The sequence below is a fragment of the Musca autumnalis genome, unplaced genomic scaffold (assembly GCF_047663935.1).
Source record: "Musca autumnalis isolate F117 unplaced genomic scaffold, ASM4766393v1 scaffold_5, whole genome shotgun sequence".
In the NCBI taxonomy this organism is placed as follows: domain Eukaryota; kingdom Metazoa; phylum Arthropoda; class Insecta; order Diptera; family Muscidae; genus Musca; species Musca autumnalis.
Genome location: NW_027412088.1, coordinates 78423088 through 78567266, shown reverse-complemented (window position 1 = coordinate 78567266; position 144179 = coordinate 78423088). Strand labels below are relative to the sequence as shown.

The 144179-nt window shown below is 32.1% G+C and overlaps 1 protein-coding gene and 1 long non-coding RNA gene across 7 annotated transcripts; one reads left to right on the top strand and one right to left on the bottom strand.

Moving 5' to 3' along the window:
• Positions 1-9167: 9167 nt before the first annotated feature.
• Positions 9168-10675, bottom strand: LOC141387025 (uncharacterized). 2 transcript variants are annotated; one of them, XR_012408460.1, is made up of 2 exons: positions 10077-10675; positions 9168-9609 (listed from the first exon to the last, which is right to left on the bottom strand). It is a non-coding gene; the product is annotated as an uncharacterized lncRNA (long non-coding RNA). The 2 variants fall into 2 exon arrangements; XR_012408461.1 differs by having other exon boundaries at positions 10121-10675.
• Positions 10676-36715: 26040 nt separating this feature from the next.
• Positions 36716-139293, top strand: Dll (homeotic protein distal-less). Of its 5 annotated transcripts, XM_073956099.1 has the most exons (9): positions 36716-36967; positions 37792-38405; positions 48553-48579; positions 54482-54657; positions 66472-66674; positions 131619-131763; positions 133490-133594; positions 138446-138659; positions 139058-139293. In XM_073956099.1, the coding sequence occupies exons 2-9, from the start codon at positions 38191-38193 to the stop codon at positions 139074-139076; spliced, it is 1104 nt and encodes a 367-aa protein (XP_073812200.1). In that variant the 5' UTR covers positions 36716-36967; positions 37792-38190; the 3' UTR covers positions 139077-139293. The 5 variants fall into 5 exon arrangements, with proteins under 5 accessions (XP_073812200.1, XP_073812202.1, XP_073812201.1 ...); XM_073956101.1 differs by lacking the exon at positions 48553-48579 and having other exon boundaries at positions 36717-36967; XM_073956100.1 differs by having other exon boundaries at positions 36907-38405; positions 138446-138663.
• Positions 139294-144179: the final 4886 nt, after the last annotated feature.

The following is a 144179-nucleotide window of genomic DNA, read 5'->3' as shown; positions in this document are numbered from 1 at the left end:
TATTTTGCATCCCATCCACCTAACAATAATTCAGTTTCACTCATTCACCTTTGCACGAATTCACAGCTATTGAAACATTTTATAGGGTATTGTTGAGTTTAGCCTTTAATTAGCTGCGCAATCTAAACTTGATTTTTCATCTGGTGGTGGTGCATTGCATTGTAATAACTCTGAAAACTAGATCATAAGTTTTTCTGTTTTTGTTGTGGCATTTCCATTTGTCTATCGGAATGTAAATCATACAATTTTTACGTCTAATAAACAATTATTAACTGCAATTGAAGTCATATTTGCCGCTTTTCTGTGAACTCAACTGAAGTCAAATGGGAATAAATGAAAAACGAAAACTTGTTTTTTGTTGCAGCATGATCGCTGTTATTATTATCTATTTCATCCTTATCACCAGCTGGTTTTGTTCATATTTATTGTTAAAGATATTTTTTGATAAAGCACTACAAACCCGACGCAACGGTAATACAATCGGGATGGGTGGAAAGTACAAGGTAATGGTTCTGATCGGTTTTAAAATGAAAAAGTCCATGACGAGTTAGAATGTGGAAATGCTCTACCAAAATAATCCTCATTTGACTTGAATGAAGACATGTATTCTCATAAATAAGCTAAAACAACTGCGAACAAAAAATGCATTACGCCATAACTCAAAATAACTCGACTCAATGCGGATCTGCCCCTCAAAGTACTTAACAGCTTTGTTCCTTTACTTTTTTAATGGTAAAATAGAAAAGTGTCAAAATTGCTCTCTCATGAACATTTTTACCAGAAAAATAAAGGAACGGAAAAATGGTAGATCTGGTAGCAATGTCAAAAAGAAACATAAAAAATCAATTTCGTCTTTTATTTCACAGTTTTTAATTTAGTTTTGTCACCGTTCGACTTTTTCTTCTGTTTTTCGTTCATTTTTTTCTTCATTGTGAAATAATCGTCTAACAAAAGTCGAAAAATCAGTTCTACCATTTTTTACCTGCAGAAATTTTGCTGGTAGCCTGTGGTAGAAGAGAAAGGCATGTGTGCTCTCTCTCCTCTCTCACTTTCTTAAAAATTGCTGCCAGTTTTACCACTTTTTGGGGTTAAGGAACGCTTTGCTGGTTAAAAATGGTAACCTCAAGTAAGTAAAGGAACACAGCTAATATAAACATCAAGGGCTTTAATCTCTAAAGAAATGATCCACACACAATGATTCATAAATAGATTTTTCCTGGTCAAAACCGCAAGTTTTTTGTCGTCACCGATTGGTAATTTATACATACATAAATGACATTCGATACTAAACATATTGAAACTATGGAAACCAAAAAATTATGTCAAAATCTTATAAGGGATGGCGCGTCGTGCTCCTAAACACAACAATTTGGAAACTGTGTGAGTTTTGCAAATTTCTGTAGAAAGACATAAATATTTTTCGGAAAATATTTTGTTCATTATACCCTCAGCCTTTAGGCCTCAAGTATGTTTGGACGAAATTCGTTACAGACAATTTGGAGTCGATTTAGCCATGTCCGTCCGTCCGTCTGTCTGGCTGACTGGTGCGCACGATAACTCTCGAACGGATCAACCAATTCGAACGAAATTTTGGGTATTGTAATATTTTGTCCAAACTTAGTTTAATTTCGAAGATGGGTCATATCGGTCCACCACTTCCGGTAACTCGCCCCACAAAATTCAAAAATTTTCTGTAAAATGGTGTGAACGATAACTCTCGGAGGTAGCAATCGATTTGGTCCAAACTTCGCACATCGTATTATTTCTTCCAGATACAGACCGGGTTCGAATATGGACTATATCGGTCCACTCCTTCGGGTACATCCCACACAAAATTCGTATAAAGTGAAGTTCAAGAGCAACTCTCGGACCGTTTTAAAATTTATTTTATTTGGTTGTAATTGCGGCTCTCTTTACGACGGTACAAATGTTTCCTGTGCAAGTCCATACTTCCTGACATATTGGCCTAAAAGCTGTATGAAACCCTGACGACACCAACCAAAATGGCAAATCCGCAAAATAATTCTCACATGGAGTTTCTGATTGGTGCAGACTTTGCACATCGTATTATTTCATCGAGTCATGTATCAGGTTGGAATATGGGTGCCACCCTCACAAAATTCGGATAAAGTGAAGTTTAACACTTTCTCTCCGATCGTCTTGCGCAAGCCAATACTTCCTGAGATATTGACCCTAATGTTCCAAGAAACCATGGCGGCACCAACCAAAATGGCAAATCCGCAAGGTAATTCTCGCAGAAGTTTCTGATTGGTGCAGACTTCGCACATTATATTATTTTATCCACTCATGTGTCAGGTTGGAATATGGACTATATCGGTCCACCCCTTCGGGTACCTCGCCCACAAAATTCGAATAAAGTGAAGTTTAAGAGCTCCTCTCGCATCATTTTAAATCTTTTTCAGTTGGTTGTTCTAGCGGTATCATTTACAACGGTACAATTTTTTTTGCGGAGTAAGTCAATACTTCCTAAGATAATCGCCCAAAAGCTCCACAACCCAGCCGGCACATACTAAAATGACTATTGTGCAAGATAAGTCTAAAACTTTTTCAAGGTATACCTCAATTAGTTTAGGAGTTATTCATTTTTTCCCCGCTAGATTTGGATTTCGCCCACAGTGCGACGTGTCGTTTTCGCAAAAAGGTGCATGAGAATGTCTTCTTTGAGCCCATATATACTTTTGAACACATCCGCTTCCGTCCGTTTCTAGTAAGAGTATTCAAAAAGGAAAGCTCATCAATGGAAGAAAAACAGTTTTCTCTGTTACATTGATGTAAAGTAGGTTGGCGTAAGTTGTCAAATAACGGAAATATCGCAAAAGTCAGTAATGCATCCCATTATTCAATTTTTTGTAATCACGCCACAGTCGGAATTTTGATCGGATAATAGCGAAATTTTGGACGTTGATGGGAGTCCCACAGAGCAAGGAAGGATTTTCAGGGGTCGGAATGGGTGAACAACTTATGTGGGGAATATTCAAAGTTTTATTCATATACGAATATCTCCGCTTCTAGTTGGGTATTCCAAAAGGAAAACTTGTCAATGGAAGAAGAAAAGTTCTCCTTTACATTGATGCAAACTAGGTTGGCGTAGGTGGTCAAAAGATGGATATATCGCAAAATTCGGTAATGAATTTCATTTTTTAATCATCGTGGTTTTGGCCGATGTTCAACAGAGATGGTCTGTATGATGATTTTTTAGGTTTTCGACGGTCAGAAAGTTGTAAACGTCGAAAACGTCATATACCCGTAGAAAACGTATAAAAAGTAGTAAACGTCATAAACCTCAAAAAACCACCACAATATTTTTCAATTAATACTAATTGTAAAAGCTGTCTTTATTATTGAAGAGCCTACGTACTATTTTGGAAATTTAAACACATTTTTCTTAATATCTTATTTTTTAAAATAACTGATATCATTGAACAAAAAATTGGATTAAACACTAAGCACGCGATCTACAATACATTCTGAACTCTACGTGCGATTCAAAGAATTTGCTGGTGAAATATGGTCTGTTCCAGAACTGCAAGAATCTACTAATTTGTAATATATTTTTTTTAATAACATAAAGGAAAAATTGTTGTCGTAGTAAAAAATTTTAGATTCTTGCAGGTTCTGGAACAGGCATATTTAAAACAAACATATAATGCCCATATAATACTATGTTTATATTTACGAAATCCACTCGATTTCAACTGTCAATTCTATTGCTCAAACGTCAAATGAAATCCAATCGATTTCAGATGAGTTTTCATTTGACGTATACGCAAAGGAATTGACAGCTGAAATCAAGTGGATTTCGTAAATGTAAACATAGTATAATATAAAAAATATACATTAAATTCATACTTTTTCAATGAACTCTATTTCTGTTTGTTTCTTTTTTATTAAAACGGGATCTCAAAAGAAATAATAAAATGAGCTTTGTTATAATGAAAAACAACGATTTTTAGGTTATTAAATTCTATTGTTTATGCTGTCAAAAACCTTGTTTTTTTGGCAAGGTTTACGACGTTTCTGACGTATGTAATATACGTCAGAAATGTATGTCATATACGTCGTAATTTCCGACAGACCATCTATGATGTTCAACGTCTTTTTCGAAATGTCTTTTCCAAACTTTTATTTAGTCGACCTTCGATGTTACGTGACACCCTGTTTCGTCTTCTACATGCGTCTAATTTTAAATAGTTTTTTGAGTTCCCCTTGTTAGCTTTCCCATTCTTCCATAATAAACATTTTGTCCTTGCTTATTTCCATTTTTATATCTTTGGATAATTTTTTGTACCATTTCGTTTTCAACATTTTCGTTAAGCAATTTCACGTTTATAACTTTCCTTTCTTCGATAAGATCGAATGCCTTACTGGTTATCCAATCACAAGTTCCAGGAAGGTATATATTGTGCACTTTAAGGTCTGTTCGAGGATCATTTTTTTATTTCGCAAATTGCGACTTGGAACATTGAATGAGACCCCTTCTAACAAATAAGGACAATCAATATTTGAATTGATTACATCATATGCAAATAGCATACACTGCATTTCTCTTCTGAACTCTAAGGTTTCTAAATTAACAATAAACATCTAGATCCATAGCTCGGAGTCGGATGACTAAAATTCAAAGGAAGTAATGCGTACCTTATAAATTTTTTCTGGATTCGTTCAATTCGATTCATATTTTAATTTAGTTCGCACATACGAAGTGAATAAAATCTTTAACGTATACGGGTCATTAACGTCCGAGGAGTTGCGTTTTATAAATGCCAAGGTAGAATAAGCTTTCGGGATAATATTATCTATGCGCTGGATGAGTGTAAGTTTATCATCAAAGATAATTCCTAGATCTTCTTTTTCATTAACATTTTCTAGGACATTGTTATCTAAATAAAATGACAGTTGCAATGGAATTCGTGATCGATTAAAGGACATATGGAAACATTTCTTTAAATTCAAATTAAAACTGTTTCTCGAGCACCACAATTGCAAATTATTTAGGTCATCATGGATTTTAAATGAATCCATTAATGAGTTAGTCCTAAGGAATATTTTTAAATCATCAGCATACAACAGAAATTATGTATGCTGGAAACAAGTGTAAATATCGTTTATGAAAATGTTAAAGAAAACAGGTGCTAAAATGCTACACCGGAAGTTTGGTAAAATACCACAGATTCATGTTCAACTATTTTCACAGCACATTTCCTGTTATGAAAATAAGATTTGATCCATTTGAGAAATACAGAGTAAACTCTAAAATCGTTTATTTTTTATTAAAAGACGGTGGGAAATGGAATTTAGTAGGTAGTCTATGTGGTACGTGGGCAAGACTGCGCTTCTTGGCATAATAACAATAAAGCTAAAAAAATCCAACTGTTTGACACTATCCTAAAATCATATCTATGTAGTTCCAAAATGGTCTATGGGGAGTGGAAATTTTAATAGTATGTACTCATTATAATCATGACCACAACATTATACCTATTATTATTTTTATTTTTGGGCTGTAGGAAGACAATAATTCCAGGAATAATGGCCACACATTTAGGGCCACTACTTCCTACATCTCTCACACTAAAGTTTTTGGAATTTTTATGTATTTTTATAATGCTGCAATGGGGAACTCGATGTAAAAATTCCCAAAGTTTTAAAGAAACCACTCGAGTGTGACCTTCGACTTAGGCCTGTCAGCGGAAAAATTATACCCACTGTTTATGACTCCCACAATCCACAAATGCCTAAAAATTTATTCTGCAATTTTTGAAAACTTCTTTTTTTACCTATGGAAATGTTATTTATTTTTAAAAGTAGAACTCTGTTCCGGTTGTTTTTATATCCTACACCACAATTAAAATAAAAAATAATTTAAAAAATTAAGTTTCAGTGTTTTATTTAGAAATGCACTTAAAACTAAAAAATAATTTGTCGCTTAGCCTCAATATATATATTCTTTCTCATGATAGAATCTCTCAAATAAAACGCTTACATTTAAATTATGAATGGTGGCAAAATTAAACGGCAAGCGTTTTATTTGAGAGATTCTATCATGAGAAAGAATATATATATTGAGGCTAAGCGACAAATTATTTTTTAGTTTTAAGTGCATTTCTAAATAAAACACTGAAACTTAATTTTTTAAATTATTTTTTATTTTTAACTTTTTAGTAAAAACATTTTTTGACCACTGAGATCCCCAAATGCCGAATTACAGTCCATTTGAGCAGAAAATGTAGATTAAAATGCTTGAAATTGGTAGGTACAGTTATATGGATGCTATATTAAACCTTGACCTGCGTCCACAATTTTTAGTGGTGAAGTTCCTAGACTGTTGAGAACTCCAAATGCCAAGTTACAGCAAATTCGGGCTAAAAATGAAGACAAAATCCTCAAAATACCAGAAGTCGGGTGGTACCGTTATATGGAGGCTATAGGAAAAAATGGACCCATATTGGTTTTGGTTTCATATTCATGTATTGTCATCTAAATCTGAAAAATGTGCAAAGTGTTAGTTCGATTGGTCAAATGCAACCGTGCTAAAAATCAGTTACCAGATTTTAAAAGGGGGTCAAGTTAGACACCGTAAAAACACTGTAAGAATGGACCAATATTAGTTTTGATTTCATATTCATGTATTGTCATCCAAATCTAAAAAGTGTGCAAATTTTAAGTACGATTGGTCACCTGCAACTGCGTGAAAAACGAGTTACCAGATTTGAAAAGCAAAATACCGGAAATCGGGTGGTACCGTTATATGGGGGCTATACGAAACAATGGACCCATATTTGTTGTGATTTCATATTCATGTATTGTCATCTAAATCTGAAAAGTGTGCAAAGTTTTAGTTCGATTGGTCAACTGCAACCGTGTTAAAAATCAGTTACCAAATTTGAAAAGGGGGTCAAGTTAGACACCGTAAAAACACTGTAAGAATGGACCAATATTAGTTTTGATTTCATTCATGTATTGTCATCCAAATCTAAAAAGTGTGCAAATTTTAAGTTCGATTGGTAGACTACAACTATGTGAAAAATGAGTTACCAGATTTGAAAAGCAAATTAGATAAAACACTGTAAAACAGTGTAAAAATGGACCAATATTGGTTTTGATTTCATATTCGTGTATTGTCATCCAAATCTGAGAAGTGTGCAAAGTTTTAGTTCGATTGGTCAACTGCAACCGTGTTAAAAATGAGTTACCAGATTTGAACTAAACACACACCAAGGCAAGTTAAATAAAACACTTTAATAAAAACACTTTAATTAAAGAAATTGGACAAATATCTACACTTTAACACTCAAGAAAAGAAGTACATCAACAGAAGCAAGTGCCTACTGATTATTCTTCAGTTTATGGCGTTAGTACCACCTGTTGATAGGCTAGGTATCGACACATTGATCTGACATTGCCTTATTGACTTTAGTTATTATTTTTTTTATTTGTTATAGTCTAGGAACAACGCACAACCGTAGAGAATGGCTACAGAACTTCTATACCACACTTTCTTTGTTTTTTCTCCAGATTATAACCCATATTACTGCTGTTCATATCCTTTTGGAAAGACCAAACTAGTGCCTACTTATTTTCTGAATTAAATAGGATTCCAACGAAAATAAGTTAACTTTTCACACTTTTGTTGGTATGCATAGGGTTTAGTCTCCAACGACAAAGTCAGATCCCTGTTATCACGGCTTAACTATCCTCTTTTAATGGGCTTTACCATATATTTTTGATTCTATTTCGATTTTTGAGGACATCCAACTGAGAAATTAAAATTTCCTCCAAACATAGACATAAAGCCCCAAATCTACATAAAACTTTGTTCCACGGTTATTCTTGGTGGTGCTATTATTAAACCCTCAGCATTTATGCTATCGAGGGAATATACACTTTCTTACGGGCAAAATGTGCCTCATCGAAATAATGGTTTTAGACCCCAAGTATGTTTGGACGAAATCTGTTTCAGACAATTTGGAGTCGATTAAGTTTAAGTTCGAAGATAAGCCATATCGGTCCACTCCTTCAGGTACCTCCCGTACTTTGCACACCCTTATATATCTACCAGATATAAATTAGGTTCGAATATGGACTATATTTGCCTACTCTTTCGGATAAGTTCACTTTAAGACCTGCTTGAATGACTTTGATTTTTGTTGAAGCGACTTGCATTCGCCACCACCATTACGACGGTAAACGGGTTTTCAGGGGCAAGTCCATATTTCTTGAGAAAACAGCTGAAAGGTGTAGAAAATCCGTATGTCACCATATGTGGCGGCCGCAAAGCACGATAACTCTCGAACTGTTCAACCGATTTGGTTCCAAATTTGGCCTTCGTCATATTTTGTCCAAGCTTAGTTTCATGGGGATATATCGGTCCACAACTTCCGGTACTTCTCCCCAATATTTAAAAAGTCACTAAAATGGTAAGACGATATCTCTGGGACGGGGCAACTATTTTGGTCTAAACTTTGGATCTTCCAATATTTTGTCAAAAGTTAGTTTAACTTCTAAAATGGTCCATATCGGCCCTCCCTAAGGGTACATCCCCTACAAAAGTTCAACATTTGTGTCTTAGTACAGTTAATTCCTAATCCACATTTTTGCCGGCAAGTTCAAATATTCAAAAAGGGCCACAAAATTCTGAAGAGACCCTAAATACATACGATCTGTCCGTAGATGAAAGTTTCAATTGGCTGAGGGTATATCTTTTTACTTGTTTTTTTTTTTCGCAACTGTATAAGTGGGTTACTTTATCGTTTTGGTTTGTTTGCGAATATTTTCCACGATATTAGTTTAAGTTCGAAAATGGGCCATATGGACCCACTCCTTCTTCCCACGCAAAAGTCCACAAATTTTCTGTAAAATGGTGCGAACGATAACTCTTGAAGGGAGCAATCGATTTGGTCCCAACTTTCCACATCAAATTTTTTCTTCTCGACATATGTAGGGTTCGATATGGACTATATCGGTCCCGACCTGCGGGTACCTCATACACAAAATTTGGGAAAAGTGCAGTGTGAGGACTCATCTCGGATCTATTTGAAGCAAACTCATGATACAAAACAATATAGGTACATATATGTATATATGTATATATTTTTGGCAGAGGCTGAGGTTATATCTTCGTCAGTAAAGCAATAAAAGTCGTTTAATGCTATTCTTAAAATTTTTATATTTTCATTCTTAATACACATCTTAAAACAAAATATAACGTGTCGCAATAATATAAAATAAATTCCGTGTAAAACTAATGCTCAGGGCAAGTGGTGTAGGTTATCACATGGTCGGCCCGTCCGACTGTAGCCCTCTCTTACTTTTTTCCTTTTTTTGTATGTCACAGACTGAGGTAATATCTCTGTCGGCAAAGCAGACTGGTACTTTTCCACTTCTTTACTTTTATGAAAAACATTTACAAGTACTATTTGAAAATTCCTTTTCTTGATGCGCTAGAAAATAATTGATTCATGTTTTTGTGACATTTTCCAGCGATTTGATTATGACTTTTCCATTTCTATTTCATCGAAGCATTTTTTCTGCCATATCTGTAACAGATATCAATCTAAAACAATATCCGTCGGTCCAAAATGGTATTGACTATCAATAGTTGAAAATTAGTAATATTTAGACATCGGATTTTTGCATATTTTTGAAATTTCAAACAATTGTAATTACGTTATTATATAGAAGTATATCTTTCCAATGAAAGAAATTCGATGTCAAATTGATAATAATTAGTAATAGAGTTTCTATTGTTTAATAAAGGAATTATTTGCATTATAATTTTCAAAAATATGCAAAAATCCGATGTCTAGTAATATTAAACTTCATTCTTAAATTCAACTGAAAATCACTAAAAACAATCTTCAGTTTTTGTTTCATAAATCCAAATCATGTCTTAACTTCCTCCAACGTGTAAACCCATTACAGAATAAATGAGAATTGCTTCTTTTTCTTTGCTTTTCCATCCTATTTTCTTCAATGAAAACTTTTTGCAACACTTTAGCTGAGAGTTTTTCCATTTTAAGAAAATTTGTGGCATTTCTTTTTCTATTTCTTTGTACCAAGGCAAAAACAACACTTAAAACACATTTTTGAAGTTACAAACATTTTTTAGCACACAGAGGTACCCAAGAAAAATGGGCAACGGATGGAAGAACGAACGCACTGAGAAAAGAACAGGCAGTGAGACGAACGGACGGACGGATGTTAACCAAACGGACACAGTTGTTGGTCTATAGAGAGACATTGTCGTTGGTTGTTTCCTTCTTTTGCTTGGTCGGACGGTTTGTATGTCTGGAGAACTCGTTGATTGTGGCAGGGCAGCAGTTGTTGTGGCAAATGTTGACTGACGTTTGGTTTACCTGCTAAAGTTGTATTGTTGGCGGCGGCAGTCGCCTTCTTTGAACCCTGCCTGCAACACCACACCGTCCTCACTACTACCACATCAACAACCACACTTCCTGTATCCTTTCGCTCTCACACTCTGCCTTTTGTTGTGTGCACGGCATGAAGTTTAAGCTGCTTGGTAAGGTGTTGGTGGGTTTGTGATGGCCAAAAGGAAAGAAAATGAGTTGGGTACAAAGCACCACTTGTATGGTTGATGGTGGTTTAATGTGGCTTTATGTTTCTCATTGACGTTGTTGTCCTCATTCATATAATACACAAGAAACAACAACAAAAAGTAAGCAACATATGTATGTGATGTGTGTTTGAAAAAAAACATTCATGGTTTTGGGTACTTGCACACACACCCTAACAAATCCTTATTCTTATTATGAATGATAAACATGAAGAAACAACAACAACTAACTAAACGCCATTTTTGTTTCTCACATACATATTGCCAAGAGAGAGAAAATGAGCATACATGAGTAAGCCATATTGTGGCATTTGCTTTACTATATAACAGAGTTTTGTATGGGGTGTGTTTTATTGCTGTTTGCTGAGAGAGTCTCTTTTCCAATTAGACAGAGGTTTGAGAATAGAGAAAAATTTACCTGAACAACTGGTTTTGGCGCAAAAGCATTGGAAGTCTTTGGCATACAACATTATTCCAATGGGTAGGCGGGATTATGAAATTAAGACCACCCCATGCTGTTTGTTTTCTCAATCTCATTGTTGTTGTGCTCTGCTCACACAAAATATACATAGTGCAGGTGTTTGTTTATTTCTTTTTTGCCTTGGAAGCCAACTGAGTTGTTGTGTGTTAAAATGATTACTCATTGTTTTTTGGCGCCTTTTCATTCAGTTCCCAGTACTGTTGTTTCTTTGTGTCGTTGTTTGTATCTTTTTGGGGGTATGGTGGTATGATGTCCATACGTTTTCTTTTTAATTTATGTGCCACTAGATGTCGCTAATTGTATTATAATGAATTATTTGACTCTCAATAAGTATTTAAAATTGCGTTTTTTTGTGTACATTTTCATTTCATGTACCTACATACCACCCAACAAACAGGTTGTTTTTTGTTATTTATTATTATTTTCATTTGTTATGTCATCATCATAATTATTTTTACGGAATAACTATCGTGTCATGACAGCTTAACTACCTTGGCTGCCTGCCTGTCTGTTTTTGTTTGGCTTTTTAGTTGATTATTGTTCGGAGCTGAGCTGTATAAGATTTATTAGGTGTTAAAATAAATGTTGATTAACTGTTTCGATAACCATCTTTTCTCAAGTATATACATTCGTACCTATGTATATATGCGTCTGTTCCTGTACGTCACAATTTTTGTAATCATTAATTCTATGAATATGGAGATAGTATGTCTGAATTGTACAGGGTTTGCAGGCTTTATTTTCTAAGTAATTACAACTAGTTAATATCGACTCATCAATAGTTTTGGAATTGTGTAATAAGGCTAAGTAATCATAAGAAAATTATTTTATTTAATCTTTTGTAAGAAATAGGTACGATTGGCACACCTATAAATAGGTTAATGCGTCCCGGTCAAAACGGCCAAAGTGGATTTTAGGTGTTATGAGACTGGCTAATATTACAATTGTTTGTTAAAATTTGTTTGGTTGTAAAATGTATAAATAATAAAATTGTTCAATTTGTGAATACCTATTGCAAATATTCTAAATACTAATGTTTTTTGCCAGTAGTTTGTAACTAATTGTCGGCGTGACATATTCCAATCTAAAAAAAATCATTTGTGATACAACCCACTTGTAGTAGGGTAGTGTGATCACCTGCCCCTGGAGACCTTCGAGTTTTCCGCGGACTAAAGAAAAATACTAAGAGGTTTATAGACTCCACCATGAAAATAATGAACTAAAATTACACCTATAATTAGGAAATTTTCCGGCCGCTGGAAATCTTAATTACCAATTAAAGAAAATTTAGGTCGAAAACGTAGATACATCTTAAAAATACCTGAAATCGGGCGGTGCCTAGAGTCCAGAATTGTAGGTGAAGAAGTTTTTGATCACCGGAAACCCCAAATTTCAAGTAATAACTAATTCGGTGTGAAAACTTAACAATACTTGAAATCGAGAAGTGCCGTTATACGTAGGCCTATGTCCACAATTTTTGGTGCTTACGTTTTTAGACCACTGGGAACCCTAACTGTCAAATAACATCCTCAAATTATACCTCTGTTCACAATTAGCACTGGATAAGTTTTTTGGCCACTGGTAACCCAAATTGCTGCCAATTAAAAAACCTAAAAATACATAAAATGTTCATGATTGCAGAGAGCCTTAAATGCCAAATTACAGTGTGAAGCCCACAAAATACCGAAAATCGGTAAGAACTGTTATAGGGAGGCTATACCAAACAATGGACAATGGATATGTTGGCAATTTTTGGTGGAGAAGTGTAGGGACCAGCATAGAGTCTTATAGCAACCTCAGTTGCCAAGTTATAGCTAAAATGTAGCTAATATCCTAAAAGTACCGAAAAATCGCTATAACAAAACGTGGGGCGATATAGCCCACCTTCGAAGGTGACCTGCCTATGAAAAGGAGACACTCAGGTTCAAAAATATAGCGTTCTAGCTCAGTGACTGCGGACGCTAAAGTGATTACAAATAAAGTGATTACAATATAGTAATCTGCCTGCGAGTCACACCTCGTCATCATCCCACATCTTCCACAGATGTCGGAGCCTTGGTATCTGTGGTCGAAGGTCCTGTCGCAAGTATGCAATCTATAGACAAAAAACGGAGGATGAAACATGGATGGGAGTTTAATATTAAACCAACTATAATAGACTAGGAGCGATTCTTATTCAGAGTCCGACCGCAAAACAAACAGCGTTGTGGAAATCCCTACTAAAGAGGAAGTCCACAAGGCTGAACAAAAAGCTGCAGGATGTTCCCAAAAATATCATAGGACTCCCTCCACTTCCTCGGAAGCGGCGTAGAGGATATGGTATCCCCAAGAACACTGCGGTACCATGTAAGAGGACGACATACGAGTATTGTAAGTGAGGTCGGTCGACCACTGAGTCTTCTGAATGTCAGTGGATTCTGAAAGGAAAGCCCGCACCCTCTAGAAGATGAAAATGAGAGCGGAGACTTAAGCAAAAATGCATTACGGGGTTGAACAGTGTTATGCGGAGATTGACACTAGTAGAAGGTCTGGCATGCTACACAGGAAACCATTGAGAAAATTGTCAACTTTGTTTTTTTTTTTCTTGCAAACTGTTGAACTGTCTCCCATAACAATATATCAATCATTAGGGAAGAAGGACTTAAATCTTGACCGATACTGGGAGCGACTCTAACTCCGACAGCAACAGCAAAGTAAACACCTGCATTTTGGAAATTCCTACTAAAGAGGAGGTCAACAAAATCGTGGATGAAGTGAGCAAGAGTTTAGCAAAGCTCACATGCAAAAATTGCAAGTTACTGCCAAAGAGATCAAAGATATTCTCCCTTTACTTCCTCGGAAGCGGTGAAGAGGACACAACTTCCCAAAGAGAAGAACACTGCGGAACCATGTAAGAGAACCATTGAGTCTTCTGAATCGGACCCCCTAGAAGAGGAAGATTCCCATGAAGACCTACGCCAAGTTAACTAAAGACATTAGGGGAACGAGCGGTGTTATGAGACAATTTACAACAGTAGAGGGTAAAGCAGGCTACACACCATTGAGGAAATTGTCAACTCTATTTTTTTCAACTGCAAACTGTTGAACTGACTCCAATAAGGTCCTGGACCAATATCAATCATTAGGAAAAAGGAAGTTTAATCTTGACTCAATCATTAGTAGCCCAGTCAAAATAGACATGCGTATAAGGGGCAAATAGCAAAAATTCCCACAGAGCCGAATTTTTGTGGAGATCTAGGGTGGATCATTAGAAGCAAGGTCCCAAAAGTCAATGTGTGCAAAACAAGTTATTCGTGGTCAAAGATAATTTTCGGAGGCATTATTATGTCCTTTTTTAATTTTTTTTTTTTTAAACGGTAAGACTTAGCAAAAGCCGGCTAAAGTAAAAGTCGTAAATTTAATAATTATCTACAATGTGGTCTTTATGATTTTTAAAAAAAGTCTTACCATTTTCAAGATATCGCGATCTAAAGTCAAATAAACAATTAGCCGCGTAGGTTCACTATGAGGCCAACCTGTTAAAGTAACGACACTATGTGTTAGGTTCCATAAGCTTTCAAACGATATCCACTTTGCAGTAATCGGTTCAGTAGAACCGGGTCTAACCCGGTTTTTAAATTTGGCCGTTCGGGTTGAATAACCGGCGAACCGTATCCGCCATCCTTGAAAATTATACATTTCCGTAATCAGCGCAACAAACCCTACATTCGGACAAAACTTGAAAAAAAAAAATTGGAGAATTTTGGTTGGGGTCGTTCCCGTTGGGCTTTCGATTACACATGTGGCTTAAATGGGCTATTTTTGCATAAAATGACTCTAACATTGAATAACTCTACTAAACACCCTCCGATTTTGTTGGAATTTGTTTCAAGAAAATATATATTTTTTGGGGGACAGACCCGGTTACTTAGCTTATTTTAGCCGGTTCGTCTGAATATGTGCATATTTCCCATATAAGTGCATAAAAATTATGTGTTTTTTTTAGAACAGCTATATCTCAAGAATGGTTCCTTCTAGGAATCAAACTTGTAGATAGTTTTTCTGTCTACAATTTTTACTTTAGTCAATTTTTGATTAGATCAACCATTTTCAAAAAATAAGTCCAAAAACCTAAAAACCCTTAAAATTTGCACTTGCCTTCTAAGATGTGGATTAGGATTTAAGTTCGGAGGAGGTATTGGAAGGAATGAACCGACATACTCCATTATGGAAATGGATCTTACTTTGGATGTAAAATTTTAAACCAAATCGCTTAGTCAATTCGAGAGTTATCGTGCTCTCCAGCTACTGCTTATGGTACCATAGAGGGTTTTACCCCTTTCGGACTGTTTTCTCAAGAAGTATGGATTTGCCCCTAAAAGAATGGTTCCTTCTAGGAAAAAAACTATAAAGATCAAACATGTAGATAGTTTTTCTGCCTACAATTTTTAATTTAGTCAATTTTTGATTAGATCAACCATTTTCAAAAAATAAGTCCAAAACCTAAAAACCCTTAAAATTTGACCTTTGACTTTTTTTGCACACATGGGATCGATGGGGACTTTAAGGACGTTGCTTCTAATGACAAACCCTAGCTCTCCACAAAATTTCAGATCTGTGGGAATTTTTGGCTATTTCAATGCCTATTTTAACTGGGCTATAGAGACTGGGTGCAACTTTGACACGGAATGCGACAGCAACAACATAACAATTACAAGTGGGGAATTTCTCCAAAAAGGAGGTAAGGAAGCCAATGTTACGACGTTTATTATGTACGTGGCGCGGCTAGACAAAAACAGCAGAATGCTGTCAAGGGGATCAAAGACACTCCCTCCACTTTCTCGGAAGCAATGAAGGGCATAAAATCTCTAGAAGAGCAGAACAAGTGGAAGGACCACCAGGAAACCATTGTGGAAAATGGTCAACGACAAACCGTTGGACTACATCCTACAAGAGCGTTGGACAATAGCAATCATCAGCAGTGAGCATTAGGGTTATGACTTTTTGACATTTTTCCTCAAAAATGATTTCCTGTAGCAGGGATGAATGAACTTTTGCCTTTTAATCACTATGCTATCGCTTATTCCATTGAAATATAAAAAAAGTTCACGCACAAATCGATTTTAAAAAAATAATTTTTTGAAAAAATATATGAGATGAAAAAAAATTTTTTTTCAAAAAATTATTTTTTGTTGCTCGAATGAATAAATATAAGCCTATTAATAACTATAATAACGTTTATTTCATTCAAATATTAAAAAAGTCGCGAAAAATGTCACTTTGAAAAAAAATTAAATTTGTTGTTTTTTTGTTAAAAAATTGTATTTTTGAATAAAAGCGTTTACGACATTTTTACGATTCTCAGAATTGAAGAAAAATAGTGAGAAATAAATTTTATGTCATTTTAATTATCTCATGTGGCTCTAAAGTTTATTTTCAATTATATATCTGTTTTCAGTGACTTCAAAAAATTGTCCATAATTTTGATAAATTCAAATTTTAAAATCATTTTGTGCGTGAGGTTTTTTCACCGAATCACCTTATAATTAAGATTTTATGTAATCTTATGGTAAAACTCATCACGCTATGATACAGGTATATGAGGTTGTAAAAAAGTCATAACCCTAGTGAGCATACAGACGGACCTATTAATGGGCTCGCACACGCCGAGAAATTTTAAAAATCTGCAAACATATACTGTTGTTTCAACCATATATGTTGTGGCAGGCATCATAATGACACTAAATATACTCTTGCACTAACAATATACATATATTTCTTAAATTTTTAAAATGCCCTATTTTGTTTTGTTCTCTTCATCATGCATTCGAACTCTGGCGCTCTCGAAGAGATAGTCAAAGGTGTTGTAACTTGAAGCTAGTGAGAAATGATGAAATCCCTCACCTCCCATAACTCCCAAAATTATTCTGGGACTTATGTCCGTCAATGAACTCGAATATAACGCCCAAAATATTTCGAAGAAACAGGCCGATACTCCTACATTTCGAAGAAAATTTTGCACGCGTTGTAGGTGTTTGCATCTGTCCAAGGGTTGAAGACTCAAATACCGGCCGAAGTCCGGCCATCCATTTAGTCTTATTATGTTGAAATAGATTACAAGGCAAGACTTGGAAGACAAGATTTGAAGGAAAGGGTTGAAGTTTTAAATTCCAGCCAAAGATCGTCTGTCTACCACAACTTTAAATTTGAAAACAAAAATTAAAAAGAGAGAATTAATTCAAAATTATTAAAATTGAAAAAAGTACATTACGTCACATAACATCGGACATGATTCCCAACGATTTTGGGCGTTATGTCCTACATCAAAGGAGGACATAACTCTCAAAATTAATTTAAGTCCATTGCGAGTTATGTCACGGCACCGTGTTACAAAGACTAAAGGTATGGCGTACTAATCCCGTCCGTTTTAAATTCGGCAGTGCAAAAATCGTCGAGGACGATGATGCCAAAAAAAAAGAAACAGTCAAGAGGACTTATGATTGAGGTCATCCAAGCAAACCTCCATCGAAACGAAATGGAAACTATACCCCTGATGTAGAAAAATAAATATAAATATTGGCGTAATCCAGGAACCTTATACTGTTAAGAACAACGACTCTGGACTGAATCATATAATTTATCCACTTGTTTATGCTAGTATGCGGACTCGATCGAGAACCTGTATAATGTGTCACAAAGACGTATTTTTATTTTCTCAATGACGGGTGACATGGTATTGGAGCAAGGGAATGGGAACATATATATACCTGTCTTCGCTATATCAGCAGTTCAACTCGGCGAGAAAATGACCTTAGTCGGAACTGAAACAAAAATTTAACTTTTGCGGGTAAACTATACAAAAACTGTCTAAAAAACGACTAATTTCTACGCCGCTGTCAAAGAACACTCCTAGCCTGGCACTTAAATTTTTCCAATTATTTAAATTTTCTATGAAAGTCCTATCGCTGAACATATGGAATAATTACACCTATATGTAGGTATGTAAAAAACTACTCATTTCTACGTCGTTGCCCAAGAATATTTCTATCTTGGCTCTTAAATTTTTCCAATTATTTCAATGAACTACTAATTTTCTATGAAAGTCCTATCGCTGAACATATGGTATAAATACACCTATGTATGTATATGTAGATATGTATTTGTTTTATTGAGTTTGTACTTGTTTTCTTGTCCAAAATATTCATTACTCTCCATAAAAAATCCAAATCTTTAATTTGGTTATAGATAAAACGGTCAGAAATAATAAATTTCTTTATTTCATTGATTGTTTTTAGTTTTCGTTTTTGTTAAGTTAACAACAACAAAATAACTAAAGACGAGTCACGGGTCTTTAGTTATTTTGTTGTTGTTAACTTTGTTAATAATGTAATTAACATGTTAGTTATTTAGTTAGTTAGTCGTGAAGTTTTATTCGCTTCGTTGTTCGTACGTGTTTGTTGCTTTATTTTTGTTTTTTCTTGTGATAGTCGCATTTTTTCACTTTATGAATTCTGTGGAAAAATTTTCATATAGAATAATTATAGTTTTTTTTTTTAACAAATAAATCCATTTGAACGATTGTTATTGGATATCGTGAGTTATTTTCGTTACAAAAAAATCACACATATGTTTTTTTATATTCACTAGAAAATGAAAAATTTGATTTCTTTTTATAATTTGAAAACGAAAAAAATAAATCGAAAACAATGTTAGAAAAATCCCCTAAAAATCCATGACACGATCAAGAGAATCGTATGCCTACTGAAGAGAAGAACGAGGTATAGAGGGCCTCTACTAAACGCCAACCATGTAGCAAGTAGTAAAGAAGAAGTATGGACTTGCCCATGAAAAAACTTTTACAGTCATAATTGAGGCAGCGAATGCATGTTGCTTCATCAAAAATCAAAGGGATTCGAGAGCAGGTTTTAAAGCAGTGATGGCCAAAAACACACATTTGCAGATTATAACTTGCGCTAGTGTGAGTGAAAACGTAAACAATGCATTAACCGAACGAATGTGTTTACAGTGTACGTGTGTGTCGTATGCCCGCGGGCATACCATCACGGTTTTAAAGTGAACTTATCCGAAATTTTGTGTGGGAGGTACCCGAAAGCGTACACACATATAGTACATATTCGAACTTGATCTACAGTTGGTAGATATATTAGGATGTGGAAAGTATGGAATAAATCGGTCACTCCCTTCAAGAGTTATAGTGCGCACAATTTTTCGGAATATTTTTGAACTTTTGTGGGGGAGGTATCGGAAGAAGTGGGCCGATATAACCCATCTTTGAACTTAAACTAAGTTTGGACAAAATATTATGAAAGCCAAATTTTGGACCGAATCGGTTGATCCGTTCGACAGTTATCGTGCGCTCCAGTCACTCCTTCGGGTACCTCCCCCACGAAAGTTTAAAATTTGTCTGTAAAATGGTTTGAACGATAACTCTCGAAGGGAGCAATCGATTTGGTCCAAACTTTGCACATCGTATTACGATCATTCCAGACATAGATCGGGTTGGAATATGGACTATATTGGTCCACTTCTTCGGGAACCTCCCACACAAAATTCTGAAGTTTAAGAGCTCCTCTCGGATCGTATGGATTTTTTTTTCAGTAGGTTGTCCTTGCGGCTCCCTTTACGAAGGTACATTTTTTTTTTTGCGCAAGTCCACACTTCCTGAGATATTGGCCTAAATTTTACAAGAAACCCTGACGGCAAATGGCAAATCCGCAAGATAATTCTAGCAGGAAGTTTCTGATTGGTCCAGACTTAGCACATCATTTTATTTAATCCAGTCATGTATAAGGTTGGAATATGGGTTATATATGGTTATATTTTCCCTTTATGGAACTACAATAAAAACAGGCGGTGGCGGAGCTTCCTCATAATCCTATACTGGACACTATCTTACAGTCAATAGGCAGCAGACTTAAGACCAAAACTCAATCAGTTCTTCCCTTCATTTCTTTTTCCGAAGACAAATTATATAGGATAACGACGGCGACATTGCAATTGCAAATTGACATTTGGAAAGAAATGAAGGGATAAGCTGACTGAGTTTTAGCCTTTATGTCCCTATAGTTTGAGCACACACATGGCCTTATCTCCTTTCTTGTGAATTGGACATCGAATGATCATGCTAAGGTAACCGTTTCTCCTGTCTGATGGTACTAAGTAGCTAATATATACATACACCTTATCAGAGTGTAGCCTCCGGCCTTAAAGAGCTTTTGCTACTGATTGCATTCTTCTATTCGTTAGCAGCACGACTCTCCTGGTCATACCATGGGTTCCTTGGTGGAGGTTGCTGTTATCAAAGTATGGATTGAATTAGGAGTGTTTTCGTTAACAATTGTGCAAGTTGAGTGACTATCTGCTGTGATTGCAACTTTCTCCCAGAAATTTGTCATTACAAGTCCACACTTTGATGTAGACCCACATAGAACTGTAAACCCGATTTTCGTATTTTAAATGTTTTAGCCTCATTATCACACCAAAATGGCTGAAATTATGAATTGTCATGGACCATAAATTCAAGAGCTATTCTTGATTGTAGGAGAGCTCTGCAGGATATACACGATATCGTAAAGCTATGTTGGGTTTCGCGTCACAGCAACATTATGGGTAACGAGGTAGCAGAAGAACTGGCTCGAGGTGGCTCTAAGTCTATCGACTTATCAGTTGATGAAACCGTTCGGCCACCGATGTGCCACTACAACGGCAAACTTCGGGGGACCTTCAATGAGAGAGCACATCAAAGATGGTTATTGGAACCAGATCCAAGGCGATCTGGCCTGTGGTTTCTCGTCGAAGAACGACTTCCCTCCTCTCACTTGATAAGTTAGGGATGAAAATCGCGGTGGGACTTGCAGGACTAACAGGTCACTGCAGAGTGAGATCTCTAACTTCAAAATGGGACAAGATGCGGAGGAGATAGAGAATGTCGAACATCAGCTTTGTAGGTGCCCCTGGTTGCAAACAAGGAGATACGTAACACTAGGTAGATATGAGATAGACACTCTGACCTTCCTGTCTAACATAGATCCCATCGTTCTACTTAACTTTGCCAAACATATATAATGGCTTGGCAAAGGTCCTTAACAACTAATACTAATTAGGCTCTTCCTACTTTTCCAGCACATTCTAATCCATACCTTGGCATCAAACTTTACATCTCCATCCTATCTGCGCTGCACCATCAACTCATCATCTCCTACACTTCACCATTATCTCTACCCTATCATCCTCATCTCGCCATACTGCATCAACATCCTCACATCTCTATCATCTATAAATCTTCAACAACAGTCTACAAAGGATGAACACAATGGACCAACGGTCTCCGAGTGAAGCAGTCAATTATTCTACTAGATGGCTGCGCTTCCTTAAACCTAACCTAACCTCCCCACAAAAGATCAAAAATGTTCGAAAAATTTTGCGCACGATAACTCTTGAAGGGAGTGACCGATTTGGTCCATACTTTACACATCCTAATATACCAGATATAGATCAGGTTCGAATATGGACTATGTTTGTCCCCTAATTCAGGTACCTCCCATACAAAATTTCGTATAAGTTCACTTTAAGACCTGCCCTCGAATCACTTTGATATGCTGCCTCAAATATCACGGTAAAAGTTTTTAGATCTTGAAGTTGTTCTTGAGAAAACAGCCCGAAAGGAGTAAAAAAAAACTTGGTCTTCGTCATATTTTGTCCAAACTTAATTTCAGTTCGAAGATGGCCAATACCGGTCCACAACTTCCGGTACTTCCTCCCAATATTTAAAAAATTTCACTAAAATGGTACGCACGATATCTCTTGAACAGGGCAACCAATTTGGTCCAAACGTTGGATCTCCTAATATTGTGTCCAAATTAAGTTTAACTTCTAAAATGGTCCATATCGATCCTCTCCTTAGGATACCTCTCCCACAAAATTTCAACATTTGTATCTAAGTGCAGTTTAGGGTCTGTTCGAAGATCCTTTGGTAATGTATACCTATGCTGTTCGTTTTGGTTCTGTTTACAGTGATATTATGTTCTCCGTGGACAGGTTCAAGCTTCCTACCATACTGGTCCAAAAGTTATACGATATCCCACTAAAATGACTAGTGGGCACGTTATCTATCGAAAAGATATGACTCCCAAAATAAGATCCACTTCCATAATGGACTACATCAAGATGGATGTTTCAATTCACATATGCTGAGGGTATATCTCTGTCGGCAAAGCCGACTGATACTTTTTTACTTGTTTTTTACTGAAGTGACTATAACTTGGGGTAGGTATTTCGTATTCTAAATAGGTAGAAAATCTCCACTGTAACATGGTGACGGAAGAGCTTATTACTTTCCATTTTATTTCAATACAATTCGTTGTGGAGGGTACAAAAATTCGACCCGGCCGAACTTAAGGGAGTTCTTACTTGTTTACCTTAACCTAATTTTTTTAATAGTTTCCAGGCTGATCACAATGTACCACAAGGTCTACGAGTGAAGTAGCTGTCAATAGACCTTTTCAAAGTTGAAATCTTGACTAATATAAAACCACTGGCTCAAAATTAATTATGGCTTAGGGTCGGATGTTTTCTCTGAGGAAGCGAATTTGCCGACATCAATAAAGCTCCAGTGTTTTTTCACGCCATAAAGGAAGACGAATGTTATAATGGGTGGTTTTTTAAGCCCGATAGAACTTAAAATTGTAAAAAATAACACAAAAAATTAAATTGTAATCAAAATTGTTTTTTTATTCGAAAGATCAATACGTGACATTAACATTTGAAAATGATTTCGGGCATATGGGCACCGCGGCTATTCTTGACGAAGTGCATTCTGGACGTCCAATTTTTGGCCACTTTTTCGAGCACTGCTGGCCGTATGTCACGAATAACACGAACACTGCTGGCCTCCAAGGCATCAATTGTTGCTGGTTTATCAGCATAAACCAGTGACTTCACGTAGCCCCACAGGAAATAATCGAGAGGTGTCAAATCGCACGACCTTGGAGGCCAATTGACAGGTCCACTTCTCGAAATCAACTTATCGCCAAATTTTGATTTCAATAAGTCGATGGTTGCGTTCTCCGTGTGGCACGTAGCGCCATCCTGTTGAAACCACATCTCCTCCGGATCAATGTCATCCATATTTTCAAACAAAAAACCATTGATCATGGTGCGGTAACGATCTCCATTGACCGTAACGCGAGCTCCGGCCTCATTTTTGAAGAATAAGGTCCGATGATGCCAACAGCGTGAAAACCGCACCATACGGTGCATTTTTCTGGGTGTAATGGAGTCTGTAGGGTCTCTTGTGGATTGGTCTCACTCCATATGCGGCAATTTTGCTTATTAACAAACCCGTTAAGCCAAAAATGCGCCTCATCGCTGAACGCCATACAAATGACGAAGTCGTCTATAAGTTGCGCGAATCGACGACTGATTTTCAAAGTAAATTTGGATAATTTCGTAGCGTTGTTCAAGCGTGAGTCTATTCATGATGATTTGTCAGAGTATACTGAAACAAATAAAAAAAAGTTTCATCAAAATTTAATTTTTTGTGTAACTTTTTACAATTTAAAGTTCTATCTAGCTTAAAAAAACACCCTTTACTTCTACAAACTGTATAGGAACCCTGTCGGACTTTTATTAACCAGTTGATAAAATGATTGATAATAGATCGATAATTTTTAAACTGACTAAAAACTGGCTAAAAAGTTATCTAGAGATGAACCACTTTAAACAGAAAAAATTTTCGGCAATTGTCCATGTCCAGATAAGTTTTCGACCAATATAAAGTTAGTCGAAAAGTTATCTAGAGATTAACCACTCTGAAAACAGAAACATGTACCGTCTGCAAAGTATTTGTGTTTGTCGAAGAAATAAGGCACAAATGTATAAATAATTCGCACTTGCTTTTTCTTAATATTCTTCGTATAAATGCAGCATCCAGTTATAGAATACAGTGTTGATGGACTGAACATATTCGTACATATTAGTCATATTATTCTGGAATTAAAAAGGAACACAAAGGAAATATACAAATTTGCCCCATCTTCTCTCTAACAAAAAAGAGAGAGACAAAGAGAGGGATAGAGAATATGAAAAGTCAAAAATAAAAAACACTCAGAAACAAAAATTGTTTTTTTTTCAGATTATGTTTTAAACTGACTAAAAATAGGCAAAAAAAGTTAGTTTATTATCAGTCGAAAAGTTATCTGGCGTTGGACAATACTGACTACTCAGGCGCTCATCGCCTTGTAAAATTAGTCAGTTGGCATAAGGCAAAATTATCGATAAAATGCCACTTATGTTTAAAAAAAGCTAGCTTTATGTGAGCTTTAAATCGGCCACAGTCCCTACAGGGAAGGTCTGTTGACAGCCAAACAGCTTGAAGATCAAACAATAACAGCTTAACATGCAAGAATTTCTATCTAAGTTAGAGCGACTGGGTTCTCACATTAATCACAAATAATAAGGGACTTGTAGGTATGTAAGGAAAAACCAGACGAACCAATCTGAGCGGGATCTTCTTCTAACAAACTCCGTCTTCGTCGATATCTGGCTTTCTGAGAACAAGATCTACGAATTATGGACAAATTAAAAAGGACACTTAAATGAAATATCAGATAACATAAAAAATGTTGTGAACAAATTAAAAGCGCTGTCAATATTTAAAATCGTTGATTTGAATCTCTTTAAGAAACCCTTACAATAACTTTAAAACCCCCTTATGTACACTTGTTTGTCGCTCAGCTTAAGTGATTTATTTGATTAGCAACAATAAAAATAAATTTAAACACTTCATAAATTTCAAATTTAATCTCCATAATCAGGTAGGTAATAATAATCAAAACAAACAATAAAACACTCCTATTCACACATACCTGGCCTCTCATTAAGCTAAAGAAGCGCAAACTTACAATAACCACAAATAAAAACACATGCACACACACTTACATACAAATGATTAATAAACAAGCAGAAGAAAATATTGTCATATGGATTACTTTAATTAATAACAATTAACGAATGACAAAACGCCGCCCGCCTGCCTGGTTGAATGGCTGGTTAGATGGCTAATAACAACTACAGAAGACGTCAACAATCAATGCCGCCGCCGCTGCAAAGGCATTTCGAACAATAAAAACAAACATTAAATAATGGATAAATAAAAAAGAAGACACAACACAACAACAAAAAAATGGAGTTAATTTTCAAAATGGAAAACAAAAGTGTTATAATTCTATAGATATTGAAATAAAAGTTCGCGGTTGGTTAGTTGTCAAAAAAAAAGAAATAATAACGACAAGGAAAAAAAATTAAATACCACCATGCAGATTATAATGATGTTGTTTTTGTTGCCGTTAATGGAGTAAAGAAAAACTGTTGAAAACCGCCAACAAGTCAAAAGTAATAATTCCTAACAAGAAAATAATAATAGTATAACAACAGCAACAACAACAGCTGCAGTCACAGTGATAACAAATAATAATAATGAATAACTTTACTCAAAAGACGATGACGACAACAAAAACAACATCATCAACAACAACAATAATCACAAACAACAGCCACAACAAAAGAGATTAAAAATTATGATTATCAATATGTCAAAATATTTGCACTTACATGTCTAAAAGACAAAAAAAACCTTTTTCCGAATAATGAATGATGGAAGCAAGGAGTGAGCGTGACAGAGAAAGGGAGAGAGAAGGCAAAGAAACAACCATTAAATGGAGTAACTCACACTTACATTGTGCTGCGCAGCATACAATAAAAGTACAACGAATACATTATTACATCAACGACAAAGTAGTAACAAAAACAACAACAAAGTGCAGCGCAATTGTAGTCATAAATTACAACAACACTATTCCACCCAATTCTCCTCTAACATGGCAACGGGAAAATAGCAACAATATGTAAGCAAAATGAACGAAACAAAACAACTGAAATAAACGATGATGTACACCACCTTGATAAAAGTGGGCACAGTGTTTGGAAATTGAAACACGTACCACGGAAGATATTACTTACACTGATTGATTTGAAAATCCACAAAAATCTTTTAAACAAGTATTTCAGTAATTTTTAATTAACAAATAAAAAAATCAATCCCAACCCAATATAAAATAATCAAACACACCACAAATCTTTTACTGCTGACATCTACCTATAACATAATTTGAATAAAAAAAAACTAGTAAAAAAGTATCAGTCGGCTTTGCCGGCAGCCTATGTGAATTGAAACTTTCATCTACGGACAGATCGAATGAATTTATTTTAATTTTATTTTCAGAACTTTATGGCCATTTTTACACAATTAAACTTACAGACAAAATGTGGAATGGGATTAAAGTTCAAAAGGGTTGCGGAGGAGGTACTTGAAGGAATGGACCGATATATTGAAAATGGATCTTATTATGGGAGTCATATCTTTTCGATAGATATCGTACCCACTAGTCATTTCAGTGGGTCATCGCATAACATTTTGACCAGTATGCCGAGTATGCCAGGAAGCATGAACTTGTTCACGGAAAACATAATATCGCTGTAAACAGGACCACAACGAATAGCATCGGTATACATTTCCAAAGGATCTTCGAACAGACCCTAAACTTCACTTAAACACAAGGGAAGGTACCTTAAGGAAGAGGACCAATATGGGCCATTTTAGAAGTTAAATTTGGACAAAATATTAGATGATCCAAAGTTTGGACCAAATTAGTTACCCCGTTCAAGAAAGTGTATCGTGCATACCATTTCAGTGACATCTTTTAAATTTTTGGTGGAAGTACTGGAAGTTGTGGACCGGTATTGTCCATCTTCGAAGTGAAACTACCAAATCGGTTGACCAGTTCGAGTGTTATAGTGCGCTCCAGCCACAACACATGGTGTCATAGGGATTTTTACAACTTTGGGACTATTTGCTCAGGATGTATTTACTGGCCCCTTGAATAAATTTGTATATCGTAAAGGTCAGGGAGCCACCGTGGTGCAACGGTATGCACACCCGCCTTGCACGCTGAAGGTCGTGGGTTCGATTTCCAGCCAAGAAACATCAAACCATTTTCAACGGTGGCAAAATACCCCTCAGTGATTTTGGCGACATTTCCTGAGTATTTCAGCCTTGTAAAACTTCTCTACAAGTGGTGTCTTAAGACAAGTTGCTTTAACAAAAATCAAAGTGATTCAAGAGCAGGTCCTAAAGTGAACTTATCCGAAATTTTGTGTGGGAGGTACCCGAGGTCCATATTCGTAAATGATCTATACCTGATAGATATATTAGGATGTGTAAAGTATGGACAAAATCGGTCACTCCCTTCAAGAGTTATCGTGCGCATAACTTTTCCGAACATTTTTGAACTGTTGTGGGGGAGGTATCTGAAGGAGTGGGCCGATATGGCTTATTTTTGAACTTAAAATATTACGAAGTGTCATAGAGTGTCAGGCTGTTTTGTCGGGAAGTATTTACTTGCCCCTGATGAAACTTGTACCGTCGTATGGGGGGCAGTGAATACAAGTTGTAACAACTAAAAATCAAAGCGATTCGAGAGCTGGTCCTAAACTGAACTTTTCCGAAATTTTGTGTGGGAGGTACCCGAAGAAGTGCACCGATTGAGTCCATATTGGAACCTCATCTAAGTCTGTTAGAAATTTGAGGATGTACAAAGTATGGACTAAGTACCCGAAGGTGTGGACCTATATGTCCCATCTTCGAACTTAAACTAAGTTTAGGCAAAATATTACGACACCCTAAATTTTCGAACAAAGGAGTGGACCTATATGTCCCATCTTCGAACTTAAAATAAGTTTAGGCAAAATATTACGATACCCACAATTTGGTTAGAAACGGTTGATCCGTTCGAGAAGTTATCGGACTAAATCGGTTCATCTAGTCGTGAGTTATCGTGCGCTCCAGCCAGCCAGACAGACAGACGGACATTGCTAAATCGACTCCAAATTGTCTGAAACACTTTTCGTCCAAACATACTTGGGGTCTAAAACCATTATTTCGATGAGGCACATTTTGCCCGTATGAAAGTGTATATACCCTCGTTAGCATAAATGCTGAGGGTATACAAAACTATGGCGAAATTTCGATTTAAACAAAAAATTTTGATCATCAAACGCTCAAAAATCTTTTTAAGCTAAATTCTTCAATTTAATGTAAAAATTTTGAAGACTGAATACCAATTTTCAGTAATTTCAGTTGGATAATGTTACTAAAACCTTCAAAATGCCGAAAATCGGGCGGTACACTTCTATCAAAACGTAGACCTATGCTCACGGTTTTTATCAGAAAAATGTTTTCTACACTGGCAACATATGTGTGAAACATGTGTAAAATCTTCAAATTACCGGAAATCGGTAGGTACCGTTACATGGGGTCTGTATAAAAACGTGGACCTATGTCCATAATTTTTATGAGAAAGTTTTTTTTGTTAAGTGGGAACCCTGCAACACAAAATTAAGCAAATTTAACAAATTAAGCTAATTCAACAATTTCAGAAACAAAACATTGTGATTCGATATAATACGAACTTTACAATTCATAATGTAATATTTTTTCCAAACACAGATCAAGTTAGATTATGGTCGGCACATAGACGGGGACTCCATCCTCCAAAAAAATTTGGACGTATCTATACATTGATATCTTTCTATTTTCGACAACTGTTCGTACTTGGCGGTAAAAATATTTAATCGGGCTCCATTAATTTTCAAATATTTACAGATAGCAAATTTTGCTGAAAATTATAAAATGTTTAAAATCGTTTATAAATTGTATGAGAAAACTGTGAGAAAACGTTTAAGCAAAGGCTTTATTATAATTATTTTTTGGTCCAATTGCCCAACTTAATTTTTACAAAAAATGTATCAATTTCTTAACATAACGCCACATTTATGGCAAAACTTATATACACTTTGAAACACTGGTTTTATATGACCACTTATTTACAACATCACTATAATGTGGAAAGCGCATTACAGATTTGTTTTGACCAACATCCATGTAACAACATCGTTCTAGACCCCAATACCAATTTTAATTTATTTTTATTTTAATCAAACTCCATTAAAATAGATATTTAAAATACGTAATTTTTCTAAAATATTATGTAAAAATTTCAGGCATCTTAATGGAATTCCAAAAATTAAGCCGATCATATATATTCCTTTCAATAAGGACTTGTAACATGTACAGTATGGCAATCGCCTCTAATATGCAATAGATCTCTTGAAATCGATGTCAAATGAATAATATCCAAACATTCTAACCAAAAGTATTCCTGTCGAATTATTAATAGTACTAAATTTGAAGTATTATTAAAGTGGTTCATTTTGACTGTGTGTCCTTTATTAGATTTCGTTATATATCTTCCTACATAACATTGACATTATGAGGACAATATATTGGGATCAAAATGTTGACCATATATATCTAACTCAGAAATATAGAGCATTTAAAATATACTTTTTAATATAATTTAAATTCAAAACATTTCGTGGAAAGTTAGTGTCCAGGAGTAGTGATGTAGGATATCACATGATCATCCCTTTCCTACTATTATAGAAGTTCTGCAAGTTTTCTGCTAGAGGTCCACTGGTCTTCTCATCTTATCTTCTATGAGAGGGCCTATTGGACTACCTTGTGATCTTCTATGAGAAATCCTACTGATCATCAACATGAAGACCAACATGTATTCTACATAAGTCTTAAGATTTTTTATGAGGAAACATAGTCAAGTAAGAAGAGTTTAGAAAAATTTCTGTGAAAAGACCTACTGGTCCGCCTATGTGTTGGCTATTCGCGATAAATCTGGAATATTTTCATAAAAGTTTTGATTCCACTCCTTCGGGTATAATTTCACAAACTTTCAAAATGTGTGGGCTTGTGTTAAGTACTACAAACGTTTGGATTGGATCCAGTTAAGATCTGCTCTAGAATTGCTTACCCCATGTAGTACTTATGATCCGGATTACACTTACATTAATTTACAAGTTTGGTCAATTGCATTAAACTATCCAAAGAAGATTTTGTTCTCATATCCAACATTCTTCAACAAAGTTTTCTACTTCGGAACCTCTTATACAAGTGTTAAAATCTTGCAGAGAAATTCTATTACATCATGGTGATCTCTCCTTGCATGTTAACTTATCGGCATTGCCTTCATTCACCGTCCACCATCTATCTGTGAAATCAATATAGAGGTGTAAGGTAGGTTATTCAAATTTAACACAGGATTTTTATCCAACCGAATTTTAAAATGATAATCTGAGCGTATATACATACCTACCCTTACATATTTTTCGGCAAAACCGTTTAAAACTTTGTAACTTGTTTCTGTTGCTACTCTTCGGTGTTAGGTAAAGCAGCATCAATATGTAACATGCATTACAAAATGCCTTAGACAAAACAACATATAAGCATATGGTAAAAACCAAAAATGCTTTACTATCGATGAATCCGAGATTCACCCATTCAGTATATAGTATGACTGAAATTCTTTAAAATGAAGTGTTTTAGGAGGGATCCCATAATGTTGATCATTAAAATTAATTTTTGTGGAAGCTGTGTTGGCATCAATGTAGAAATATGGGTAAAAATGGGTTGAAGCCAACAAGTTTTTTAAGTTCCTTTCCGATTTCTGGCTTTTCCTTACCTTTTTTAGACCTATGCCCAAAGAAAGAATCACAGAATTCTCCATGGGCAACATGAAACTAGTGTATGATTTTTCGATATATCCACCTAAAATTGATGCCGACATTTTGATGGCGGAATTTTTTTTTAATAATCCGGACGCGCAACAATATAATTTTCCAAACTAGAAATAGGATTATAGAACTCGTGATTTTACGTCCTTTACTGCATATTTTATGAGTGTGCTCCTTAAAGCATCCTAGTAATTGGACTCTAAAGGCCAAAATTTGATGCGTGGATTTTCCTAAAAAACCTATTTTTTGCGTGTAAAATTTACTACTGTCATTTAATTTCCTTTGAACTCCGCGGATCTATTGAGCCCTTCCGCGATCGAATTCATCCACTAAAACCGCGGATATAGATACTTTTGAAATAGGAAACCCAGCAAAAATATACCTATTTTGACAAATCCACGTACTAAACCGCGATTTTCTTTAAAATTTTTTACATAAAGGGAATCCTTTATACGAGATTATAATATTTGCCAAAACGCGTGTCATAAATTATAGAGATACGCGAGTAATATGGTTTTTTTACGAAAACTAGAATGTGAAGGCACATCCGCGGTTCTTAAAGAATCTACTTGAAGTAGGTATATATTGACGTATTTTTGATGGGCGCTAATGAAACCGGATGCACATCAAAATCGTATTCACATTGCGCGGATTTTACCCACATTATGGTTTTTGGCATTGTGAGATGCAACTGACGGCACACAATGGCCGCTGAGTGAAACATCGAAATATGCATAAATATTGAAAGAGATTGATTCGCTGTGTCCAAAATCGGATGCTCATCTACCGACTTTAACTAATTCGCGAATAACAGGCTTTTTAATTTTCATATTTTTTGAATGATTGTAATTTCAATATTACTCATAACTTCCTATACTTATAAGTTATCACAGTAAGCATTTAAGCTTTCGCGATCGCAAAACATATTTCTTGATGAAGTTTTAGTAGAGTACATTAATTATCGTATGGGATTTTAGCGAAATAGTTGGAGAACTCCCAAACATTTTTTTCTAATTTTTCGAATCAAACCAAAAAGTATATTTGCAACAATATTGTCTAACGATAAGTTTTTTTCTTTTGTTGTTGCTACCCAGCAAAATGTTCGATGCCAAAGATGCCATTCAATCATGGCACTATAGGTCAAACAGCCCATTTTACTGGCCAAAAGTCAGATTTCGCACTTTGTATTTTCACTTATTTTGTGTTTCTTTCTTGTAAGGAACACTTCAAATATAATAAAAATAAATTTTGTTTTTGTGTGAGAAATTATACCGTTACATGGCAGGCTGCCAAACATGCATTATCCAAATATCTTTAAAAACTTGTTAACGAAATATGTTTACTTGTATACGTTCAGGGTAAAATAAAATCACAATATTAGCATAAGTAACGATTGGATTAGAAAGTATTCGATATCTTTTTATCAAAAATGCCCTCCTATCATCATTTATGTGTATAAATAGTTATTAAATGAGTGTTAACTTTGAATTTTCGAAAAAAGTAGAACATTTTGAGGTTATGTACGCTTTTAAAGTCTCGGCAACGTTCGGCAATGAAAGTGAAAATTGAAATTGGTTCATTAACTCGTGACGAATGCAGAAAATGTTATGTGATTTTGCGTAAATTTGCTCGACAAGAATTATACAACCTTTTTTTAGGTTACCATATTTTCCATAATATTGTTTTTTTTTAAGTCAGGGTTAAACCTCTTACCAAATAATGTTAGCCAAATTGAAGTCTACAGCATTCTGCTGTGTTCTAAAGTCAAATTATTTACAAATCTTTTATGAATATATACAGTTATAGTCAAAATATGTCACATCATATTGTGGGATTTTCAAGGTAATAATTTTAAAGCATATTCACATTAAAACTAAAACGAAACACAACAAAAAAGCTTCTGAACTTATCGGACGTCGATGCCTTCAATTCTGTAGACAAATAACAGACCTTCCAGTTTTTGTCCCCAAAGGGTTAAGGTACCAGTTGTGTATTTGGTCCATAAAGGGTTAATTTTGGCCCACGTTGTTCCATTTTTCTCTCTGAGTCTAAAAGCGCTATATTAACTTAAACCAAATACTTGATTTGACTTTAAGACTTTTGGCCAATAAAATGGCCCGTTTGACCTATAGTGCATGGGTGAAAGTGATCTGGCATGTCATCTTTTTAGCATCTTCATTGATGAATTTTATATGAGCATGGACCCCAAAAGATGCAATTCATTTTTAGATCCAAAGCATGTCATTTACACCAATGCTTTGACATGTCATTTTCACCAATGCTTTGGCATGTCATTTCCACCAATACTTTGGCATCATTTTCACCAACCCTTTGCAATGACATAATCATTATGACGAGAGTGTTAACAACGTTGGTTGTGATTTCGAGTCTTCTTTCACGACTTCCTTTGCATTGGTTCAAGTGCTGATGAAAAGATCGGATCTTTCACGACTTCCTTTGCATTGGTTCAAATGCTAATGGAAAGATCGTATCTTTCGCGACTTCGTTTGAACCAACGCAAAAGATGTCATGAAATCACGTCATCGCATGGAACCACTTCCTTCAAATTTTGCTGGGTATAATATGCCATTTATGTATCCAATCTCTATAAATTTGGTTTCATATTTTTTTACGCATTGTCTAGATTCCAGAGATATTTTTAATTTATTTTCTTGGGGTTTATACGGTTTCTGAGACAGGATAATTTGGATTTACTTCAATATTTGTTTATTATTTGTTGAAAATAAATAATAAACAATTTGTTGAAAATAATAAAAAACGAAAATAATAATAAATTTAGTAAAAAACAAGAAACAAGGGAACTGATGGAGATCTGTGGCGAGATCTGAAACTATAGTATTCCCTGCCTTACCCCTTGGTAAACATCGCCAACTTTTTCCCACTAATAAATTAAAGTTGTTTTAATAAAATATTAAAACAACGACTATGGGATTAAGCCTGGCTATTTTGAAAAACAATTTAGTAAATATTTAAACTCTACGAATAGATATGGAATGCTGTTAACGATTTATACATACATTTTCTCATAACAACAAATAAGACATTTTTAAATATTTTTTCCTTATATGAGAATAAAAACCGCTATAATTTTTGTGCGCATCGGCCAATTTTGTGAACGAGAACAGATTTGAAACCAGAATTTTTTCCTTAAACTCTGTCTAAAAAATTGTAGATGTGCTCGCAAAAAAATTTTTTTAAATTTTTTCAAATGGAATTGCAAAGTACTTTTGGTTTTTACCATATACACTTTCATACGGGCAAAATGTGCCTCATCGAAATAAAGGTTTTAGAACCCAAGTATGTTTGGACGAAATGTGTTTCAGACAATTTGGAGTTGATTTAGCTATGTCCGTTCGTCTGTCTGTCTGGCTGGTGCGCACGATAACTCTCGAACGGATCAGCCGATTCGGTCCAAAATTTGGCTTTCTTAATATTTTGTCCAAACTTAGTTTCCTTCCGGTACCTCCCCCACAAAAGTTCGAAAATGCGCACGATAACTGTTTAAGGAAGCAACCGATTTGGTCCATGCTTTGCACATCGTGAAATTTCTACCAGACTTAGATGCAGTTCCAATATAGACTCAATCGGTCCACTCCTTCGGGTACCTCCCACACAAAATTTCGGATAAGTTCAGATTAGGACCTGCTCTTGAATCGCTTTGATTTTTGTTGCAACAACTTGTATTCAATGCCCCCTATACGACGGTACAAGTTTCATCAGGGGCAAGTCCATACTTCCTGAGAAAATAGCCTGAAAGATGCAAAAAGTCCCTATGACACCATGTGTAGTAGATGGAGCGTAAGATAACTCTCGAATTTGAAGATAAGCCATATCGGTCCACTCCTTCCGGTACCTCCCCCACAAAAGTTCAAAAATGTTCGGGAAAATTGTACGCACGGTAACTCTTGAAGAGAGTGACCGATGTAACGCATCACACAAAATTTCGGATAAGTTTACTTTAAGACCTGCTCTCCAATCACTTTGATTTTTGTTGAAGCGATTTGCATTCGCTACCTCCATTACGACGGTAAAAATTTTTTAGGGGCATGTCCATATTTTTTAGGAAAACAGCCCGAAAGGTGTAAAAACTCCCTATGTCACCATATGTGGCTGTCGGAGAGCACGATAACCCTCGAACTGCTCAACCGATTTGGTCCAACATTTGGTCTTCGTCATATTACATCCAAACTTAGTTTCATGGGGCAATACCGGTCCACAACTTCCGGTACTTCTCCCCAATTTTTAAAAAATGTCACTTAAATGCTGGGACGATATCACTTGAATAGGGCAACCAATTTGGTCCAAACTTTGGATCTCCAAATATTTTGTAAAAAATTTAGTTTAACTTCTAAAATGGCCCATATCGGTCCTCCCTAAGGATACCTCCCCACAAAGGTTCAACATTTGTGTCTTAGTGCAGTTAATTTGTAATCCACATTTTTGTCTGCAAGTTCGAATGTCAAAAAAGGGCCACAAAATTCTGAAGAGACCTTCGATCTGTCCGTATGTGAAAGTTTTACTTCACATTGGCTGAGGGTATATATTTGAGAGAAGTCTCCCTTGTCCCTTCGGGGATGTTGTGGGAACATATGTATGTATGTATGTATATATCTTTCGGCAAAGCCGACTGACACTTTTTTTACTTGTTTAATCATAATTTCATCGAGGACTATTGCAAATAAGATAGGTGATAGAGAGCATCCCTGTTTGACCTCTGCATTGATAAAAAGGATTCGCTTTTTCTGCGTCTGTGTAGGACGCAAGTTGCTGCCTTATTTATTGTAGGGGGTTTGGATGATTTTATTTAATTTCGTAGGTACGCCTTTTGCTGTCAACGCGTTCCATATCTCAGACCTTCTTATTGAGTCAAAGGCTTTTTTGAAGTCTCTTTAAATACTTGAATAAAATATGCTTCGAGACCGAAACACTGTAACTCATTCATTGTAAGCGACTAAGCATTTTCCGAATGTAATTCCAACAAAAGCACCCTTCTGACAAAAATTTGAAATTTTATGATGTAAAAAGATTTTACGATTTTATAAATTACAAAAACAAAAAATGAACGTACGCAAAAATATAAACGGACATTGAAACATTTTAAAGAAAAATATAAAAGAATCAAAAAAACATTACGAAAGCTTAATGTGGAAGGCCAGAAAAAAAGCGAAGAAACCAAAAAAAGCAAATTCAAAAGTGTAGAGAAATGTTATCCCAAGTCATGGCATAAATGTTGTTGCTATAATGTGGGGTGGAGTTGTTGAGGGTGCGCACGTTTGGCTTTTTTGCACTTAATACAAAACATAAAAGAACAACAACAACAAAATTCCCATAAAGAGCATGCCAACAAGAAACGACAAAAAAACTGTGCTAACAGGTTCTTGGGCCTTTAGCTTTGGAAATTAAAATGGAAGTTTTATGTTGTGAATGCAAAGAGTTGTTGCTTTTGTTGTATGGCCCGATAGTGCAAGTTGTTGTTTTGAATACTCAATGATGAGGAGAGTAAGGAAACCATTGGTTAAGGCTGTTTGACTGTTAAGCTCTTTGTCGGGTGGTGAGCTTACCGTTAAAGTGCCAGCAACCAATCACAAGCCGGTTATTGGTTAAAGAGATCAAGAGAGCATAGTGACATTGGGGTTGTGTGGTTTTGTAGAAAACTCGTTTGTTGCCGAATTGTGGAGTTGTCTCTTTCTCTCTTGTGTTTCTTGCGAAATATTTCTATTTCCTGCCTCTTTCTTGGGCGACAACTACAAGCCAAGCTACAAACTACAAAATATTGTGGGCCCACCCCTTTCTCTCAGTGAGTAGTAAGGAAAACAGGTTTCTTTGTACAACTTTGTTAGTTACTTCAAGCCTCTCTCATTCAACACTCAACCACAAAACTGCCAACAATTGTTGTTATAATCACCTCGTACCTAGTCGTTAACGCACTTTGTTCGTGGTTGGTCGCGCAGTCGTGTGTGTTGGGTTATGTAGTTTTCCTGTTAGGCAAGGTTTATTTGTTGTTGGCCTGAATGTGTGTGCCAAACGACTACCTTACCTTTTTTTGAAGCCTAGCTCGTGAGAGAGTGTGCACTCTCCCTCTCTTTGCTTGTGTGTGTGTGAGTTAGACGTTGTGTGGTTGGAAAATAATCACCGTCACCGTCGCAAATTTTTGATTATGGTCTTTAATGGTTAGTTGTTGATGTTTTTTACAGCGGTAATGTTGTGTTTTGTGTCGTCGTCGTTCGTTTGTTCGCCGCACACTATTCTACGCTGCTATACAATAATAATACAACCATCATCATCACGTCACGTCGCCGTTTATTTGAAATTCATTCGTCGATGCATTTGACGTAGTCTTTAAAATTGTATATTTTCTAAAATTGAATACGATACAACTTTTTTGGAAACCAAATCAACATTTAAAAGAAATCTAATCAAATTCCTTTAATAGGGCCAAGAAGAAGAAACGCGTCGCGACCGCTGTGCAATTTCGTCGTGTAAAATTATCCCTCGATAATAACAGAAAAGAAAAAAAACAAACAGCCCCTCATTAAATAAAAGTGTTTAACAACAAAATATAATAATAATAAAAATTAAGTGTTTAACAACAAATTACCCATAATTGAACCCGAAAAATAACAACACAACAAAATTGCCTAAAACCGAAAATTAAAAAATATGTATTGCCAATGAAACAAAAGAAGAATAAAAGAAAACCCAAATAAAATTAATAAAAAATAAAATAATAGTGTGTTCACCTCGCAATAAATTAACCAATATTCTTGTCAATAAAATTTAAACTGTAACAAGCTCAACCAACCATCTCCCCGTTTGATTAAAGCTAAGCTGTGCTGTGTTGACAGTGAAAAATTCAAAACTTAAAATTAAGCCGCGAAAAACCCACGCATTTTTTCGGATTTTGCCATCTGCTGGCGCTCATATTCCTCCGTTTAGCTTTTTTGTTATTGTGTTTTGTTAATAAGTGTCATCAATTTTAATTACACTCATTTAGTGAGCTGCTAGACAAACGTTTAACACACGTTCTCTTTTGTGGTGGCCGCTACTAGTGCTTGCTGGCTGTCGTCGTCTGTGGATTGTAATAGAACTATAATTAAACAACAACAACAACAATAACAAAGATATTAAAGTTTGTTTACAAAAAAATAAATTGCTAAAAAATAAAGTTTTTTTGCCGAATAAAACAAAAAAACACGTGCTTAGAAGAAAATAAATTTTGATAAAAGTGTCACAAGCAAAAAACAAGTGCCCTGCATTGCCTTGTTTAATTCCGTGTGTGTTTTAAAAAGCCTTCAAAATTTTAGATAAAGTGGCCTCAATAGGCGCCAACACGCTTAATTTCACTGATTTAGGGAGCCCCTACGAGGGGCCTCCCAGCACACCACAATCCGGCATGGATGCCCCCGATGCCCCACACACACCCAAATATATGGATGGCGGTTCAACGGCCAGCATAACACCGGGTGCCGGTTCAGGTGGTAATGGTGGCACCCCGGGTGGCGGCGGTCCCGGTGGACCAATTGGCCCTGGTGGCCCCAACGGTCCCACAGGCGGTAATATTCCCGGAAAATCGGCATTTGTTGAACTGCAACAGCATGCTGCCGCTGGGTGAGTACCATAAAAATTAAGGAAAATGGGAAAGTTTTAAAGTCAGGTTTATGAAAAAAGAAATAAAAGTAAATGTTTTCAAGCAGTTGTTATCTAAAATTAGCTTTGTATTAAAGGATTAAAAGGACCTAAGTCAATAAGAAGTCATATATGACATAATCACATGTTCGCGGGCTTTGGGAGCTGAGTTTATTCCATTTTTTATATGGATTCTGAATTAAGCAAACAATACATATGTCCCCGGGTCTCAATTTTTATGATGGAAACATGAGAACAGAAATAAGAAATGTGATATTACACTTTCAAATTGTTGTGGTCGGCCCCTCACTGTTTATATCGGACCCGTTAGCGTTTTATCCGCTAATTTCAGCTCACTTCTTGAGCTGACAGACTTAATTCTAGAAACCCATATTGCACATCTATTTTTTAATTTTTATGACAAATTTATTAAGGAAAAAATTGCCAAACTTTAAAAAATAATGGACTTTTGCAGTTTCCGGATCAGAGCAAATATGTGCTGTCCAAAATAAAAATACTTAAATTTATTCACTTTCGAGTTGAGCTGTTATGACCTAGAGATACATTGAAAAATAAGAGGTCTACCGAAGTCCCGCATATCCAACAATAATGCTACGTTTCACGTGTGGTTAAGTCCGATAATAAGGCATATTAGGATGTTATTTTAGTGGGTAGACGAACGCTAAGTTTGATAACTACCATTTATATGTACATCTGTCGATAAATGTGTACAAGAAGTAATGTTAGTTTTTTAAATTCAAACTTTTTTATGATTTTCTAATTCTCTATAAGAATTGGTGCTGATACTATTGATGGAGTAGCATTAAGCAGCGCATGGATATAGAAGTCGACTTGCTAATCAAGTGCATATAGTTTATCCGTGGCTTAAACATGATGTCAAAATGCACGGGACCATGTTTAGTCTCTAAAGAATGGTACATATTAAATATTCTGAGATTATTATCATAGTCCATTAAAATATTTTTTAATTACGCCAGAAGTCATATAAAACTGGCAAATATTATTAAAAAATCGGCCATCATAGTTCAAACCTGAATTTCGTATGTGTGGAGTGATCATCATTGTTTGGAAGTAAGGATATACAATTTGAAGAAATATACAAGTAAAAGTCTAAAAATAGAAGCCATGTTTTGGTTATGATTATAGTAAAACTTTAGTTTAGATGAGCGATCACGAAGTCGATTGCAGCATTGCACTGAGGGGATTTGAGCCGCTGACCTTCTTAGTGCAATATTGAATATGTATTTACGATAGTTGATGGAATGAGCTTAACACAGTTTTATGGAAGAAAAAAATAATACCACCTATTTTCTTAAAATTTTGGGGATATCAAGATCCCAGAGAGTTATTTTTAAGATATGGAAAAGGCCTTAATCGATAGTGGCGAATGAGGTCATACGAAAAAAATTAGGAAGATAAAATACTTTAAAAGCATCCATGTGAATAAACTCCGATAGTCCCTCAAATATATTCTTAAAACCCCCAATCACTCTGATAGTCCATTAAAAATATTATCAAAACTATTTATAAAAATCCACGATTAGCTCTGATATTCTGGTCCTCAAAAATATTCTGATAAATTCCCGGCTAACTCTGATAGTCCTTCAAAAAATATTCTTACAAATCCCCGGCTAACTCCGATATTCCCTCAAAAATAAAAAAATATTATCTAAAATCCACGTCGTATAACTCAAAAATTGTTCCTGAAAATCCAAGACCAGACATCAAAAATTTCTTAAAACTCCACGACTACACCTTTTTCACATGTAATTCGAAACATTCCAGATGTAATTCGTAACATTTCATTTGTTATTAGATTATTCTATTTGTAATTCGTAACATTTTATTCCATTTGTAATTCGAATTGTTCCACTTGTACTTCGAATTTTTCCGTTTGTAATTCGAATTATTCTATTTGTAATTCGAATTGTTTTATTTGTAATTCGAATTATTCCATTAGTAATTCGAATTATTCTATTTGTAATTCGAATTATTCTACTTGTAATTTGAATTATTTTATTTGCAATTCGAATTGTTTTATTTGTAATTCGAATTATTCCAATTGTAATTCGAATTATTTCAATAGTAATTCGAATTATTCCAATTGAAATTACAAACAGAATAATTCGAATTACAAATAGAATAATTCGAATTTCAAATGGAATATTTCGAATTACAAATGGAATAATTCGAATTACAAACAGAATAATTCGAATTACAAATGGAATAATTCGTATTACAATTGAAATGTTTTGAATTACAAATGGAATTCTCGAATTGCAACTAAAATGATTCGAATTACATCTGAAAAAGGTGTAGTCCTCAAAGATTTTCATAATAATCCAAAACTAGTCCCCCAAAAATAGCCATAAAAATCCAAGACTAACTTTGATAGTCCTTGAAAAGTATTCCTAAAAATCCACGATAACTCTGATGGCCCTTCAAAAAAAATCTTAGAAATCAAAGAATAATTCTGACAGTTCCTCAAAATATATTCTGAATATTGCACGATTAATTCTGAAAGACGATAAAGAAATAGTTTTAAAAATTCAAATCTTTAAAAAATATTCTCAAAACTATACAACAAATTTCGATAGTTCCTCAAAAATATTCTTAAAAATACACAACTAACTTCACAAATAGCTCTCAAAAGATATTCCTAGAATAATAAAAATATTCGGCAACAACCCATCAAAAAATATTTATAGAAATTGTTGTTGTTTGTTATTGTTGACCTGTTGAGTTCTAATTTTTGTTGATGATCGTTTGGCTTAAGGTCATTAAAAAGCTGTTGATATTTTTGTTGTTTAATTGTTATTTTATTTTTATCCAATATTTCAATTGTCTTCGACAATCATCTTCAGGGATATGAATTGTAGGAAGAGTATCCGTATCATGGTATGAAAAATGTTCAAAACATTTTTCGCCACCTCTATTTTAGTTCTATTTTAAAATCTTTACAAATTCTAGTTTTCATAGTACATTAAAATTTATTTGAATGAAAGTCTTCAAAAGTTTTTATAAAATATGCAATTTAATTCTAAGAAATTCAATTCTAGATATTCAAAAATCTATATCGTTTCAAAACTATATTCTCGAAAAAAAAGATTGCAGCATAAACAGCCCCCCAAAATTCAAGGATCAAACATCATTATTCTCTCTCAGCTTAGTTTCCAAACTATTTGTCCTGGGAATCTTGAATAACGCTGTTTCTACTGGAGTGTATAGAAATGGTATCAATTTCCTTCTCCTTCAAATTAACAAATTTTGTTTTTAATCCCGAAGCTCCAAATAATTCAATTTAAATATTTTAGCAAGATCCTTAACAATTCAATAAATATCACCGATTCTCCACTAATAAAATAGTTGTTTTAAAATATTAAAACAACAATAATGGGATTAAGCCAGACTATTTTGAAAATAAAAAAAAACAATATCAACGATTTTGTAGATTTTGCTTTAGAGATAATACTAAGAATACTCCGACGCATATGAAACTGTATGTAATAATACCCAGCAAAATTTGAAGGAAGGGATTCTATGCGATGACGTGATTTCATGGCATATTTTGCATTGGTTCAAAGCAAGTCGTGAAAGATCCGATCTTTTCATTAGCATTTAAACCCATGCAAAGGAAGTCGTGAAAGATCCGATCTTTTCATCAGCATTTGAATCATTTGTACAGATCACTATAAACAAACAAGTCGATTTGTACATCCCTACATGTAGCGACATCAAAACAAAAGAGTATACATTTCCAAAATTGTTGTTATAAAATTACAAAATTACAAAATTACAAATTACATGTAGGTTCACGAACTAGAAATTCTTAAAGGAGTGCTGTTGGAGTCCATTTCGAAATCTGAACTGGTGATGAGAAGATAATAGAAAAGCTTTTGTAAGATGAAACAAAATCAGTGGCTGAGAATGGACGAAGTAAACTCTGTGCGGTGCAGCGGCGGTGATTAAATTGAAATCTTGGGTGTAAACTTTATGCTGATAAATTAGTTCTAGTTATTTCATGAATTAGTTTGAATTAATAAAGAGTTTGGTTTGTCATGAAAATCATATTTCAATACAGAATTTTCGAACATTTTGTTGGGTATATAAAGATTAGCATTTAAGACTTCTTAGTGAAGCGAGCTTGTCTTTAATTGAAAATAATCGACTCAACGTATGCGATAGTTTTCCTAAAAATTAAAAAAACCTAACTTAATAATTAATGGAGCCTGGTCCTTTTATTCTCATAGGAATAAAAAAACATTACATTTATAATCCCCAACCAAAAAAATTATACCGTCGCTATAAAACATTTCTTTTCATTAGACCAACAAATTTACTATTTCGTGCAAAAATATAAAAAATGTTTTTTTGTTTTTGCTGTTTTACAATAAATTTTTACATTTTTATTTGTTTCGCTGATTTAGTGATAATCTTTTATCGTTGTGTTTTATTGCTTTACTATTTCACTTCTACATATAAACATGTTTCAAAACTAAATGTCGTGACATATCGTGTGGACATTGCAGATTTTCCATGGAAATGATGTTATCTTTGATGTTTTGAATAAAAAAGCAAAAAAAAAAAAGCGAAATAAAAATGCAACTTTGTTTAATATATTATAATATTAATGCAAGAAAAGAAAAATGAAAAAAAATATGTGGGAAGAGAGGTTTTTTTGTTGTGGTTTACACTAATTTTAAAAATATGTAATTTGCATTTACCAATGCTGGCTGTTAACATGGAATGTTGTTTTGCTATAATAAAAAAATGTTTTATTGATAAAAAAGGAATGGAAAATAGAGGAACACAAAAAAAACAAATAAATAAAAAACAAATAAATTTAACATTTCTATAAAATTTTATCATGTTTCTACAACACTTTTGAGTAATATTCTTAATCGAACTTTGTTGTGTTTTTGATATTTACTTTTCTACAAATAATACGGGCTTTTACATGATTTATAAAATATGTTTTGATATATGGGCTTTTAAAAGCTTGTAGTTGTTTTCCCTTGACATTTAAAAGTCATCATTGAAAGTGTGTATATTTTAATTTTAGTACCACCTTAGAAATATTTGCTTTGGATGAAGATTTGTGCATTTTAGCATCATTTTAAAAATATTTGCTTCGGATATACTTATACAACATCAGATAATAATAAATAAACGAACTGAAAATGATTTATAATACTTAAAAATAGATTATGTAATAGCCGCATAAAAGATTTAATTTATCTGTCCCTAAACTATTTAAAAAATATGCTTTTGAATATGTTTTCAATATGTTTTTTACCCACTATAGCTTATATTTCGGTCTTAGTAATATCCTATAGCAAGTCGCCTTTATATTAGACATATAGATGTCGTCTGTCCATAACAGGTTCCACATTTTTTAAAACTTTAACATAAAATCACTCAACAACGGATTTTCGATGTGGGCCTAGAATAAGTTTGTTGTAACAAAATCCCCCGATTTAAGTTATTTGATGAAATAAATAAATACAAATAAAAAAATTAAGTTACAGTGTTTTATTTATAAATGCACTTAAAACTAGAAAATAATTTTTCATGATGGAATCTCTCAAATAAAATGCTTGCATTTGAATTAAAAATTGTGACAATGTTAAACGGCAAGCAATTTATTTGTGAGATTCCATCATGAAAAACTATTTTCTAGTTTTAAATGAATTTATAAATAAAACACTGTAAATTATTTTTTTTAATTATCTTTTATTTTTAAATTTCTAGTAAATACATTTTTTGACCACTGATCATAACCAAAGTACAGTAAATTTAGGCCGAAAATCTAGATAAAAAAATTTAAATTATCTGAAATCGAGGGGTACCCTTATATGGGGGCTTGTTACGATCAAAAGTTTAATTGAAACAATGTCATGAAACCATGCCCTCTAAAAATCTTGTTCAGTACTAGAGTAATATCATAAAGAATTTCTAAAGTTTCGTTGAAACCACTCTAGTGTGACCTTCGAAAATAACTAGTTTCTTTATCTACTTCAAATTAGTTTTAAATGCCTTTTAGGACAATTGTCAAATTTTTAATCGTTAGTTCAGATGCAGCATTGAGGTTTGTTAAAGAAAAATGAACAGAATGAAGAACAAAAAATAAAATGATCATATCTTGATTCAGCAGTATGAATATTACAGCTCGATGCATTAGGGAAAATGGATATCGTTCCGATGTTAGTTTTACAGAATCTTTTCCTTAAGCTTGTTTGTTTTTAATACACAGAATTCTATGCGAATACTTGAACTAGATGTTCGTTCAACTAGAAGTCCAGAACCAATATTGCAATCTTTCGGCATTGATTTTAGATGATTTGTCCTGAGTATTTGGTCAAAGTTGGTTCCTTATGGCTTTATATTTTTAATTTCCTCAAAAGAAACTAGTTCAATGTTGAGCATGCCGGCGTTCTAGCGCACACGTAAGCTGAATAATTTTCTCTTTGTTTATTTGAACCATCAACAAAATTTGTATTTATATTGTTAGTAATAAATTTTATTAATAGTTAACAGTTCGTTAAAATAAATTGATTGGATAATGGAGAAATTTTTTATTTAATTGTTGTCTTATTAGGACGAAGCTCATTTATTTGTGAAAGTTTTATTTAATTGGATTAATTGAGCTATCATGACCTAAGGAGTTTTGTATTGAAAAACGTGATATCTAGCGATTTCCACACACATCCAACCAATATGCTACGATCGTTTCGCTAGTGGTTTAATTTAGCTTATCGGGCATATTGGATGTGATGTTAGACAAAGGCTGAGTTTGAAAACTTGGATATATATACCTAGCAAATTTGCGGTTGTGAATTATTTTTATGCCTTTTTTTACTATCAAGTCAACCTAGTGTCTCTGGTCTTCCTAGAAGCCTTCTTCAATACACACACATACACAAATCGAAGGTGTTTTTCTTCATGAATTGTAATGCCTTCCAGTTCGGAAGTTTGATAGATTGGAAGTGGCTTAGAACGCTAGAATGTAGTTATACTATTTCTCCCTTAAAAACCCCTCAATTATTATTTTGCTCAACATTGAACTAGTTCCCTTGCTCATATAAGTTTTTAAGTACCTCTTAGCACAGACTTCACTTTTATTTCAATTTTTGTTCATACGGTGGAAACGTGGAACTGTATTTTTTTAATAGATGTGATTTATTGGCAGGAAATAATAAATCAAAAAACGAAATAAACTGATTGGCAACTACACTGAAAGGATCAAAATTTAAATTGAGCAAATTTAATATTTAAACTGGATAAATTTGCGATGGTTCCTATAGTTCATTTTACAGAATGTGTTTGTTCAGCTAGTTCGTTGCGTAATACATAAAAAAATCCTCGAAACAAAGAGAGTAACTCCCAAGCTACACGTTGAAACTTTCATACGAAACTTTCCCATTATTTTGGCGTTTATAGATCGAGTTCCATACTAAAGTGATTTTATGAAATTATTGTATTGGGGAACTCGACCTAAGAACGCCAAAATAATGGGAAAGTTTCGTATGAAAGTTTCAGCGTGTGGCTTTAGAGTAATTGAACTCGAATCCTTAGACATTTTAAATAAGAACGACTTGTGTTTATGTGAGCTAGAACTCTAGGATAAATATTTCTGTCTTTCGACATTGTTTCCAATTGATTTGTCTTAAGAATTTTGAAAAAAAAACATTCCCTTTGTAAATTTATGTGTATTTGATACTTTTTCTACAAATAATTCATAGTTCAGACATCATATGTTTTCATTAGCCCATTTTTTAGTCCCGCGGGAATAAAAGTTTCCATATAGCCTTTTGTTTTCAATGAAAATATACAGGGCTATCATGAATATTTCCCGCGGAATTTTCAGCACGGAAAATAATTTTGAAAAGTGAAATTCTTTAAAAACCTATATTTTAAAATGTTGAAAATTACTAGAATCACTTAATTATGCAATATTCTCGTTGAATCGACAAAAAATATTCCCTTTTTGCACATAAATATGGAAATAAGAAATTGTAAACTTGGGGAAAGGGAAAAAATCCGCACGGCATTTTTATTCATGATTACCCTGATTGTGTGATTTCTTTAGAGTTAATTGTTTTATAATTAGCTAAGTGGCCGTGCTGTCAATTTTTCAAAATGAAGTCATGAAGAATAATTTACTTCGCCATTAAAACTACCCATTTCACAATGATGGCTGAGGCAGTCAAATGTCCTCACGGTATTTCAACTATTCTCATTTTGCGCTAGGCAGACTAACATATACAAATGGAATACATATAGATCTAGTGATGGAGGAGAAGTCCTTCTTAGTCCCTTGATGCCGCACAGATGCTGTTAAAGATGCCGCATTATTCACACAAACTGTCTGGTAATAGCCATGAACGAAATCCGATAAGGCAAAGTGAAGAATTTAACTGGATGCAACAAATCTACTTGATATCGTTCCAATGCCTCACTTTTAGAATTCTTTATTTGAACTAATTCGGATATCGTTCGAGTAGTTCATTTTAAGGAACCGCTATTTTGAACTAACAATTTTAGAATTAAACAGAGTCTGATGAAGAAAAATTATTAATTGAACTAAAAGAACTTTGAACTAGTTTTTATCACTTTGAATCACTTTGAGCCTAGTTTTCTGTGCCTTGGCATTGCATGTTTTCCCATGAACGAAATCCGATAAAGCAAAGTGAAGAATTGAACTGGATGCAACAAATCTACTGGATATCATTCCAATGAATCACTTTAAGAATTCTTTATATGAACTAATTCGGACATCGTTCCAATTGTTCATTTAAAGGAACTTCTATTTTGTACTAACAATTTTAGAATTAAACCGAGTCTAATGGAGACAAATTATTAATTGAACTAAAAGAACTTGGAACTAGTTTTTTCACTTTGAATCACTCTGGGCCTAGTTTTCTGTGCCTTGGCATTGCATGTTTTCCCATTATTGGTTCTAAGATATTTGGATCGTATCTGATTTTTAATGGCAGTACATTTAATGATTTTATAAAAAATTTTAGTCCTTGTGGTGCAGGTGTTCATAAAAAAATAAAATTTTATAAAAATTAGTGTGTAATTCCTTTTAAATGAACTGTTCCTCATGGCGCAGTAGCAAAAATACGACGTAGGATTTTTAGTCCTTAATCAAAATTTTCATTTTCTGAATATTTCGCCTTTTGTTCATTTGAACTTGAGCTAATATGGCAGAAAGAAAAAAACTTACCTTGAATTATATTGAAAAAATCCTTTGATTTTGGAATTTTATATGTTGTAAGCTACACTTTTCTTATCGAGAGAAAAAAATTCACCTTGAACTATATTGAAAAAAAAATCCTTTGATTTTCCTTCCTTAAATATCGTATTGTCTATATACTTTTGCAAATTGTATGTGACCATTTTAGTTGACATTTATCAAATGTCAAATACATTTCATGAACAGAAAAAAAAAATAGTTGACAATTTCTTGGTTTAAGTTTCGCGATAAACTTTTGTGGCAGGTAAAAGTGTTCAGATAAAACCTGCAATGGCTGTCATCTAAGAAGTTAGAAACTGTCATTTCATTTGACAGGCTTGAATGATGGAAAAAGTAGGGCAAACTGCATTGCAAATGACACAAAGGCAATTGAATACTAAATTAAGGATACAGGTGTAAATAAATAAAAACAAATTCCAGAACATAATGAATTTACAATAACGGGACTAAAAAATAATGTTAAAATGTTAATACATCAGTTCAGGGGGTTTTAGTGCATTCAATAAGAGTTAATGATGTTGTTGGCTGTAATTCGATTGTACTTCTTTTCGTAGCCTTTTGGAGTCTTTTTAACTTTTAATTATTTTTTTTTTAAGTTTAGTTATTAATAAAAATAAATTAATTTCGTGTATTTATAAGATATTATTGTGTCAATTCACTTGTGTGAATTATATGAATATTATTTTAGGAATATTATTTTTGCTTTTGTGTTTTTTTTTCAGTGCTATAAAAATTAAAATTTCGACCTTGCGTTTTACCTTGTATAATTTATAATTTTTCCTATATAATTAATTAATTCCTCCCTGTAAACTATTATCTAATTCAAATCCTTTTTCTATTATTTTTCAGAAATCTTTATGGGGATATTATCAAAAGGTTTTTGTCAACATATTTGCTTATTATTATAACATTTTAAATTGAATGAATATTTTTGCATGGGTAATTTTTTGTATACAAAAAATTGGAAATGTTTAATTTTGGTAGGAGCAACAAAAAATGCTATTGCATGTTCTTATGGTTATTAAATCTCTCAGAAACTGCAAGAATCTTAAAATATTGGACATACAAATAGAGAAAAATATTTTTCTTGAGCACAATATGAATTGTATCATATTTAAAATATGATTATGATTATTTTGTGTTAGACTCTATAATGTGGGTACAATGATATTCCAAAATAGGATCAAGTAAAAATATAATTTTTTTCTCTGTATGTAAGCTTTCCAAAAGTCATTATATTTTCCTCTTTGCTACGGCATATTCACTGTGCTACAAACTCTTGCTCAGTATGTAATTTGCATTTGCAAATTAAATAGATTTTTTTTTTCGTATAATGCAAATTTTTAAATATCCTTTTTCGACCAACATGGAAATATTAAAATACATCATTTATACATAACACATACTCATAAGGATATACTATGTATGTCATGAGGTTAACTATATGGCAAACATATGGTTGATTGAACCATAATTGTGGTTAACTTAAAATAACAATGGAATAGACAGAATTATTAAAAAAAGTCTATATCTATGGTGTTTATAAAATGTTTGCAAATATTTACAATTGATTTGGAAAAAAATGCTTTGTTATAAATTTAAATGAAATTAGGTTTAAAAAATAAATTCATATATTCAATAAAATAGTTGTTAGTTTAAAGACTAGCAAATAAACAGGCAGGAATATACATAAAAGTATATAAATATGTATGCATATAAACATATGTACATATATATCTACGTGTGTTCATACAATTCTCGCCATGTGTGTGCTACCACTTCCGTTTCCGTGTTTAAATACAAACACATGCACGCACCGATCCAAACTAACCAATAGATAAAACACGCACAGCAAAAAAAACATAAAACAGTTGCGGTCAAATAAACATTCGAGGGAAAAAAACCGAAATAAAATAAACGCATCAATAGTAGCCTTTGGCTATGAAAATAACAACAACAAAAAAGTACTGCTGGGAAACATACTAGTGCTAGTCTACTACTGTGGTCAAACCCCCTTGAAGCTATAAATTTTCAATTATAAACGCCCCAAAAGTTATTTTTTCCATTATTGTTCCTGTGTGAATTTAAAAAAAAAGTTGTGCTGAGATTTTTCATTTGATTTCACATGAAAAAAAAACAAAAACAACATATTCGAATGTGTTACGTTAATATTTCTATAACACTTGTTTTAATATTCTATTAAATAGTTATTTTGAAAGGGGTTTTTATAACGGGGAATGGGGGAAATATTACCTTGTCTTTTGAAAATTAAACATTTTCCATGAAATTGACATTAAATGAGAGATAGCCTGAATTGTAAGAAACACCTACAAAGAGATGGCGTCGGAGCTTTGAGATTAGAAAAATATCCGAAACAATCCAAAACAATTGATCTCGAAAAAAACTGCAAAATAGTCACTTTAACATAGCGTTGTGCCTTTCGCGTAATGTTGATGTTTTTTTAATGTAATTAAATTATTTTTATTGGATCTGTGAAATTCACTTGAATTAGCGTATATTTTTCGAATATACATATGAAAACCTACTTCACATCAGAGAAACAGAATTGTTATGCCAGACGTTAAAACTATGACAACATATTGATTATATTGTTGTTGCAAACAAGTTTTTGTGTGGTATTCACCATCATATCTATAGTTACAATAACTATTACGCTGCGAAAATATTTTTCTAGGGACCATATTAACTTTGAAAAACATGAATGAAAGCTCTGAAAACCGGACAGTATTACAAAACACTAGAAAATTGTATCCCACGGCAGCGGGATAGACCCGAAACCACAGCGATTCGGCCAGCGGCTGGCAACCCAGCATCAAATCTATGCTTCTACGTAGGTTTCTATGATGCTACAACAACAACTAGAAAATAGTAATTAAAGCTCCCATATCTGTCTGTCTGAAGTCATTAAAAGCTTTGACCATTTTTTAAAGTCCATAACAATTTCTGAAACGATATTCCAAAAAATCTATATATCATATCCATTACGATTAACATCCACGAAAGCTTCGAAAGCTCTACAACTTAAAAAATCGATAAATTGTCATTTAATCTCCGTTGCAATTGACGATCAATAAGGTCACTGAGAGGCATACGGCTTTGATCTTTTTTTAATTTTAACCAAATTTCTGAAACCTACTTACATAAAAATATTCTCAATATAGCTTTCACGTATTGATTTAAGTTCCGAAAATTTAAATTTTGATAAAAATATTAAAGATCTGAAAGTTAAAAAGCCTCAAAACTTTCATAAAATATTGCACAACATTTTCATCAGAAATTTAATATAATCTACTGTATCCCTGAGGTAGATTCTTAAAATATTTTCTATAAAATTATCGATAGTAGGATTCAAACTTTAATAAAAATATATTAAAAAATCCCTACAGTTGATTTTGGAAGTCTTTCAAAAGCCCTAGAGATGTGGGGCTCAAAACTTTCAGGGAAAATTAAAAATAGCTTTTTGCATTTTTTTTAAATATAGATGAAAGCTCAGAAGATTAAAGTTTGATTAGGTGCACAAAATAAGAGCTATTTTGATGGTCCTAATTAAAGTGATTAAAAAATTAAAAAAAATATATGAAAATGTTCTGGAAACGATATCCATTATCCTTCAAAATATTGGTAATAATTGACGATATCTTCTCAAAGTGTCGAAGTCTTTGAAAAGCTCAATTTGAAAGACATTTAAATAAATATCCTTAAAACTCACGAATTTGTTTAATATACTCTAAGAAGTTGCAATAGTTAAGCTTCTTAAAGCTTTTCATAATATTAATTTTCTCATTTAGAGTTAAGCTTGATGATCGGAAATTATTTGCAAGTGAAAAAGGAAAGCCAAGGACTCGAACCCACATAGTCACCCAATTACGTTACCTGGTTTCACTGGTGGTAAAGCAGATCTTCGGACGTATCGACTATGTAGTGTGGCTTCTCTGTCCTAGAACTTTTCGTTTTTCAAATGCAAATGAAATGTATTTTCTTCACGACAAACGCTTTTTTTGCGCTGCCTTTGAAGTTATGAGTTTTGGCTTTGAACGCTAACACGCCGTGACAACATTTTTTGATATGTTTACAAGGACGTGGGTTCAAATCCCAGCCGGGCTCAGCCTTGTTTTTTATTTTTGAAATTTTGCCTTTTAGAGCGAAGATAATTTTTATGATTTTTTATTAATTTTCTCGTTTAGAGTTAAGCTTGATGATCGGAAATTATTTGCAAGTGAAAAAGGAAAGCCAAGGACTCGAACCCACATAGTCGCCAAATTACGTTACCTGGTTTCACTGGTGGTAAAGCAGATCTTCGGACGTATCGACTATGTAGTGGCTTATCTTTTCATAATAATGTTTTTAAAAGCTTTGAAAGCTTGGAAACACAATTCTTAACCATTCAGGGCAGCCTTTTTAAAATCGACGTGCCAGAGGCCAATCAAAAAGACAGATAGCTTTTTAAAAATATACCGCAAAAATCCCCATGAGTGCTCGGAAAGGTGTTTAAATATATTCTGAAAAATTAACAATTGTTATATGTTTGTCAGGCCGACAATCACAATCAAACACCCGAACGCTTTTGAATAATAGTCTACAAAATAAAGAAAAAAGCTTCTAAAACGTATTCTGAAAATATTAGAAAGGTTTATAAATGATTTCCACTCCTTTACTGCTCAAAAATATTCTAAAAAAGTCTATATGTGTCCAGAAGCCATGTAGAAAGAAGCCTGATAGCTTTGGGCAAATAATCTAGCAATTTGCAAAATAGTTTACAAAATACGGATAAAGCTCCTAAAGTACTTTCAAATAATTATGAAAAACTCACGGTAGCTGTTTAATGGTTTCCACTCTTCTAGTCATTTAAAATCACCATAGATGTTAAAATATTCTTAAAATTACGGTTCAAATGTATTAAAAAAATTTATATGTACAGAAGCCATGTAAAAGCCCGAAAGCTTTTGGCAAATATTCTAGAAATATTGGTAAAATTATGTTATATTGAAAAATGATTTCTAGTTCCCACCTCTAATCGATATGCTACGCTGAATGCTTGTGGTCGATTCCCGGGCTTGACAACTTCATCAATTCCCAACGGTGACCAAACCCCCTTTGCGTAAAGTTGACTTACGTTTCCTGAGTATTTTTCAGTCATGAAAAACTTAACCACAATTGGCTGGGTTAGAATCGCCATTCGGATACGACGATAAACGGAGGCCCCAAACTATTGAGAAAAATATAGAATCGGGCTGCCCTCATTGATATAAGAGAAGTCTCCCCTTGTTCATTCAGGTAACATCCCAGGGAAATATTTTTTAGTTCTATCCAAAAGTTCTTAAACAAATTCTCAGCAGCTCCTAAAGTTGATGTTATAAAACAGCAATGAAAGATCTAAAGCTTTCTTAAGAATATTCTGAAAATATCGAAAATACATCTGATAGATATAGAGGATTTAAATAAAATAAAAATCAGTATTCAGAGGAATTTCATAATTATTTCATAATTATATATTATATCATAATATCAGTAATACATCCGATAGATATAGTAGATTAAAAAATAAAAAATAAAGAGCAGAGACAGCTCGGATTCAGTGGAATTTCATAGGTTAAAATTTATCAGGAAATTCACAAAAGTTTTTTTAATATTTAAAGATACAGGATTTCCTAAAAATACATTTTTAAAATCCACAGTAGATTTGATATAATTGGAACCTGCATATCGGTTTAAAAACGTTTAAGAATTTCCAAGATCTAACATTTCGTTTATATATTAATGAAAATCCACAATATATCCGATATAATTGGAGCCTATAAATCTGAGAAATTGCCATAAGAATTCAAAAAAGCTTTTTATATTTAGAATTTAAAGCTCTAGCATTTCTTTAATATTTTTTTTTTACAATTCACAATAGATCTAAAATAACTGAATCCTACATACAGATTTGCAATAAAAAATAGACTCGAAAGTTCAGATTTAGTGAAAGATTAAAATGTTTTATGAGCACACCAAAAAGCTTTATTATACTAAAAGTTTAGTGCATTTTTTTAAATATATTTTTGAAAATACACAATATATGTCGTATATAAATACCTGTAGCGTATAAATCTGAGAATTTGTTGTGAGCATTCCATAAAACTTTTTTATGTTAGGCGTTTCAAGATCTAACATTTCGTTTATATATTAATGAAAATTCACAATATATCCGATATAATTGGAGCCTATAAATCTGAGAAATTCCCATAAGAATTCAAAAAAGCTTTTTATATTTAGAATTTAAAGCTCTAGCATTTCTTTAATATAGTGTTTAAAACTCACAATATATCTGATATAATTGGAACCTATAAATCTGAGTGTCGGTTACAAATTTAGTTGATATTTATAGCTCTGGTAGTCTTTGAAGAAAAAACATCGTCTATTTTGCAATGTAGCTGCATTGTATGGCTGAATTGACAAAGTATCTCTGTAAGGTTGCAACGAAAAATCAGTTGTAAAGGGGTGACCATTTAATTTTCATTGAGATTGGTGTAGCCCAATATTGTATGGTAGAATGTAACCATATGCTTATAATATATTATATAAAAATACAGACGGGGAATCACATTTTTTCTCTGTGTATATTTAGTGGAAAGACATGTTTTACAAATTCATATTTTTTGGAATTTTTGAAATGAATATAATATTATTCATTGTTTGTCTCATTTACTCTTTAAAAATATATTTTAACAATATTCATAATATTTTCTTCTCCGTTCTTTTTTCTCATTTTTTTTAGTTACGGTGGCATTCGTGGCGGTTATCAACATTTTGCACCACAAGGTGGTCAAGATTCTGGCTTTCCCAGTCCACGCAGTGCTTTAGGTTATCCATTCCCGCCCATGCATCAAAATTCATATTCTGGCTATCATTTGGGTAGTTATGCGCCGCCCTGTAATAGTCCACCAAAAGATGGTAAGTAAAGGAAGTAAGAAAATACCTACTAATAATAATAATAAATTATTAAAATATTGAAATTTATACAAAAACCCGGTAAATGAATACGAATTGAGGCACACAGTCAAAGAGAGATAAGATACACTCACAAAAATATGAACAACATTAACTCTCTCGCCCTCAATGATAGATTATCTATTTTATTCTATCACTAGATGAAAAAAGTCATTAATGTATCGTTTAATAAATACAGTTTGTGTATACTTTGTAGCTGATCACTTGACTTTGTTGTCGTCGTTTGTTGTTGTATATTTATATTATAAGTTTTTCTGATGATTTATCAATACTCATTATGAATTTGACAGTTTTTTTTACATAATACAAAAATAAATATAGACAAAGAAGACGAAGAAAAAAGTAGGTACTGCATAGTTGACCACTTGTCTAAATGTCTGTCTGTCTATCGGCCTGTCTGTCCAGTTGTTTGATTAGCTCCTATAACTAACCACATTGCGTTTAATGTCAGAGTCAGTCAGTCATACAACTTGTATTTTGAGTTAAGCCGTTCAGATTATTATCTATGAATTGCTAGAAAAAAGGACATTTATATGACATTAATAAACAGTTAAGCACACAATTGAACAAATATACAGGAATAAATACTAACATACTTAGATAAATACACATGTGTATGTATTTTAGCCATCAAAAAAATGATTGATTGGAGAATGTTTAAAATATATGAATATTTGTGTATTTTGTATTCTAAGTTATATTTAGTTTAAAAATATTTTTTTTTTAATTAATGAAAAGACTAAAAACGATTTGGTTTTAGAAGGAATCCTATAGATATGAGATTTTGAAAAATGGTATGTTTGAATATGTTATTATTATTTTAAATATTTTATTATTATTGCTTTTTTGTTAGAAATCTAGTTTCAGAATCAGGGGAATCATATTTTGAGAGCATAATGCGTATTTTTAACTATGTGAAAATATATATTGTTGCTATATCCACATATATATTATTTGTGATACTTCCTAACATTGTTGAAACAAACGTATTTTGAGAGAGAGGATAAGGGCGTTGTAAATACGTAAAAATATATACCGTTGCAGCAACCATATATTTTGTGTCAAATATATGATTGTTTCAACAAAGTATAAATGAGGGTCAAATAGGGGGTATTGTAAATATGTGAAAATACATATATACTGTTGGAACAATCATATACTTTGTGACAAATGTATGGTTGTTCCAACAAAATATTAAAATTATGTTAAAATATATACTTTTATATCGTAACATTTTTAAAAACAAACATATTTAGAGAACAGAATAGGGTATAGTAAATATGTAAAAATATATACAGATATAGCAACGATATATATTCTGTTAACTGTATGGTTGCTTTAACAAAATATAAACATCTTTTGAGAGGAAAATATACAATTGTGAATAAGTAAAAATATATACTGTTGCATTAACCATATATTTTGTGACAAATGAATGTTTGCTGGAGCAAAGAAGATTTTTACATAATTACAGCAATAGTGTTAACTTATTTAACAAAAAAAAATTATTATTATATTATATATTATATTATTATTATTATTCTTATTATTATTATTATAAAATAAAATTGAAACACCGCTGATATTTGGTCTGTCTATTTTGAAAGAACAAACCCAATGGGATCCCAAATAAAAATATTAACCCCATCAAAAAAACCTTTGTTTATATGTATTAAATTTTCTCAAAAGCGTGTAGGTGACATTTCGTGCCAATCTTATAGGTACCTATCTGTCTACAGCTTGCCTGGGAATTTTATTTGTGTTTTGTTTCTGTTCAATTCTATTTCCCTGCCTCTACCGGCTGGCTGGTTGTCTATATTATGACTGCAGTCAGTCACTTTTAGCACCCTCATATTTATATATATTTTTATTTATTTAAATTACTTTTGGCTGTTATAGAGTGGTTGTTGTCATCTCACCACCATCATCATCATTGTTGTTGCTTTTGTTGTGGTTGTTGTACTATCATATTTATGATAAAGTATCTTTCTGTTAAATATATAAGCTTGTTATTGTTGCTTATAGCACGATTGTCTTCATTGAAAGTTGTTTAGCGAGCACACACCAGCTTGTCTGTCTCGTTTACTTTTTCTTCTGTTCCTTTGCTTACACTCGAAGAAAAAATGTTGTGTCGTCAAGCAAAACAATTTAAATATTTTGTATGAAAATGAAAATAACAACAGCTCCTACTACATGATGCTATACACTTGAGTACCAGCAGCAGCAGCAGCCAAAGAAAGCTACAACACCACACTAAAACCACTTTAAATTTTCAAATCATTCAACGACATTGTCCGCATCATTCTCAAACGTCAGGGTAGCTAAAGCATCTTCATCAAAAGAAAAAATGTTTGTTGAGCAAAAGCCACATTATAATACTTCTACTTCGTCATCGTCACATTACAAATGGGCCTTGCAACAGCAACAACAGCAATGAGAAAATACATTGCTTTACCATAAAACAAGATGTTCGTTCGTTCGCCATCTCTGTTATTGGGGTTTGGGGGGGGATTGGTACTGGGTAAAGTTTAACAACTCTTGTGATATACGAAAAACAAACAAAAAAAACATAATGAAAGGAAATCACAATAGAAAAGGATGTTGCAGCTTTTTTGTCGATGTTTTTTGTTGTTGTGTGGGATATTCAAATTATTGAATGGATGTTGGGTAGATAGGGTAAGCAAAGTGGGGTGATGAAATATAGAAATTAAAAAAGTGTAGACTTTTCAAAAGCTAAAATGTTCTTGTCAGGGAGTGCAAGGTGAACGTGCTTACCACTGCACCACGGTGGGTAACTATGTATAGAGGAAGATATTTCGTTGCTACAAGCCATGGTGCAATCCACAAAAGGTGGACCAGGAACACCAAGTTGTCACATTCGTTGTAATTCAGAACCAAACGACTGACTGCTCCTAACAGGACCTCCTTGTGCTTACCCCAAGACGTGTCTGATATGAATCTCAGCACTTTATGTCTATTTTGAACGACCTAGTTCACTATATATAATTCAGTGGACACCGGTCGTTTCTATGAACGAACTGCGAATGAGTTATATTATCTCTTTGTTTCTGTAAAATAACTCATACGCAAACGAACTATGGTACTGAACTATGATTGCCTTTGAGAAGTCCAGCGTTACGACCATTTGGTTTATGGCAATAGCGTCGTTATTCACGACACTTGTGAGAGTAGTGGAATTGGAAGGTGTTCCATCATGCTAGGCAGTAGAAGAGTAGGGAGGTAGAGAGAAGGTAGGGTGATTGGGCGATAGGAGACCCTCCCTAGTTAAATTCAGCATAGTCTAAATGTACCGATAGCAGATTTATCCCGTTTTGGGGTCGGAATGATTCTCGCCATTTCCTCAGCGCTTGATTGTATGAGGCAATGTCGTGTTAAGAATGTCATCAAGTAGAATGGTATGATAGAGGGTGTCGAATGCCTTGGATAGGTCCAGGGCCACAATAATTGTTCTTCCGTTGGCCTACTTTGGTTTATGTCATTCGCGATGTTGTTAACGACACTGATCAGGTCAGAGGTATTGGAAAGGGTTCTAGCATGCTAGGCTGCAGCAAAGTAGGGAAGCAGAGAGAAAGTAAGGAGCTTGGGCGATAGGAGTCTGCATAGCGTAGTGTAGAACAAACTTCAGTGAGCAATCTGGACCTACGAAAGTTACAGTTTCATTGTTCGATTGTAGTTTGGCACCAGTTAGACTCCTAATTGTGGCCCAGAGCAGTACCAGCATCGCATCCTTCCAGATGACTCAACCATGTTTCTCTCCGGTGCAGGTTCACTTGCTGCTTTTAGGAGCGGAATGATTCTCGCCATTTTCCATGTCTCGGGTATCTCTAACTTGTTGTGGGAATGTTTCGGGATTTGTGTCAAAAACAGCTTTCCAGCAGGACAAATGTTTTTAAGCATGGGCGAGATTCCACTTGGACCCGGCGCCTTGAATGACTTTCGTCTGGATATCGCTGCACTGATTTCCTCCGAAGTAAAAAGGAGGGGAAGCTTTGTGGTGGCCTTCTTGGCTCACCTATGGACAGATCGTTTTGTCTTGTTTTGCATAGTTGGGGTGTAGAACAAACTGTAGGCAGAACTTCACGCATTTCTTATCATCTGTCACATCAGCACATCCGAAATTATAGCTATATTCCCCGATTGTACTTTGACACCAGTTGGACTCTTAATTGTGGCCCAGAGTTTATGGGAGCCAGCATCGCATCCTTCCACATGACTTAACCATTTATCTCTACGGTGTGGGTTAACAAAGCCAGTTATCTTCTCAATAAAAGTTAGAATCCTAGGGTCATCTGGGCACATCTGTCGTCGTAATTCATCGCGTTGTTTTGTGAGGCGTGCTGCTGGAGTAGGGATATTAGAATTTTGCCTGTTGGAATGAAACGTTTCATAGTTATGTTGTTGAAGTTATTGGTTCAGAAATACAAAATATGTTTCTTATAAAAAATATCTCACACGAACATTATTTAAACTGTAAGGGAAGACTTCTCTCATAACAATGCAATGATGTAGGACCTTCTAGGAAAATATGTGGGACCTCCTGTTTAGCAAAGTTCGAACGACGTGTCTAACGACAAAGTTAACCCAGCATTACGCTGAGGACAGGCGGAGACTATCTTGTATCCTGTTTATCACCTATTTCGAAGGGCTCGTCTAACAAAAAATTTGAGCAAAAATCACGCTGAGGGTTTTTGTCAACTTTGAACAATAGAAATCGAACCCAGAAAATCGGCTTGCAAGGCGGGAAAGTTTCGAACGAATAAGGTTTCGAAATGTCTTAGAGAAACAGGCCTTACATAGTTCCAGAAGTGCATGTAATAAAATTGTGTGGACCCACGTTGGGCGCCAACAATGATTTCTTACTAGCAAACAATAATATCCAGTTCTGAGAGACAATTTTGCTTAAACACAGAATTTTTAGAGGAGTCTACTCCTGTATCCTGTTTATCTCCGATTTCAAAAATCGGGATGAACGACAAATCTGAGCCAACATTACGCTGAGGGGTTTTTGCCAACTTTAACCAATTTTAATGTTGTTTTGCTTGGAAAACGAACCCAGTCATACAGCTTACCAATCGGGAATACTTCGAAGGTATTGGGGGACGAATCGTCTTAGAAAAACGTGCCTTAAATAATTGCAAAAATTTATAAAAGAAACTATGTGGACCCACGTTGGGCGCCAAATGTAATTTCTTATTACCAAGCAATATTTCCCGGTTCTGAGAGGCAATTTTGCTTTAATTAAGAATTTTGAATTTTTTCAAAACTTTAGCCACCCTTTTTTTAGCGTGGTTGTTGTTGTTGTTGCTGCTGTTGTTGTTGTTTCTATTGTTATTGTTACCATTTGATTTGTTTGAATTATTTATTGTTAATTTGAAGTGTGATTTATGGCAAAGTTTAGTGGATGAAAATGTTATTGTTGGTGTTGTTATTACTGTGGCTTCTTCTCTGGTGATTGGAGAAGATGCTCATCATGAATGTGGCAACATTCACACTTGTCCAAAGAATGCTCTTATAATACGACAACAACAGCAAACACTTATCAATGGCACTTTAATGGTGATGACGACCAAGATGATGATGACGTTGATATTGGTTATGTACGAGTAGATAATAAAAAGGAAAGAAAAAAGGTTAAAGACAGTAGTAAATACTACATGTTGAACATAAAACCCTTTCCATAACAACAACAAAAAATGTGCTTGGTCATTCAGATTTTTTGTAGGGCTTTTGAAATGGGGTTTGAACATTTTCATTCATGGATTGATCTTTTAATTTGAGAACAAATTTGTAATTGGTCATGTTTTTTTTTGTTTGTTTGTTTGGGAAATATTCTCAGTCAAAAGTGTTAAGTAAAGGAAAAAGGTAACAGGCCAACATGCTGTGCAAGCACAGCAGTTTTGACAACTCCCTGCTGTGTCAAGGTTCAGTTTGGTAAGGGCAGTTCACAACATTTAATGTTTTATATTTTAAAAGGTAATCTATTAACGCTAATGTTTGGGTTTTATATTTCCTAACCCCAAAGTGGCAAGTAGCATATTATTGTGACATAATTATTTTAACACTTTTGGTTTGGGGTAGCAAATTTATTGTTTATGGCTGTCACTGTTCATTTCAATGTTGGATGATTTGTTGTTTGTTTTAGCACAAACCACCCACTTCGAATAGGTGAATGTGCATTGAAATATATATATATGTGTGTGTGATTTTATTGAGTACGAACACATTGCTGTTTTTTCAAAAAGCCATGCCAATTTAAAGTGCCAAACTAATACTTATAGATAGAGAAGCTGCATAGAGCTTTTTTGTTTTCAAAATCAGTTCAAATACATATATTCTCAATTGTTTATGTTTTTGCAAAATAAATAAATTTTATAGTTTTTGTTGTTGTTGTTTTTTTTCTCATCCCCCATCAATTGTCTTGTTTTGTTTTCTCTCAAAACGTCAAGGTTAAATGTTTGTTGGTTTTAGTACGGGGCTTCCCATTACCATTTTCGAATAAAGATGTGTCGCATCGAAACTCACTGAAGCGGAAACACAGACAATAAATTTCGAATTTTCACAAAAAAAGAAAATAAAAAACATTCGTCACACAATTCAAAACGTTTAATTATGTCATCGTTTTGATTAAAATGATAGATATAAACAAATGTATAGAAATGATGAAGATTGTACGGTGAATTTTGGCAGCAATGTTTTAAGTTAAAATTGCTGAGAAAATGAATAGCAAAACTCTAATCGGAACTACTGACCTATTTCATTGATTGATTTGGATGAAAAAAGATAATAATAATAAATGAAAAGGTGCGAAATAACGGGACTAACAATTAAATACTATACTGTCATTCCACCAAATCTATTTGAAAATTGTGTGAAAAAATATAAAAAGAGGCAACGACTTCGGAAACATTTAAATAATACACACATGTCATATTAATTATTTCAAAAATAATCATTAGAATTTAAACTTATTTGCAAAAATAATCATTAAAATTCAAACTTATTTGCAAAGAATTATGAATATTAAAAAAAATATGAAAATTATATTCTCAATCACATTCCAACAACTTTTCAGTGTTCGTTTGCAATTAAGACTAACATAAAAACAAGAACTTCAGTTTCCTTTCGAAAGTTGCATTCCGAAATCATGCCAAATACTCTTTGGACACTTTTTGCATATTAGCAGACATTCTGGCAGATGTCTGTAGGAATTCTGACCCCGTAAAACACATCATTTTGTCAAAATCCAGGATTTTTTAAACATTTTGTACGACATGTCAGCTCTAAACGAGATGCCGTCTGGACACTTGGATAGCTTTGCTCTGGATATCATCCTAAGTAAAAAGGAGGGGAGGCTCTGTGGTGGTCATCTTGGCTCTCCTAAGCTCAGATCAGTTTGCATTCTTCTTCACAGTGAAGTGTGCAGCAAACTGCTGGCAAAACTTTAGTACGCATTTCATACCTCTGAAATTTACATTCCACGATTGTACTTTGGCATCATTTAGACTCCTAATTGTAGCCCAGAGTTTATGCGAGCTAATGAATGACTCAACTATTTATCTCTCCTTTGTTGATTCACTAAGTCAGTTGTCTCCTCCGTGAGTGTTAGAATCCTAGGGTCATCTGGGCACGTCTGTCGTAATTTATCGCGGTGTTCTGCTAGTCGTGCTGCTGACATAAGGAAATTGACCTCCAATGTGGGATTCTACTTTCTGGGATGAAACGTTTCATAGTCATGTTGTTGTAGTTATTTGTTCATCTGTTTATTACACCATGGTTGCAGCAACAAAATATATTTCTATATAAAGTTAACTATTTCCCACTAACATTTAAAGAGCATGTAGAGACTTCATTCTGGCCACACCTTTAAATATTTTGTCCTAACTACTTCCCAATATTTTAATATCACCGAGAGAATTGACTTACCATTCCTGAACCGTTAAGAAAATTTATTTTTGTTGCTTTCCATATTATCATACCACTTATGTAGCCCAGGAATACATCCTGACACCTCTTTTGTGAGGGTGCAACAGACAAAATTTTATTTTTTTTACAAAATAAGGGGGTGTTGGTGGGAGTGTCCCTTTGGCTGCCTCTCGGGTCACCACAAACTTCATCCATACACATCTTTGAAATAGCTGATAAAGAGGATATAATTAAATTCCGATTCACTGTGTCACGTTGGGCGCCATCCAACAATTTCTTTTTTGTCTTTGATTTTCTATATTTCAATATTTTCTCAATTTCTTTTTGAGAATTGTTTTGCTAAGTAGCTGAATAACACATTGGCCGCCATTGACAAATTTTTACATGAAAGCGTTTGTCTTAAGGTTCCTCAAACAATTTTCCTCTTCCACCACTTTGGGCGGCATTTAATAAAACAACGAGTTTTTTGGAAGTTGTTAATAAAGTTGTTGGTTGTGTTCCATCAGTGTTCCATACATATTTTTAAAATTCTTGATAGTAAACGTTAAGTCTATTCCCAAGCAAACTTAAATTCTGATGCACTGTGTCATGTTGGGCGCCAACTATTTTTTTGTTTTTGTTCTTGACTTCCTATTCCTAACTCGTTGATGTTTGATTAATGATTGAACATATTTCTGTATTTTCTGATTTTCTTTTGAGAATTGTTTGGTTCAGTAGCGGAACTATACCACGTTGGGCGCCAATGAACAATTTACATGAAAAAAATTTTTAAGGTTTTTACATGAAAACATGTTTAAGGTTCTTCAAACTTCGAACTCTTCTTCCCTTGGAGAATAAATTGATCTTCAATTTTCTGAACAATCCCACGTTGGGCGCCACTTAAAAACTATGAATTTTTCGGAAGTTGTTACTACAGTTTGGCTGTGTTTTATCGGTGTTCCATACACATTTTTAAAGTCAGTAATAACCAAATCACAATTCAACGTTTTTGCTCAAATTTTTTGTTTGTTTTTGTGGTTGAATTCCCATTTCTAACTTGTTGAGGTTTGATTTATGAATAAAACCTATATATTTCCATATTTTCTCATTTTATTTTGCAGAATTGTTTTGTTAAGTAGCGGAACTACTTCACAGTGGGCGCCATCAGCAATATTTGTACATGTAAACATTTTGTTTTTTCTTCTTTAACTATTTTCCACTTTATTCTTATATTTTGTGAATAACCCCTCGTTGGGCGCCACTTCACAAGGTAGCGATTTTTTGGATGTTCAACATTTTGGCTGTGTTTCATCAGTGTTCCATTACGGATTTTTTAAATCGGTTATAACCAAAGGTGTAAAAATTAAATTTTGAATCACAATCTCACGTTGGGCGCCAACTTTTCAAAATTGTAGCCTTCTGCAATTTCTGAGTTCAATTTTCTTTTATTATAGATTACTTTGTATTTTAACATATCATATATTTTAAATTATGGTTCTTCTCATTTTTTTAACTCCACATTGGGCGCCATTAAACAATTTAGCAATATTTTTAAAGTGAAAACATTTGTACCTGGGGTTGGATTCCCGTTTCATTTGACATTTATTTCATTTATAAAATTATATATTTTCATAGAAAAAGAATTGAGCCCCAGTGGCTGGATTCTTGTTCTATGAAAATTTTAAATAAAAAATATATCCTTTATATTTTTTCATTTGGCAGTTTTTTTCTTTAAAAGGGATTCATTTCACATTTTCATAGGACAAGAATGCAGCCCCTGGTCCGTTAAACATTTTTCGTCTTCCCTTGGGGAATAGATTGTTCCTTAATTTGTGAATAACCCCACGTTGGGCGCCATCTGACGGTAAAGCGATTTTTTATATGATTTATATAGGCCCGTTCTTCCATCATGTCTTTAAGGTAAATTTTTGTTAAACCTTACATAAAGAAAAGTAAGGAATAAATTTCGAATTAGCAGGGATTTGTTATTACATCTTCAATTTAGAATACATTTTATATTTTGTAAAAATATGGCAATATTAAGCACAAATGTCCGAAAGGTTGTAATAACGGGCCATAGTGTTTCAAAATGGTGTATTTTTTCCAATTTCTGACATCTGTATTGCGATTCTCTAACACACTTTTTGAGTTACCGACAAAAATCGGTAAAATTAAAACGCAAAATTATGAATGAAAATTTGAAACAAAAGTTGACAACACTCTTGCTATCGGTAGAACTTTACGACTGATTTTTATTCGTCGCTAACTTACCGAAAAACATCGGTAATAACCGAAATTATAAGTATTTTAATTTTACCGACAATTGTCTCACTACTGAAATTTAAATTAATTATATAAATTAATTAAATTTATATTTCAACCTAGTTTTTTAAGGTTTGTTTTACGTTATATTTATTTTTATTTCTTAATTCCATATTGGACGCCATTAAACAGTTTAGCTATATTTTCAAAATGAAACAATTTTTGGATCTCTTAAACATTTTTCGTCTTCCCTTGGGGAATTATTTTTATTCCTTAATTTATGAATAACCCCACGTTGGGCGCCATGCAACGATCTAGGGTTTTGTGTGATTCCTGTACAGTTTAAAAGGTGGTATAAACATTTGTATCTTTTTTTCAGTTTCTGATATCTGACCTTTTTTAATTTAGGAATACCCACACATTGGGCGCCATCAAATAATATAGACTTTTTAGAAGATAATTGTATATTTTTGCTGCTAAGTATATAATGTTTAAAAATGCCATCTTTTACAGTTTCTGAGTGTGTGTTTCTTATTCTTTTTCTTTTTTAAATTACTTAAAACTTATTTTCAATTTTTAAAGACTACTTCATTTTTCAGCACACATTTTTTCTTTGGGATTTGTTTTAAATTATAGTTATTTTTATTTTGTTTACACGTGAGTATGTAATAAAAAAATTGTTGTTTTTGCAAACTATTTATACAAATAGAAAATGCTAATACAACAAATTATTATAAATAGGCGAATTTTTTTATATCTACTGATTTAAATTCTCTGAGCATGTGCGTGTCATCCTGATCACAATATCTGCCGGTATATGTTCACTTATACATTTCTTTCTATACATAACTACGCTGGATATGTATGTATTTTTGCCTCACTGAATCGAGTGTCTGCTAGGTAATTGTAATTGCTGTAATTAAGTTTTCATTTGGCGTTGTAATTAATTACAGGCCATTCTTTTCATATGTCCGTCTGTCCATCTGTCTGTCTGTGTATGTCTGCCAGTCTACTACTACAGTCTACTATTGAATGTCGTTTTTTTGGTCGGTGCTCTGTTTAAGTTTTTTTTTGTTGTTATAATTTTATATTATACATCTTGGCCTTTTAAATGCTTTAAATATAGTTCAGATGTATATATGTACATCGTTTTTTTTTTGCACAAACATTGTTTTCATTTTCATTTATTGAATACTTTGGACTAAGAACTTTGATTTGCAATACTTTGTTGTTTTTCTATGAATTTTAAATTAACTTAAAGGAGACTATATTTGAAATGTAGGAGTTATGTGGTTAAGGGATTTTTAATTGTTGTTGCTATTATTGCTTTAAATTGAAAATCAATAAATAATGTGACAAATTTTTTCATGAGAAAATATGAGAAGGAAGGTTTCTGGAAGAGGTAAATAAGTTGTTTCACATGTGTATGTATGTATGTAATTGCCTCGGCGTTCAAAAATTACATATAGAATTTTTCGATATTTTATAAAATTTATTTACATAGTAATTGTTGTTTGTTTTTTTTAAATGCTCTTAAAATTTTAATATTTTTTATCTATTTTCTTTTTCTAGATTTTTCAGATTTCTCCATATCGGACAAATGCGAAGATTCCGGCCTACGTGTCAACGGCAAAGGCAAGAAAATGCGCAAACCCCGCACAATATACAGTTCATTGCAGTTGCAACAATTGAATCGTCGTTTCCAGCGTACACAATATCTAGCCTTACCCGAACGGGCTGAATTGGCGGCGAGTCTGGGTCTGACTCAAACACAGGTTGGTACAACGTAGTTGTTGTTGTTGATTTTTTTGTTCGATTTATATAATAGTAAACATACTTAAATGGAAATATAATTAACTACACCCAGAATTCCAACAAGGGGTAACATGTGACTCCAATGAATTGTTCGTGGCGATCTCACAAAACATTTCCGATTTACTACCATATTAATTTATACATTAATTTGCCAAAGAGGAAAAAAAATCGATCATGTCTTTAAGATTTTATTAATTGCTGTTGTTATGAATATGGATTAGTAGGAATTTAATTGGAGTAAAAATCTAATAAAATTGACATTTTGAAAAAAAAAAATGTAATACTAAACTGCATTGGCAGGAAAGTTAAAGGTCGTTTGCAAAGCTGCTTACTACAATTCCGAGAAATACTTTTTCAAAAAAATGTTATGGGTTTTATTGTCTTAAAACCACTTTTAATTTTTTTGTTGTTGTTATTTTGTTTTGTCTTCTCTGCATCAATACATAAATTAGCCTTGCCAAGAAATCTATTTGCATTGCATGCCGGCATTAACGCCTTAGGCGTTAAATACTTAACAGCCAGCCTTGCAAAAAATAAGGAGAGTAACTTTATATTCAAAATACCAAAAAAATCGAAAACAAAAAACCCGCACACTTTTACTCTGGCTAAAAAATACGCTCACAAATACATACGTAGACATGTTTTGTTTTCTGATGTTTAAGTTTTTCACTTGAATGTATTTCAGTTGAATGACATATGGTAAAGCAAGAAACTATTAAACTGGCAGCTGTCAATCGAATGTACACTGTGAGAAAAAATAAGAGGAAAAATAAAATTTATTCTTCACAGGAACAATAATTTCAAAAAATCAGCAAACAAAAGTATCAATCATTTGCAAAAAAAAAAATATAAATAAATTAAATTAAATAAATAATCTCATAACTGTTAGATGTCGCCCACCGTGGAACCAAACATCGATCAAGAGTGCAATGGCGCCCAAAGTGGGGCCCATCCTACTGCTGGTGTTTATTCCTCTAAAAAACAATTAGTTTTCTAATCAAATAATGTATCACAATATTAAACATAAGCTGAGACATACCCAATTAATCATTTTCCTTTATATTAAAGGTAAAAAATCGTCTGGATAGTTCTATCTAAAGACTCCCTTTTTCCCAAAAAGGTGTGAAAATCTCCCGGAAAATGTTAACAAAATACTTTGTAGGCATACTTTTTAATATCTTAAAGAAATTAGCACCAATAATTTGATGAAAACCTCTTAACTGAAAGTTGGCGCCCAATGTTGGGCACCAATAAAGGTGGACCATATATCTTGGCAAATAGTCTCTTTATTTGTTAAAAAATCGCACAATAATTATTATTTGCAGAATAATAAATAGTGATCTTCACATTGAACATTTTCCTACAGATTTTCTTTCCCTGAATGGCTTAAAAATCTTTCTGAAAGAGTTTCGTAAAGGCCTTAACGCTCTATGAGACATCTTTAATACATTGAAATCATAAAAAATGGGGACTCATTTGGGACAAATCGTTCAAGACGTCGATGGCGCTCTAGCGAGGCACATGTTTCTGCTGGTGTTTATTCCACTGATATAAACACCGTAATCTACAGACTTTGTGGGATGAAACATACCAAAATAATCTTGTAAAATTTCACGAAAAGTCTACAAAAATAGCACGAATATTATGATGAAAACCACTTAACTGAAAGATGGCGCCCAACGTGGTACAACAATAAAAGTGAAGCCTATACCTTTTGAAATAATCTCTTCATTTAGTAATTTGGAAGACCTACCTTCTTTAAAGTCTACAAAAATAGCACGAATAATTTAATGAAAACCACTTAAGTGAAAGTTGGCGCCCAACGTGGGGCAACAATAAAAGTGAAGCCTATACCTTGGGAAATAATATCTTCATTTAGTAAAAAATCTTACAATACTTATTATAAATTAAATTGAGATCTTGACATTAAACATTTAAATTTGTAAATTTCTTTTTCCTGAGGGTTTTAAACATCTTATTGAAGGTGCTCCTTAAAGGCCTTATGGGGTCTATGGTATGTGGAAAATAAAAAGTGTCCTGTTATTACTTAAATTAAAAAAATCAACAAAATTTAATATAATGGACGAATTATTTGAGAAAAATTGCCAAACTATTAATGGCGCCCAACGAAGGGTGCGCCATAATTTGTTTGGAAAGTAGTCTAGGAATGAAAGGAAATTTGTTAGCAGAATATTTATGAATATTGTAAATATAATAGAGAGTAATGATGAAGTTAAGCCAATGGGGAAGTACTCCAAACTTAAAGCAACCAAAAAGAAAAACACTAAACTATAAGATGGCGCCCAACGTGTTGTCGAAGCAGTTTGCTGGACATCATTGATTTGAAAATAATATTTTTCTATTCTGAAACAAATATAAAAAATGCTTACTAATAACACTTAAGAATAAGTCTGAAAATCTTTTAAAGTCCCACAAGGTATACATATCTTTCTCAAAGTGTCCTGTACAGGCCTTATGGGTCCATCTTATTCCGATATTTTAATTTATTTTGTATTTCTTAAATGCGAAAGAAATCACCGATAAAAATGTGGATTGATTTTAATAAAAAACACCAAACAGTATGATGGCGCCCAACGTGGGGCCGCATGATTTTCTGGGCTTTAGTCGTTTAAAAACAATATTTTTCTATTCTAAAGCTTGGACTAAAATATTTATCAGTTGAAATGTTAACTTTTCACAAAACACTTAAGGTAACGTTAATATCCTTGTCCGTCGAAGTTTTCGCAAAGGCCGTATGGGTCCATCGTTAAAGGAATTTCAAAAATGTCTGTATATTTTTTAAAAGTAAAAGAAATCTCAAAAGATGTAGGGAATCATGGGAAAAATAATTTAATTGTTAGTTGGCGCCCAACGTGGGGCCTCATGAACTACTCGGATTTCTAAAGGTATAAGTGTACCGGCTTGTTTTATTCTCAAACTTGGACTAAAATATTTATCAGTTGAAATCTTAACTTTTCACAAAACTCTTCAGGTTAATATCCTTGGAAGGTCTAAGAGTATCCGTCAAAGCTTTCCCAAAGGTCGTATGGGTCCACCGTTAAAGGAATTTCTACATTATCTGTATATTTTTTAAACGTGAAAGAAATCTCAGAAGATAGAAGAAATCATGGGAAAAAATAATTTAATTGTTAGTTGGCGCCCAACGTGGGGCCTCACGAACTACCCGGATTTATAGAGCTATAAGTGTACAAGCTTTGTAAAAAGAATCCCTTTTACAAGTGTACCCCACATCCTTAACTATTTTTCTGGTCATAGACACAATACAATATTTTATCTGGTAACAAGACTAGACAAGTTTGTGGCTAAAAACGTTAAAAAAACAAGTCCAAAGAAAATCCCAACCGGCAAGGCAGTTAAGCTGGCAAACAAGACGTGGAAAAAAAAGGGAATGCAAGTACACCACTCACTACCACAATGCAAGCAAAGACATGCAAACAAAGTGCAACAAATTCATGTTAGCAGAAGGCAAATACTTCTTCTGCTTGTTATTGCTGCTATTGTTGTTGTTGTTTATTTTGAGACACGCCCCCTAAGTTTTGTGTTACTTTATTAGACAGCAACATATAGCAAAGGCAGAAAAAGCAAAAAACAAAACGAAAGCCACAACAGTTAAAGAAATCAATAAACGTAGTTTCTTCGCCATGGGTCTTGGCCAAGAACAAGAAATGAGTTGAAAAACGGTAAAGATACTCTACAGTTGTTGTTAAATAAGCCATAAAATGTCAAACATAAAGTGTTGGATAAGTTTGGTGTGTGTGTTTTTTTTTGCTAATAAAATCAACAAATAATAAATTTATGAAAACTAAAACAACAAGTCCTTAAAGTTAAGTCAACAAAAATAGCGCCAAGGAACTAAATATTTGAGAGAAAAAAATGACTAGGGCGTCAAATACCAAAAATAGTGTTAATTAAACAAGTTAATGAACTTTGTTTTGGTAGTGCAGAAGAAGAAGAACAAGAAAAAGGGGTAAAAATTTATTTATGGCCTTTGCAAAGGGAGCCCAACAAGAAAAGGGGTGTAACTGTTAGTTTACATTTTAACTGTTATCGGCTTACAACAACAGCTAGTCAGGCAGCAAGCAGGCCGGCCGGCAGACAGTCCTTTAGCCCGTAGATTGCAAAGGAGTCAAGATATGGACATCACGTTGTTGTGTTATCTTTGATATTGTTACTCATAAACACCATAATATATTTTATTTTTATTATTTTTTGGTGTTTATTAAAAAAGCTAAGGAAAGAAAGGAGGTTAATGTGTAATATTAGTCTGGCTGACCAGTTTTGTTGTTTTGTTCTTGTTGTTTTTATTTTTGTTTATATAAAGTCTATCGAAGTGCTTGTCTTGTCTCCGTTTTACCATGCATTGCCCTTGGGTTATGAATGTGTGTTTGGCCCTTGGCGACTACTGCTACTAACTTTACTGCTGCATAAAAGAAAGGGGTCACTTCCAGTTGTCTACCAGAAACCCTGTTCCATGTTATTGTGCCTTGAAGTACAGCCAGCCAGCCTGCCATCCAGTCAGGCAGTCCAGTGTGTGAGCTTATGCAGGCCAGTAGTTTCAGTTTACTTAGGTCACTAATTAAAACCGCCTTCTCGCTTAAGTTTCTTTAACAATAGTGGCAGCAACAACAAAACACCAACAACAATGAAACTGAAAACGGAAACAAAAACCGGAAGTTGTTTATTGATTGTTTTATAGCTAAGTGTTTGGTATTATAGTTATAAGCTTAGGGTAATTGTGTGAAAATTTTAAAGATTTTTTTGCGAATTTTCTTTAAGAAATGTTTAGAAGATTTAAAGTAAACACCAAGCTTGATTGCTTTAAGAGCTTAGAAAGTTTGACCCAAATAAAAATTGAAAATATTTTCACTTTCTTCAAATTTTCTTGGAAAAAATCTTAAATATTGCACTTTAAATTTAATTAAATAATTTACATAAAAATTTAGTTATATTTTAGCCTCAAACTTCAATCTCTTGTCAAAGTCATCAACAAGAATGAAAAACGACCAGACCAGCCGGCAAAAAAAAATCACAATTTTAAATGCAACACCCACATGTTAAAATTTTTGTTGTTGTTGTTGTTGTCAGGAAAGACAACAAAATCAACAACAACAACAACTATAGAACAAGTTTCAGTTGTTTTTTGCCAAAGAAGGCAAACAAAACAAGCTTCTCAAGTTTACCCAACAAAAGCCTAAACGGCTGAACACCACCAACATAACCTGGGTGAGAAGGCAGGCAGGCTGGCGAACACAAAAAAGTGAATTTACAATGAGTTCGATGCTGTTACTCTCTTTACAAAGTTAAGATTTCTTACAACCTTTTGTTGTTTCTTTTTATTGCTGGATAAACATATGTGGCATGCTAGGCCACAAAACTAATTCAATTAGGATATACACGCCCACTATCAATAAATTTATCAAAATGGGTACAAGAAAAAAACTGCAGCGATCTAAAACGCATAGGCCAACCAACATTCACTTAGGTTGGTTTTTGCGTTTTTCTTCTCTGGCTGTGTGTTGTGGCAGTGTCAGAGTCTTAGGTTGTTACACGGTGGAAGGGTGTTCAAGTCATTCATTAAACGGTGGCATTGTAACTTTAATAATAGTTGCCAAGTTTAAGTAAATTATTGCTTAATTTCAGAGATGTGGGGTAGAACTTAAAGGGATAATACTGGAAGAGCGAAAGATACATGCGTGCGTTTTGAATGCCATTCGTTAGAAAGGAAGAATTGTAATTTTTGCTTTAATTTTAATTTTAAAAACCCCACGTTGGGCGCCATTTATCTTTTGGCCATTTGCTCATCTAAAGAAAAAAGTTAATGAAATGCAAATAGTTACGCCTATTTAATAGATTTACTATTTTTAGCAGAGCAAAGAAACCGACATGCATCGCCACACACGTTGGGCGCCATTAATACCAATCGTACCGACACCGGAATTAAATCCGAATTCTACGTCCGATGTCGGATCCGAAATCGTAACGATTTCTTAACGAAAGTTGTATCAAGTGGTTGACAACATTTCGAAACGAAACGTCGGCGAGAAATCGGATCGATTTCGGCCTGATTTCGCAACGAAATCGGAAGAAAATCCTTGGGAAAATCCTTTCCGAAATTGTTCAGACGTGTCGGACATCCGACATTTGGTTTGCTGGTATGTTTTTGTTTTTTTTTTTTTGGTTTGTACTAATGGACATTTGTCCAAATTACGTCCAAGGATATAACTGAGACCAGACATTTTGCTATTGACTAACATGACGCCCAATATTGGCCCCAAACAAAATTGGACCTTAAGATTGTTTTGTTTACTCAATTTATTGTCCAAATGGCAAAAAAATACTAAAATTAAGACCAAGGACAGAATTGAGATAAAAATCGTATTATTTAATCAAATGGCGCCCAACGTTGGTCTCAAAAAAAAAAAAAAATTTGGCCTTAAAGTTTTTTTGTTGACTCAATAAGTTATCCATATGGCGGCAAAATTATTTTGACAAAAATTACGTTCCTGGAGTAAAGACAGAATTGGGACCCAAAATCGTATTATTGACTAAAATGGCGCCCAACGTTGGCCCCAAACAGAATTGGTCTTATAATTTTTTTAGTATTTTAACAAAAATTACGTTCCTGGGGGTAATGACAGAATTGGGAGCAAAAATAGTTTTATTGACTAGAATGGCGCCCAACGATGGTGCAAGGCAAAATTGGGCCTTAACATTTTCTTATGGATTCAATTGATTGTCCAAATGGCTACAAAATTATTTTGACAAAAAACGTCCAAAACAGAACTCAGACCAGAAATTTTCCTATTGACTAAAATGGCGCCCAACGTTGACCCCAAACAAAATTGGGCCTTAAAATTGTTTGTCGAATCAATTGATTTTCCACCCGGCGACGAAGTTTTTTTGCCAAAAATTGTGTTCCTGGGGTGTAAAGACAGAATTGAGACCAAAAATCGTATTATTGACTAAAGTGGCGCCCACCGATGACCCCAAACAAAATTTGGCTTTAAAGTTTTTTGTTGACTAAATTAATTGTCCAAATGGCGACGAAATTAGTTTGACAAAAATTACGTTCCTGGGTGGGCAAAGACAGAATTGAGACCAGAAATCTTATTATTGACGAAAATGGCGCCCAACATTGGACAAAATTTTGACACAAATTATGTTCCTGAAGGGTAAAGACAGAATTGAGACCAAAAATCTTATCATTGACTAAAATCGCGCCCCTTAACATTTTTTTGGCGACTCAATTAATTGCCCAAATGGCGACAAAAATTATGTCCATGGATGGCATAGACAAAATTGAAACCAAAAATCTTATTATTGACTAGAATGGCGCCCAACGTTGGTCCAAGATAACATTTTTTGTTGACTCAATTGATTCTTCAAATGACAACAAAATTATTTTGACAAAAATTACGTTCCTGAGGGTAAATGCAGAGTTGAGACCAAAAATCTTGCTATTGACTAAAATGGCGCCCAATGTTGGCCCGAGACGAGATTGGGCCTTAACATTTTTGTTTTGGCTAAGGTGATTGGCCAAATGACGACAAAATTATTTTGGGTGGAAAAAACAGAAGTGGAACCATTAAGCTTTCTGTGGACTAAAATGGCGCCCAACATTGGCCCCAAAAAAATTCGGCCTCAAGATATTTTGTTGACTGAAATGGTACCTAACGTGGAGTCTAAATAGAAATTCATATCATAACGAGTTTTTCCAAAAATATATTTCACCTTTACCCACATGGATTCCTTCCCCAACTTGAAAACGAAAAATTCTCCTCTAACCCAGTTTCAATCATCTAACGAACAGCTAACAATAAACATGCAAATAATTATGAGAATATTTTTTCCCATTTAGTTTATAATCTATGATTAAAATTGACATTTGTCTTTCGCCTCTATTCTAATCACAAAAGCGCAAAAAACGAACAACTCCTAAACTTGATTTTCACAAAACTTTGCAAACAAAATTCATATTTGAATTTGAGAAAAACGAAACGATATAAAAAAATATGATAATGCAATGTGGTTGTGCCGTTGTGAAGCTAATGTTTTGCTGCCAATGTCACACCCGTATGTATGGCTGGCGGTGGCTGGAAAATAAATGACATACACCAATTCGCATGCATGTGGCACTCTATCAGTTTGGCAGGCAAGCAGGCAGGCAGGCTGGATCTGGCTGTCACACCACAAAAGACTTTTCTAAGCAAATATCACACATAGGCCACAGCAGCAGCAAAACAAGAGCTAGAGCCAAGCAATAACTAGCAAACATTTTGCAATTGCATGTCACATTAGCGTCTTAACAGTCAAACACCAGAAAAGCACAAAAAAAAACAACGCGCAAAATATGCTCAATATTGTTCACTCCCCAGCATGGCAGATTGGCAATGGTGGTGGCGGTACACCAACAGCACCGCCATAGATGTCGGTTTTAATCACGCAAAAATAAAAAAAACTTTTTTTGAATTAGAAGAAATAACGCTTACAACTTAAAGCGTAGTTTTCAAGATATGTGAACGATAAGTTGTGGATCGTTTGGATGGATGGTTGTTTGGTATCAGCGCGCTTTTAAGCTTGTTTAGCCTTACAATATGTTGTATTTACGCTATCTATCAATGAATGGTGTAAAAATCACACAGAACTACATCCCTTACCTTGCCAACATTTGAAACAAACATAAGTATGCTCGTTCTCGGGGGGTACTCTTAGCAAAAATCCCTCCATTTTTTGCTCCCCATACTTACTGTCAGTCATTTTAGATACATTTTGAAAAAAAATCTTACTCAGATTGGACTTCAACAAATAGATAGATGGTTGGATGGATGGATGGATAGTTGCCTTGCATTCTTGTTTAGATTGACGCTGTGACGGACGGATGTTAAGCTCAAACTCATATCAAACTACACCTTATATTGTGTACAAGCTTGTTGTAATATGCACTAAGACTTACTAAAATTCGTAACTAATCTGTAAATAAAATCAAAACCAGATTTTTGTCGATAAGAAGGAAAACAACAACAACAAAGTGACAACGTCAATGACAAGAGTTAGTGTTTAAAATTATCAATGATAAACTTAAATGTGATTTAGAAGAAGAAAAAGAGGTAAGAGGTGGTCAAAAAGGAGCACTACGTGGAAAATTATTCTGTAGTAAAGAGTTCGGGTAGAGAAAAGGTCACTGGAGATGACTTTTCTTATAGAAGGGTCATTGGAGGTGACTTTTTCCATAGAAAAGGTCATCGGAGATGACTTTTAACATAGAAAAGTTCAACGGTGATGCATTTTCCTATACAAAAGTTCATAGGAGATGTCTTTTGTCATAGAAAAAGTCATCGGCGATGACTTTTCCATTAGATAAGTAAATCGGCGATGACTTTTCCTGTAAACAACTTCATTGACGATGAATTTTCTTATAGAAAAATTCATCGGAGATGACTTCTCTGAGAGAAAAGTTCAACGGTGATGACTTTTGATATCGAAAACTCATCGGTGATGATTTTTACTACAGAAAAGGTCATCGATGATGACTTTTACTAAAGAAAAGGATATTGATGATGACTGTTACTATAGAAAAGGTCATCGATGATGACTTTTACTATAGAAAAGGTTATTGATGGTGACTTTTACTATAGAAAAGGTCATTGATGATGACATTTACTATAGAAAAGGTCATCGTGACTTTTCTTATAGAAAAGTTCACCGTTGATGACTTTTCTTATAGAAAAGTTATCCTTGAGGACTTTCCGTATAGAACAGTTCATCGGTGATGACTTTTCCTAAAGAAAAGTTCATTGTTGATGACTTTTCCTAAAGAAAAGTTCATTGTTGATGACTTTTCTTATAGAAAAGTTCATCGTTGATGACTTTTCTTATAGAAAAGTTCAAGAAAAGTTCATTGTTGATGACTTTTCTTATAGAAAAGTTCATCGTTGATGACTTTTCTTATAGAAAAGTTCATCGTTGATGACTTTTCTTATAGAAAAGTTCATCGTTGATGACTTTTCTTATAGAAAAGTTCATCGTTGATGACTTTTCTTATAGAAAAGTTCATCGTTGATGACTTTTCTTATAGAAAAGTTCATCGTTGATGACTTTTCTTATAGAAAAGTTCATCGTGGATGAGTTTTCTTATAGAAAAGTTCATCGTGGATGACTTTTCTTATAGAAAAGTTCATCGTGGATGACTTTTCTTATAGAAAAGTTCATCGTGGATGACTTTTCTTATAGAAAATTTCATCGTTGATGGCTTTTCTTATAGAAAATTTCATCGTTGATGGCTTTTCTTATAGAAAATTTCATCGTTGATGATTTTTCTTATAGAAAGGTTCATCGTTGATGACTTTTCTTATAGAAAAGTTCATCGTTGATGACTTTTCTTATAGAAAAGTTCATCATTGATGACTTTTCTTATAGAAAAGTTCATCATTGATGACTATTCTTATAGAAAAGTTCATCGTTAATGACTTTTCTTATAGAAAAGATCATCGTTGATGACTTTTCTTATAGAAAAAATCATCGTTGACGACTTTTCTTATAGAAAAGATCATCGTTGATGACTTTTCTTATAGAAAAGTTCATCGTGTATGACTCTTCTTATAAAAAAGTTCATCGTTGATGACTTTTCTTATAGAAAAGTTCATCGTTGATGACTTTTCTTATAGAAAAGTACTTCGTTGATGACTTTTGTTATAGAAAAGTACATCGTTGATGACTATTCTTATAGAAAAGTTCATCGTTAATGACTTTTCTTATAGAAAAGATCATCGTTGATGACTTTTCTTATAGAAAAAATCATCGTTGACGACTTTTCTTATAGAAAAGATCATCGTTGATGACTTTTCTTATAGAAAAGTTCATCGTTGAACACTTTTCCTATAGAAAAGATCATCGTTGATGACTTTTCTTAAAGAAAAGTTCATCGTTGATGACTTTTCTTATAGAAAAGTTCATCGGTGATGACTTTTCTTATAGAAATGTTCATCGGTGATGACTTTTCTTATAGAAAAGTTCATCGGTGATGACTTTTCTTATAGAAAAGTTCATCGGTGATGACTTTTCTTATAGAAAAGTTCATCGTTGATGACTTTTCTTATAGAAAAGTTCATTGTTGATGACTTTTCTTATAGAAAAGTTCATCGGTGATCACTTTTCTTATAGAAAGGTTCATCGTTGATGACTTTTCTTATAGAAAAGTTCATCGTTGATGACTTTTCTTATAGAAAAGTACATCGTTGATGACTTTTCTTATAGAAAAGTTCATCGGTGATCACTTTTCTTATAGAAAAGTTCATCGTTGATGACTTTTTTTACAGAAAAGTTCATCGTTGATGACTTTTCTTATAGAAAAGTTCATCGGTGATGACTTTTCCTATAGAAAAGTTCATCGGTGATGACTTTTTTATAGAAAAGTTCATCGTTGATGACTTTTTTTTATAGAAAAGTTCATCGTTGATGACTTTTCATATGGAAAAGTTCATCGTTGATGACTTTTCATATGGAAAAGTTCATCGTTGATGACTTTTCATATGGAAAAGTTCATCGTTGATGACTTTTCATATGGAAAAGTTCATCGTTGATGACTTTTCATATGGAAAAGTTCATCGTTAATGACATTTCTTATGGAAAAGTTCATCCTTGATGACTTTTCTAATAGAAAAGTTCATCGTTGATGACTTTTCTTATAGAAAAGTTCATCGTTGATGACTTTTCTTATAGAAAAGTTCATCGTTGATGACTTTTCTTATAGAAAAGTCCATTGTTGATGACTTTTCTTATAGGAAAGTTCATCGGTGATGTCCTTTCTTAAAGAAAATTTCATCGTTGATGACTTTTCTTATAGAAATGTTCATCATTGATGACTTTTTTTTTAGAAAACTTCATCGTTGATGACTTTTCTTATAGAAAAGTTCTTTTTTGATGACTTTTCTTATAGAAAAGTTCTTTTTTGACAAGTTCGTCGTGGATGATGGTAGGGTAAATGACATCTTGTTATTTGTGATTAGAAATCTAAAAGTCATTTAAAACCAAATCCATCCAACCAACTGGCCTGCGTACACTTGCGATTCTGAATTCTGTGGATGCCAAGCCAGGCGGTAAAATATTATTCATGGTCATAATTTTAATTTTATGCACAAATCATGTTTTTTATGTTACTTATAAATTTTAACTAAGACAACAAGTGCAAAAAATATGTAGTTTACTAAGCAAGTATGGAATATAAAATCTACGAATTTATAAATGGATATGGAGTTAGCGACAAATAAATGGAAGGATGGCTTGTTGACTGGTAGAACTGCGTTTTACCACCATTTATATGACTGATGAACTCTGCTAAATGACAAGCTACTTGAATTTAGTTGTCTGGGATTTTTTTTCTTTTCGGTTTTATGGTCTACTCTAAAAGCATTTTAGCTGAACTCTTTATAACTGACATAAAATTGAAATGTGGCTATATCAAGCTGAAAGCAATGGACACAAAAAAAAACAACAATAAAAGTTGCATGTAATATATTGTATAATTTGTTATTGTTGGTGTTTTTGTTATTTTGCATTTTACTAAACATTCGTCATTTTGTCAGGTTATGACTAAATGCTACTACTACGTTTCTGTTCAAAGCACGAGATGATGACTAGCCAGTTAAATGGAATGTATGGCTGAATAGCCAACTGGCCGACCAGCCAGCCTTTCCCAGTTGCAGTATTAACTAATGACTGAATACTGGCTGTGTATGTTGTGTTCATTCTTATTAGTAAATTTATAAGAATACATTTATTTCGCGTTGTAATTACTCAAAACAAAAGATTAAGATTTTCAGTTGTTTTTTTGTCTACTGTGGATTCTTGTTTTTGATTTTAATTAATACAAACTTAATTATGGCAATCTCTGTCCCTCATAATTTTCTGGTATTGTCGTTAAGTTACAAAGCCTCGAGCTGCTCTGGATTCGTATATAATTTTAAGAGTATGGCGGTTGATTTGTCATAACAACCAGCAGTTTTGTTGTGGAACTACGAACGTCAGCTTACCAGGGAAGCTTAATTAGTTACAGTGGTCTACAGGAGAGTACAAGATAAATTTTTCTATAGACAGATGACATCTGCGGATATGGTCTTAAAGGAAAATTATATCGGTGAGGGGTTTCTTAAAGGACAATTTATCCGTTATGACTATACCCAAACAATTTCATTGTAAAATTTCATCATTTTTATTTCCATAGACAAGTTAATCAGCGATGACTTTTCTTATAAAATGCTTATAGGGAAATCATTTTTTGTGCTGGATTTTCTTGTGTAAAAACTCATAAATATCGACATTTTTTGCAAAAAAGCTCATTAGTTATTCTAAGGAAGATGTCATTTCCTCTATCCGAATATTTCTTCTGACTCAAGCCAACATTTATTATTTTTGTTAAAATTTATCTTATACTCCTTTTACCATCAGAATATTATGCCTAATAATTTTCACAAAATATTTTAGATAATACCTTCAACTACCCACATTCTCTGAGTGTACACACTTAGATTCATGACAGATTTTTTTGAAGGTATGTCTCATCATCCTCAGCGTCATTGTATTCCGTTGTTTGCTATTGTCGTATGTTACTGTGCTGCTGCACTTGTTTAAAAAAATAGCTTTACTACTTTTAATATATTCAATTGTTTTTATTGTTTTATTTTTTGTTTGTTGATATCTTATGCTGGCTGGCGGTCGGTCGGTAGGTCTGTTCTGTACTAAAGTCATACGTTTAAGTGTTTGAATCTCTCGTAGTGTACGTACAACTGGTACTTTGGGTACTTTACCCTCGTTTTCGTTTTAAATATTTTTATTGTTGTTGCTGCTGTTTTTGTGAGATATTATATGTATTTGTTTTTATTTTTTCAGATTTATATTATTCTGTTTAAAATTTATTAAATCATCGTGACTTGACAATTTGAAATATTCGTCTGTCTGGTTAGGTGGTGAAATTCGCTGGTTACTAAGTACGAATTTAGAGCAAAAGCTTTTACTATAGAAAAGTAAATCGAAGATGACGTATCCTAAATAAAAGTTCATCGGAGATGGCTATTCCTATAGTAAAAGTTCATCGGAGGTATCTTTTCCTATAGAAAAGTTTGTCGGAGATGACTTCTCCTATAGAAAAGTTCATTGGAGATGACTTTTCCCATACAAAAGTTCATAGGACATGACTTTTCCTAAAGAAAAAATCATCGTAACCCACATTGGGCGCCAATTTTCCTAAGGACTTTTCATATAGAACTTTTCATATAGAAAAGTTCATCGACGATGACTTTTCATATAGAAAAGTTCATCGACGATGACTTTTCATATAGAAAAGTTCATCGACGATGACTTTTCATATAGAAAAGTTCATCGGCAATGACTTTTCGTATAGAACAGTTCATCGGCGATGACTTTTCGTATAGAAAAGTTCATCGGTGATGACTTTTCGTATAGAAAAGTTCATCGGTGATGACATTTCGTATAGAAAAGTTCATCGGTGATGACTTTTCGTATTGAAAAGTTCATCGGTGATGACTTTTCGTATAGAAAAGTTCATCGGTGATTACTTTTCGTATAGAAAAGTTCATCGGTGATTACTTTTCGTATAGAAAAGTTCATCGGTGATGACTTTTCGTATAGAAAAGTTAATCGGTGATGACTTTTCGTATAGAAAAATTCATCGGTGATGACTTTTTCTATAAGAAAAGCTCCTCCGTGATGACTTTTCTTATAGAAAAGTTCATCGGTGATGACTTTTCTTATAGAAAAGTTCATGGGTGATGACTTTTCTTATAGAAAAGTTCATGGGTGATGACTTTTCTTATAGAAAAGTTCATCGGTGATGACTTTTCTTATAGAAAAGTTCATGGGTGATGACTAGGGTTATGACTTTTTTACAACCTCATATCCCTGTATCATAGCGTGATGAGTTTTGCCATAAGATTACATAAAATCTTAATTATAAGGTGATTCGGTGAAAAAACCTCACGCACAAAATGATTTTAAAATTTGAATATATCAAAATTATGGACAATTTTTTGAAGTCACTGAAAACAGATATATAATTGAAAATAAACTTTAGAGCCACATGAGATAAAAAAAATGACATAAAATTTATTTCTCACTATTTTTCTTCAATTCTGAGAATCGTAAAAATGTCGTAAACGCTTTTATTCAAAAATTTACTTTTTTAACAAAAAACAAAAAATGTAAAATTTTTTCAAAGTGACTTTTTTCGCAACTTTTTTAATATTTGAATGAAATAAACGATATTATAGTTATTAGTAGGCTTATATTTATTCATTCGTGCAACAAAAAATTATTTTTTGAAAAAAAAATTTTTTTTCATTTCATATATTTTTTCAAAAATTTATTTTTTTAAAATCGATTTGTGCGTGAACTTTTTTTATATTTCAATGAAATAAACGATAGCATAGTGATTAATAGGCAAAAGTTCATTCATCCCTGCTACAGGAAATCATTTTTGAGGAAAAATGTCAAAAAGTCATAACCCTAGTGATGACTTTTCGTATAGAAAAATTCATCGGTGATGACTTTTCTTATAGAAAAGTTCATCGGTGATGACTTTTCTTATAGAAAAGTTCATCGGTGATGACTTTTCTTTTAGAGAAAGGTTCATCGGCGATGAGTTTTCCTATATAGGAAAATTCATCGGCGACGATTCTTCCTATATAGAAAAGTTCATCGGCGGTGACAAAGGGATTTCCTATAGAAAATATCATCCATTGTGATTTTTTCCAGAGAAAAATGTACGGTTATAACATTTTCCGTTAATTTTCATATAGAAAATGTTTACCAAAACTCTTCGCCTCCAACAATGCGTCATAGAGATAATTGAATCTTACAATATACTGTAACAAGCATCTGTTTCCATTGCTGGAAATTATACGGCCGTTTTATTATCATGATCACCATGAACGTCATCGAGCAAGGGAAGTGATATTTCTCAATGACCACAAAGTCCAAAGAGATCAGGAAAAAACTACACCATTTCAAAAAGAATGTGACAAGAATTGAAATTTGTGATTTTATTAATTTTTGAGAAAATAAGTATAAAATTTTAAGCCCTCTTTTAGGGAATAATTTAAGAAGTGATGCGTACTTTTAGGTGTAAGTAATTTATTTTTATTAGAAAAAATGTTAAATTTACACAAATCGGTGATTTGTTCTTTACTAAATCGCATCATACCTAAAAGACCCTCATTTTAATCAAGTTCGGGGTGTTATGCATAAAACATGATATCCCGCTCTGGTTTCCAGCTTATGATATTGCATTTGCTTAAGTACTGAAAATAAGTACTTGTGTACTAAACGGTGCTCTGACACTGTCCAATTGCCAGCTAGCTAGCTATCTAACCGTTCAACCATCATACAACAATGTCAATTAAATTATGGGTCATGTGGTAATCACAGTCATCAACAACATTATCCACATCCACATACCCCGACGACGTGATCGTCGGTGGCAAAATAGCAGCAAGATCAAACATCAACATCACATTTATGGCTCTATTTTACTATGGATTATTACTTGTCATTTGACCATATAATTGTTCCAGGGGTAGAGGCAAACAAAATCATTTCATCTATACTTACACAGATACACTCACACACTCCAATAATAAAGTCATGGAGCATAGAACTGCTGATGATGTTGGACATTTATTATATAGTCTACTGAGATCAAGTTGGACAAGATTATTAAACGGGAGAGACAGAGTAGAACAAAAGCAAAAAAACGACAAATGAAAATGAAACCGGCAAATAAAATTAATATCACCACCAGGCAGCTCTTTGATGAACATAGAGGCACGTACATCAGCATTATGTTGTTGATGTCTCTTCACAGCTTTTCAAGCAATTTTATTGAAATAATGTCATTCCATCATGAAATGAAAGTGTTTCAGAAGTTTTGCACATATTCATAAATGAGAAAGTTGCATGACAGCCGGTAGGCGGGAGAATGGTATAAAGGAAAAATTTAATAGAGAAGTTATAAAAATTGAGTGATTTTCATAGAATTGCATGTGACGGAATTTTAAGGTGTACTAAAGAGGATAAACAAAATGAATTCCTTGGTAACCTAAATGAGAAGATGACTGGTGTGAAGATATTTAAAATCGAAGATGACATTTCTCATAGAATAGTTTATGAAAGAAAATATCATAAATATCCTTTCTAAATAACATTGTAAATAAATATTCCTCTGGAAAAGATCATTAAGATGATTTAAAAAAGTTCATCTGAGATGACTTTTCGTATAGAAAAGTTCATCTGAGATGACTTTTCGTATATAAAAGTTCATCGTAGATGACTTTTCGTATAGAAAAGTTCATCGTAGATGACTTTTCGTATAGAAAAGTTCATCGTAGATGACTTTTCGCATAGAAAAGTTCATCGTAGATGACTTTTCGTATAGAAAAGTTCATCGTAGATGACTTTTCGTATAGAAAAGTTCATCGTAGATGACTTTTCGTATAGAAAAGTTCATCGTAGATGACTTTTCGTATAGAAAAGTTCATCGTAGATGACTTTTCGTATAGAAAAGTTCATCGTAGATGACTTTTCGTATAGAAAAGTTCATCGTAGATGACTTTTCGTATAGAAAGGTTCATCGTAGATGACTTTTCGTATAGAAAAGTTCATCGTAGATGACTTTTCGTATAGAAAAGTTCATCGTAGATGACTTTTCGTATAGAAAAGTTCATCGTAGATGACTTTTCGTATAGAAAAGTTCATCGTAGATGACTTTTCGTATAGAAAAGTTCATCGTAGATGACTTTTCGTATAGAAAAGTTCATCGTAGATGACTTTTCGTATAGAAAAGTTCATCGTAGATGACTTTTCGTATAGAAAAGTTCATCGTAGATGACTTTTCGTATAGAAAAGTTCATCGTAGATGACTTTTCGTATAGAAAAGTTCATCGTAGATGACTTTTCGTATAGAAAAGTTCATCGTAGATGACTTTTCGTATAGAAAAGTTCATCGTAGATGACTTTTCGTATAGAAAAGTTCATCGTAGATGACTTTTCGTATAGAAAAGTTCATCGTAGATGACTTTTCGTATAGAAAAGTTCATCGTAGATGACTTTTCGTATAGAAAAGTTCATCGTAGATGACTTTTCGTATAGAAAAGTTCATCGTAGATGACTTTTCGTATAGAAAAGTTCATCGTAGATGACTTTTCGTATAGAAAAGTTCATCGTAGATGACTTTTCGTATAGAAAAGTTCATCGTAGATGACTTTTCGTATAGAAAAGTTCATCGTAGATGACTTTTCGTATAGAAAAGTTCATCGTAGATGACTTTTCGTATAGAAAAGTTCATCGTAGATGACTTTTAGTATAGAAAAGTTCATCGTAGATGACTTTTCGTATAGAAAAGTTCATCGTAGATGACATTTCGTATAGAAAAGTTCATCGTAGATGACTTTTCGTATAGAAAAGTTCATCGTAGATGACTTTTCGTAGATGACTTTTCGTATAGAAAAGTTCATCGTAGATGACTTTTCGTATAGAAAAGTTCATCGTAGATGACTTTTCGTATAGAAAAGTTCATCGTAGATGACTTTTCGTATAGAAAAGTTCATCGTAGATGACTTTTCGTATAGAAAAGTTCATCGTAGATGACTTTTCGTATAGAAAATACGGTGACTTTTTCTATATAGAAGAGCTCATGGACTAAGTCTTTTCCTACTGTATAGTTAGTGCGTTCCCTTTTAAAAATAGAATATTGAATTCCATATTCATATTCTTTATTTTCTTCAAACATTTCTTCTTTTTTAAAGCTTCTCCATGGCAAAAATTTGAGGGTGTTCACCGTGGGCGATGATGCGTCTGCGTTTGAATTCTTCAAAAAAAGGTGTTCTGTTTTTTGCTGAATTCATTTTTGACGTCATGCTTCTTTTCACCATTTCTTATAAATATGCTGTTATTTTTTGTTTTTTTGCAAAAAATCTTTATGGCATATATATTTTTAGTTTTTTTTTTATTATGAAGCGCCGTTTGTTTTGTGTTGGCAGTTCATCTTAAACTTGTTTAAAAGTTCAAAAACTTTATGAGTTGAAAACCACAAACCAAAACAAAAAAGGATTCTCTTCAACAATATTATCGTTTGTTGAAAATCAACGCTACGTTTGGAGGACATCACCGCCACCACCTTCTTTAAAAACGCACTAAGATCAAAATGAGCCGATATGGAACGAAAGAGCATAAACAGGCCGTTAAAGAGTTTTTAATATTTTGTTTAAAAATGTTTTTTTTTTTTTGTGGAAACCCCAACTGAGCTTCCAAGCTATGGTTTGAAGTTAATGCCTTGGACTTGTTGAAATGTTCACACGCTGCCATTTATGTACCATGGTGGTGGTGGTGGAGGCCAATATTTACCTTTTTCTTGTGTTGCAAAGGATCTTCTTATTCGTCTCATGTGTGTTTGATGAAGTGTGATCTTTGGCGTTCGCCCGACTTGGTTTGTTGCCAAGAAAACAATCCCTGTACTATATTATTTTCTTGGTGTATTTTTTAAAACATTGTAATTATTCAATTAGGCTATGTTAAATGTTGCATTTTGTGTGTGGTGTGCATTTTTTCAATTTTCTTCTACTTTTTCATTATAACACCATTACGAAAGGTGATGGCATTTAGTTGGAATTTTTCATTTCCAGTAGTTTATGGCACAACAAGTCTTTTGTGGGTTTTCTTAATGAAGTATTAGGATGATCTTTGGGGGGAACAACCAATAATTTTCTTATCATCGAAGGAGTTTGAAAACAAGAAAAAAAGATGCAAAAGATGCAGTTTGTTCTTATGTTGATATGAAGTAGTGTTGGACGTGCCATGATTTGCATTTTTCATTTATATTTTAATATTGAAAACATTTTATTTATTACATTTTTGAAGAACGTGACGTTATTAAATGCTGTCTTAAGTCAATACATATGGGAATATTTTATGGTACAAAGTAGAAATATTTTGTGAAATTTAGAAGAAAGTATATAATTTTGTTGGTTACCCGACACTCAAAGCAAATTTTATATATATTATATATAATTGTTCCACAAACATCCCATACGGGACAAGGGAGACTTCTCTTATAAAAGCAAATTTTAATTAAAATATTTTCGCGCCTAAATGTATGCTCTATAGTTTGTAAAATAACGAATTATTAGGCATTGTTTTAGAAATATTAGATTTTTGAACGCTCAATAGTGTGCCCTAAATGTTGGTAATAGGTGTGTTTTTTAATAATTGTAATAATTTGTAAATTTAAAATTTTTTCAAAATATTCGTCTGAATTTTCTTTCGTTTATTAAAAAATTTTTTCCACAAATAATACATTTTTATATTTTAAATAAATTGATTTAAATAAAATAATTTATGAAGAAAACATTATTTTAGAAATATTATATTTTGAACGCCTAACAGCTGTATGATAATAGCTGTATTTTAATAAAATTGTACTAAATTGTGAATTTTAAAATTCTTTAAAATATTTTTCTGAATTTTCTTTCGTTTATTAAGAAATTGTTTGCCTAAATAATACATTTTTATATATTAATAAATCGATTTAAATAAAATAATTTATAAAGAAAACATTATTTTATAAATTTGAGAATTTGAACGCCGAATAGTATGCCCTAAATTTTGATAATAGGTGTGTTTTTAACAAAATTGTAATATTAAAAAATTGTTTGCACAAATAATACATTTTTATATTTTAATAAATCGATTTAAATAAAATAATTTGTTAAGAAAACATTATTTTAAAAATATTAGATTTTGAACGCCTAATAGTATGCCCTAAATTTTGATAATATGTGTGTTTTTAATAAAATTGTAATAATTTGTGAATTTTAAAATTTATCAACATTTTCTTCTGAATTGTCTTTCTTTTATTAAAAATTGTTTGCAAAAATGATAAAATTTCATATTTTAATGAATCGAAGTATATAATAAATTCCTTTCTAAGTATCATAAATATAACCAAGAAAAGTTCTTAGAATGCCTTGAGACGCTTAACTCTTTTCTGTCCTTGTCCCACTAAAATGTACATTGCAGATGGTTTTTCCAAAAGTCGTTTCTTTCAAAGTTTCCACAATTAAACACAATTTTATTCCCATTTGCCTTTATATATACATTTTTTCATATTTATATAGATTTTCCATTAGCGATAAGACCAAAAGATTGACAATATCATAAAATATGACAACACTCACGTTTATTACCCACAAAGAGCAAAAAAAAAAAAAGAAACTGAAAGCTTACATAGAGATTCTAATCGGTTTTTACTCACTCACCGTGGGGAGTATGTTGTGGTAAAGCGAAACCTAGGCGTAATGGCAACTTCTGATGACATGACTAGATGGTGGAGACTAAATAAATGAATGGATGCTTGGCGGTTATTGTATGTAACTGTCAGTATTTTATCACTGGAAAATCTGTCAAAAATTCATGTTACAAAAAAGCAGCAACAAACACGTTTTTGTAATACAATAAACTTTATGATTGAGTTTTGATAGAAATCTAATTGCCCCCACAATTTAATGCAATGGCAATAACAACGTGAAGGGGTTATGTGTTGTTACAATTGAGAGGAATTTACAAAATAGTTTTGGGATTATTGCAGTGGAGTGGAAAAATGAAGAGAATTTGAAATAGAAAAGAAAAAAAAAAAACTAAAGGAAACCTAATTCAGATTGTTTTGCACCCTAAAAATATGCAGCTTGTTGTCTTGTTTATAAAAGAAACGAAGGCAAAGTCAGCTGTTCATTAAATTTTAATGTACATTTCTGTGGTTTCCATTGAAATTGCATACGGCGAAAATAGTTTTGGAATTATTACCGTTGATTGCAAAAGACGAGAAATTCGATTTTTAAAGAAGAAAAATAAAGGAATCACAATTAAAGCCGTATTGCACTCCTAAAAGTATGCAGCCGATTTCTTTATATAAGAGATATGGTGGCAATGTCAGTTGTTTATTAAATTTTAAAGCATATTTCTGTGTTTTTCATACTCAAACAGAAACATACAGATGTCGAAGATTGGAATTTTCACATGAAGTTCTTATTTTACATACCCAGAAAAAAATTTTGCAGCCACATGAGACAAATAGCCCATTACAAAGTAATTTAAAAATGTCACCTTCTGCATTATCAATGAGCTAAAAAATAATGAATTATTTCTTTTAAAATTTTACAACACAAAACCATTTTTTGCTCATTTCCAAGTAATGTGTCAAAAAGCGTGTGTGGCCGACTACAAAACCGAGAGTTGTGAGTTGAACGCTAACAGTCGGAGAAACAATTTTTGGTTAGCAAAAATACGAAGAGTTGCAAGCGTTTGAACGACAACCTAATGTTCGTAAGCATGGACATAAATTCACCTATAAAGTTCTAAAAATACAAAAAAAGTTTCAGCTAATTTGTAGACTTTTAGTAAAACCTTGTTAAAATGATGTGTTCGTAGGTTGACTTGTAAGCAGTTTCGGCTACCAAATGGTACTAAATCAACTCTTTATTTGCTGATGGGAGTTTTTGCAGAGTAAAACAGGCGACAACCAAAAACGCATTTTTAAATAATATATTTTTATTTTTTTTAAGTTTTAATTTTTTAATTGATTATATTTTTTAAAAAACATTAATTTTCCCAAAAAAAAAAAATCGAAAGAAAGCTCTGCAAGGAAAGCTCTAAAAAGTTCATGTATATGGTAACAATAACTCGATATTGACCCAAGACGACTCCTTTCTCTAAAAACCACACACCTGGTCTAATTGGACACCTAAAACTATGCATCAATTTTTAGTTCTTATGAGAAAGGCTTTCAGTATACCATACTAGTATTTTCCTTTGACCCTAAGAACTTCATGCTATAATTCCGAACGACTTAATACAGCTAAGGGCAAAAAATGTCAAACAAAATTCTTATACAACTCCTAAAAGCATGCACCACGTTTAGATTTGTTTTATACGGCTACAAAAAGGTATTATATAAATACTTTATTTGGTGATGGGAGGTTATACAGGGTACAGACAGACGACAACCAAAAATGCATTTATAAAAAAATATAATAGAAATGATTCTAGACTGTCTTCTAGCCATTCACATCCGATATGCCTGATGATCCGAATTAAACCACCAGCGAAACGATCGTAGCATATAGGTTGGGTGGGTGTGGGACTTCGCTAGAATTCACTTTTTCAATACAAAACTCCTTAAGCTCGGTTAATTCAATTAATTAATAATTTTATTTAAATTTATTTGTAATTGATTAAATTTGTTTAAATATTTTATTTTTCCAAATAAAATTGTTTTGAAAGAAACGCTCTAAAAAGTACATGTACGTGGTAACAATATCTTGAAATTGACATAAGAAAAGCTCTAAAAAGTAAATGTACTTGTTAATAATGTCTTGAAATTGACATAAATCGACTTCTTTCTCTGAAAACCACAGACATGGTTTCATTGGACGCCTAAAATTATGCATCAGGTTTTAGTTCTTATGGAAAAGGCTTTCATTATCCCATATTAATGTTTTCCTTCGACCCTATGAGCTGCATGCTAAAATGAATGAATGAAACTCAAATTCAAATTATTTTTATATAATAATTACTGACCTACTATTTTATAAACAGTTGCTTGCGTCGTATAAACCAGCACGTGGTGCATACTTTTAGGAGTCATATAAGAATTTTGTTAGACTTTTGCCCAGTCGCCCATTTGCCATTCGGAATTTTAGTATGCAGCTTATAGGGTCGAAGGAAAACATTAATATGAGATAATGAAGCCTTTCCCATAAGAACTAAAACCTGATGCATCATTTTAGGCGTCCAATAAAACCACGTCTGTGGTTTTAAGAGAAAGAAGTCGATTTATGTCAATTTCAAGACATTATTACCAAGTACATTTACTTTTTAGAGCTTTTCTTTCAAAACAATTTTATTTATTTAAAAAAAAATTAATCAATTCCAAATAAATTTAAATAAAATTTTTAATTAATTGAATTAATCGAGTATGCACCAGGTTGATTTATCTAGTAAAAACAGCTCCTGTAGTACATACCTTACATAATACTTAGATCACGAGGACGTCATTTATTGCGCTGTATAGTTTAGTTCGATATAATTATGATCATTTTTTCATGCCATTTCTGCTGGAGATTGAGTTTTCATTGTTGCGCATAAAGGAAAATATTTTATATTTTAATTTTTGTTAATGTAATTACTGCAGTCGAAAAACTCTTAAATGCCTTAAGGCCTGCGTACATAAGCTGCTCTGCCTGATTGCCTTGCTTTCCTGCTTCATTTTTGACATGATAAAAATAAAAGAATAAAGAAGGCCGAGGAAATTTCGAACTGGGCTGCCCTTTTCTTTTTTATTCTTTTATCAGAAGTAAGCAAGGTAAGCAGGCAAGGCAGCTTATGTACGCAGGCCTTTAGAACTGTTATCAAATTACCTGGTTTGACTAGACACCTAAAAGAATGCAACAGGTTCAATTGTTTCCGATATTTCTTCATAATATTAAATTTCTTTTTTAGACCACGAGAACTCCCTTCTAACTCCTTAGAATTATATTTCAAACCTTTGCATTCATTAAATTGAATTTTTATATAATTTAGAAAATTGAAATTTTTAAAAATTTTAATTTTTTTTCGAAAGAATTGTTTAGAATTTTTTTAAAATTACCAATTTTTTATTTGTAATTTATACTTGTAAATTAATTTTAGTTCCCGCAGTTTTTTTCTTTAAGTGTATGTCACAATCGCATCACGTCCACATGCTTCTTATTTTCTTCACCTTCCATCTTCACTTTGAGTAGAGTAACCTTGCAAAATATTTATGTGATTTCTGTTACGCGATAATAATAATAATAATTATAATTTTATTATTAAAAAAGTAAACTAACAAAAACAGAAACAACAAAAAATTGCAAAAAACAATACCCATGTGTAAAGAAGTGTTCAGTTTTGGTCAAGAAGCGTGTTAGCATGATTTTATATGGTGGTGTGGTGGATGCCCAAATACAAACAACATTACTGCAGGCCCTTTTGTGGTAAAAAGGAGTCTGTTTTGAGTTAAGAGTTTTGTGTCTTGTTTTTTTGGTGGACCTCCTTGCAGCTTGTCTGATGGTGTTTGCTGTTAGTTGCCTGCCTGGCACATGGTTACGGCTTGTGATGATGGATTTTTAATCGATGGGACTTAGTTGGTTTTGGCGTTCTTATAGGTGGGCGAAATACATGGTAGGAAGATGAAGAAAAAAAAAATGAAAAACTAGTTGGTTGGGTGTTAAGCGACAAAATTCCAAAAAACTGAAAAAAAATTTTAAACTTTAAGTTTTCATATTATTTCTCTTGCTACTTATTTGCTTGACTCATATTATATTCTCTAATAAGATTCAGATTAAAATAAGCAAAAATAAATGAAAACATTTCCATATCAGTAGAGGTTTCAAATACTAATTGGCCACAAAAAGGATCAAATTTATTGTACAAAAATTTATTCTCTGAGAACAAGATGATTTTGAAAAAAAAACTATCTCATATTAACTGATAATGTAGCTACTGGTGTTTCAGAATTTACCAAAAAAAGGGGTGGCTATTTAGTAAACTGAGAACTTTACTCCAACCCACTCTCCCATACAAATGACCCTTGTGGATGATGCTAAAGCTTCTTTGACTTTTCCTATAAGGCCAATTGCCATTACCAGGGTTATCATCTTTATTTGAATTCTAACCCCATCCCCCCCATCCCCCCAATTGCCTTGAATTTACAAATTAAATAACAAACAAAATTGCATTTAATAATCTCAGTTTAGTTTTTAACCACAAAATTTTGTTAGTGTTTTTTTTTTTGGTAATTTGTTGGTCAGTTTCACGTGACATTGTCATTGTTGTGGTTACACTTAACTGAATTTTATTCCCTTCGTTTGAACTTTTTTTAAGAGGCATTCTGTTGTTTTTTTTTTTTTTCTGTGGACTTAATAACAATAATAAAAAAGGCAACAACAACAACAACAAAACTTAAAATTGTTTAAAATCACTAAACCATGAAATTTTTATTTTTTTCTTTCTTTCTTTATGATTCCGCATCAACTGCTGCAAAAACAAAATGATAAACAACAGCAGAACAATTACATTTGAATTTTTGTTTGTTGTCATTTGATTTATTATTTCACAAAAACAAAAAAAAAAATATTCACATTGCATGGTAAAATGCAAGTGAGTTTTTTTTGTGAAAATATTTAGCTTAGAAATCAAATAAAAATTCATTCAGGTGATTTATTCTAAAAATCCTTATTATACAATTATATAACATTGTTGAAAAATACAATGCCCCACGAAGATCCCTAAAGGGTGTCGGATTACATTCTGGGTGCAAATTATACTCTTAGCTCATTGATTCATGGCTTAAGCTAAAAACACATCCAACGTTTGAGTGAAGTTTTGTGTCATTTCTGGTAAATGAATAAAAGACACAACACTTTACTCAAACCTTGGATGTGTTTTCAGCTTCTTTTTCAGCACTGACCTTATAAGACGCCTAAAAGTATGCATCAAGTTTTAGTACTTATGAGAAAGGCTCTCTCGGTCTGACTCTGAGTCTGACACAATATTTTCTTCTGCATACTATAGGCCCTATAGTATAGGGGACCATCCATGTGTGAGTGTGGACAGAGAAACGTTCACTGAGAATTATTCGTATCATTGCTCCAGACATTCTTCTGGCTACATTTTTCTGTGATTTGATTTCACACTTACCAAATTTGTAACCCAAATAAATTCTCACTTTTATAGCTCACATAACTAGAAGACAATTGAGCGTTAGCTTCTTTATTTCTTTTTTTCTTCACACCAAACAAACAAGTTCCCGCTGATAAGCACCTTTATTGGGTGATTTTTTTCCTCAGTTAGAATGCCAGGAATTTTGTTGTATTTATAATTTAACCATTTAAAGATTTGCGTAAAACTATGTTTATGGTTTTTGGACATTTATGGCAGTTAGAGATACATATCTTTTGAATGAATGACTGGCGGAATGTGTGTGCGTATGCACTACAATGACACAAGTGCAGTAAAAAATGTGTGGCAAATGATAGCCAACATATTAAATATGTGCATAATTTTATGAGCCCTAGCAGATGAAAAGAGGAAACTTTGCAAAAGGGGAATCATATGAAATAGGAAGGAAAGATATTAAAAGAACAATTGTTGACATACTGCACTTAAAGAAAAAGGCTCAAAATGAATAGCCTAAAAGTAGGCAATAATTATGTATAAGACCTAAAAATATTTATTGGCATAAAACTATCCCTAAGCATGCAATTATGTGCTGTGGCTAGTGTTAGTAATAGAAGTATAATCTAAATCAGGTTATTGCCGGGATATTACACTCAACGTAAGGAATAAGATTTTGCCTAAAAGTAGGCAATAATTATGTGTGACACCTAAAACTATTCCATATCGTGCCAACATGTTTTTTTTTATAAAAATAAAATGTAATTCGGGAATAATAATAATACAAATAATAATAAAAATAATAATAATGGTAATAATAATAATAATAATAATAATAATAATAATAATAATAATAATAATAACAATAATAATAATAATAATAATAATAATAATAATAATAATAATAATAAAAATAATAATAATATAAATAATAATAATAATAATAATATAAATAATAATAATAAATAAAATAATAATAATAATAATTATACTAATAATAATATAATAATAGTAGTATAAATAATTTTAATAATTTCTTTTTTGCGGCTCAGATGGGAAATGCTTCTGCGCATTCACGGTGAATCGTCACTCATCGTTGTATGTCGGGCTCGATCTTTATACCCACTAGAAACCCACCTGTGACAGCTGTGTCCAACTCGTCACCACTTTCGTATTACTTCGAGGTGGCTCCCAGGCCAGTGGCCTTCTTCTCCTTTTTTGCGTACAAGCGCCGCTGTTTGTTTACTTTAAGCGTTATCTAGGTCTACCTTTTTCTTTCTCAGCAACTCTTCACAGTACCTTGCGATTGCATTCCAGTGTTCTTGGTCTGTTACAATTATCTCCACAATATTTTCGGCCGAGATATTGCCAATTACTCGCGCTGCTTCTGCTCGGAGTTCGAGCCATCGGTTACACGAAAAGAACATGTGTTCCGTATCGTCTAGTGTTTCTTTTTCCTCATATAGGCAGAATGGGGAACTGAATTTTCCTCGTTTAAACAAATACTTCAGGAAATATCCATGACCGGAGAGCATCTGTGTGATGTAATTGTTTGCATATCCATGTTTTCTATTCACCCATCTTCTTGCATTCGGGATAAGTTTCACAGTCCATCTGTCATAGGTTTCTTGATAGCAGCGTCTTTGCCATTTTCCATGCGTCTCTTCCTTCACTTTCCCTGCATTCGCATATGCAGTTTGGGAGAGTTTTGCCTCAAACAATTTTGACCGCTGCTCTGCCACCATGTCAGTGGGTATCATTCTCACTATTATTTATACAGCCAGAAGCAACTCGCAATGCCGTTGTTCTTTGTACTGCCAGTAATTCGGCTTTTTGTGCCGTTGACAGACTGCGTGCCCAAATTTCGCATCCGTGGAAGAGGGTACTGTTGCACGCCTTCATCAGTAATTTTCTTTTATTGGAAAGAGGCCCACCGACATTTGCCATCAGTTTGCTGAGTTGGGCTGTGATATGCGTAACTTTTCAGTTGCATATTTAATCTGCGACGAAAAAGACTTTTTATTATATACTAAACACCTGCATGGATACAACTGAATATATCAGTTCCGACATTTTTCAACATTGAGTGAGTATTGATATGTGAATGTAGTTTCAGTTACAAGTTGATACTGATACTTTTTCAAACAGGTATGATATGAGTTGGTATAGACAGAAAAAAAGGAACATATTTGTTTATATCTGGTTTGTACAAACTGATATAAATGGATATTGGTGTGATACAATAAGTATTTATTGTATGTAGCCCAAACAAAATAGGAATTGAAATAGAAAAATTCTCACAGAGCTGAATTTTCGTGGAAATGTAGGATTTGTCATTACAAATGAGGTCGTAAATACTCTGTTGATCCCATGCGTGCAAAGAAACTTATTCATGGTCATAGATCATATTTTTTTGGTTTTTTTTTATATATCTCAAAAACTGTGAGCCTTACCAAAAAGTGACTAAAGCAAAAGACAACGACCGTAAAATTCTCTATAAGATATCGCGTTCCCAAAAGTCACATAATAATGATATGCACATATAAAGAACCTATAACTTATTTGACCCGAAAGTCAGGATACAAAATCTGGTTAGACATGGTGCTACTGGACCGAGTACTACAAACCAAATCAAAAATGTGAATTTCGAATTTCTTCAGAATCATTCCATGGACCAGTAACAAATTCTGCATTATGAAAACCATTAGGAATAACAAAATCGTTTAATTTGTTATGGAGGGTATATTATGTTTGTCATTCTGTTTGTAACTCCTCGAAATAATAATTTAAGATCATATAAAGTGTATATGTTCTTTATCAGCCTGTTTCTACACCGATATAGTCCCATGACTGTACTTCTGTGGAAATGACTTTAATGTCCGATAAAAGCAGGTCCCATATCATTGTGCCAATATGAATCGGTGTGCACTCATTGATATGGAAGAAGTATGCCTTCTCCCTTCCGGGATGTTGTATTCACATATAATATGTAAGTATTTGTTTAAACTAACCATAGGAAAGCAAATATGTTACTCTGTCTATCTCCCTCTCTTTTTAATCAGTACCACACCAATTTAAAAATGTAACAAGCTAACACTTCCCTGCGGGAAATAAATTGGTTTAAAGGTATATTAAACCTAGTTTTGAAATAACCACAAAAACGCTTCAATATAACAAAACTATTTGCAATAAATATTTGGAATATAATAAAACTATTTTTGATAAGTATTCGCGTTTCAAACTTTTCTAGTAGCCCTCGTACATTCCACTCACTGAACCCAGAAAAACATTCGAATTGATGCGTTCAGTTGTAACAGTTCATGTCTTTAATATTTATTTATTCCCTAAATAATAAAAATGTTTAAAAATGTTATTTTTTTTATGAAATTTTCCTTAGAAGTTATTCACACAAGCCTGTTTCACCTATAGTATCTGTTGGTATCTGTAGTATTTGAAAAATATCTGTTGTACAACAGATACTTGAGAACGAAAAAACAAATAAAGTTCTTACTCGTTCATATACAACACAGAACTGTTTCTAACAGTTATGTTATTGTGAGTATACACAACCCAAACAATATCATAACTGTTACACTCATTCCCACATTTATATCATATTATATCTGTTATGTATATGATATATCTGTTTTGTTGATATAAACAGTTATACCATTGCACGTGTTTATTATATACATATTTTATTTAAAAAAAATCTAACAAAAGCAAAATATCATAACAAAATGTTACATTGAGATAGACAACAATTACATTTTGACATGATAGGGCCAGCGGCCATTGTTAGGCGGCGAGTTGCTTAAACAACAAAACAAACTTTGAATATTTTTTTCCACAAACCACAAAGACAAGTTGTAAGAAACCCTTTTTTAAAATATTAAATGCATTTTATGCTCTTATTGTTGTTGTTGATTTTTTCGTTAGTTTCAGCCATTGCATATTTTCCAGTCTTTGCCAGGTTCCAGTGGTCTCTTTTTGTTGTATATCAAAAGTTACTTTGCCTCCAAAACAATTGCGTGTCTTTTGAAAATGTCTTAAAAGAAAATTATGTTTTTTTTTATTTTTCTTTTGTGAAAACCAAGTACAATAACATTGTCAACAATAGCTGTGTCTGGTTACCCTAAAATTTGTAACAATTTGTACCAATTGTTGCTGGAAGTCGTCTGTTAACACAAAAAACCAGCAAAAGAGAGCGATACGAGAGAGACATTTTGACAGTTCTTTCACTGAGAGCTTGCAAATTCTTGCTGGACAAATTTCTTCTAGCAAGCACTTGCAAGCTCTTCTTCTTCCTGAAAACAATCAATCAGCCGTTTTAAGTTTTTTGTTGATTTATGTTTGTGAACATTAAAAACAATTTTATTGTGGAAATAACATAGTCTAATTGTATTGTTTTATGGAGAACAAATTTGTAAAGTGGAAAAATACTTTTTTGTTTCATTTTCTTTTTTATTTTTAATAAAATACAACGTGTTTGCTTCCTTTGTTGGCGGACAAATTGTTCTGTTTTGGCAAGTCAGCTGATTGCTTGCTGGTTTTTGCTGGGAAGGTGTCTGTTTACTTTTTACAATTTTCTAGCAAAAGAGAATAAAAATCCCTTACTCTCTGAGAAAGTTCTTGCTGGACAATTCTTGCTGGGAAAGTAACCAGACAGACTTAATAACAACAACTAAAGTAAAAAACCAAGAAAAAAAAATTACGCAATCCATCAACCATGGCAATCAAAATTATCAAAACATCACAAAATAGCAGTAGAAGTCAGAGAGACAACAACAAGTTGTGTACTCTCATAGTTGTTATTGCATTGTCAGACACTGCGTCAGTTTCAGTCAGTTTGTCTGTTTTTTAAGCTTCACTATTTTTTCTTCAATTGAAGTCAGGCAAAACTTTGTTGCTGCCATTTAATTTCAATTTAAATGTGCGTGACTCAGTGACATCGAGCCTAACTGAAAAACAAAACAAAAACAACAAACTGAAAAAATACATATTTTGGTTATGGGAATTTTCCTAACGCTACAACATTGTTCTTAAACTAATTATCTTGAAAATTTTGTTTGAGAAAAATCTAAAAAACGGGTTTCCTCATATATTAAAATGAGAAGAAAATGTGTTGTAAAGACCGAGAAAAAATAAGAAAATGTTTTCCAAGTTGTAATGTTATATGTTTATAAATTCAGCTAGATAGCTAAATTGATATGAGTTTCTTTAATTCATTTACCAAGTTAAGCTGAATTTGCAAACCAAAGGGTTCTTGTAGTTTTCAGCAATCTCGCTAATTGACAAATAGATCTTTTTCATTGCGTTCACCAAAAGGAACCACCAGGTCGTTCATTTCGTTCGTTGACTCATTTTCGTTCAATATTGCATTTCAGTCTTTCATTTTCTTCTGAATATCGCCCATGCTTGCTCAGCAATAGCCAACAGTTGTTTTATCAGAATTAAAGTTAAGAAAATCTCGTTCTTTGCCAAATCGATCTTCTTCATTCCGTTTACCAAAAGGAACCAAGTCGTTCATTGACTCTTTTTCTTTTAATATTGCATTTCAGTCTATCATTTTCTTCTGAAATTGTTCATGCTTTCTCATCAATAGTCCACAATTATTTAATCAGTCTTAAAGATAAGAAAATCTCGTTCTTTGGCAAATAAATCTTCTTTATTCCGTTCACCAAAAGGAACTAGGTCGTTCATTTCGTTCGTTGGCTCATTTTCGTTCAATATTAAATATCAGTCTTTTTTTTTCTTCTGAGTATCATTCATGCTTCCTCATCAACAGTCAACAGTTGTTTTATTAGTCTTAAAGATAAGAAAATCTCGTTCTTTGGCAAATCGATCTTCTTCATTCCGTTCACCAAAAGGAATCAAGTCGGTCATTGGCTCTTTTTCGTGCAATATTGCATTTCAGTCTTTCATTTTCTTCTGATGCTTTCTCATCAATACTCAACAGTTGTTTTATCAGTCTTAAAGATAAGAATATCTCGTTCATTGACTAATCGTATTTTCCCGTTCGGAAACAGGAATCAGATTTTTCGTTCGCTGGCTCATTTTCGTTCAATATTACATTTCAGTCTATTAACAGTTGTTTCAACATCCTTAGAGATAAGAAAATCTCGTTCTTTGGCAAACCGATCTTCTTCATTCCGTTCACCGAAAGGAACCATTTCCATATTGCATTTCAGTCTTTTATTTTCTTCTGAGTATAGTTCATGCTTCCTCATATATAGTCAACAGCTGTTTAATCAGCCTTAAAGAGAAATCTCGTTCATTGACCAATCGATCTTTTTTTTATTCCGTTCACCCAAAGGAACCAGGTTGTTCATTTCGTTCTCAGTCTTGAAGTTAAAAATAACACGTTCATTAACAAAACTATATTTTCCACTCCATTCACCAAAAGGAACCAAGTCGTTCATTTTGTTCACTGGCTCATTTTTGTTCAATATTACATTTCAGTCCATCATTCTCTTCTGAATATTGTTCATGCTTCCTCATCAATACTCAACAGTTGTTTTGCCAGTCTTAAGGATAAGAATATCTCTTTCACTGACAAATCGATATTTTCCAATCTGGGAATCAGGTCGTTCATTTCGTTCAGTGACTCACTTTCGTTCAATATTACATTTCAGTCTCTTAACAGCTGCTTTATCAGTCTTAAAGATAAGAATATTTCATACATTGACAAAACGATATTTTTCATTCCGTTCACCAAAAGGAACCAAGTCGTTCATTTTGTTCACTAGCTCATTTTCGTTCAATATTACATTTCAGTCTATCACTTTCTTCTGTCATTTTCATCTTCTTTATATCCAGTTTCCATTATGTTTCTTGAGCGAACTATATCCACTCGTTCAAGCTAATGAAATAGGAGAGCTATATGACCGAGAAGAGCTAAATGAACGATATAAACGAATGAGAATGTTTCCGTTAATTTATTTCATTCAGTCATTCCTTAGAACTAGTTCGTTCATTAACGACAAACTCTAGCTTTTATATAGCTGAATAGATTATTTGTTGTTAAATCCGAAATTGAATGGAAATATTTATAATGCAACTAAATAAATATTTATAATACTTCAGCGGAAACTTGTGACAAAGAAAAAATAACAAAATGTTTTCATCTCTCATTTTATAGGGCGAACTATCATCCATGAGGGAACTATATTCACTCGTTCGATCTAATAAACTAAAATAACTATATGACCGAAAAGAGCTAAATGGACGAGATAATCTAAATTAGTGATATAAACTAATGAGCTGGATATGGTTCCGTTCGTTCATTTCATGGAGTCGTTCCTTTGAACTAGTTCGTTCATGAACTACAAAACATTTGCTTTTAGATAGCTGAATTGATTTTTGTTGTTGTTAAAACTCAAAATGAATGGAAATATTTATAATTGAGTTTATCTTCCAGCCTTCACTTGTTTACATTTTCAACGGAAACATTTCAGTTTCTGAGCAAAACAATTCCATAATTGCTGTTTACATTACCTGCACTGCACTTGATTCAAAAGCAGTTCAATCTTCTTGACCTTTAACAAACAAAATGCTCTCATAAACCACCTAATACCTTTCCGGCTATTATTAGTATGATTTTGCTATTTTACTTTATGAATATTCATGACTACATATTACACGTGTCTTCTGTCATGTTTTCTAAAGTGAAGAGGAGAATAGCTCTCACATGACTCTGACTTTTATTTGAAAAATATTCCAAAATATTTGAAATACCAAACACCCTGGCATAGAGTGCATCATGCATCAATAAATAATTTTAATGAGTTTTTTCTTCTATGGCTTTCTTCATTCCACTAGGAGGAGGATCAGCATAAAGGCGCAACCATAACGACAATAAATACCAAGATATATCAGCCTTTTGCACAATTTTCTACGAATTCTTTAGTAGCCAAACCATACTGCGGCACCAAAGACACAAAGATCGATCCATTCCACAAGATTTCCTAGTGGAAAGAACTAAAAAAAAACATAACAAACGTTCAAACCAAACCAAATATGGTTGTTGGCTGTAAAGTTGGCTAAATGTGGTGTTTGATGCCATTTGCAATTGCTGCGGCTATAGTCCAGTTTAAGGCAAATCTTCAATACAATTTTTATGCCATTTAAACTATAAAAGGCAGCCAAAGTGGTCAGCAGTTGCTGGGTAATATTATAGACCAGATACCACTTGCAATACGCTCATGATTACCCATATGATGAGTGGTAAATGCATGCATAGCTTCTTTAGATCGTCGTGGTATTGTGGTGGTGGTGGCGGAAAAACGCATGTTGCACACACTATCGCTTTTTAACACGGCCCGTGGTTAGTCCATCTACTTTTGCTAAACTTTTTACAATTAAGCAATCACATTGGCCAAAGTCAACAACAACAATCCAATAAGAACGTTGCACGAACCAAAGAAATAGAAACGTTTAGAGATGTGTTCAATGCCTCATTGCCTGGCGATAGACATCTCAGGCAAACATACTCCATGGTATAAACGGCATGGTAATGGCAATAATAATCAAGATCGATATCTTTATTTATAACTCTATAAATGTTCAAAATACCTTTAAACATTAACTACTGTTTCAGTGGCAGTCAGTAAGTAAGCTATGACGCTGTGCTATGGCAATCCCAAAGGCAGTTTGGGTTTTTATTACTGCTTTTGGTAATGCTAGCCGGCGAGCTAGCTGGCTATTGCCCGCTTGTGCAATTTAGTTATGATGAAAGTGATTTAATTAGAATTAGTTTTGTTTTTCTGTTCAAAGGGGGTTTATTCTTGTTATTGTAAATTTGGAGTGAATAGGTTGCTGTTTGCTAGGAAACAGAAGCACAACACATTTTCCCAGGAGAATATTTACCAAACGAGGATGATGTTAACACTTGTTAGGCGGTGGATAAAACAGAAGGTTCAAACAGACATATGTACGTACATAAAATAAACAGCTTATTTAGTTGGCAGGACAGAAAAAAATGGGTATTCAGGAACTTTAAAAATTAACTATAACACCAATTCAGCTAGCTGAGTTTGAGTTCTAGGCTTTATATTGGATCAAATAGTAGCTATGTTATTTTATAATCAAACTTTAGGCTAATTCAGCTAGCTGGATATAAACTTTGGGCTTTATTTTAACAAAAATATAAATAATTTTATTTCATTAATTAATTTTAAGCTCATTTTTCTTGCTGAAACACCAATTCAGCTAGCTGAATTTGACATTTAGGCTTTATTTTATGTCAAGTAGCAGTATATTACTTTAAGATTCAATTATAAGATAATTCAGCGAGTTGAATGTGGTCTATAGGTTTTATTTTAACAAAAACATAATTTATATAATTTCGTACTTATATTTTAACTAATTCAGCTAGCTGAATATAAACTTTGAGCTTTATTTTAACTAAAATAATACTTAAATAATTTCACTATTCAATTTTAAGCCAATTCAGCTGGCTTAAACACCAATTCAGCTAGCTGACTTTGAGTTTTAGGCATTATTTTTTCTCAAAAAGCAGTTATATTATTTTATAATTAAATTTTAGGCAAATTCAGCGAGCTGAATATGGGCCATAGGTTTTATTTTTACTAAAACATAATTTATATAATTTCAAACTTTAATTTTAGGTCAATTCAGCTAGCTGAATATAAACTTTGGCTTTTTTCAACAAAAGTATGATTAATTTTAGTTCATTATTCAATTTTAAGCTAATTCAGCTCCCTGAAACCCTATTTCACCTAGATGAATTTCAGTTTTAGACATTATTTTAGTTCAAATAGCAGTTATAATATTTTAGAATTTAATTTTAGACTAATTCAGCTAGCTGAATGTAAACTTTAGGCTATCTTTCAACTAAAAAATAATATTTGTTATTTAATTTTTCAATTTGAAGCTAATTTAATTTACACCAATTCCGTAATCTGAATTTGAGTTCTAAGTTATTATGTATTTAATTTTAGGCAAATTCAGCTACCTGAATATAGCCCTTGGTTTCTATTTTTACTAAAACATAATTTATATAATTTTAAACTTCAATTTTAGACTAATTCAGCTAGCTGAATATAAACTTAATGCTTTATTTTAAATAAAAATTGACTTAATTAGTGAAATTAATTAAATTTTAAGCAAACACAAATTCAGCTAGCTGAATATGAATCTTGGTCTTTAATTTGTCTCAAATAGTATTTACATTATTTTATTTTTCATTATTAGGGTAATTCCGCCCGCTGAATATGGGCTTTTGGATATATTTTTACTAAAACATAATTTAGTAAATGTAATACTTCAATCTTAGGCTAATTCAGCTAGCTGAATATAAAGTTTAAACTTTATTTTAACTATTTTTTTTTTAAATTTCATTATTCAATTTTAAGCTAATTTAGCTAGCTGAATATTGGGTTAAGGCTTTTTTTAACTTGAATATATTTTCATACCCCAATTTTAGGCTATTTCAGCTAGCTAGGCCCTAGGATTTGTTTTAACTAAAATACGTCTCTAATGGTTTCATTATTCAATTTTAAGCTAATTCAGCTAGCTAAATATGGATTTTATGCTAATTCAGCTAGCTGAACATAAACTTTAGGCTTTGTTTTCACTAAAATGTGATTTTCATAATTTTGTTATTTAATTTTAAGCTAATTCAGCTAGCTGAATACAAACTTTTGACTAATTCAGCTAGCTGAATATAAATGTTAGGCTTTAATTTATCCAAAACATTATTTATAAAACCTCGTTATTCAAGTTTAAACTAATTCAGCCAGCAAAATATGGATTATATACTTTATTTTAACTAGAATATGAATCATAGTATTTAATAAATCAGTATTAGGCTAATTCAGCTAGCTGAATTATATGTTTTTGAAATGTTATCATATTTAAACTGATTTATTTTGTATTCAGCTAGCTAAATGCAATTTTTTATACAAAACTTTAATATGATGCAAGTGTCTTCCCATTCATTCCACTAATTCAGCTAGCTGAATTGGATGTTATTAAGTTTTTAATTCTTACCTTTGCAAATTTATTCTCATTCAGCTGAATAAATGTAATTTCATGAAGCTGATCTGCAGTTTTCTCTTTATTCAGCTAGCTGAATAACAATTTTCATCCTATTCAGCTAGCTGAATAAGTAAAATAAAATAAAAAATCTTATTCTAAGTCGTTTTTTTGCATTAATTCACTAATTCAGCTAGCTGAATTAACTCTTAACTCTTACCCTTACAAATTTCTTCAAATTCAGCTAGTCAAATACAATTTCGTGCTGCTGAATTACAGTTTTCTCCATATTCAGCTAGCTGAATAACTGTTTAACTGCATAACTGTTAGATGAATTGCAGTTTTCTCTTTATACAGTTAGCTGAATAAGTAAAATAAAATAAAAAATCTCATTCTAAGTAGGTACATCATCACTTGCACTAATTCAGCTAGCTGAATTGAATATTATGATGTTTTAATTTCATTACTTTTAACTTAGTTTCAATAATTCAGCTAAGATAAAATTGTGAAATTTCCCTTGACCTCTAAGAAAAAACGAAAAACATGTTAGTGATCTTTGTACACTTCTAGAAAAAAATCCTTGGCAAAAAAAACTGCTGCTGTTCCTAATTGCAAACATTGTTGAAAAACGTGTATTTTTGTCAATGTATTGGTTTGGTTGATATAGCAGTCCAATGACGGTGACGGCGGATGTTGTTGACGTACATCCGCTGAATGAATAGTTTTACGTATGAGAATATAAGCAATATATATTGAGTAGACCAATACCTGGGTTATATGTTTCGATGGCATGACATGATGGCATGGCGTCATAGATTTGTTGTTGTTGTTTTTTTTCTAAGTAGTTTTTTGCGTTTATATAAATTCGTCTTATAACTGATTTTTTTTTTGCTGCAAATAGATTTTCAATGTATAGCTTAGATGTTTTTGTTTTACATTGTTGACGTCGTCGTCTTTGTTGTTGTTGTTGTTCCGGAAACTGTTCCCATGTTTTGGTAACCTTTGGAGATTTTTATCAACAATTCATCAAACGTTTTTATTTTATTATTTTTTTTTTTCAAATATCCAAACTGAAAAAATCTAATGGAGCATTAGACAGACATGCAATCCGGTGACTAAGCTAAGCTAAGATCCATCCACCTGTGTTGGCTACTGTTTGCATGAAAAGCCTTTAATACAATGACCACCATTCTAATGTGGGGCTTTTCAAAATTTCTATAAAAAGTTTATAATATAAACAATTTGTTTTTTGTATTTAAGACAAAAAAAACTGAGTCATGTGGTATTCAAACAAAATTTGCAAAAACACAAAACTTTTAAAACAAAGCGCAAAAATCAAAACAGCAAAAAAACGACAGGGTTAGCAGAACAATTCATTTGTCGGTTTCATTTGATCAACGGCGGCAATTGTCAAGGTTAGAATCCACTTATCCAAACTTGAGTTACAGTCAAAGAAAAATATCTGTTGAATGTTAGGAATTTCTTGGTTTTGAAAAAATTAAAAAAAAGAATAGCAACTGCAAAAGGCAAAAACACCTGTTGCGTATATTGTTCTGTCAGACTTTGACTTTTGTTTCCACAGCATTGCTTTGTTTTTTTATCTGACCGTCAAATAGTTTTGTTGATTTTACAATAAGTTCTGCATTAATTGTTGTTGATGTTAGTGGCTACAGCTTTGTTTTATTTTGTTTCTATGAATTTTATATTAGTTATTTTGTTGTTGTACTTACAAATTGCATAGATATTGTTGTGTCGTCGTATGTTAGTTAGTCGCTATATGAAATATTATTTCCGTTGTGCAATAATAAATATTTTCTTGTTGTTGTTGTTGCTTCATGCCAGCAACAATTGTTGCTACTGCCTTTTTTATGGAAAAATTTTCATTTGCAATCATTTCAAATTTTAATCATGCTTTGCAGTCAGTTATTGTTTTATTTATTTATTTTTTTTTTTGTTCACTGTGATGAAATTTAAACAAAATTCTAGGTATTCCTGGGTTTTGTGGTAGTTTTTTGTTTTGTTTGTAAAGGAATTTGAAAGAAAAGTTCAAATATGCCAAATGAATTATTGATGATGTTGTAAAAAAGAGGTGGAAAATTCATATGAAATTCAAATAAGTTCTAACAGGTGTCAATTGTGGGTTAGGCAGATGATGAAATCACAAGATGATGCATTGAAACCCCAATTCAGGAAGCTGAATTACATAACATTTTAACAAATGTTGCAATTTTTTGGTTAGTAATGATGATATTTTACTTATTCAGCTAACTGAATATGCTTTTTAGAATATAACATAATAACTGAGAAACCGGAAAATATTTTCACTAAGGTAAATGTTATATTCAGCTAGCTGAATTACATAAGGAGTTAAAATTTCGGCAAATAATTAAAGTTTCTTTTTACTAAAGATAATATTTAACATATTCAGCTAGCTGAATAAGATTTTAACAGTACTACATAATAAATAAGAAACCAGAAATTACTTTTATTATCATGAAGGTGATATTCAGTTATTTTAATTACAAAAAGTTTAAAATTTTACAAATAAATAAAGTTTTTTTTAATATTTCTCATATTCAGCTAGCTGAATAAGCTTTTTACAGTACTGAATAATAAATAAGAAACCAGAAATTATTTTTATTATCATAAAGGTGAATTCAGCTATGTGAATTACATAAAGAGTTTAAAATTCTACAAATAAATAAAGTTTTTTTTTTATTATTTTTCATATTCAACTAGCTGAATAGGCATTTTAGTGGAGTATTATCGATATAGACCACTAAAAGATACATTTTCATCAAGTGTAGAACTTAAAAGTTATATTCAGCTAGCTGAATTACATAAGCAGTTAAAATTTTGGCAAATAATTGAAGTTTCTTCTTATTAAAGATTATATTTAACATATTCAGCTAGCTGAATAAGCTTTTTACAGTACTAAATAATAAATAAGATACCAGATTTTTTTTTTTTTATTATCATAAAGGTGGTATTCAGCTATGTGAATTACAAAAAAAAATAAAATTTTACAAATAAATAAAGTTTTTTTTTAATATTTTTATATTCAGCTAGCTGAATAGGCATTTGAGTGGAGTATAAGCTATATAGAACACTAAAAGTTACGTTTTCATTAATTGTGGAACTTAAAAATTATATTCAGCTAGCTGAATTGCAGCAACACTTACAAATTTGTTAAATATTGGAAGTTATATTTTGCTAAATATGGTATTTTCTGTATATTTTCTAGCTGAATATGCATTTACGGGAAGTTCAAACTTAGTAAAACAGAAAAAGGGGGATTTTATTACTTTTGGAACCTATAAGTTATATTCAGCTAGCTGAATTACATAGAAAGTAAAAAATGGGTCAAGTAAGGGAAGTTCTTAGTTTTTAAAGGTTATATTTTCCATTTTAAGCTAGCGGAATAGACATTTAAAAGGATTACAGATTAGATAAAATTCTAAAAATTATTTTTTAATTAATTTTGGAACTCAAAATCTCAGTAACGCCAAAAAAAGAAGATTTTATTATTTTTGAACATTACAAGTTATATTCAGCTAGCTGAATTACATGAATACCAAATAAATTGAAAAATTTTTGAAGCAAGCAGTGACTACAAGTGATGTTTCACTTATTCAGCTAGCTGAATAACAAAAATACTTCTATATTTTATAAAGCTTGGATGTCAGTAGTTAGTTATCAAATATGTTATTTTTCATATTCAGCTAGTTCAGTTCAGTTATAAAATATGAATACTTGTAAACTTTTGGTTATATTCAGCTGGCTGTATATGACATAATAGGCATATATGTTACATTTCAATCAATTATTTTAACATTACCTTAATAGAGATCTAATTCAGATAGCTGAATACCACTTTCAAAGTTAGTACGTTTTAAAATTTAATAAATTTCAAAATATTGAATATGTTTGATCATATTCACCCAGCTGAATAGTAAATAAAATGTCAAATTTCACTATTCAGCTAGCGGAGTACAAACTGAAGGTGTTAATTTTCGTATTCAGCTAGCTGAATAAAGTTTTTAGTTATATTCAGCTAGCTGAATATGATTTAGTAAGCAAATCTGATATATAAAATTTATTATTTTAACATTAGTAAAATAAAAGTCCAATTCAGCTAGCTGAATATCAGTTTCAAAGTTGGTATATTTTAACATTTACAAAATATTGCATATTTTTGGTCACTATCAGCTAGCTGAATAGTAGCTGAATAGCAGCAGAATTCAGCCAGCTGAATTGATGGTTTGTTCCATTTGGATGTTATTAGATGATTTTTTTGTGAAGTTTCCAAGCATATGGAGATAATTCAGCTAGCTGAATTGTAAAAAACATGAAATTTACATTATTAGTTTTTAGCTTAATTGGGTTTAGGACCAATTTTTGTTAGCTGAATTGTATAAAATGCACCTATTTCAAATTTAAATATAATTCAGCTATCTGAATTGATGTTTTGTTCCATTTACATGTTCTTAGATGATTTTTTGTGAAGTTTCCTAGCGTATGAAATTAATTCAGCTAGCTGAATTGTAAAAAAATGCAATTCACATTAATAATTTTTGGCTGAATTGGGTTCTGAACCAATATTTCTTAGCTGAATTGTATAAAATTTACATATTTTCAAATTTAAATATAATTCAGCTCGCTGAATTGATATGACGTTTTGATATTTCCTATGTTTCGTTTTATTTTACAAATCTTCCATCGATTTCCAATCAATTGTTGAGCAAGTAAAACCTATTCAGCTAGCTGAATATAATCCTACATCTATAAAATTACTAAAAATTTATAAAAATGTGTTATTTTCATCTATTCAGCTAGCTGAATTTGAATTAAATGCAATTCAGCTAGCTGAATATTTTTTTTATTTTAAAATTTTTAACTAAAAATTCAGATTTGACTGGCTGAATATAATTTTTAATCTAACGTTATGTTATTTTTAAATATCTAGCATTTATCCAGCTAGCTGAATTTCAAAGAAAATGTAAAATTTGTGTATTCAGCCAGCTGAATGGGATTTATTAAGCCTATATATTACTGTAAATTTATTTTTTTAAGATATCCTTTAATAAAATCTTAATTCAGCTAGCTGAATATCATTTTATAACTCAGTTTGTATAACATTTTAAGCAATCTTAAATTATTTAGCACTTTTCTATTTATTCAGCTAGCTGAATTACAACATTTGTTCCTTGGTTATAATAAAATCATAACCTTATTAACATTAAAGCTTCAATGATTGAAGTTAAGGAGATGTGAGGCAAACAAAAAAATAAAAACGAAACCAAACAAAAGCTAAACTCTAAACGCTCATAAACACACATAAATACCTATCATTTAATGGTAGCAAAAAGACATGAACGCGTGCGTACAATAAATTACATTTTATTGTGAGTTCAACAGCCATAACAGCCGAGACCAGCAGCAGCAACAGCAACAACAACAAACATCAACAACATTGATTTTAACACCATTACATGAGCTCATCTGCCCTTGTTGCCCGCTAATAACCTTCTTTCTCACTTTTGAAGCATGATGCAGTTTTGCTTTAGTTAACCATGTGGATGGTAACTTATTTAATAGTTAAAGGTTTGGTAATATGCCCTAAACAAAACAAAAAAACAAAAAAAGAGGAGTTGAGTAGTCGATCTGATGCCACAGTTCAATTGAGGCTAAACTTATCACTGTGTTTATAGAGCACACGTTTGCCACCTTGTTTATTAGGCGATGCATTTGCAACGAACGTGCTGTGCTCTATGCTGCTTAAGGATGAATGATGATGAGTTTTGTTTTAATAGATTTCCATAGCAAACTCGGGCTTCTTCGACAAATGTAATATTTAACGCCTTTTTTAAGACATAACATGCTTGCCTAATCCATCCATGTTTATTGTGGAGATATGTTTATCGCTGCAAAAGAAAACAATACCAAACGCTCGTTCAAAACGGCAAAAACCATTATTCATTCAATGTTATTCAATTTTTCTTTAGTGATTTTTTGTTGCTTTAGGTTTTGGGGTCGAAAAGTGATAAGTCATAATGCATTTATTGAGTTGATTTGTTAAGACAAGAATAAAAAGCAAAAAAACAACAATTCTTCCACCAAAAAAGTTGGTACTAAAGATATGACTGTCAGTCAGTCACTCACTCACTTTAGTATGAACACTTATTGTGCCTGGTTTTTTCTTGGCGTTTCTTACCATTCTTTATGCTGACTGTTGGCTTGCTTGCCAGTTACTACTCCGTATTGGCCTTGAAGCCTTTGAGGGATATTCAGTTAATGGTGTGTCGGTGTGTGTGAGTTTCTTACCTTTCTTTTTGCAGTTCTTCTCAATATTATAAATAGGGGCGTAAGGGCGTTAACTTAAACTGCCTTTAACGTTTTTATTTGGAAATTCGTTGTAGTTTTTGGAATATTTTATTTCGTTTGATTTTATTTCGATTTTTTCTTATTTTTTTGTTTGGCTTGTTTCCAAGAGTGGGGAGGGAGAGAGAGGTGTAGTAAAATGTGTTTAATTTTTTTGGATTTAAGTTGTTTGCAAATATCAACGTCATGTTAAGGTTCAACTGCAATCGTAGGGGAAGCTGAAGTGACAACTTTAATGAGGTCTAGCTTTAAATGGAGGTAACATCCTTCAATGTCTTTTAACCGTAATGTAATGTATAATTTCCTTAGCTGAATTAAAAAAAGGAAATTCATATTTCATCAGCTGAATTATGTACATTGATCATATTAACGTGCTCTAAGTCCATTTAGGTAATATTCAGCTAGCTGAATTGATGTTTTGTTTCATTTCTATGTTATTAGATGTGAAGTCCCTATGAATGCCCACGTATATGAAGACTTTTCAGCTAGCTGAATTGTAAAAACAAGCAATCTACTTTATACTTTTTAGCTGAATTGAGTCCAGTGCCAATTTTTGTTGGCTGAATTGTATAAAATTTACATATTTTTAATTTTAAACGTAATTCAGCTAGCTGAATTTAGGTTTTGTTTCATTTACATGTTATTAGCTGATTTTTTTGTGAAGTTGCTCAACATGTGAAGACTATTCAGATAGCTGAACTGTAAAAACGAGGTATTTACTTTAAAAATTTATAGCTGAATTGAGTTCAGAACTAATTTTTGTTAGCTGATTTATATAAAATTTACATAATTTCAAATTTAAATATAATTCAGCTAGCTGAATTGATGTTTTGTCCCATTTAGACAATTTTTTGTGAAGTTGCCCAAACACATGGAGACTATTCAGCTAGCTAAATTGTAAAACCATAAATTTCCTTTAAAAATTTGTAGCTGAATTGGGTCCAGCGCCAATTTTTGTTAGCTGAATTGTATAAAATTTACACATTTTCAAATATAAATGTAATTCAGTTAGCTGAATTGATAAGACATTTAATATTAGATGAGTTTTTCGGATTTTGTAAACACATGGATACTATTCAGCTAGCTGAATTATAAAAACTAGCATTTTATTTTATAAATTTATAGCTGAATTGAGTTCGGAACTAATTTTTGTTAGCTGAATTGTATAAAATGTGCATACTTTAAATCATAAATATAATTCAGCAAGCTGAATTGAGTTTATGTTTCATTAACAAGTTATTAGCTGACTTTGTGTGAAGTTACCAAGTATATGAAGACTATTCAGCTAGCTGAATTGTAAAATCAAGCAATTTAATTTAAAAATTTATATCTGAATTCGGTTCAGAACCTGAATTTTATAAAAAGTACATACTTTCAAATTTTAATGTAATTCAGCTAACTGAATTGATATGACTTTTGATATTTCCAATGTTTCGTTTCGTTTTTACAAATCTTCCATCGACGTTCTATCAATTGCTAACAAGTGAAACCTGTTCAGCTGGCTGAATATAATGAAACACTTATAAAATTTCTAAAATTGTGTTATTTTAACCTATTCAGCTAGCTGAATTTGAATTAAATACAATTCAGTTAGCTGAATAGGTTAAACTAACCCAAATTTATATTATTTTTTGCAATTTTATAAGTATTTGTTATATTCAGCTGGCTGAATAGATAATATTTTCTTACTTTCAATATTTTTTAATATTCAACTAGCTGAATAGTTTATCCTAACATTATTTTCTTAATTTTATAATATCTTTTAAATTCAGCTAGCTGAATAGATACAGTCCACATTACTTTGAAAATTTATGTTGTTTTTAAGAACTTTTCCACAGTTTTGTTTATATTCAGCTAGCTGAATAGTTATAAAATGAATATTTTCAATTTTTTTAACAATTTTTCTATTTTTAAATATTTTTGGACATATTCAGCTAGCTGAATAGATCAAAGCAACATTATTTTAAAAACTTTTCGACTTTTTTACTATATTCAGCTAGCCGATGAATATATATATTTTCAAAATTTGAAACAATTTTTCAATTTTCAAACGCCTTTAAACATATTCAGCTGGCTGAATACTTATAAATTGTACATATTTTTCAATGTTTAATTTTCGAACATTTCTCAACATAGCTTGCTGAATAAATTAAGGCAACATTCTTTTGATAACTAATGCTGTTTTTATGAACTTTTGGACAGTTTTACAGTTATTCAGCTAGCTGAATATATATAAAAAAATTGTCTTTCAAAGTTTGCAACAATTTTTAAAGTTTCAAAGGTTTTTAAAAATATTGAGCTTGCTGAATGTATCAAACAACCTTATTTTAAAAATCTATGCCGTTTTTAATAACTTCTCGACACTTTTGACTATATTCAGCTAGCTGAATACTTATAAAATGGGTCTATCTCAAATTTTGAAGCAATTTGTAATTTTTTTTAAGTTTTTAGAACATATTCAGCTTGCTGAATAAATTAAGGCAACATTCTTTTGAGAACAAATGCCATTTTTAAGAACTTTTGGACAGTTTTACCTATATTCAGCTAGCTGAATACATATAAAATTAAGTTATTTTCAAAGTTTATAACAACTATTAATTTTTCAGTTGCTATTGAACATATTCAGCTTGCTGAATAGTATTCTTTTGAAAACTTTTGCCATTTTTTAAAAACTTTTTGAAATTTTTGTCTATATTCAGCTAGCTGAATACTTCTAAAATGAAACAATTTTCAAAGTTTATGATAGTTTTTCAATTTTCAAATATTTTTAAACATATTCAGCTTGCTGAATATATCAAAGCGTCATAATTTTGAACATTTGTGCCGTTTTTAAGAACTTTACGACAGTTTTTACTATATTCAGCTAGCTGAATACATTCCAGCAACATTGTTTTATGAATCTATGAACATTTTTCATATTATTTATGAGTATATTTTCCATATTGACTATGTATGACTCTATTCAGCTATCTGAATAGCTTAAAATAAAACATATTTCAAACGTTTTTAAACAAATTAAGCTTGCCGAATATATCAAATCATAATTATTTTGAAAATTTGTGCCGTTTTTAAGAACTTTACGAAAATGTTGACTATATTCAGCTAGCTGAATACATTCCAGCAACATTTATTTATATATTTTCCATATTGACTATGTATGACTTTATTCAGTTAGCTGAATAACTTAAAACAAAACTATTTTCAAACTTTTATACAATTTTAAAAAATCTTGAAAATATTTGTCCATATTCAGCCAGCTGAATTTCAATTTTGAGCAATTTTTTCGCCAAAACCCTTTTTTAATTGTAGTTTTTTTTCACAAATTAAGACAATTCAGCTAGCTTTATGCCAATCTGTAGCTTTCAATTTTATATAAATTGCTTCACTTTCCATATTTCTTTTACATCCACGTTATGTTTACCTCCAGTTAATCAAGTTTTGTTTTCTGCTTCTTCTAAATGTTTACTTCCGATTCTGTGGTTTAACAACTTTTCCAACAAAATTCTTTGAAATTTCCATGTTTTATAGTTTTGAGCGCGGCATATGTTAATTTATGTATCTTGTCCGGTACAGCAAACCACTTTCATTAACACAATTTCATTACTTGATGTTGAATTTGATACAATGCATAGCATTTATGTTGTCGGAGAAGGGGGTACGTTATGATGGCAAAGATGATGGAGGGAATGCTTAACACGAGTAGTCAAAATATTTAAGTAATATTAAATACCATGTACCAGCAGTAACATTTGTTTATGGAGGGTTGGCACAGAGCGATTTATGGCCAAGACAGAGAGACGCACAGACGGGTCGATCGATCGGCTGTGTGTTCTTCATGGCTATGTAAAACTTGACCGCAAGGCAGAATGCATTGAATGTGGCAGACTAAAAGTCCACAGCTTCAACTAGCTTACTGAGCTTGCTTTAACTTTTTAGAGAAGAGTTTTTTTTACCCTTTAGCAACTTATCAAAATTCAGAATCAACAATATTTTTCTAAAGCTTTTTCGTTTCAATTCCAGGAGGTGGAGTAGCTGCTGTTGTTTCTTGTTTTTTTTTTTTTTTTCTTTTCTTAATTTATGCCAAGTCCCCAGAAAAATAAGAAAAATTTTGATTTATGATCTTGTCGCTTGAAGTTGTTCATCATCAATGAAACGGAGTAAATACTAGCACATGTGGGGTGATGCTGCAAAATCCAGCTAATAAAGCTGAAAAGCTTGTTTTGCAGTTTGTCAAAATCACTAGATCACATAGATTGGACAGTTTTGTTCAACAAGTGTTTGACGTTATGCGGTTTCACAGCTTTTCAAAAAAAAAACCTACTCCAAAAGATGCTGAAAAGAAGCATAATGGACTTCAAAAGTAGCACGTGTTTCATTTGAAAACTAAATATCCAACGAAACGCAGTCACTCAGTTTTGCAATAGATTTTAAACAAAGCAAAATAAAACTACATTTTCAAAACACCATTTGTTAATAATACACCAAAAAAAAAACATCAAGATTTGTATCTAATTTTTTCAACAATGTTTTGTGAAATTTTTGCTCACACACAACAAAGCATTTGCGCAAGCTAAACGCAGGCAAGGCAAGCCAAGCAACCAGCCAGCCAGCACAGCAATAATCACAGCTACAACATTTTCGATCTGTGATTCAGATCATGCGGCGGCATTGAAAACGAATTTTCCACATGACAACTCTTGCGTAACAAAACCAGCCAGCAATGGAAAAGTAATGAAAATATAGCGCAAACGAAAAAACGTCAACCATGACAAAATAAATTCCCAACCAAAAGGCATTGAAGTTTACGGCAATAACATTAAAAATATAATTATAGGAAAAAAAGTTAAATATTTTAGTGAAGAACAAACAAAAAACCAAACAAACAAAAACTACAACATTGACAATGAACTTAACATTTGGATTCACTCCCATTGCGACAAGAGTGATGAGGATGGATGGTGGGGTGGTGGCGAATCTTGGATCAATGAAAAATTTGAAGCTTCATTGATTTTTGTGGTGTTTCGTTTTTCAGTTCTGGCTCAACAAACTTGACTTGTGAAAAAACACGGCAAAATTTTTCCGCTATTGCGGTTGACAACCAAAGATTTTTCCCATAGCTTGGCTATTTAGAATTCTAATTCAGCTGCAATGTAATTAATCTCCTTCAAAACCGCAAAACAATTGATTTTGTTTAGATTTAGGTTTGGCATAGGAAACAATGATGTGATGGCAGCGCACATCATGACAAGTGAGAATACAAACAATTCAGCAACAGCTGAATTTGTAAATTTTACAATGAATTTATAATTTGACAGCAGTTTTACATATAAATTATGTGATATTGGGTAATTCATAATATTCACATCCATTGAATTTTTAATTTTTTTTCAATTAAAATTAAAATATTTAGTTTTTATTTGTTTGCTGAATAGATTAAATATTAGCTGAATAACAATATGAACTAGGAAAAATGCATTTTTAGAAGGAATGCCAAGTATGTAAAGAATTTATGACTTCCAAAATTGACTTCCATACAATGCTGAATTACTATTCCAGGGGCTGGATTCTTGTTCTATGAAACTATGAAATGAGAAATATTTCCTTTATAATTTGTTTCATTTGACAGTTTTTTTTCCTTTCATTTCACATTTTCATAGAAACCGAATTGAGCGCCAGAATTGTATGTTTGTAAATAAATAAATTTGGAAAACTTTCCTCAGCTGAATATGATTTTCTTTCTAGTTTTACTTATTCAGCTTATCGTTTTACTTCCACAGCTAAGAATATGTACAATTCAGCCAACAGCTGAAACCCTTTAATATATTTTAATAACAAATTTGCCTTCAGCTGAACAGAGGTTTTTGTAGTTTGCCATTGCTGAATAATTGCTCGGTACATTTATGGCGTTTCATGCATATTCACCTAGCTGAATTAGAGTTAGGTAGAGTTTAAGACACATTCAGCTGAAAAAAAATACAATTCAGCTAGCTGAATTGGTGTTATGAACAGTTTTAAAAAATGTAGCTAATTTTTTTTTAGCTGAATTACTTTTCGGTACATTTGTGGTCTTTTAGGCATATTCAGCCAGCTGAATTGAGATAATTTTCCTTCAGCTAAACAGAGGTTTTTGTAGTTTGGCATTGCTGAATAATTTCTCCGAACCTAACTCTAATTCAGCTAGCTGAATTAGAGTTAGGTAGAGTTTAAGACACATTCAGCTGACAAAAAATACAATTCAGTTAGCTGAATTGGTGTTATGAACAGTTAAAAAAATGTAGCTAATTTTCCTTTAGCTGAATTACTTTTCGGTACATTTGTGGTCTTTTAGGCATATTCAGCCAGCTGAATTGAGATAATTTTCCTTCAGCTAAACAGAGGTTTTTGTAGTTTGCCATTGCTGAATAATTGCTCGGTACATTTATGGCGTTTCATGCATATTCACCTAGCTGAATTAGAGTTAGGTAGAGTTTAAGACACATTCAGCTGACAAAAAATACAATTCAGTTAGCTGAATTGGTGTTATGAACAGTTAAAAAAATGTAGCTAATTTTCCTTTAGCTGAATTACTTTTCGGTACATTTATGGTGTTTTAGGCATATTCAGCCAGCTGAATACGTGCTAGAACCGGTTAAAGACATATACAGCTAAGAAAAAATAAATTTTAGCTAATTAAATTTGTGCTAGGAGTAGTTTAAGACACATTTATAACAAAAATTCAGTCAAACTTACTTTAGGTGAATGAAATTTTTTTACATTTTTTAATTCCCATTATGGTGATAAAATTTAATTACAAAGCTACATACGTGGCAATGTATAATTAAATAAGTACTTTTTACACCACCGAAATATTTTTTATGAAAAAAAACATTTTCTGCAAATTTTTACCCTGCTGAATTTCAATTTTAATATCTGAATATAGAAATTACTTTCCAATATATCGAATTTCTTACATTGAAATTAAATTCAGCAACTTTTTACTTTGCTAAGTTTGAAATTTTATAAATGAATATATCAATTACTTTCCAAATAATCGAAGTTGTTGCATTTCAGCTTCTCTTTGCCTTGCTGAATTTAAAGTTTTACAGCTGAATATATAAATTACATTCCAAATGGTCGATTTTTTTTTGCATTATCATTCTATTCAGCTACTTATTACCTTGCTGAATTTAAAATTTTACAGCTGAATATATAAATCTCTTCCCTAATAGTGCAATTTGTTGCATTAAAATTCTATTCAGCTACAATAAACCTTTGCTGAATTAATTAGGAATGCCTTGTATGGATATTTATAATATTTTAAAATGTCTAATTTTCAATAAATTTGTTAATATAACCCAAATATTTTGTTGTTTTTTATTTTGCCAACATTTTATCACGCTGAATTTATTTTTTTTCAGCTGAATAAATGAAACTCGTTATTATTTGTCAATTTTATAATATTTCAGGCATATTCAGCCACTCTGTTCTTTTGCTGAATTCCAAAAATGTGTTAATTTTAATTTCAAATTATTTTTGTCGATGTTAACATAGTTGTGACTGAATTAGTTAAATTATTTTGTTTTACTGTGCTGAGTTATTACTTATTCAGCAACTTTTTCCAGTGCTAAATTCCATGAAATGAGTTAAATCCACATTTATGGCATATATTTATTTATTTTACATAAAATTATTCATTTGTGATCGGGGTAGGCATTACAAATTTTGATATTGCAAAATTTTTTTCACAAAAATAAAATTTTATTATTGTTGAGCTAATTCAGCTAGCTGAATTTGCAAATACCTGCATAATATTATATAATATTTTACGTATATAGCTTATATCGTGAAATTCTACATATTCAGCTAGCTGAATTTGCTGAATTATAGTTTTTTAGCTTATTCAGCTAGCTGAATTTGCAAATAACTCCATAATATTATATAATATTTTACATATATAGTTTTTATGGTAAAATTCTACATATTCAGCTAGCTGAATTTCCCAAATTATAGTTTTTTAGCTTATTCAGCTAGCTGAATTTGCAAATAACTCCATAATATTATATAATATTTTACATATATAGTTTTTATGGTAAAATTCTACATATTCAGCTAGCTCAATTTGCTAAATTATTGTCTTTCAACAATTTCAGCTAGTTCAATTTGCTAAATTATGGTCGTTTAACTAATTCAGCTAGCTCAATTTCCTAAATAATAGCCTTTTAACTAATTCAGCTAGCTGAATTTATCAAAAATGTCACAGTTTTACTAAAAACCGTACTTAAATAAATTTCTAATTAATTTCGATGCCCTTCAAATGGCAAAAGAAGTCGAAACACTATATTCTACTTAATTCAGCCAGCAGAGTAGATCAAATAACTCCATAGTATAATATTATATCTTAAATATATTTTTTATGTGGTTAAATTCAACATTTTCAGCTAGCTGAATTTGCCGAGTTATTGTTTTTTAACTAATTCAGCTAACTGAATAAATCATAAAGGTTGTATTTTTACTAGAAACCCTACCTCAGTAAGTTTTTAGTGATTTTGATGTCATTCAGCTTCCTAAATAAATAGAAACATGATGTTTTACTTAATTCAGCTAGCTGAATTGGTAAAAATCGTCATAATATTATATTAGCTATTATATACATAGTTTATGTGCTTAAATTCTACATATTCAGCTACCTGAATTAACCGAACTTTAATTTTGTAATTAATTGAGCTAACTGAATTTGCCGAATAACATATTTTTAACTAATTCAGCTAGCTGAATGTAACAAAATCTTTACATTTTTAAATTTTTTTTGCCAGAAACCTTGCTTCAATAAATTTCTAATTAATTTTGATGCCATTCATATGGCAAAAGGATTAGAAACATTATGGCTTACTTAATTCAGGTAGCTGAATAGAACAAATTCCTCCATAAAATAATATTATATATTGAATATATGGTTGATATGGTTAAATTCTACATTTTCAGCCGAATCACAATTTTTTAATTAATTCAGCTAGCTGAAAGTATCATAGAAACCCTACTTTACCGTACCCTAAATTTATTCCACAAAAGTCGTCATTTTTCAAAGTGTTTCAATGCTGAATAAATGAATTTTACGATTATTTGTCGAATTTCGGACTTTTAAAGTTTATTCAGCCACAGTGTTGCTTAGCTGAATTCTAGAAAATGTAGTTTTTTTATGATTTTAGGGTGAATTCAAAACAAGTTCATTTAAATGCCTCTTGTACTGATTTCATTATCCCTTTAATAAATAGATTTTTTACATTTTTCCCCTGCTGAATTACAATTTGACCAGCTGAGTAAATTTGATTTGTTATTATTTGTTATATTTAGCGTCCTTAAACCTCATTCAGCTAATTTGTCTCTTAGCTGAATATGAAAAATATTAAATAAATCGAAAATTTATATATTCATATATGGGTTTTAATCTTTGTAAAATGGATTCGAATAAAATTACGTCTTGTTTTAAGTTTTCTTTTGCTGAATATTAAATATTGTAGCTGAAAACATGTTATTCTTATTCATTTGTTGTTTTTGTATAGCTAACTTACCATTCAGCTACTTTTTGTTGCAGCTGAATATAAAATTTTACAAAGAATTTTTTTTCAATAAACAATTGCGTGTATATTTTAACAAATTCTAGCAGATTTATTTATGTATTTCTTTTAATTGTAGTATTTGTTGTTGTTGGTTGTTTCTTACAAAACAACAACTAAACATGTTGTTGTTGTTACTTGTCGGCATTGTTTAACAATTGCTATTGTTTGAATTATAACAAGAACAAGGCAGCAAAAATATGTTTATATGTATACATATGTATGTATGTGTGTGTGTGCGGAGAAATACATTTGTCGGCTTCGTTTTTCTTTTGTGAGGTTTTTTTTTGTTGTTTTCAACTTGCGGAAAATGTACAAAATACCAGTGCAAAATGTTAAAAATTTTTACAAATATTTTTGTTTACTGTTTTGCCGCTCTTCATTTTCACATCTCCTTTTCGTTGGTTTGTTGGCCTGGCTTGGCATTGTTGCAGTAGTAGCAGCAGCAGCAGCAATAAAGGTTGCTTGGCTGGCTGTGTCGTCGGCCAGCTCATCATGTTCATCAAGCCTTAAAGAATTTATGAATGAAAACTTTTGCAAGCTGCGGTAGCTGAAATGCACATGCACAAAGGTTCGTTAGCGGATGACTTAACACAAAAAAAGAATACAGCCAGAAATTCCAAACCAAAGAAATTTTTCTTTGAAGAAGCAGGCAGGCAGTCATCAGAAATGGATTGAGGGTTTATAGACAGTCTTCGTTTGTATTTTTCGTTTGAATCAGGTCCCCATATAATAGCATATATACATACATATGGAAAAGAGGAAATGAATGGTGTTTTGTTTTTTTTTTTTCAACTTGTTTTGGCAACGTTTAGGCCATAAATTTATTAACAACTTTGGAAAATTGTTAAGTAGAAGAAAACTATTTTGAAGCTAACATTTTTTTCTTGCCATGCATATGGTATTTGAATAGCATATATAACACCACAACAGAGTCTCTGTTGTAGCCTCAAAGGAAGGCGTTGTTATGCCATTAAGTCAAGTAACTATGGCTTTTGGTAAATATTTGTAAAAATATTTTGTGCTTAGAAAATACAAAATTGTTACATGGATGGATGGTTGGATGAATGAATGTAACTCCATTCTGCAGATCTTGTTGCTGGGATAGTTTATGCCGTGTCGTTATTCATTGTGGTGTCACTGAAGATAGAGTTATTATGCATTTGCATAAAAATCTACAAAAGTGATTTATAATCCAACGAAAAAAAGACGTGGCGCTTGCGAAAAATCCTCATAAAATAAATTACATTTTGAACTATTGTTTCTTTTGTCCATTTCGAAAAAAAAACTTTTAAATTATAGACATCTAAGCCTATGTATTTTTCTCCCCTTTTTAAAGACTTAAAGCCGTCTAATGACGCAACATGCAAAACGCTTTAGTTTATTTACCTAACATACACCTGTGTATCTTGGTTTTCGTGGAAAAGGATATAAACACTCTAATCTTGTTAGAAATTTTAATGGCTACACCATTATTAAAAACTATTAAAATATATATTAAATTGTCATAAGGTGTTAGTTAACTGATGTGTTGTTTTTAATGGAAAACATTTTTAAATAGCCATTAATATTGTTTAACTATTGGTTAAATTGGCTTTAAACTGAATTACACTGATCGGAATAGGTGCTTGAAAGGTCAATATTACAAGATTTCTTTATTAAAATAAAGTTTTATTATTATTGAGCCAATTCAGCTAGCTGAATAGGCAAATAGCTACATAATATTAAATTATACCTTAAATATATATATGAACTAAATTATGCATATTCAGCTAGCTGAATTTGTCGAATTATGGTTTTCAACTAATTCAGCTAGCTGAATTCGGCGAATTATAGATTTGTAACTCATTCAGCTAGCTGAATTTGCCGAGTTATATATTTTTAACTAATTCAGCTAGCTGAATTTGCGAATGACGGGTTTTTAACGAATTCAGCTAGCTGAATTTCTCGAAAAGGTTATATTTTGAGTAGAAACCTAACTTCAATAAATTTCTCGTTAATTCTGATTATATTCAGCTGCCTAAATAAGTAGAATCATGATTCTTAATTAATTCAGCTAGCTGAATTGGGTAAAAACTCAATAATATTATATTATATATTTCATACATAAACTTTATGCTTAAATTCTACATATTCAGCTAGCTAAATTTGCCGAATTATGTTTTTTTAACTAATTCCGCTAGCCGAATTTATCAAAAATGTTATGTCTTTACCCGAAACCTTACTTCCATAAATGCTTAGTTGGCTCCGATGCCATACAAATGGCTAAATATGCAGAAACATTCTTTTTTAATTAATTCAGCTAGCTGAATATAGCGATAACTCCATAATATAACATTATTTATTACATATTTACTTTTTATGCTTATATTCTTTATATTCAGCAAGCAGCATTTGCCGAATAACGTTTTTTTAACTAATTTAGATAGCTGAATTTGTTCGAATCGTTACTAAAAACCAAACTTCTATAAATTTCCTCTTAATTCTCATTATATTCAGCTGCCTAAATAAGTAGAAACATAATTTTTTAGTAAATTCAGCTAGCTGAATTGCAAAAAAAAAACTTCATAATATTTTATTATTTAACACATATATATTTTATATAGTTAAATTTCACATATTCAGCTAGCTGAATTTGCCGAACTGTTGTTTTTTACTAACTCAGCTAGCTGAATTTATCCACAACGTTATATTTTTACTGAAAACCTTACATCCATAAATGTCTAGCTGACTTTGATGCCATTCAGCAAGCTGAATTGCAAAAAAAACTTCATAATATTTTATTATTTAACACATATATATTTTATATAGTTAAATTTCACATATTCAGCTAGCTGAATTTTCCGAACTGTTGTTTTTTTACTAACTCAGCTAGCTGAATTTATCCACTACGTTATATTTTTACTGAAAACCTTACATCCATAAATGTCTAGCTGACTTTGATGCCATTCAGCTGTCCAAAAAGTAGAAATATACTTTTTTACTTAATTTAGCTAGCTGAATACATCAATAACTGCATTATATTACTTTATTTATTCCATATATAATTTCTTTGTTTAAATTATTTATATTCAGCTAGGCAAATTTGCCGAATTATGTTTTTTTAGCTAATTCAGCTAGCGGAATATATCCAAAACGTCATATTTTGTAGAAACCTTACTTCGATAAATCTATAGCTGAGTTTGATGCCATTTAGCTGGCTAAATGGGTGGAACCATGATTTCTTGCTTAATTCAGCTAGCTGAATTGGCAAATAACTTATTATTATTAAATTATATATTACATATATATTTTATATGTTTAAAGTTTAAATATTCAGCTAGCTGAATTTGACGAAATATAGTTTTTAACTAATACAACTGGCTGAATTTTTATCAATTTTAGCCAAAAAATACTTTAGTACATTTCTATTTCATTTTGATGCTATTCGGCTGGCCAAACAAATAAGTAGAAACATTTTTTTTACCTAATTCAGATAACTTTCTATGAGCCTCCAATTAGTATTGTTTTTAGCTGAATTGGAAATATTTTAGCTGAATTTTTCAAAATGCCTACTTACATTGCTTGCTGGACAAAAATAAGTAAAAATTATTGCTGAATTGAGATTGGCTTTGCTGAATTGGCAAAACTCTCCAAGAATTATCATTAGTTAATATTCTGAGCAATTCTAATTTAAAATTTCTTTGCTGAATTGAAAAATTCCTCTGATTAAGAGAAAGAGAAATCAATAATAATATGTTTGCCTTAATTTTTATCAAATGCAATAAATATTGCCTTTGCTGAATTGCAAATTTCTTAGCTGAATTGAACAAAAATGTTTTTTACATTTGCCTGACAAAAATAAATGAATATTTCTTGGCTGAATTAACTTTACCCATTGCAGAGTTACAATTTGCCTAATTCCAAGAGAAAAACTCGTTGCTGAATACGCTATGCAGTTAGCTGAATTGAGTTATTTTATTGCTAAAGATAAAAAAAAAAACCATAAGAACAGTTTATAAATTAATTGTTGTCCCTTTTTAAGCAATTCCAATAAATATTGTCATTGCTGAATTCCAAATTTCTTAGCTGAATTGATAAAAAAGATTATTTATACATATTATTGACAATAAATGAAAACTTCTTTGCTGAATTGACTTAGGCTATTGCTGAATTGCAATTTTGCCTAAGAATTTTCGTTAAACAATATTATCTGTAATTCCGAAAGAAAAATTCCTTGCTGATTACAATATGCCCTTAGCTGAATTGAGTTATTTCATTGCTAAATATAAGAACATAAAAATTCCAAAGAAATTAATTGTAGGTACTTTTTATGCAAATTTCAATAACTATTGCCTTTGCTGAATAGAAAATTTTTTAGCTGAATTGAATAATAAATATATTTTTCGGTACACAACAAATGAAAATCTCTTTGCTGAATTAACTTTGCCCTTTGCTGAATTGCAAGTTTTCCTAAAATTGTCTTTTAATAATATTTTCAACAATTCCAAGTGAAAATTTCTTAGCTGAATAAGATATGTCGTTAGCTGAATTGAGAAAAAAACATAAGAATCCATACAAAATTAATTTTAGTAACTTTTTATGCAATTCCAATAAATATTGCCTTTGCTGAATTGCAAATTTCATAGCTGAATTGATGAAAAAAATCATAAATATATTTTTCTGTCCACAATAAATGAAGTTTTCTTTGCTGAATTGACTTTGATCTTTGCTGAATTGCAATTTTGTCTAAAAATTGTAGTTAATTGTTTTTTCGCCAATTTTAGGAGAAGAGTTCTTTGCTGAATGAGGTATACCGTTAGCTGAATTGAGAAAAAACATAAAAGTCAATAAGAAATTTATTGTAGTAACTTTTTATGCAAATTTCAATAACTATTACCTTTGCTGAATTTCGAATTTCTTAGCTGAATTGATAAAAAACAGTGATATATTTTTTCTGTTCAAAATAAATGAACATTTCTTTGCGGAATTACTTTTGGCCATTGCTTATATTTTTCATAAACTACATTTTCGTCAAATTTAAATGGGAAATTTCTTTGCTGAATTAGGTTAGCCTTCACTGAATTGAAATATATCATTGATAAACCAAAGTTTCCCATTAAAATCACCAAGAAATAAACTTAACACAATTTCATTTCACCTCTATTCAGGCTATTACAAATATCACATAAACGCAATCTGTCAATTTTTATTAATTCCAGTAATGCAATTTTGGATTGTGGATTTTTCATATTTTCCCATAAATGTAATTTTCTTTTTCACAGTTGTTTCTACGTTTTTTTGTGCTGCCTCAATTTAATAAAATTCCCACGTCTTTTGTGGGCAGAGTTGGACCAAAGAAAAAAAGTAGACTTTAACTAGACAATTGCATTTAATATGCAACATTTTAGTTAACTTCTCTAATTTTTCTTACTTCGCCGTCTCAAACCCTGGCAAACACACACACATAAATGCAGACTTAGTATGTCATTAAATTTAAATGGATTATAAGCTCGTTTTGTGGAGCAACAAATTCTCAACATAAAGGAAAACTCGTTGACCGACCACAACATGACCATATTACACACAAAGTGCAGGCACAGTTCAGTTTTTTGCGGGTGTAAAAAACAACTCAGCTTCAATATTGTTTAATTAATAATAATTTTAACGCCAATTCCCGACCAAGGCAAAAAAATGTGTTGACATTTCAAATTTATAAAGTCATTTGTTAAATTAGATGCAAAGTGAAGTTTTGTGAAAAAATGTCCAATAACAAGGTAGAGATAAAATTGAGGCTGCTGGAAATCGTTTTTGCTTTAGTTTTCTACTCTACCTGTTGTTGTTGATCAAAATGAGAAGAAGAAGAAACAGATGAAGTATATGTATAGGTCAGTATTGTCGCATGGTCTGGTGGACAACTATTGCCAACATATGGTCGAAAAAAGAAACCAGACACAGCCTCTACAGCAGCAGCAATACAACACTTGTGGTCGGCTGGCCGGCCGCCTGTCTCTTGAAGAGCTGTCATAAATGTCTGTAATCTGTTAAGCAACATCTACTACAACAAACTTCGCTCGTCACTAAAGCTTTGGCATAAATAAAAGAAACAAACCAACAACAACAAAAAAAAAACTCACATAAATTATCCGACGTGACATGTTAAGGAAGTGATCAAGTCAAGAAACAAGCTACGACTATTGTTATTGCCTGGTTTTTCTACGCTTTATAAATGTAATCATTCATGGCAATATGTTGGCCAACAACAGAAATTGAAAGTAGGTTATAAAGGATATTGCTGTTACTGTTGCTGCTGCGGCTTCGGCTGCTGTTATTATTGTTGTTGTTATATGTTTATTGTACATCAAATTGCTGGCTAGCATGAGCATCATATCACAAAGTTGTTAAGATACCCAGAGACTATGCTAATATGTCTTATATTATTTCCCAATGGCCAACCGGCCGGTTTATGAAACGGGGACACCGAGTAGTAACCAGGGTTTTTGTATTGACACATGGTTAAATATGTTTGTATGTTTTTTTATTCATACAATTATGTGTCAAAAATACTTTTACTCTCATTGGTATGGTGTGGTATGTCAAACAATTGTTGCTGGTCGACCGAGCTGGGGGAATAACACAGAAAACAGTGGCATTCAAATTATCGCAAATGAGCATGTGCTGCAATTGATCAGCAGTGGCTTTTATTGCTGAATATGTTAAAGACTCAAAAGAGAATTACAAAAATGATGTATTGGAGATATATTTGTATTTTAAATACAATTCAACTAGCTGAATTGGATCGAAAATACAAAATATATATAAAATACATATTTTTATGTGTATTTGTGACAGAACAATGTAATTCAGCTAGCTGAATTGGTTGCGAATTGAAAACTATAGATAAAATAAAAATTTGTATTTGTATTTGCGACAAAACATTGTAATTCAGCTAGCTGAATTGAATCAAAAATGCACCAAATATATAAAATAAAAATTTGTATGTGTATTTCTGTCGAAACAATGTAATTCAGCTAGCTGAATTGAGTCGAAAGTAAAAAAATATGTACAAAAAATATTTTTATGTGTATTTGTGACAGAACAATGTAATTCAGCTAGCTGAATTGAAACATAAATGCCAAATGTATATAAAATAACTGTTTTTCGATATATTTGTGACAAAACAATATAATTCAGCTTGCTGAATTTTATTAAAAATGCACCAAATATATAAAATAATTATTTTTATGTGTATTTGTGTCGAAAAAATGTAATTAAGCTAGCTGAATTGGATCGAAAATACAACATATACACAAAATAAATAGTTTTATGTATGTTTGTGACGAAAATATGTAATTCAGCTAGCTGAATTGGGTTGAAAATGCGAAAAAATATAAAATTTGTGTTATTATGTATTTAAGCTAAAAACAATCCGATTCAGCTAAATAAAAGTTAACTTTTGATAGGTTTCACAGTTTTAAACTTTAACATTAATTTTAAATAAATATATTTTGTCAAAATATAGAAAACCAATATTTATTTTTTTCGTATATGTGACGAAACAATACACTTTAGCTAGCTTAATAAGATTTTCGGAAATCATTATTAAATAAAGGCTATGCGCTTGACATGTTTCGTAATTTTAAACCACATTCAGCTAGCTGAATATGTTCATAACTCGTAGATTTTTAATAAACATTATTTATTTATTATTTACGGGAAAATTATTGGCTTTTTAAGGCTATTCAGCTAGCAGAATTGAATCGAAAAAATAATGCTATGCATAAAACTAACATGGTTTTATGTATTAATAATAAAACAATGTTATTCAGCTAGCTGAATAAGTTATTCAGAAAATATTCTTAAAAAAAAAAGTTTTTGATATGTTTCGTAATTTTAAACCAAATTCAGCTAGCTGAATAAGTTCATAAAAAGTAGATTTTTAATAAATAATATTTACTTGAAAATTATCTGGCTTTTAAGGCTATTCAGCTAGCTGAATTGGATCTAAAATGAAACTATGTATATAACGAACCGTGTTTTATGTATTAATAATGAAACAATTTAATTCAGCTAGCTGAATAAGTTATTTAGAAAATATTCTTCAAAAATATTCTTTGCAAAAAGTGCATTTTAAAAAAGTTTTTGATATGTTTCGTAATTTTAAACCAAATTAAGCTGGCTGAATAAGTTCATAAAAAGTGGATTTTTAATAAATAATATTAACTGGAAAATTATGTGGCTTTTAAGGCTATTCAGCTGGCTGAATTGAATCTAAAATGAAACTATGTATAAAACTATTATTGTTTTATGTATTAATAATGAAACACTGTAATTCAGCTAGCTGAATAAGTTCTTCGATAGACATTCTAAGCAAAATGTTAGGATTTTGATATGTTTTGTAATTTTAAGCCTAATTCAGCTAGGTGAATCAGATCAAATCCTGGAAATATTAAATAAAAATTATTTACTGGATATTTATGTGGGTTTTTAAGGGTATGCAACTAGCTGAATAAGATCAGAACCTGGAAGTTTTTAATAAAAATTACAAACTAGTAATTTATGTGGCTATTTGAGGCTATTCAGCTATCTGAATTGAATTTAAAATGCAAAAAATATATAAAAAGTAATATTTCTTATGTATTTATAATGAAATAATGTAATTCAGCCAGCTGAATAAGTTTCTGAGAAAATAAATTTGATTACAAAATATTTTTTGACCTGTATTTCTATTACAAATCCAATTCAGCTAGCTGAATGAGTCGAAAAGTGGGAAATTTTTAAGAAATTGTATGTTTTGGAAATTTCTGTCAATTTTTAATGCAATTTAGCTAGCTGAATTACAAATAAATCACTTTTTACATATAACAAATTTGAAATTTTTCGTCTAATCCCCATATTTTTGAAATTCAGCTAGCTGAATAAGTCGAAAAGTGGGAAATTTTTAAGAAATTTTATGTTTTGGAAATTTTTGGCAGTTTCAAATGCAATTCAGCTAGCTGAATTACAAATAAATCACTTTTTACATATAACAAATTTGAAAATTTTCCTCTGAATTACACGAACCAAAGTTTTATCACATAACAAATATTAAGTTTTTACTATAATTTTGAATTTAAAATTCCTCCCAAAATGTATATCCATAAATCATTGATTATTTCACTCTTCCTTTTGAAACATAACAAGCTAATCGCTTTCTAATGTTCGTGAAAAACATGAATTTTGAACATTCCTCATAGAATACCATATGTCAAACACACACAACTATGATGTTACAGGAAATAATTAACTTCATAACACTCTTGTAATTTTATGACTTTATTTGTAGAGAAAGAAAGATATTGTTATCTATCTTCCGTTTAACATTGTTTTTTTGGCTTAAGACAAAAACCACTTTCGCTATATAAGAAAACCACTTTCAAAGACAATCTAGATATGCTAAGACAAGAAGTATGTCTTACAAAAAAGCACTTAATCTGTAGCATATACTGACTGACTGACTGACCGACCGACTGTATAGATAGACAGAAAGTAATAACCGTAGTTTGCATATAACATTTTGTGCAAAAGAAAAGGCAAACAACAACAACAAAGAATAAACATTAAAAATGTATTTAACATTTATGACGTTTAGACAATAAGTGGCATAAACAGCGATGATGATGATGGAAATCAAGCGGCATTAGTAGCAAATTGTTTTTGTTTTTATTGTCTCAATGTAACACTTCAGGTTGAATGAAATGATAACAAGTTTCGGTTTCATTTCAGTTATTATGTTAGAAGAAATAGAAAACTGTAAATATTTGGTCATAAAATCATGAAAGAAGTATGGAAAATAATATAAATTTACCTAGCTGAATATTACTATTTTTTTTTTTTCAAATTTTGACTGTGAGGGCGAGGATCATTTTTAATTTTAATTTTATTAATTTTCTCGTTTAGAGTTAAGCTTTATGAAGGAAAGCCGGAGACTCGGACCCACACAACCACCAAATTATGTGACTAGTTTCGCTGTTGGTTTGGCAGCTCTTCAGACATATCGGCTGTGGAGTGGTTTCTCTGTCATCGAACATTTGGCTTTTCAAATGCAAATGTGTTTTATTTTTTTTTAACAACTTAAAATTTACCGAAAAATTATGAATAATATATTTTCTTTGCTCCAATATTGAATCATTGAAATTCTAGCTGCAATATTATGACACATTAACAAGTCTATTGCAACTGTAACTTTCATGTTATAACTTTCCACTAAATTAATAATTCAGCTAGCATAACTTCGTCTTCTACTTCTTGTCTTGTGTAGAACATGATAAATTTATTCTACGGTTTTAGTCTTCATTAGCTAATAAAGCCTTTAAACCATATTCAGCTAACTGAACATGAAGCTAAGCAAAGCTAACCAACTAGAAGAGAAGACCCAGCATGCAACCGTGCAGCATACCATTTATGCTAGCACATTATTATTCACTTTGAGTGAATATCAAATGAATTTAGTTTGAATTGTAGATAATTTGTCTAAGAGATATTTCTTCAGCAAATATTACCAACCATATTCAGTTAAATGTAGATGTTGCATTAATGCGACAAATCATATTGATTTCTGCCATAAATTATTTCTGGAGAGTTGTTCTTTGTAATTTAAAATATGTTAAGGCTAATTTTTATTTACCTTTTAAATGCTTAACAAATTTGCTCACAGCATGATGCTGCAGCTATTAGATCGAGGCTTCATCTAAATTCTAATAATTATAGAACATTATTGAAATACTTTTTTATCTTTGCAAAATGAACAATTTTAAATATTCCCCACTCATTAATATGAAACTGAGAGAGATGATCGCCATTAGTTAGTTATTGTTTAACACCATTAGCATTAGCTCAGCTCACATAACTCCAGTCCATATTTGCAATCTGGCAATTGTCGATGTCGTCCATGCTGTGCAGTGTAGTTTATTAACTTTTAAATTACCCCAACTAAGAGATCAATTAAAAGGTATTAGCATTTCTAGTAACCAATAAGACATACAGGCTCCTTGGCAGTTTTCAATGGAAAACTTGTTAATGTCATAATAAGTTATAATTTAAAATAGTTTTAAACTGTTATAGATGTCTTAAATATTAATGTTTCTAGATGAAATAATAATTGTTATTGTTTTTTTTTTCTTTCTTTTCTAATTTTAGGTCAAAATCTGGTTTCAAAATCGCCGCTCAAAGTACAAAAAGATGATGAAAGCTGCCCAGGTACCTGGTCAAGGTAGTGGCATGCCTTTGGGTAGTGGTGGTCCAAATCCCGGTCAACATAGTCCAAATCAAAATATGCATAGTGGTAAGTACAAATAAAAAAACAAACAAATATTCGAATTAAAAATGTAGCTGAATTGGTGAAAAGATGGGCATTATTCAGCTAGCTGAATAGATGTAAGTTATTCAGCTAACAGAATTTGCTTAAGCCATGAGAAACCATCCCACAGTCGATACGTCTGAAGAGCTGCTCAACTAACAGCGAAACCAGGTCACATAATTTGGTGACTATGTGGGTTCGAGTCCTTGGCTTTCCTTTTTCATTTGCAAAAATTTTTCGATCGTCAAGCTTAACTCTAAACGAGAAATTAATTTGCTTAATTTTTTAGAGTCGCCTATTCAGCGATATTAATCTTTTTATGTTATTTTATTTCAATATTTCATATTTATACCCTCAGCATTTATGCTTTCATACGAGCAAAATGTGCCTCATCGAAATAATGGTTTTAGACCCCAAGTATGTTTGGACGAAATGTGTTTCAGACAATTTGAAGTCGATTGAGCAATGTCCGTCCGTCTGTCTGTCTGCCTGTCTGGCTGGCTGGAGCGCACGATAACTCTCGAACGGATGAACCGATTCGGTTCAAATTTTGGCTTTCGTAATACTTTGCCCAAACTTAGTTTAAGTTCGAAGATGGGCTATATTGGTCTACTCCTTCCGGTACCTCCCCCACAAAAGTTCGAAAATGTTCGGAAAATTTGTGCGCACGATAACTCTTGAAGGGAGTAACCGATTATACTTTGCCCATCGTAAAATGTGTACCAGATTTAGATAATGTTTAAATATAGACTCAATCGGCCTACTCCTTCGGGTACCTCCCACACAAAATTTCGGAAAAGTTCAGTTTAGGACCTGCTCTCGAATTGCTTTGATTTTTGTTGTAACAACTTGTATTCACTGCCCTCCATACGACGGTACAAGTTGCATTAGGGGCAAGTTCATACTTCCTGAGAAAATAGCCTGAAAGTTGCAAAAAACCCCTATGACACCGTGTGAGGTGGTTGGAGCGCAAAATAACTCTAGAACGGATCTGCCGATTCAGTCCAAAATTTGGCCTTAGTAATAGTTTGTCCAAACATAGTTTAAGTTTGAAGATAAGCCATATCGGTCCACTCCTTCAGGTACCTCCCCACAAAAGTTCAAAAATGTTCGGAAAAATTGTTCGTACGGTAACTCTTGAATGGAGTGGCCGAATTTGTCCATACTTTACACATCCTAATATATCTACCAGATATAGATCAGGTTTAAATATGGACTATATTTTTCCACTTCATCCTGTACCTCCCACACAAAATTTCGGATAAGTTCACTTTAAGACCTGATATCGAATCACTTTGATTTTTGTTGAAGCAACTTGCATTCGCTGCCTCAATTACGATGGTAAAAGTTTTTTTCAGGGGCAAGTCCATACTTCTTGAGCAAACAGCCCGAAGAGTGTAAAAACCCCCATAGGCACCATATGTAGTGGCTGGAGATCCACTTGCATAATGGTCAATGTGGATCCATTCCTTTTAGTATCTCCTCCGCAAAACTTTTGATCTTTAATCCTAATCAACATTTTTCGGTTCAAACGCCCAAAATGTTTAAAACCCCCTAATCAATACGTTTTTTTGGGAAAAAATTGTTTCAATATTCACAGGCTGAGGGTATATCTCTGTCGGCAAAGCCGACTGATACTTTTTTACTTGTTTTTTATAAATTATGTATTATTATTAATTTTATAAATTCCTTTTATTCCTATTCGTTTTAGGCGGTAATAACGGTGGCGGTTCAAATAGTGGTTCACCCTCACATTATCTACCTCCCGGACATAGTCCGACGCCTTCAAGTACGCCTGTATCTGAACTTTCACCCGGTAAGTTAAAGACAGTGATTTGATTTTAATAAAATAATTTCAAGATGAAAATAGGTTTGAGAATTTGTTCCTACCAGTTTTATTTTGTAAATTTAAATTCGAATAATTTCTGTTATAATTCGAAACATTTCACGGTACTCTTGAACAAATTCATAGATTAGAAAAATCAATAAGCAAGAAAAAAAATCGTCGGAGCGCTTTTGTTGTTGTCATTTTTAGGGGTTTTTCGAAACATTTCACGGTGCTCTTGAACAAATTCATAGATGAGAAAAATCAAAAAGCAAAACAAAAAAACGTCGGAGCGCTTTTTAAATAAATCGCGATTCAAGTTGACATTTTAGGGGTTTTTTAGGTTTTCACGATTTTGCCTGGAAACCACAAGTGATGTCGAAATGGGACTGCAGAATATATTGTAGCTATGGAAATTCTCTATAAGATTGACTGTTATGATATTTTCGTAGGTTTTACCGTTATTGAGATATAGAAGTTCAAATTGGGACAATGAATTGACTGTATCGCTTCCTTATAAAACAATGTCATACATGGTGCGCCTTAAGTGAAAACCGCTTACACCTTGGAAGTTTTTGTGGATTTTGAAACAGCAATGTTCATGCATGAAAAAAATTCAAAAACAAGAAGGAATTACCTGGTAGGACTTTTAAATAAATCGCGGTCAAAATTCACATTTTTAGGTTGAATCGCGATTTATTTAAAAAGCGCTCCGGTGATTTTTTTGTTTCTTGATTTTTCTCACCTATTATCATTAATTTAAGAATACCAATTGAATATCGAATTATTTTATTTGCAATTTCTGAATTCTAACTGAAATCCTAATTGTTTCATTTATAATTTGATTCTTTCATTTGTGATTTAAATTATTTCATTTTTAATACGAATGTTTTCAATTTGTAATTTAAATGTTGTCATTTGAAAATTTAATTATTACAACTGAAATTGGAATTAGTCCTTTTAATTAATGACCGATGATTTTTGCAAGTAAAAAAGGAAACCGAAGATTATTCCATTTGCAATTCGAATTAATCCATTTTAAATTCAAAACAAACAAACAAAATGTTTCGAATTGCAAATGTAATAATTCGATTTACAAACGTAATAAATGGAATTTCAAATGAAAAAATTAAATTTACAAATGGCAAAAATCGAATTTCAAACGTAATATTTGTAATAACAAATGGAAAAATTGGAATTACAAATGAAATAATTCGATTCACATATGAAAAAATTCATATTAGCTGTCTCTTTTTACGTGATAATTAGTAATAATTATTACTAATGTTGCAGATTCTGACAGTTGTATAAAGAAAAAGTTTCTGAAAAACTGTTTCAGCAACATTTAGTAAGTAAAAAGGCACGCCTATTATAAATGAAATAATTTGGAAATTATAAATGAAATAATTCGAAATTCAATTAGAATTCCTAAAATGTATCGAAATACAAATGAATTAATTTTTAATTAACAATTTTTTAATTTTCGACATTTTATGGTTTTGATTTCTTTTATTTCAATTTCTTAATATTTTTTAATTACCAAAAATACCTTTTAATTTTTCAAACATTTTATTTTTCATTTTGTAAAATGTTTAAATTATCAAAATTTTTTAAATTGCCCTCAATATAAACAAATATCTCAAGGTCTATTCAATTTCGTCCAATTTTAATTTGTAAAATTAAAAAATTTACTTATTTTTCAAAATATTGAAATTCTACAATTTTACAAACTTTATTGTTTTCTAAACTGTAAAAATTTTTAAGTTTTAAATTTTGTAATCTTTTCCATTATTTGAATAATATTTTTTTTAATTTTCCAACAATTTTAATGTTCCTTTTGTAATATTCTTCAAATTTGCAATATTTTTTCAAACTATAAAAATTCCTTAAATTTTCGAAATTTTTTATTTTCAAGTTTTTATTTTCATTTAGAAATACTTTCTAATATTTTTAAATTTTTCAATAAAAATTTTAATTTGGAATACTATCGAATATTAAATTTTTTATAATCACATTTTTTTAATTTTCCAAACAAATTGAATAGTTTGGAAATTAATATAATAATAATAATTTTTATTTTTTTAATTTTCAAATAATTTAAATTGAAAAAATCAAATTTGTTAGTTTTCAATTTGTAATATTTTCTCATATTTTCAAAATTTTAATGACCCTTTTTTATATTCTCCACATTTAATTTTTGAAATTTTCTAAACTTTACAAAATGTTCAATTCAGATTTATTAAAATTTGTCAATTTTTAATTTCCATTGGGGAATATTTTCGAATTACCAAAATTTTTTAAAAATGAAGAAAATTTCCAATTTTTTATTTGTACATTTTCCAATTTTTCATAATCACTTTTTTTTTAGTTATTCATCATCATCATTTTGTAAAATTTTTATACCCTCCACCATAGGATGGGGGTATATTAAGTTTGTCACTACGTTTGTAACTACTCGAAATAATCATTGTAGACCCCACAAAGTATATATATTCTTGATCAGCGTGCAATTCTACATCGATATAGCCATGTCCGTCCGTCTGTCCGTCTGTCCGTCTGTCTGTCTGTCCGTCTGTCCGTCTGTGGAAATCACTCTAGCGTCCGAACGGATTGATGTAGGTTGATGAAATTTTGGGAAAATATGTTATATTTACGTAGGACTTTTGGTATTGAAAGTGGGCTATGTAGGTCCACGCTTTCGTATAGCCCCCATACAAAATGACGCGTGACGCGTCGTCGTTTTAAGGAATTTTTAAGATATTTGGCCCATTTTACCACCGAATTGGTTGTAATTTGGTACTTTGTGTCTCCAGAGGCCAAAAAATATTTCTACCAAAGTTGGGTTATATAGGTCCACGTTTTGGTATAGCCCCCATATAAGGCCCCATATAAAGTACGCGTCATTTTAATATATTTTGAATGTATTAGACCCATTTGACCACATAATTGGTTGTAATTTGGTATTTTTTGTCTTCAGAGGCCAGAAAACATTCCTACCAAAGTTGGGTTATATAGGTCCACGTTTTGGTATAGCCCCCTCACAAGGCCCCTTATAAAGTACGCGTCATTTTAATATATTTTGAATGTATTAGACCCACTTAACAGAAGAATCGGTTGTAACTTTGTATTTTGTGTTTCTAGAGGCTAAGAAACATTTCTACCATAAAATGTTTATATAGGTCCACGTGTTGATATAGCCCCCATAATACAATATCTCCCGATTTTCGATATTTTGAACGTTTTAGCCTCATTATCACACCGAGATGGCTGAAATTTGGTATTTAGTCTTCTTTAGGCGTATAAAATTTTCCCCCAGAAATTTGTAGGTATAGGTCCACGCCATCATATAGCCCCCATAGAACGGTACCTTCCGAATTTAGGTATTTTGAAGGTTGTGGCCACATTAATCCACCGAAATGGTTGAAATTTGTGGTGGAGGGTATAAAAAGTTTGGCCCGACCGAACTTAACGCTTTTCTTACTTGTTATATTTTCCAATTGTCAAAATTAATAAAATTTGCCAAGCATTTTTAGTTTCCAATTTTTAATTGTAATTCTCTAATATTTTTTAATTATCAAAATTTTTTAAATTAAAAAAAAATTCCAAAATTTCCTTTATTTCATTCACATTTCAGTTTGTGATATTTCCTAAAATTTAAAAAAAATGTTCAATTCTCAATTTATTAAAATTTGTCAAACCTTTTAGTTTTGAATTTTAAATTTTCATTTTCGAATATTTTCCAATCACAAACTTTTTTTAAATAAAACAATTTCAAATGTTTTTATTTTTTTTAGTTGGTAACATTTTCCAATTTTTTTTTTAAATTTTATCATTATCATTTTGTAAAATTTTTATATTTTCCGACTGTCAAAATTAATAAAATTTGCAAAGTTTTCGTTTTAATTTTTATTGTAATTCTCTGATATTTTTCATTCACATTTCATTTTGTGATATTTCCTAAAATTTAAAAAAAGTTCAATTGTCAAATTTATTGAAATTTGTAAAACCTTTTAGTTTTCAATTTTAAATTTTCATTTTTGAATATTTTCCAATCACTATGTTTTTTTAATAAAAAAATTTTAATTTTTTTTAATTTAATTTGTGACCTTTTCAAATTTTTTTAATAATCAATTTTTTTTAAATTTTCAAAATATTTTTATTTTCCAATTGTCAAAACTAGTAAAATTTGTCAAGTTTTTTTTTTAAATTTTTATTGTAATTCTCTGATAGTTTGCAATTATCAAAATTTTCTAGTAGTCAATTTGAAATATTTTCTAAAGTTTTTAAATTTTTTAATAACCTTTCAATTTGTAATTCATATTTTGTAATATTAAAAAATTTTATATTTTCCAATTTTTTTTATCGAATATTTTGGTTTTCTATTTTTTTTTTTTCATTTTTAATATTTTACAATGTTTTCAAATTTTTTAATAACTTCGTTAGTTTAATTTTGTAATGTCCTCTAATGTCTTCCAATTTTATCAACATTATTTAAAATTTTTAAACATTTTAATTTTCATATTGTGATATAGTCTAATTTTTGTCAAAATTATTAAAATTTGTCAAACATCTTAGTATTTATATTTGAATGGTTTCCAGAATTTTTTAAATTTACATCATTTTTAGTTTTTAATTTTTAATTTTCATTTTGTTATTAATTTTCTTTCAACTATATATTTAATTATTAAGTTTCCAATTTTTGTTTTGTGAATTAAAAAAAAAAATCAGTTATTTTTATTTATCAATTTTTTGAATATCCCAAACTTGTTAGTTTTCAATTTTATTATTTTAATTTGGTCACATTTTCTAATATTCAAATGTATATCTCATTTCTATTTTTAGAATTCCCACCAACGGGGTTAAGTCCGCCAACGCAAGCGCCCTGGGATCAAAAACCTCATTGGATCGATCATAAACCACCGCAAATGACACCGCAACCACCTCATCCAGCTGTATCACATCCGCAAACCCATCATCATAATCCACCACCACAAATGGGCGGTTATGTGCCCCATCAGTACTGGTACCAGCCTGAAACAAATCCATCGCTATTAACGTAGGTAAAATTTGCTATAAGGAAAAAAAATAAAAATAATAAAAGTCTAAGAGAGGAAATGGTTAGGAACACTTTTGGTACTAAATTTAAACAAAGAACAACAATTTCATAAAATAGACAAATAATTCCAAGAAATTAATTCAAAGTGTTCAGGATAAGGGGTAGTTCAATGATTCCATAAGCAGTCAAACTTTTCTACGGCGTACATAGCTATTGGACATGAAAAATCCATTATAAAGAAAATTTCGTCTGTACATATAGGAGCCAAAAATGTTATTTAGAGGGATGATCAAAATAATTTAAGAGATTTTTAATTCACTTAAAACCAATCTCCTTTCTAAATCTAACAAACTTTTTCTAATCAATTTTTGTTTTTTTCTGCTTCTTTTTCATTACAGGGTATGGCCAGCGGTCTAACAGACACCTCCAACCTCTACTATAGCAACCACAACAACCTTTTACCAAACCGATCCTATAGATAATTTAATGCATATATATTAAAACAACAAAAACACTATTCTTTTTCATAGAGAATATTAAAAAATTGTCTTAAAAATAAAAAAATATTTTAAAAAAATAAACACCCCCTTGAACAATAATAATAAATAATTGTATTTAGAAAAGAAACAAAAAATACTTAGTAAAAAATAATTAAACTATTTTAAAAAATAAAATATTTTAAGAAAAATAAAAAAAATATTTCCTTAATTAAAAAACAAAAAAATAAAATAACTCTTTTGTGTAAAAAGTTAACAGTTGTTTAGTTTTATTTTAATAAATCACAAAAAAAACAACAAACAAAATATAAATAAAAAATAATTATAAATTTTTTTCTAGAATATTTTTATAATAAAATAAGTTTAAAATAAGTAAATAGGAAGAAAACAAAACACAACAACAAAAAATATGTAAGACATAAACCGAAAGAAACAAAAAAAAAACTTAAAAACAAAAACAATTCTAAAAAACATTCCTCATTGATTTTATGTGCATTTTTTGTGTAAATATTATAATATTAATTTTTATAAATACCTACATATACATATATAAATAATTTTGTTTGTAATTTATGTAATAGTTAATAATAAAAAAAAAATAAATTTAAAATAAAATTACAAAAAAAAAGAAATCAGCTGATGATCTTAAAATTGACTAAATAAAAACATCATTAAAAACAAATAGAAACAAAGAAAACTTATTTAAAAAACAACAGCAACAAGAACAACGCATACATTAGCAGTTCAAAAAACCAAGTCAACACAAAACCATCACTTGCCGTTATTCACCACTTTGCCCAAAATCACACATCATCCATCCGTCAGTCATTTGTTAATTTAAATTTAATGTGTAATCAAAACAAAACATCATAAAATACAATCAGTTTTACACAAGATCTCAACATCGCAATTTTAATTTTTCAAACAGAAGCAGCAACAATATCAAAATAAGTTAAATTCTAAAGTATTCCTGTTTTTCAAAATTATTTTGGTTTTTTTTTTATTATTTTTTAACATTACTTTGTATAATAAATTATAAATTACAATAATAAAAAAACACAAATTTCAATAAAAATAATGTTTATGTGCAATATAATTTTAACTTGTAAAACGTCATCATAACTGTGATTTTCTGTATAAGTCGATATTTTCAAGAAATTAGGAAGGAAGGTGTTTTAAAATTCGACCAAGGACTTTATTGGGGGAAAGAAAATTAATTAAGGGACAATTACCAGATAATTGTTTGGTGTTTTATTTAATTAGATGCTAAAAATATGAATGGGAGGGTATCAAAATTTGGGTGTGGCTCCGAAAATTGTAACTAAAAAATGGTACCAGCAAGTCCAATCTTTTAACAAAATGAATGTCTCGAGGAGTTGCTTTTTTACCGACTATCGTAAACCATCAATACTATCGCCCTTATATAATTTATGGTTTTACAACGCAGTGGCTAACAATCAATAATTTGTATACCCTACACCACTATGTGGGGAGGGTATTATAAGTTGGTTTTGGCCAAAAAGTTTGTAACGCATCGAAATAATGGTCTTAGACCCATACTTATATATATACCAAAATTAATGTCTCGACGAGCTGAGTCGATCTGGCTATGTGTGTACGTCCGTCTGTCCGTCTGTCCATCTAAACCTTGTAATCACGCTACAGGTCGCAATTTTGATCGAATCGTCACGAAATTTTGGACGATGATGGGGGTCCTGGAGGGGAAGAAGCCTATTGATTCTGGTGATGTTCGGATAATATTTAGGGGTCGGAAAGGGCAAAAAACCTAGGTAAATAAAAAGACAACGTTTTTTTCCAAAGCGAATATCTCAGCTTCTATATGGGGTATACCGAAAGCAAAACCTGACAATGAAAGTAGAAAATATCACCTTTCTAATGATGTAAAGTAGGTGCTCGTAGGTGATCAAACAACGAAGATATCACAATAGTAGCAAATAAAACCCCAATTTTCATTTTTGCGATTTTAATTATTTTGACGAATATCACAGCTTTGGTTGAAAACTTTCCAAAAGCAAAGCCTGACTATGAAAGTAGAAGATCCCGTCTTTACAATGATGCAAACTAGGTCGGCGTAGGTAACCAAATAACGGAGATATCGCAATAGTCGGTAATACATCCTATTTTTCTACTTTTTAGAAATCACGCTACAGGTCGCAATTTTGATCGGATCGTCACGAAAATTTGAGGGTTAATGGGGGTCTCACAGATGAAGAAGCCTATTGATTTTGGTGATGGTCGGATAATATTTAGGGGTCGGAATGGGTAAACACTTATTTGTTGTCGTAGGTGGTCAAATAGCAGAGATATGGCAATAGTCGATAATGCATCCCATTTTCCTATTTTTTTGTAATCACGCTACAGGTCGCAATTTTGATCGGATCGTCACGAAATTTTGGAGGTTAATGAGGGTCTCAAAGAGAAAGAAGCCTATTGATTTTGATGATAATAATAATATAATATTCAGGGGTCGGAATGGGCAAAACCTTATTTGGAGAAAAGGTCTACGTTTTATTTCAAAGCTAATATCTCTGTTTCTTTAAGAGGTATATCAAAAGCAGAACCTGGCAAGGAAAGCAGAAAATATCACCTTTACAACGATGTAAAGTACGTTGTCGTAGCTGCTCAAACAACAGAGATATCGCAATAGTCGGTAATACATCCCATTTTCCGATTTGTTTGTAATCACGCTACAGTTCGCAATTTTTATCGGATCGTCACGAATTTTTTGGGAGTTGATGCGGGTCCCACAGAGGAAGAAGCCTATTTAGTTTGGCGATGGTCGGATAATATTCAGGAGTCGGAATAAGCAGAAAGCTTATGTGGAGAAAGTCAACGTTTTTTTCTTACGCGAATATCCCCGCTTCTGGTTGGAGTATTCCAAAAGGAATACCCGTCAATGGAAGAAGAAAAGATCTCGTTTATATTGATGCAAAGTATGTTGGCGTAAGTGAGCAAACCGAGATATTGCAAAATTCATTAATATACCCAATTTTTCCATTTTTTGTAATCACGCTACAAGTTGAAATTTTGATCGGATAGTGACGAAGTGGAGGTAGATGGGGGCCCCACAGAGGAAGAAGCCTATTGATTTTGGTGATAGTCGAACAATATTTAGGGGTCGGAATGGGGAAAAACTCATTTGGAGACAAATTCAAAGTTTTATTCTTTGTGAATATATAGGCTTCTATTAGGGGTATTCCAACGGCAAAGCCTGTCAATGGAAGAAGATATTACCTTTACATTGCTGTAAAGCAAGTTGGCGAAGGTGGTCAAACAAGGAAAATACCACAATAGTCGGTAATGCATCCAATTCTTCCATTTTTTGTAATGAAGCCACAGGTCGTAATTCTGATCGGATGGTCACGAAATTTTGATTGCTTATGGGGGTCCCAGAGAGAAAGAGGCATATTATTATTTTTGGTGGTAGTCGGATTATATTCCCTAAAAGAAATGTTTACCAGTGAAAAGCTTATGCACAGGGCTAGTGGTGTAGGGTATCACATGGTCGGCCCCGTCCCGATTATAGCCTTTGCTCACTTGTTTGAGTTTGAGTAATATAATAGTGTTGCATTTGTGCCAACATATTAAGATTAACACAGATTGGTTTTAATCGGCTAAAAAACATTGGTGCTGAGACGATAACCAGATTTCAGACCTAAAAAATTGCATTCCCGATTTGGAGGCAATTCCTTTTTTTGGGTTTTGAGAATGCACAATACCTGTTTAAAAAGGTTTGAGCATTCATCGATGTTATATCAGAGCCCCCATAAATCGGTATCTCTTGACTTGATTCAAGAAGAAGAGGAATTCAAAAATATGCAGTTGAAACAATTCGTTATTATACACTACACCACACTGTGTTAAGGGGTACTATGTCTTTGTGCATTTGTATGTAACATACAAAGGGAAACGAAATATGCCCATAGTTCCTTTTGGGGATATACATATAATCACTTTCTGAGTCGATTTATGCATGTTCGTCCGTCCTTTTGTCCATGTAATTTTTTTTGGCAACGTACAGGTCGCATTTTTTGTCCGATTCAGCTGAAAATTTGGTAATATAATTTTTATAGCCATAGGAAGAACGCTATTGCTTTTGGTGAAAATCGCTTCAGATTTGGATATAGCTCCCATATATATTTTCGGCCAATGTGACGTATTTGCTGCACCAAACACGCTACATACGTCCGATTTTGATGAAATTTGGATTGTGTGACTGAATTCGGTCTAAAAATAAGTGTGCCAAATTGTATCGGTTCAGATTTGGATATAGCTCCCATATATATTTTCGCCCGATCTATCCAATTTTGATGAAATTTGGAATGTGTGAAGGAATTTTGTCTAGATATATTTTACATATTCACAGTGGTGTAGGGTATCATATAGTCGGCCCCGCCCGACTATGATCCTTTCATTACTGGTTTTCTCTGCTTTCTCCAGATTTTTGGGGATAACTTTAAATTTTGCACTACATAGAGTGCTTTTTTTTTGATTTTTAACATTTTTTATTGAAAGATAATATTTAAAATAAACAAAATAAATAAATAAATTAATTAGCCCTTTCAAACACCGAAAGGAAAAAATATATTTTCCAATTTTATATATACTTAAGCCCACTATATGAATAATCAAAACTAAGTTTTTAACATTTTGTTTGGAAAAGTGGTTTTTGGACACTATGCCATATGGCATAGAATGTATTTAAAGGAAAAAACAAAACTAAAATATTCAAGTTTTTAATTAAATTTCATCTTATAGAAGACCAGGAGGCCTTATAGAAGAGGAAGAGGTCTTCTTATAGAAGAGCAGGACGTCTTCTCATAAAAGAGCAGAAGGTCCTCTCATAGAAGGGCAGGATGTCTTCTCCTGGAAGAGCAAAAGGTCGTCTCATAGAAGGACAGGATGTTTTCACATAGAAGAGCAGGACGTTTGCATATAGAAGAGCAGGAGGTCTTCTTATAGAAGTGCAGGAGGTCTTTTTATAGTAGAGCAAGAGGTCTTC

Coding starts and splice junctions, on each gene's coding strand:
- Dll (XM_073956099.1), top strand. CDS start 38,191: ATGGATGCCCCCGATGCCCCACACACACCCAAATATATGGATGGCGGT. Junction 48,580..54,481: donor TATGGGGATATTATCAAAAG/GTTTTTGTCAAC, acceptor CATTTTTTTTAG/TTACGGTGGCATTCGTGGCG. Junction 54,658..66,471: donor TAATAGTCCACCAAAAGATG/GTAAGTAAAGGA, acceptor TTCTTTTTCTAG/ATTTTTCAGATTTCTCCATA.